The 144179-nt window shown below is 38.6% G+C and overlaps 5 protein-coding genes, 1 non-coding gene and 1 pseudogene across 12 annotated transcripts; 3 read left to right on the top strand and 4 right to left on the bottom strand.

Annotated features, from left to right (window-relative positions):
• Positions 1-17110: 17110 nt before the first annotated feature.
• Positions 17111-28764, top strand: znf687b (zinc finger protein 687b). The gene is given in 10 exon segments (XM_052136368.1): positions 17111-19417; positions 20370-20671; positions 21085-21269; positions 21465-21641; positions 22173-22335; positions 22891-23229; positions 23701-23813; positions 23938-24040; positions 26611-26702; positions 26704-28764. Coding segments are annotated over 10 exon segments (4254 nt in total). The 5' UTR covers positions 17111-17127; the 3' UTR covers positions 27194-28764.
• Positions 22668-22804, top strand: LOC127651121 (small nucleolar RNA SNORA13). Its single transcript, XR_007971520.1, has one exon. It is a non-coding gene; the product is annotated as a small nucleolar RNA SNORA13 (small nucleolar RNA).
• Positions 28765-29178: 414 nt separating the features above from the next.
• Positions 29179-31280, bottom strand: LOC127650753 (aquaporin-10-like; annotated as a pseudogene).
• Positions 31281-34872: 3592 nt separating this feature from the next.
• hax1 (HCLS1 associated protein X-1) lies at positions 34873-39684 on the bottom strand. The gene is made up of 7 exons (XM_052136335.1): positions 39499-39684; positions 38780-39018; positions 38326-38531; positions 38182-38245; positions 37225-37346; positions 36912-37032; positions 34873-35534 (listed from the first exon to the last, which is right to left on the bottom strand). Exons 1-7 carry the CDS (start codon positions 39567-39569, stop codon positions 35458-35460), a joined length of 900 nt encoding a protein of 299 aa, XP_051992295.1. The 5' UTR covers positions 39570-39684; the 3' UTR covers positions 34873-35457.
• An 8892-nt stretch (positions 39685-48576) lies between these two features.
• On the bottom strand, positions 48577-90940 carry LOC127650287 (ubiquitin-associated protein 2-like). 5 transcript variants are annotated; one of them, XM_052135606.1, is made up of 30 exons: positions 90913-90940; positions 88911-89050; positions 84519-84596; positions 82517-82627; positions 82091-82262; positions 77700-77795; positions 77537-77582; positions 71366-71410; positions 70757-70863; positions 69893-69952; positions 69708-69760; positions 68924-69009; positions 68646-68820; positions 66114-66315; positions 65546-65868; positions 65110-65288; positions 64852-64972; positions 63734-63773; positions 63451-63643; positions 63297-63363; positions 62282-62603; positions 62028-62116; positions 61806-61859; positions 61613-61694; positions 60147-60367; positions 59736-59841; positions 57388-57516; positions 53927-53994; positions 53630-53824; positions 48577-50261 (listed from the first exon to the last, which is right to left on the bottom strand). In XM_052135606.1, exons 2-30 carry the CDS (start codon positions 89004-89006, stop codon positions 50166-50168), a joined length of 3612 nt encoding a protein of 1203 aa, XP_051991566.1. In that variant the 5' UTR covers positions 89007-89050; positions 90913-90940; the 3' UTR covers positions 48577-50165. The 5 variants fall into 5 exon arrangements, with proteins under 5 accessions (XP_051991566.1, XP_051991565.1, XP_051991567.1 ...); XM_052135605.1 differs by lacking the exon at positions 90913-90940 and adding an exon at positions 90729-90906; XM_052135607.1 differs by lacking the exons at positions 71366-71410; positions 90913-90940 and adding an exon at positions 90729-90906 and having other exon boundaries at positions 48579-50261.
• Positions 90941-92484: 1544 nt separating this feature from the next.
• Positions 92485-127539, bottom strand: tuft1b (tuftelin 1b). 2 transcript variants are annotated; one of them, XM_052135131.1, is made up of 10 exons: positions 127519-127539; positions 103839-103925; positions 103556-103617; positions 103404-103472; positions 98660-98764; positions 98340-98560; positions 97852-97957; positions 94116-94199; positions 93944-94035; positions 92485-93698 (listed from the first exon to the last, which is right to left on the bottom strand). In XM_052135131.1, exons 3-10 carry the CDS (start codon positions 103586-103588, stop codon positions 93626-93628), a joined length of 783 nt encoding a protein of 260 aa, XP_051991091.1. In that variant the 5' UTR covers positions 103589-103617; positions 103839-103925; positions 127519-127539; the 3' UTR covers positions 92485-93625. The 2 variants fall into 2 exon arrangements, with proteins under 2 accessions (XP_051991091.1, XP_051991092.1); XM_052135132.1 differs by lacking the exon at positions 127519-127539 and adding an exon at positions 112303-112350.
• Positions 126823-139427, top strand: urgcp (upregulator of cell proliferation). 2 transcript variants are annotated; one of them, XM_052135128.1, is made up of 7 exons: positions 126823-126873; positions 126982-127082; positions 127193-127233; positions 127354-127596; positions 129212-129487; positions 133240-133512; positions 134280-139427. In XM_052135128.1, the coding sequence occupies exons 2-7, from the start codon at positions 127063-127065 to the stop codon at positions 138995-138997; spliced, it is 5571 nt and encodes a 1856-aa protein (XP_051991088.1). In that variant the 5' UTR covers positions 126823-126873; positions 126982-127062; the 3' UTR covers positions 138998-139427. The 2 variants fall into 2 exon arrangements, with proteins under 2 accessions (XP_051991088.1, XP_051991089.1); XM_052135129.1 differs by lacking the exons at positions 126823-126873; positions 126982-127082; positions 127193-127233; positions 129212-129487 and having other exon boundaries at positions 127484-127596.
• The last annotated feature ends 4752 nt before the right edge of the window (positions 139428-144179 follow it).

The following is a 144179-nucleotide window of genomic DNA, read 5'->3' as shown; positions in this document are numbered from 1 at the left end:
TGAGTCAGCAAATGAATGCACATCCCAGAACTGTTAATGGAAGGGAAATTCTTTAGTTCTGGCCAACCTAGATTCAGGAGTTGTAATACACAAGAAAATTAATCCATCCATTCTCTATGGCCGCTTATCCTATGCAGGGTCACTGGTAGTGCTGGAGCCTGTCCCAGGCCAAAGGCATGGAAACACCCTGGACTGATCACGGACTAGATCAAAACTCCAAATGTCATTCTTTAATATAATTAAAACTTTAATATTAAATCTCATGCAATTAAATCTTGTGAAATTTAAATGCACAAATCTTACTAAGCTAATATATTTTTGGAGTGTACCATGGAATAAAGAACATCGGGGTTTGGAAAGAGGTGAGGGACCCGTATCATCTTCAGGTTATTGACATGTATCAGTCATTTGTATTGCATAAATATGGAATGAGTCCCCAATTTTGTCGCAAACTACACCGAATTGGAGCTGTGACTAAAAAAAAAACCCACACACCTTTAAAAATGGTGGGAGCAGCACAGTTCAATGAGACTCTGTTTCAGAAAACCGTATTTTACGAAAAACGGTTCACACAAAGACTAAAAACAATCACTCATTAAAAAGCAGCCTTTCGTGGAGTCCAAGGGGAGCATATAATACACCAACAGCCCAGTCTGTCGTGTGTCATTGCATGACATGTCGCACAGTTCAGCTGGTAGTTCAAGACAACCAGTATCCAGTGCCACAGCAGATATAGAAGAAAGCTTGGGTCTCCAATTGAACTAGTTTCCCTTATGGTCTCACAGCACTCATAACTGTGGTGTAGACATATCTCACAGTATTTCAGTAGAGTACATCAGAAGAGTATATCTAATACTACCAAAGTTTTTATACCTATTTCAATCTATCCCTTTACCCCCGCCACCACAGTTCTTCTCCAAAATGAAGCAACTATTTACTAAGTTTATTTAGAATAATAGGAGGCCAAGATTGAGGCTGTCACTTCTTTACCTGCCTTATGAGAGAGGAGGGTTACAACTACCCAATTTACAATGGTACTTTTGGGCTGCTCAAATTAGAGCTGCAATGTACTGGTTTTCCCCTGAACCTTACTTACCATGGGTACAAATTGAAAGTATCTGTCAAAAAACTGAGGCGGCTCACTGATAACCCCTTTGTGAGAAACACAATTAATGTCTGGCATAACGTACAGTCAATTCTTGGTGAATCTACTTTTTTCTCAGGCTTTTCACCAATATGGGGGAATGATAACTTCTCTCCTGGAAAAAAAGACCAAGGTTTTAAAATGTGGGCAACAAAGGGCATCTGTAAAGTTATGGATCTATATAAAGAAAGTAAACTAGCTTCTTTTGAAGAACTTAGTAATGAATATGATATACCTCGGACACATTTATTTAAATATTTACAGTTAAGGAGTTTTGTTTATGCACAGACACATTCCTATACACAACCTCACTTGTCCATGTTAGAAAACCTAGCAGTGAATAATTGTACTGGCAAAGGTCAGATATCTGTACTCTATAACATTCTGGTTAAAAACCATAAAGACTCTACTGAGCATAAGAAAACCCAATGGATAAATGACTTACAAACAGATATCTCAGAGGAGGACTGGAGAGAGATATGCTCTAGAGCACAACTCCTAACAATAAATACCCATCTCAAACTGATTCAGTATAATTGGATTATGAGGACTTATGTTACTCCGGAAAGACTGAATAAGATGAATCCTAATATTCCTGATATCTGTGTTAAATGTAATGTCGAAAAGGGCACCTTATTTCATTGTCTGTGGAACTGCCCTGAGATACGAAAGTTCTGGAATGAAGTTATAAAATTTATTTCTAAGATGACCTTAAATCTAGTGCCTGACAATCCTGCACTTTGCATTCTTAATTTGTATCCAAAGGACTGTATGTTAAACCGCAAAGAGAGGAAAATTACAGACTTATGTTTAATACAAGCTAGACGCTTGATCTCTCTCTGTTGGAAAGATGTCAAGAGCCCTTCTATTGGTCGCTGGCTGAAAGAATTATCAGCATGCCTTATCCTTGAAAAGTTAACATACACAATGAAAAAGAAATCAGCCGAATTTAAAGAGATCTGGAATCCCTTTCTTGCATTTTTGGAGAACTGTGAAGCCGAGGAAACTGGAAACTTGAAGGCGATATGTACCTAACTGTCTGTATTTCCTAAGCTATGTATGATTATATAATGTCGTTACCCAGTGTGTGTTTGTTTTTTTTGTTTTTTTCGGGGTGGGGGGGAGTGGATTATTTTATAGTTTGACTGTTATATGCTTTGTTAAATGTATCAACATGTATCCTTGTTAACTGTTAAAATTCAATAAATACATGTTTATAAATAAAAAAAAAGAAGAGTATATCTAAGCAAACCAGTCAACAATCGTCACAGTAGGGAGGAAGCAACCACATCAATCAGAGAAAAGAAAGGACAGTATAGCAATAGCATTGGGTGCAGCGTGTCTGGAAACACATCAATGCTCAACCTGTCAATTGAAAGAGCAGTTTTGTGTGTGTTCCTGAAGGTCCTATTTAAAAGGCTGAGAGCAAATAAATGGCACCTGCCCTAAGGTGCTCCAGGAGAGATGCTTATTGGAAGTCTGCTGTCATTGGGGTTGAGGTGACAAGTATTAACAGTCAATTATCAGCTCAATTGAGCCCTAATTAGAGTGAAAAACACACCACAGCAAATCAGTGCACACCACAAACATCACACGTGAAACACAAAATAAACACAAAAAGAAAAAATACACGCACAACATACAAAAATGTAACTTAAAATAAATGGGATTTCACCCATATGACATATAGAGCGCAACAGTGCCCATCCATTTTTTTAGCCATCTGAGTTCCGGAAGTATTTTTCCCATACATTTTTTCTAGTCCTTTCATTATGTAGTATTATACATACAGAAGAATTGAAACAATATGACTTGAATCTAGGATTTTCAACCTTTGCAATCCTGGAATTTTTCACTGTCATAAATCAAACGGGGTTAAAGCAGACTACTCTTTGAAAGGCTTACAAAAGACCATCAGATTTGCATGACTCGAATACCAAGACATTTCATCTTAATCCAGGAACATTTTACACAAAGTCACAATACTTTACCGATTTAGCCCTCTAGAATGTACAGAATGCATTTAAATCCACAATTTAAACAAGACCTAGGCTTGCTAGGTAATTCTGAAATAGCTTTGAACTGTGGTAACTTGTATAACTGACAAATTAATGATTATAGGCTGATATACCTCTTTAAAATGTGTGTAATATGTCATCCATGTTGTATAACCAATTAATTAACCAGTATTATTTTGTAACCAGGGATTTTCATGTTTTGTTACCTACACGTATAACATCCATGAAAAAAATGTAATGTTTAGTATGTAAGCGTTCGCTGGCATATGCAGAGGAAGCTGATGACAACGAATATCATGTCTCTTGAACCATTCTCAAGATATAAAAGCTCATGATTAAATATGCACTATTTTTGAGCTGGAGATTTTTAAGACTCTGGAACAAAGGACCATAAAAGACAGCCCAGTTGACCATGTGACTCTGAAAAGTCACTTCTGATTGCCGCAGGACACCTTTGGAGATGCGGCCAATTTCAGTTCAAATATTTCCAAACAGGAAGAAGACGGTCTCTTCATACTCTCTTCTCTTGGCTCCTTCTTGTTCTTCTCCTCTTCAACCTCTCTTCTCTTCTGATCTTGCGGCTCTTCACTCTTCCTCTCTTCTGCCTGCAAGTGCTTCGTCTGGTCGCTCCGCTGACAGCCAGGTCCTCGCCATGTGAGGTCCAAGGAAGCTCGGAACTCGACGTCCCGAGAAAGCTTGTCACTCTCTACGGTCCACAAACTCATGAGAAGGCCTCACTTCAAAGCCAAAATTATCATTCATACAGACAATATCTTCGATCATACAGAGATTAAAAACATTGACGGAACGAACTTTCAAACAAGTGCCAAGAACCAGGTGGGGCGGCGCCCAATTAACAGTATTGAGACACATTTAATGTTCCCCATGTCTTTTATTAACTCAGAAATGTTTGTCTGGTCAAATTGGTTTGTTAGCACCCCCTAGTGCTGGTGTAAATATGCGGCAGTGTGTGTTTGTTTTTTATGTATTTTTTGTAAGTTTACATACACTAAGTTAATTGTGCCTTTAACCCTCTGGGGTCTGAGGATATTTTGGGCCCTGGAGAAGTTTTGACATGCCTTGACATTTGTGCTTTTTTCAGTTGCTTAAAAACATATTAATGGCTGAAGTCTGATAACACTGTATTCAGCACAAACTGGGCTACAATAATATGTGAGCAACATGTGTGTACAGGTTTGTATTTTTGAGAAAATAATGTTTATGCATGTTTTTTTAAATAAGGCCATATAACACATACTAAATATTTGTCCACAAGACTTTTGAGAACTGGATCTTGTAGCCTAGAGGTTTTGCTACAAAATGATGTGAAAACCAGATCACTCATTCATACAAAACAATATAGTAATTTAACTTTTGTAAGACAATTTTAGTGGTGAAAGGTAATATGCGAGGAGGCAGCTTGGAAAATTCCAGAAAATGATTTCAAGCCTTTAGGCAATTAGTCGATTATCTTCTGATATGAGGTGTACTGAATTGGAGGTGTTTCTGTGGATGTATTTTAAGGACTACCTTCAAATTCAGCACCTCTTTGCTTGACATCATGGGAAAATCAAAAGAAATCAGCCAAGACCTCAGAAAAATAATTGCGGACCTCCACAAGTCTGCTTCATCCTTGGGAGCAATTTCCAAATGCCTGAAGGTAACACGTTCATCTATACAAACAATTATACGCAATTATAAACACCATGGGACCATGCAGCCATCATACTGCTCAGGAAGGAGATGCATTCTGTCTCCTAGAGATGAATGTAGTTTGTTGTGAAAAGTGCAAATCAATCCCAGAACAACAGCAAAGGACCTTGTGAAGATGTTAGAGGAAACAGGTAAACAACTATCTATATCTACAGAAAAAAGAGTCCTATATCGACATAACCTAAAAGGCTGCTCAGCAAGGAAGAAGCCACTGCTCCAAAACTGCCATAAAAAAGACAGACTACAGTTTGCAAGTGTACATGGGGACAAAGAACTTACTTTTTGGAGAAATGTCCTCTGGTCTAATGAAACATAAATTTAACTGTTTAGCCATAATGACCATTGCTATGTTTAAAGGAAAAAGGGTGTGGCTTGCGAGTTGAAGAACACCAACCGTGAAGCATGGGGGTGGCAGCATCATTTACAAAATAGTTGGCATCATGAGGAAGGAAAATGATGTCTCAAGACATCAGCCAGGAAGTTAAAGCTTGATCGCAAATGGTCTTCCAAATGGACAATGACCACAAGCATACCTCCAAAGTTGTGGCAAAATGGCTTAAGGACAACAAAGTCAAGGTATTGGAGTGTCCATCACAAAGCCCTGACCTCAATCTGATAGAATATTTGAAGGCAGAACTGAGAAAGCGTGTGCGAGCAAGGAGACAAACCTGACTTAGTTACACCAGTCCTGTCTGGAGGAATGGGACAAAATTCCAGCAACTTTGTGGAAGGCTACCCAAAATGTTTGAGCCAAGTTAAACAATTTAAAGGCAATGCTACCAAATACTAACAAAGTGTATGTAAACTTCTGACCCACTGGGAATGTGATGAAAGAAATAAAAGCTGAAATAAATAATTCTCTCTACTAGTATTCTGACATTTCACATTCTTAAAATAAATTAGAGATCCTAACTGACCTAAGACAGGGAATGTTTTCTATGATTAAATGTCAGGAATTGTGAAAAACTGAGTTTAAATGTATTTGGCTAAGGTGTATGTAAACTTCTGACTTCAACTGTGTATATGGGAGAATCAAACATCCGCCGCTCTTTTTGCTATGATGATTCAGTTGACAAGTTTGAAGTGTACTGCATCTACAGCAACATTTGTCAAGCGATCATTTTGACAAACTTTGCTAGTTGAATTGTTATGATAAATTATTTCATATTGTTGTGCTGCTCAGCGTGAACTGATTTATGAATATACACACAAATTGTTTGATATACAATACTTTCTAGATAAACTTGATAATTTATAGATATTGATTTCTAGATCACTTTCTAGATAGTCTTGTGTGACGGGACAGTGGTTGGACAAAAATTACACTAAATGTACGAAATGAAGCAAGATAAATAGCAGACTACGCCACCCCGTTTCTATGAACGGGGAAATTTCATAAGACACACAGGTTCGCTACCACAGAGGACAAGAGACGTGGATATGAATACAAAACTATTTTTATTTTCACAACAATAATAAATTTAAAATGTATAAAAAAAACAGGTAAACAGGTGCTTCAGGGGCACCAAACCAAAAAAATGGAAAATAAAGAGAAACTTTCAGGCTGAGGCTTACCAGTAGGGTGGCTAGCTGCACAGTGAGTATCCTAAGACCACACCAACACTCACACACACACTCACACACGCCAAGTGAGAGAAAAGCAAGTGCCAACGGCAAAACACTCTGTGAAGGAAACACCACAAAAAGGACAAGGACAGCTAGCTTCCCTACACCGGGGGCCTCCAGTTCCTGAAACAAACAAAAAAACAAAACAATTTATTCCACAATTAACAGACACTCAGTTATAGGAAAGCAGATTCCAATGCTGAAGAAGGTCAACAACTGGCGAATTACTGGCCACCAGTTATACAGACGGGTGTAACCCAGAAAGGTTTACACTAAATTGCCAGTAAGGCCTGAACAATGAAGCAGCCAACTGCTATAAAGAAAAGAAATAAAAATAACCCACAAACATCATAAGTCAAACAATACAAAATAGAAATGACAATTAATTATGCTTCAAACAAATTAAATCACAAAACAAAAAGTAATTAGAAAATTCAACTAGGAAAAGCACAGACCAAAGAAAACAACAAATTAACAAACAAACAAACAGTTGGTAGCGATATCGCAAAAGGTGGGGCTAAGGTGCAACATTGGAAAGTCTCACGCTTAGTGACGGCCCTGAGACTAGCCACCCTTCACCAAGACCACCAGTATTAGCGTAAAGCTGTTTACAAAACAAATAATCACACTGTAGTATAGAAGAACAGCAGAACAGACAGTGCAGTCTAAAAAGGTTATCTAGGAAGCATTCGCCCCGCAGTCCACAGCGACGAACCGCTCCCAAGCAGATTAACGCACCGGTAGTAGAGCGTTAGAGCCACAGATTATTCGGTTACTCACAGCCCATGTTCATAAGCAAAACGCCAATGTACCAGTGTTCCATCGAAACATACACATGAATGGAGAAAAGACAGCCTGCACCCCAAAAGCAAAGTCGCACCAATCCTGGTCAGAACCTGGCTCCCACAGAGCTGTGCACACACACGCAAAAGCGAATCTGACGATGACGCATACCCAGGTGGCCCGAACTCCGCCTTAAATAGGTCAGGGACAGCAGCCCATTGGCTGTCACACCCATCAGTCATTTAATAATCACACATAATAATAGGGTGGGTTCTAACCCGCCTTGCCACAATCTACCCCTAGCTCTTGCATCGTCGCCCTGACGATGGACCAACTCCTACTACAGCCAGGAAACTACCTAGTGCCAGGGCCTAAAGAGTGCAGAAACAGCATTAGACACAGGAGCCACCATATCGACACCGGCCCTCACCACTTCCGCTGCCCGAGGGAGGTGGTGTCGGTTAGGATGATGACCGGCGTTAGCTCGCCCAGTCCGTCGCAAGGAAATTCCACTATTACCAGGCTGATCTACTGGTACGGGTTCTATTAGCAATTCTGGATTTGGAGGCACCACACCAAACTGTCCAGGGGCCATATTCTCAGTTAAGCATCGGGGCGCAAGGGCCGGTAATGACACTGGATCCCTTAGTGCTAACCCACCATGTGCCTGTGGGGTTTCAGGTACCAAAATCCACAGATCAGCCTCATCAGATGGGGATACCTCCGATGGTAGTACCTCAACCGCCAAAGGACCACCTGCAGAAGAATCAACAGGAGAATCTCTCCGTACCCGGATTTTCAATAAGGAGCGGTGGACCTGCTTTGCCCTACTCAAATCATCTACCGGCGCAATTGTATACACTGACCCACCTGCCTGAGGCGCTCTCACCACCTGATACGCCACTGGGCTCCACAGGTCCTGGATCTTATGGCGCCCTCTCGCACCATATTCCCGAAGGTAAACCAACTGGCCCTCCTCCAATGGTGCATCTCGAACATGCAGGTCGTGCTGCTTCTTGCGACGATCTGCCGCTACCTTTAAATGCTCTCGGGCCCCTTCAAAGGCAACCTCTAATCTGGTTTGGTGCTCCAAAACCCATTCATTCACGCTTCCAGACACCATCTCTTGGCTTCTACCCAAAAGAAAATCGATAGGGAGCCTTGGCTCTTGGCCAAACATCAAAAAGTAGGGCGACTCAATGGTCATTTGATGAGGGGTAGTATTGTAACAGAAAAGGACTTGAGGGAGAGCAGAAACCCAATCTGTCTTTCGGGAGACGGGTAAGGTGCGCAGGAGATTATGCAACGTCCTGTTAAAACGTTCGCACTGCCCATTGCCAGCCGGATGATATGGTGTAGTGCGGGACTTCTCAATCTGGTAAAGATAACAGCTGTTGTATTAGGGAGGACTCAAAGCTGCGGCCCTGGTCAGAATGAATGCGACCAGGAACACCAAACTTATAAAACCACTCAACTACCAATGTGCGAGCCACAGTCTCGGCCCGCTGGTCTCGAGTGGGGATTGCAAGAGTGTACTTGGTGAAGACATCGGTCATCACCAAGACATTTTCCAGCCCCGAGCGAGATGGTTCCAGCAGTGTAAAATCAATGGCCAAGATCTCATTTGGCATGGAGGCCAAAAAATGACCCATAAAGCTGTGGGCAACCGGCTGCGTATCCTTGGCAACCTGACACCTTTCACACTCTCGACACCACTGGGCTACATCAGATGTCAAGCCTGGCCAGTAGAAGCGATGCCGCACCAGCTCGGTGGTCCGCTCGACCCCTTGGTGCCCATGCCCCTGGTGCACTTGTGTCAAAACTTCCTTATGTAGAACAGCTGGAAGAACTACCTGGAGAATCTCCTCACCACCATTGGAACGAAACACACGACGATGCAAAACCCCTTCTTTCTCCAGTAACCGATCCCACTGACGCAGTAGGACCAAGGCGGCCTTGGACAGCTGCCGGCGTTCTTCGGAGGTGGGGGGTGTTCCCAACCTCCAGAACACCAAAATCTCCTCAATCACCGGATCTGCCTCCTGCAGTGCCTTCATGTCACCCACCAAACTAGGCAGAACGGAAACTACAGCTTGGGTAGCTGGTATACCTAGATCTACCCCTGATGCTTGCTTCATGACCTCTGGGAGCTCAGTCCCTAGTAACAAATCCCTCACCTCACTATGGCTAGAAGGGTCCTGTCTGGAAAGTGCATCAGCATTCCGGTTACTCCTTCCTGACCGATACCGGATATCAAAATGGAACGCTGCAAGCTGGGCAGCCCAGCGCTGCTCAGTAGCCCCGAGCTTTGCAGTGGTAAGATGGCTGAGAGGGTTATTATCGGTGTACACAATACACTTCTGCCCTAACAAATACTCCCTAAATTTCTCAGTCAATGCCCACTTGAGTGCCAAAAACTCCAACTTCATGGAGCTGTAGTTGGACATATTGCGCTCAGTGGGCCTGAGACTGCGGCTAGCATATGAAATAGGCCGTACCTTACCTCCTTGTTCCTGGGAGAGGACAGCTCCCAATCCACCATGGCTAGCGTCTACCTCCAGGATAAAAGGCAGGGAAAAGTCAGCATAGGCGAGTACTGGGGCAGTAGTAAACCTACTCTTCAGCTCATCAAAACTCTGCTGGCACTGCTCGGTCCAGGCGCTAGAAAAACCCTGCACTGCTCTTATTCTAGGCTTACTAGCGGTCCATTCGGCTACCATTTTATGCAGAGGGGCTGCCAATTTCGCAAATCCCTCAACAAAGCGGCGGTAGTAGCTTGCAAAGCCTAAAAATGAACGCAGCTCTGACGCACTAGTGGGGCGTGGCCAATTAGCTACGGCCTCAATTTTACTGGGGTCAGTTGATACCCCCTGTGCTGAGATGACATGTCCCAGATACTTTACCTCACGTTGGAAAAATGCACATTTACTCAATTTAGCTTTCAAACCCTCATGTTCCAGACGACTTAAAACCACCTCCAATCGCTCTAACTGTTGCGGCACCGAAGAAGAGAAGACTATGATGTCATCAAGGTATAGGAGTAAAGACCTACACTGCTGGTCCCCAAACATCCGTTCCATTAAACGCTGGAAGGTGCTTGGGGCATTGCAAAGCCCAAAGGGCATGCGATTCCATTCAAATAACCCAAAAGGGGTGCAGAATGCAGTCTTTGGCCTATCGCTCTCAGTGACAGGGACCTGATTGTATCCACTAGCTAAGTCCATAGTGGAGAACCAGCAGGCCCCTGTCAAGGAGTCCAACGATTCCTCGATGCGCGGCAGAGGGAAAGCGTCTTTTCGAGTCTTTGAGTTTAACTGACGGTAGTCAACACACATACGCAGACTACCGTCTGTCTTTTTAACAAGGACAATTGGGGAAGCATACGGACTGCATCTCTCCCTTATAACTTCAGCCTCCAACAGCTGGTTGATGTGGGACTTCACCACCTCATATTCTGACGGAGGTATGCGCCTGTACCTTTACCGGACAGGGACGGTGTCTATCAGGGGAATGTCGTGAGATATCAAGCCTGTACATCCTAAGTCACCCTCATGAGTGGAAAACACAGACTGGAATCTGTAAAGCAAGTCCCTTACCTGACCTTGTTCTACTCCTGATAAAACAGACAAATCAAGCGCTTCAATTTGTTCTTGAGCAACAGGAATCACTTCAAGAGCTAGGGAACCCACGGTGGCCACCACAGACCTGACCTCACTAACTCCTGATGGCAAGCTAACCACACAAACATCATTTAGTGTACCAAGGACAGTATTAGCATAGAGCAACACGTCGGTAGTTCCCACATTTACCACAGGTAGATAAACAGTACCTCGTATAACCTGCACTAATGCAGGAGAAGCCAACAGACCAGCTGGTAACCTGGACTCTGGGGGCTCGAAAAGAACAGTACTCTTGGTGTATTGCTCGGAACAAGTAGCTGCCACAAACTTCATTATGCCACCTGGGATGCGACATGGTCTCCGCCCTTGCGCTCTAACTCTTCCTGAACTTACCTCCGGAGTCTGCTAATAAACTAAACGACAATGTTGCAGCGCCTGTAGAACAAAATTTGGAACCTCTGCGGTCGAAGGTGAATCAAAAAAGGCCGGGCCATGTTGCCCAAAAAGCTCCTTGTAGCATCGACTAAGGACATTCATTCCCAGAACATCTGGGACCAGAGTACACAACCCACCAGGAGGGTCCCGTACAACAAGCACTCCAATGCTGAAGAAGGTCAACAACTGGCGAATTACTGGCCACCAGTTATACAGACGGGTGTAACCCAGAAAGGTTTACACTAAATTGCCAGTAAGGCCTGAACAATGAAGCAGCCAACTGCTATAAAGAAAAGAAATAAAAATAACCCACAAACATCATAAGTCAAACAATACAAAATAGAAATGACAATTAATTATGCTTCAAACAAATTAAATCACAAAACAAAAAGTAATTAGAAAATTCAACTAGGAAAAGCACAGACCAAAGAAAACAACAAATTAACAAACAAACAAACAGTTGGTAGCGATATCGCAAAAGGTGGGGCTAAGGTGCAACATTGGAAAGTCTCACGCTTAGTGACGGCCCTGAGACTAGCCACCCTTCACCAAGACCACCAGTATTAGCGTAAAGCTGTTTACAAAACAAATAATCACACTGTAGTATAGAAGAACAGCAGAACAGACAGTGCAGTCTAAAAAGGTTATCTAGGAAGCATTCGCCCCGCAGTCCACAGCGACGAACCGCTCCCAAGCAGATTAACGCACCGGTGGTAGAGCGTTAGAGCCACAGATTATTCGGTTACTCACAGCCCATGTTCATAAGCAAAACGCCAATGTACCAGTGTTCCATCGAAACATACACATGAACGGAGAAAAGACAGCCTGCACCCCAAAAGCAAAGTCGCACCAATCCTGGTCAGAACCTGGCTCCCACAGAGCTGTGCACACACACGCAAAAGCGAATCTGACGATGACGCATACCCAGGTGGCCCGAACTCCGCCTTAAATAGGTCAGGGACAGCAGCCCATTGGCTGTCACACCCATCAGTCATTTAATAATCACACATAATAATAGGGTGGGTTCTAACCCGCCTTGCCACAATCGGTTTAGATAAAAATGAATACTTACACTAACTAAGAATTATTTTGCAGTTTTCTTATTCTATTATTTCTGAACATCTGGGTTTATTATATTTTAATTTATTTTACATTTAAACTCTTTTGACAACTTTCCCCTGTGGTGCATTTGGTGCATTTGTACATTTTGATGTGATACAATTAAATAAATACATAGATTGTATGTGCTGTGCACTTCAGAGTGCTCTCTGTCATCTCACACACACAAGAGCACGTGATGAACATGAGGTGTTTTCAGTGTATGAACGGACGGCTCTACACATTCATTTTGAGGTGTGCATCACTTGCAGATTAAATTACTTTAATTAAATATACTTTTTATGTTTAATTATCACACTTGGACATATCACAATGTTTATTTGATTAATTGTACATTCAAACGTTAATTTTCATCCAAACATGTCATAAAAGACATTCTGCATTTTATTTCTCATGCTATTTGTATGACCAGATTCCATGATTTCCACATACTACATGTGGTAACTGATGTATAAACTGACTCCGATCATTGAATTATTGAAAATGAATTAACATCCCGAGATATTAAAGGCCGAATCACCATGCTACCAACCCAGTGTGAATTAATTTGTTTTTTAAATCAGTGGTCTGCCTGTCATCATTGTCTAAATTTGTATACCTCACAGGGATGCAAACTCATGAGGGCTGAAAACGTTAAGACAATCACAGATCCACGAACATGTTTTACAAGGTTATTATTTTTAAAGTATTTAAAACTTAACTTAAGCTATTTTACTGATTAAAGTATAGAAATGATCTGCACAATTGTGCAGAATTAGCTTGCTTCTGTTTCACAAATTTGTTCAGTTTCGTTAATTGATTGGTTCAGTGACCCCTTCTGGGGATGCCACTAGATGGCGCCAAATGAGCGTCTTTTGTGCAGTGAGTGAGTCATTGAATCATTTTGATTTCGCTTCACGACCGAAATCTGCCAAGAGACTTTATATTATTTAAGCATTAAAGCAATTCTATAGTTTTCTTTCAATTTGTGAACTAGCAAGCATGACTGACTGTCCAGATCTGGACCGAAGGACAATTAAATCCAGACCAAGCTCTGAATTTTTGTGCTAGTTATCAGACACCTGGCTAAGTGATGGTGTATAGCATAGCGTATACACGCGTGGAGCGGTAATCAATAGTGCTCGAGATATATATTTCTCTCTAGAGCAGCAATAAAGTGCATCCAGCACTACGCGCTTTATTCCCTGGCATTAAACGTGCTTTATTCCAGCTCTGTGCGCATTACCTCTCTCCCCGCTATAGACATGAGGTGCCGCATAAAGCCTGATTTATTGTATTAAGAGATGCAGGTGCAGTTATTTGAACAACAGGCAGAGAAACCGCTACAGATACTGGCATCTTTTGCTTTCGCTTAAACACATTGTTGGAAACTAAAATCAAGCATGAGACCAAAGAAAGTGAAACTATCTTTGGTCTCTTCTAAAATGTTTGATTTATTATCTTTAATATCATGTTGTATGTGTAAAAATATAATTATATGTGAATATTCCCAACATTGTACTCATGTAAGGAAATTTTGGAAAGATTTGACTATAATTGACACATAATAATATAATACACATAATTATAATACATTGACCCCACTTTCTCTTTGTGTTTAGAAAACGTTATATTTGGTTTTACTAATATCCCCTCAAATAAAAGGAAAGAATACTATATTATACATTTAATTTATAATAAGAAAGCAATTAAAACTATATGTGAGAACTTCAATATATTTACATAATGTTTAGCCTTCCCCCCTGGCTGTATTTTTCACTATATATGTATTATTGCAGTTTTGACTGTACATTGACTTTGTTTGTTTGTTAGAAGTTTAATTAAAATATATATATAATTTAAAAAAATACTGTGCCTGTACTTCTTCCTACATCATTGGATACGTCCATTCGCAAAGTTTCTCAAATAAAAGTTTCTATTTTAGAGCTTCCTGTGTTCAAGTTACTGATTTAACGAGTGAAATCACATTATTCTATATGACAAATTTTTATTTACACACAGTAAATGACAAAATTTCAGAGCATTCTCAAATTATTTATAGCATTCTGTACTATTTTTCCTAACACACGTTTTGCACATGCAAAAACAAAATAACGATATAGGCTAGTTTATTTATTCAATGTAATTTTTTTTAAAGGAAATTATAGTATTACAATAACATCTTTGTCAAATATAATGCAACGTGTATTTTAATGTATACAAATGACTGCATCTCTGCAAGTCACAAGAGGTAAAGCGCCATAGATTCATTGTTGTGCGTGTCGCCAATGATCTGTAGAGGGCAGTAAAACATAGTCTACGAAAACCTCAAATTAAAAAAAATTATAATAATAATAATTACCTTTTTTTTAGTGATGTTAAACTGCTTTTACTTTGTATATTATTGTATATTTTGGGTGCACTGTGTCCTGGGAGCCTTGACACTTCACCATAATCCCTGTTTTATCATGTACCCATATATATATATTTCAGATATCATATATACTTGATAAGGATGTCTGTCTGTCTGTCTGTCTTGTCTATTTTACCCATGACTCAAAACAGTATTTAATAGTAGATTAATTAATTTATATGAGATGTCTCAGTCTTTCTGCTTGATAAGATAACAGGCAAAGGCAAGAATGTTTATCTGTGAAATAATAATTCATGAAATGGTTCTTCGTGAATTATAATTTGAAAATTATCTCATTAGACAGGAAAATTATCTAATTCTCACGAATTAACTAAATGCGTCTAACGCATATAGGAAAGCTACTGTTCAGTGGGCATGTAATTATTAGAAAAGGCCAACTACATTTACAATTTACAGCCCTTAAAATTTATATTCAGCACATCTTAAGATTTGTTTTAGGTGTAAACTAATAAAAGAAACGCTTCTGTGATTTTTCTGGATGTTAAAACCCGCAATCCCTGAATAAAGGCCTAAACCAAATCAACCAAACGAGAGTGAAAAATGAAATCCTGAAAGGATGTAAATACACACAAATCAAAACCTGCACATAAATGCAATAACACTGTTGAAATGTTGTGCTCGATAAAGATATTTAATGTTACTTTTATCAAAACTATACATTCACGCATAATTATAGCCAAACAAGACGAAAATTCATTTTCCTGTCCATTATTATTATCATTATCTGCCCAGACCTGCCGGTACTCGATTGATGACGGGAAGTAAAGGCGCTTCAACTGGAGCGAGGATAGTCGGGAATCTAAAAAAACAGGTAGGTAAACAAAATAACTGCCCGTGCATGAAAATACACTGTCCGAATATAATAGACGTGTACATAAAAATGCATCCTCATATAGACACGATGTGGCGTCCATGCGAGGTTATTTATAAACAGGTAAATACTGGCATACACATGAGTGGCCTGCGCTTAAATGACCCTCGCGACAGGGCAGCACGGACCCCGCCGTCATGACAGAACAAACGTAAAAATACACCTCAGATATCTATTTATCAATCCAGTAGCTATTTATTTATCACTCTCACGGCACCCAAGCCGCATAAGAGGGACTACGTGTAACAGAAACCCTTTAATATTACGATTAGCGATTCAATATCTGTCCCCATTTGTAGCTAGCCAGGTCAGCGGCGGCTTTTAGCCATTTGCAGGCGTTTGTGTCAGTCATTTATACTCAAACAATCGCAGAGTAGCGTGAGTTTCGGAGTTGCACAGTCAATATTTTCCTCTATTTATTCTCGCTGTGTGTTTCTTTCTTTATTTGTTTCATATACGAGCACTTGTGGTTCTCATGTTGGTATCATAGCAGCTGTGGCGTGCTAAACAGTGTTTGTGCCTCACTGTTACCTGTATTATATACATTGAATGTTTGATCAGTTCATCGCCTTATATATGTTTGAAAAGGGCTATCGGTTGTAATGCAGACATGAAGAGGTAAGATTCGTCCACGAATGCTATGGCGATACTGAGCCATTACGTGGCTGTTAGCCAAAGCTAACAATAGCCGTTCACTTGTCAGAGACAGTGGCTTGATGTGAAACATGTATTTTTTTGTTTTGTTTGTTTGTTTATTTATTTTAATTTAACGATTTTATTGTTATACCTGCAACATAATAACATAGAAGTATAAATGTGACTAAAATCAGTGTTTATTTCATAATTATAGCTTGACTACTTTAAATGTGTATTTAAAACTCTATTTTGGGGGCAGACTTTTTTTTTTAATAGGTGTTAAAATCGTTTTTATAAAAACAGATGACTTGTTTTTACATTTTGAACAACCCCATGAAATAATATCTGGAGTTTTGTGGCTTTTAGGTCATATTTGTTGGCTTTGAGGTTATCTATATGCTAGTGTAATCCTAAAAAGTTTTTGTAAATATATGCCTTTTAAAAATCATCCTGCACTCAGGATGTATCCAAATTTATGGTCAAATTAAATGTTGTCTAGAATGAGAATGCCATTTCCCCCTATAACCACCTGCTTCTGACCAGCAATTGAAAGCAGCAAATCAAAGGCCATTAGATATTTAAATTAAAGTGGCAGCTCTTTGAAATGTCTCATCCCGTTTCAATAGACAATATGTCATTAAAGTAAGAAAACTACACTAGGCATTTCACCAGGTTTCACATTTCCTAGCACATAAATTTCTCTGACGTTTTTATCTCATGTGTTCTAGGATTGAGTCCTCTGTCCCGGCATGGGGGACATGAAAACCCCTGATTTCGATGACCTGTTGGCAGCGTTTGACATTCCTGACATTGATGCTAAAGAGGCTATCCAGTCAGCCCCGGATGAGTCGGAGGGGCACCAAGGAGCAGGCGGAGGGTCTCTTATAAAGTCTGGTGACGGTTCGGTAGGGGGAAGTTCATCCCCATCTACAGATTCTCAGAGTGACCCTTTAATTGTAAGCGTGATTGTGAAGAACCGGGTTCGCCCTGAGCCCTTTGATGGTGATGACGGCTCAGTATCAGAACCGCTCAACCATAATGGATTTGTGTCATCAGGTGGGTCTAGTCATACGTCTCAGTCCCGGTGCCAGCCTAATGGAGAGCAGTGGCCCATATGCAGCTCAAAGGTAAATCCAGAGACCCCAGCATCTGTCCTTGGATCTTCCAGCACCACCAAACAGAGCAGCAACATCTTTAATAAGCTGAAGCCCTTGATGGCACAAGGTGCTGGAGACTCGGTTGGAAGGGCACGAAAAATGCAGCTACTGCAACAGCAACATATGCAGCAGGAGGTTAACCTAGAAGGTGCAGACAAGGCCAAAGGCCCTGCGATTCCTAGTGGGGCAAGTGGAGCAGCATCTCCTTTCTTTCCCCCACCTAAACCACTTCTTTCTACTCCCTCCACAGCTTCATCCTCCTCACCATCATCGCCCTCTCCCTCAATTGGTTCCCGTGTTTCTGGTGCTGTGGCCTCGTCTCCTCTTGCTACTTCTTTAACAGAACCGTTCAATGGAACCCCACAACTTGGTTCATCGGAATTTAGGCGCATAGGTTCAGATGAGGAGGATTCAGATCCTGATTCAGGAGGCTCGTTGGTCATCCATGAAAGTCCAGACTCTCCCACACCTCCAAAACTGTCACGTAGGTTGAGGTCACCTCCTGAAAGTTCTCAATCTCCATCTATCCCTCCTGCAACGTCCATATCCCCTAGCGGTTACCCTAAACCTGGTGATGTCCCCCTAGCATCTCCTGCCTCACCCCGGGCTCAACAGAGCTGGCTCTCAGCACCAGTCCAGACAGGGACCGGAAAGAGTTTACCCCAAGAGGAGCGAAATCCAGAGCATGTGATTGAAGAACGAGACTCTCCGGAGAGCCCAGAGCCTGAGATGCCCAAGTCCTCCATGCCAACGTCAGCTGTTAACAAGAGATCTTGTAGCCCAGCAGTGGCTTCTTCATCGCCATCTGCTGACCTCCAAGAACCCAAGGAGGAAGAAGAGGAGATTGAAGTAGATAAGGGGTCAACTGAGAATGGACAAGTTGTGACTAATGTGGATGGCAAGGACGATGTGAAAAGGGATGGAGAGAAAATGGAGGTAGATCAAGAGGGTAACATTGCACCGTCCATCCAAGGGGACACTAGTGCATCACAACGAAGTGGAGGCAAAGCTATAGCTGGTGGCAATGCCACCTCCAGGCCTCTTAAAGTCCGTATCAAAACCATTAAAACGTCAACGGGAGGCATTACTCGCACAGTTACTCGTGTAGCAGGAAAAGGAGGTGCTGCCAATGCAGGCAAAGGCACTGATGCAAATAAAACCCAAACAGGAAGTCGTGCCTCCCCTGCCAAAGGAGCTAGAAAAAATGATGCCACTGTGGGTCAAGTGGTAAAATGCTCAACCCTACCAGTCTCCACACTAGAAGCCAGTAGTGCCATGCTAGCTGCAGCCAGCAAAGTTCAAAACAAAATGGCTGATAAGACCAAGGTCTCTGCCACAGCAGTTAGCATCACAAAAGCCACCACTTTACCAGTCACACCAACTGTGGGCGGAATAAGCGTGCGGCCTACAGTTGGTAAAACTGCCAACGGAGGTACTGCCAACGTTCACATACCTTGCAAACCGGCCTCCATTGTCAACAGCACTGGTGCTGTTATTTCGCGTAGCCAGTCTAGCCTGGTAGAGGCTTTCAATAAGATCCTAAATAGTAAGAACTTGCTGCCCAGCTACCGTCCGGATCTCTCAACGCCGCCACCCCCTGAGTGGGGTCTTCCTTTGCCTGCTGCGGGCTACCGCTGCCTGGAGTGCGGAGATGCTTTTGCTTTGGAACGCAGCCTTGCGAGACACTATGACAGACGCTCTTTGAGAATAGAGGTCACGTGTAATCACTGCGCAAAACGCCTTGCGTTCTTTAATAAATGCAGCCTGCTGCTACATGCGCGAGAGCACAAGGAAAGGGGCCTTGTGATGCAGTGTTCACATCTGGTTATGCGACCAGTCACGGTGGAACAGATGATTTGCCAACAAGACACTACTCCCATTGGTAAGTCATTCCAAATAGTTCTGCTACAGTTTATGTCTATATTTGAATAGTACTTATCAGCTGTATTTCTATTGCAATAGAGTGCCAGCAGTGTGGTTAATTTTTAATCTTAAAAGACAGACTACAGTGAGCTCCAAGGTTGTTAATCGATGGTATTTGCTCATGTTGAAGCCATCAGTCTGTGTTATTTCAGCTTTATTTATAAAAATAATTTTTAGCAGAATACTCAGTGAAGAACTACACTACCCATGATCCTTAAGAGAAAGATCCACCAAACGGAAAATCGCGGCATACACGATCTCCCTACTTTCTTAATCTACTTATGTATTTGTATATATGTTACTATTTAACAAACTTGTATATATACTAAAAACTATTAATATAATGAATCGTTCTATACTTATAATGAACAAATTAAAATCAACAGTTTATTGATCAGATTTACATTGCTTCATGAGATTGTAGTTCATCCCCCTAATGAAATATGTTAATTAAAAATAATACGTACACAGTCCTTTACTTTTGTCTTTTTGCCTTTTTATTTGTAAAAAAAAAATAATAATAATAATTTAAATGCTTGAAATCTTCAGATGCACCTCAGAGCTGGTTGATTTGGTTTATGGCTTGGAACTCTTATGAAGACTTTTGAAATCCCAATGGGAAAAACTTTATCGGAGAAACACTCTTGGAAACAAGATGTCTTAAAGTGGGAGTGGACTGTTGTGCTCTATAGCCATAGCTTATTGGGATAGTTTACCCCATAAGAAAACACCCTCATGTTGCTTTTAACCTGTATGACTTTCTTTCATCCATTGAACTCAGAAGATTCTAAGCCGATTCTATGTTCTCAGTCTCAGTAACCATTCACTTTAATATACTATAATTTAATATATTACAAAAATGATGCAGAACTGTCCCTTTAATAGAATATTAAATATTTTCAATCCTCTAGGTATGCTCTCTCCCTCATTGTCCTCTCCACCTCTGTCATCCTCCACCACTCCAACAGGGACAACTCCTGTACCGTCCACTTCTACTCCACTAAAGGACTCCCCATCTCCAGGCAACGCTTCCTCCCAGCCAAGTCCTGCACGCCGTGGGCCCCAGAGTCCTCAGGCCCTAATGCCTCTACCATGCAAGAAAGGCGAAGCCCTACAATACAACAACTTCAAGTGTCCTGAATGCCAAGCCCAGTTTTCAAGCAAGGCTGAATTAGTTACCCATTTCCAGCAAATCAGAGCTACTCCTAATTCGGTATGTTGTAAATTAAATGTTAATGTTTTCCAGGCATAAAAACACATGTACAAGATCATTGACTGTAAGACCATAGTGTCAATGCAGCACAGACCCAATTGGGCAAGTGACGTTTCCATCAGTTGTCCCAGGCCATCCTTTTTGTCGAGCCCTTTAATAGGCCTAATTTATGTAACATGAGCAGAACACATTTCTGTGTAAATCAATTGTAAAAACCATTCTTATGTAAATTGTGTCAAATTGTTGTATTCTTGCAGACATAATGGTTTCACAAATTATTTAAGCATAAATTTGCTGTTCATATTTCTTAAATGAGGCCCAGTATTCATAAATGTAGAAGTTTAAATAGGCTAGAAAATTGCTTTATTTACTAACTTTATGTTGACCCCCATCTCTCGCTCTCTCTCTGTCAGACTTGTATGCTTTGCTCTCCCCCCATGATGCTGCCAAACTTGTGCAGTGTGTCGGCCCATCAACGGATCCATAAGCATCGTTCTCCCCATGTGTGCCCAGAGTGTGGTGGCACTGCCCGCCAAGCCACCTTTCAAACCCATTTGGAAGAGGCCTGCCTGCACTTTGCCAGGCGCATCGGCTACAGGTTCTTGAGCATCAATGCAATTTCCTATCAGTATTATGTAATAACTCAGGCAGTTGCCCAAACACAATTGTCTTGTAGCTCTATTCTTTAAGGGTAAACTGGCATTTGTGAGATTTCCTGCAAGGGAATATAAAAAGTTTAATTACAAGCATACTTGCACATGCTCACATACTGAAATTACTTCCTTTATCACAGGTGCTCCAGTTGTCAAGTTGTGTTCGGAGGTCTGAATTCTATCAAGTCTCATATTCAAACAGCACATTGTGAGGTGTTCCATAAGTGCCCCAATTGCCCGATGGCCTTCAAATCTGCCCAGAGTGCCCAGGGGCATATCACCTCCCAGCATCCCACCCTTACAGCTGCACAGGCCAAGTAGGTTGACAAACCCATGGATAATATAGTTTTGAATTTATTCATTTTTTAGTTTGTCAAAGTTTTCAGTCTTAATTTGGTTTTTAGGTTCCTTTTTCCAGTGCTTTGTTTCAGTTTAGCTTTCCAGTGTATTTGTAGTGTTTGGTTCTACTTTTAAGGCTGCCAAGGTAAACAAATTTTTTAAATCATTTAAAAAATGTTTTCCATTGTTATATTACTCTGGGCCTTTGCTATCTAGTTTCATAATATATTGTCTCCTAAATTAATATGTGGTCATTTTTATTTTAGTTAGTCTTGAGGTCATGAAAAAAATGGTTCTGTTCAGTTTAACATAACAGTATCGATATAATATTATTATAATTTTTTAATCTAAAACTGTTTTTATTAATGATAATATTGCTGCACACAAGTCTGTTTGGGTTTGGTGTCGTGGATTGAAATATGTTGATGAAAAATAAAATGTGTTGTTGTTAAGATGACGAATTCCTGAAAGATATGAACTCTGACCATTTTTATATTTTTGTTCTGTAGGATGATCTACAAGTGTGTCATGTGTGACACTGTTTTTACCCAGAAGCCTTTGCTCTACATGCATTTTGACACTCACTTGGCTAAACAAAAAGTGCATGTGTTCAAATGTCCTGACTGCACAAAGCTTTATGCCCAGAAAGGCTCCATGATGGAACACATCAAGGTATAAATCTATTATTAAACTGTGCAAAAATGCATTTTAAAGGAATAGTTCACCCAAATATGAAAATGGTCATCATTTACTCACCCTAATGTTGTTCCAAACCCATATGACTTACTTTCTTATAACAAACTCAGTCACTGTTTAATGCACAATGCAATGAAAAGTGAATGGTGACAAACATTCTGCCTAACATCCTTTGTGCTTCAAGGAAGAAGCCATACTGGGTTGGAACAACACAAGTCAGTAAACAATGAGAGAATTTTAGTTTTTTGGTAAACTATTCCTCTTTGCACATTAACTTGGTTAAAGCTAGAATAAATGAATTGTTATTTTGCCTTTTGTGTTACCCATTCTTTGCACTTACCCTAAAGAATGTGGTGTCAGCAAAGGCATACAGTAAAACTGTTGGTTTGGCCTTTACAAGGTGACTTCTGTGTCATTCTATCTAAAGCTCGAACCAATTACAAACACCACCTTAGTCTGAAATGTCATATTAATGTCAGTCATATTCATGGTCAATTTTACCTGAACTTGCATTTCAAAATTTCTTATTAGACTGCTCATCGAGCCCTGTCGGTCAAAGCCGAAACCCCGCCCACCTCATCTCCTGCCTCCGCCCCTGCCAGTAACTCCACTTCTAAACCCAAACCGGTGGAAAACAATTCAGATGAATTGAGCCAGGGACAGGGCGAGGAGGAAGAGGAGGGGGAAAAAGAGGAAAGAGAACAAGAAGGGGAAGAAAGGGAAGAGGAAGAAGACGAGGAAGACAATGAGGATGAAGAGCAGCCTAGCTCTCCAGAGAGTGAGAGTATGGAGTGGATGTGCAGGGAGTGTAAGAAACGCTTTGCAGAGAAAGAGGATTACATTAACCACATGAAGAAAGAGCATGGCACGGTTGGTACTCTTAAACACTGCCATCACAAGAAAGCACAAAAGTGGAGAAATTGAAAAATATCTTGCTTTATTAAACCGCTCTCTTCATTCTGATTTGAGAATGATGGCATTGTGCTGTCAAATAGTTTTTTATAATAAATGCTAAGTTGTATAATTGACTGTTGTCCAATGCAATTGGTTTCCAACATCTCATCTTTCACATCATTGAGTACCACTTGTGGTCTCTTTCTTCTCAAATAATAAGATAATTTCAAATCGTAATTAATTTATTTATTTCCCAAGTAGCGATGTAATAATTTGGATGATATATACAGCCATTCTGTCATCATTTAATATCAAATAACCTTTATATATGCTACATATTATTTTAATATGAATTATACTAATAATATTAACGTTATTTTTATGGTTGTGGATTGTAAAACATTTTGTGCTGATAATGTTCTACTGCTTTTTGGTTTGTCCTTTTAGTTAATGAAGAAGTTCCCCTGCAGATTGTGTGAGCGTTCATTCAGTTCAGCCAACAGCTTGCGTCGACATGTTCGTGTAATACACGAGGGCGTCAAGAGAGTCTTCCACTGCCCGTGAGTCAAATATTTATCTTTGTATCCAAAGTTCTCATCTCAGTCTAGCCTTTTCTGTCCAAAGAAATTCCTGTAATTGTTTAATATTCCTTTGCTCATCTATTTATTTTGCTCTCTTCCTCAGGCACTGTTCAGAGGGTAAGCGAACATTCAGCAGTCGTCTGATTTTAGACAAGCACATTCGAGTCAGACATGGCATCAGAACTCGGCAGCCAACAGAAAGACAGGTCAGTTTAGATTCTCTACCTCTGTAGTATTTCCTAAAACATTATGAGATGGGTTGTTTATATTTATGTATATATCTGGACAAATTAAGAGACCACTGCAAAATTATCAGTTTCTCTGGATTTACTATTTATAGGTAAAATTTTATTTTTTGTTTTATTCTATAAATTCCTGACAACATTTCTCCCAAATTCCAAATAAAAATATTGTCATTGAATTTATTTGCAGAAAATGACAGCTGGTTAAAATAACAAAAAGATGCAGTATTTTCTGACCTCGAATAATGCAAAGAAAACAAGTTCATATTCATTTTTAAACAACACAATACCAATGTTTGAACTTAGGAAGAGCTCAGTTGGAATAACCCTGATTTTCAATCACGGCTTTCATGCGTCTTGGCTTGCTCTCTACCAGTCTTTCACATTTGCTCTTGGGTGACTTTTTGCCACTCCTGGCGTAAATATTCAAGCAGCTTGGCTAATGGTTAGATGGAGACCTAGAGAGGCCTACAAGTCACAGTGTCTTGCACCCACTGTGAAATTTGATGGAGGATCGGTGAAGATCTGGGGGTGCTTCAGCAAGGCTGGAATCGGGCAGATTCGTCTTTGTGACGGATGCATGAATCAAGCCACGTACAAGTTTATCCTGGAAGAAATCTTGCTTCCTCCTGCGCTGACAATGTTCCCTAACTCTTGAGGATTGATTTTTCCAGCAGGAAAATGCTCCATGCCACACAGCCAGATCAATATAGGTGGAGATGGAGGACCACCGGATCAAGACCCTGTCATGGCCTGCCCTATCTCCAGACCTGAACCCCATTGAAAACCTCTGGAATGTGATCAAGAGGAAGATGGATGGCCACAAGCCATCAAACAAAGCCGATCTGCTTGAATTTTTGCACCAGGATTGGCATAAAGTCACCATCAATGTGAAAGACTGGTAGAGAGCATGACAAGATGCATGAAAGCTGTGATTGAAAATCAGGGTTATTCCACCAAATACTGATTTCTGAACTCTTCCTAAGTTAAAACATTATTATTGTGTTGTTTAAAAATTAATATGAACTTGTTTTCTTTGCATTATTCGAGGTCTGAAGACACTGCATCCTTTTTTTTTTTTTTGACCAGTTGTCATTTTCTGCAAATAAATGCTCTAAATGACAATATTTTTATTTGGGAGAAATGTTGTCAGTACTTGATTGAATAATTTTATTTTTTTTTTTTACATATAAATAGTAAATCCAGAGAAACTGATAATTTTGCAATGGTCTCTTTATTTTCTCCAGGTGTGTGTGTGTGTGTGTGTGTGTGTGTGTGTGTGTGTGTGTGTGTGTGTGTGTGTGTGTGTGTGTGTGTGTGAGAGAGATGCACCAATACTAGCCCTTGTATCGTGCTGATACTGGGGGACCCATACTTGGAATCGGTGTCATCAATTTATATTTTCAAATACATCAACATAATGACATGGTTGTGCATGGACCATTTAAATGTAGAATATCAGTTTTAATTTGATCTGTCTTTACCTGATACATATGTGACTTCTCTCACATGCATGCTTGTGTGTGTGTGAGTGAGGGATCACTTTTCTAAGCTCTTGTCAGTCATCCATGATATTTTTTTATGGATAATTCCTAATCTTTTCCATAAATTTGCTAATAAAAAACAAGAAACAAACAACCATTTGAAACTAGCTTCACATGATATATGCAGCTTCTCTCTCTCTCTGCACACGCTTGTTTTTTAGGGAGAGCGAAAGAGCACTCATCATACTCATGCAGGACGGTCATTTTTGTGACTCCAAAAATCGTATGTTCTGTCTAAAAAGATGCTTAAAAAAAAAGAGATAGGAATTATTTTACTTAGTCACTTTTACTTAGCCCATCAACAACACAGGATAAACCAATCAAGAGAACGTCGAACTCTGTCAGGCTCAACGCAACAAACCCAGAACAATCAATAATACTAAGACCAGATTGCCCACTCTGTGAATTTCCAGAACAAAGTGCATAAAACTTAAAACATGAACAACGTATCAGATGTGTTAGCTGGGTTACTTTTAAAGGTAAGATGTATCTTGGTTTAACAGTCCAGAATTGTCATTTTTAATCAATGAAAATGCTAATATTGGCTATATCAAGATATCACATGTACATGCGTATTCAAATAAAACTACTATGTACTTGGTACTTGAATCGGTATTCAAAAATTTGTATCAGTGCATCTTAATATATATGAATAATAATAAACAGGAAAACCAAAACAGAATGGAAATGTCACCTTACAGTTAAAAGAGCCAATCACCTTTTGGAAAGTGGCATCGCCTGACAGTTTGCATCAAAAACATACATGCTCATTAGCTGGACCTGAAAAGTAGCTTCTTTTTTCGCATGATTTGAGCTAAAGATGCACAATTTATGATTGCATTGTTGTCAGATTTTATTGTTGTTTTGAAATATCTTATTTGAACGTAATCTTGACACAGTTTTGTAGATTGTGGACTTTCCCCGTTCAAGTGCATAGGAGCTGGACATGATGAACACATTTATACTGATTTTCATTATTTTCCTTCTCAGAGCGGTCCAAACACCAGAAAGCGTTCACTTCCAGGTGAGGGGGCGGGCAGTTCATCAGAACTTGACAACGAGGGTGGAGTTCCCCCAGTAGGCCGGCGATGCCGACGAGACTACAGGAGAGGACTCTTCTGGTCCAGCGAAGAGAACACGTGCATCTGAGAACCGACCGGTCGAGCAAGAGGAGGATGACGGCACATTCCGCTGTACACCCTGTGGCTTCACCACCCAGGATTGGGAGGAGTTTCAGCGGCACATTCCCGTCCACTGTGATGCAGAAAACGCATCGCAGCAGTGCCTGCAGTGTGGAGCCTGCTTTGCCTCGGCCGGCTCCCTCAGCCGCCACAAATTCATCACGCACCGCTTACGGCAAGGTCAGCATGACAAATGTGGTGGGAACGCTTCACCTGGTGCGTCACCACAGAACGGCTCGCCCTCCTCACCTAAAGCAGGCGAGGAGGGGGAGGGAGGGGTCAGCTGCAGAGTGTGCGGTCGACGCTTCGACAAAGCCTCGGACCTGAACACGCACTTCCGCACACATGGTATGGCCTTCATCACGGCACACAGGACCGACAAACCCGTGTAGGAGAGAGACAGGAAAAAAGGAAAAGACATTGGAAACAGAACAAGGCTTTGGAACATTCAATACGAAGATTTTAAAACTAAAGGTCTAGTTCACCCAAAAATGAATATTCTGTCATCAGTTACTCACCCTCATGTTGTTCCTATCTTGTTTGACCGTTTTGAGATGGTATGCGAAATGACAGCCAAAGTAAACATTCACTTTTAAAATACAACGTTTCACTTTTTATTTAATGTTACAAAGTAATTCATAGAGGTTTGGAACTATACAAGGGTGATTAAATGATGACAGAATCTTCATTTTTGGGTGAGCTATCTCTTTAATAAATAACTTTTGGAATATTTGGCCTGTCTTTATGATTGTAATGTTAATAAGATTCTCATCTCATCTGTCTTCCAGAAAATACAAAGATATTCAAGTTTGTTTCCCCTTTTCTCCGTTCGCTCCCTCTTTCCAAAATCCCGCTGCCATTTTCTTTCACCTAAATATGTACAGGTCAAATTGCATCTCAGACAGGGTTTGTGCCAGTCAGTCTCTGCTGGTTTTGTTTAGCTGTTCTCAAATCCATAAAATCATTACAGCAAAAAGCAAGGTGCTAATGAAGGTTTTTTTTTTAAACACATAAAAGGAAAACACTGACTTTAAATGTAACAATATTGTATAGACATTGTAGTACTGATATTTATTTAGATGAAGCATTCTTCAGTCTTTTGATAATTATTGAAAACTGATTGGAAACAGGAGATTAAGAGATGGTATATTAGGTCAAAGGTTATTGATTGATTGTAAACAGTTTAAATACTTAAAAAAGGTCAATATAAGCAAACACGAGAATCAATTTCAAACACGGATACACTTCGGTGCGTTTTATATGTGTATAAATGCAGTGCATTACAGTTTTGTATGGTTGTCGCATTTGAAAATGTGAATAAGATCAGTGTTTGTATTTGCATTTCTTTCATTAGCTAAATTGACTGAAATACTGATAGTGGACATTTTTATTTGGACAAGGAGCCTAGTGTATTATTATGACTTCATCAGAATCAACAAGTAGATGTTGAGTGTGAAGGATCGCTTGTGTTTTATTCTGAATTGTGTACAAATATGAATGTCGTTTGTGTTTTTTTTTTTTTTTTCATTGATAAGCGTCTTTTCTATAAAAAAAAAAAAGTATGTGCTTGTTAAAACCACATTTCTTAAAAATAATATTGTGGTCATGTGAATCATTTGTGCGAGTGTGAATTTCTATGCTTCCAGTAATATATGTAAATGTCCCATACATAGACAGTCTATAGACACCCATCTTATTCTGTGATGAACTGCCTGTTTCACTGCCGTACATCCTGTGTCAGTTCTCTCGCCCTTCTTTCTAAATAAAGTCAATTGGTACGGTACATACAAAGGTGTCCTTGCTGTTCAGTCGAGTTTACAAGTCAATGCAATGCCTTGGAGAATGTTGGGAACACAAGCACTCTCAAAATGTAAAGAATAACATTGGTAAAATCATTGAATACAAGTACTGACAAAAATCTGAATAAAAGTCATACAAATAAACTGAACTCTGAATAACTGATGGTCAGGCCTCTAACTTTGACATTTTTGAACTGTGTACAAACTTGTGTGATTTTTCTTCACATATTTAATGTAGTTGGTCTGCCTACTGTTTAGTATAATAAAGTTATTATGCTAAACAGTGGTCTTTTTGAAGACATTAGTGACAATTTAACGAAAAAGCTACAAAATGTCAAGCATTTTATCAGACCTTAGTAACGTCTCCCAGTTTAAACAGAAACAATAATGAAAAGCTCTGTATTTAAGACTTTTTTTCTGATTCCAACCATGCAAGATTTTCATTCTAGCTTAATTTCCATCCCCTTCCTCCTGACATTGCACAGATGTTCCCATCATTGCCATTTTCTTTAATGGTGTCAGTGTTCGGCTGTACACCCTCCAGCTCAAGAGTTTGCTGGATTCTTGTTGTCGGGCTCTCAGTATCCGTGGTTTCTGAAATTGTATGTTGTACTCCAATCAGTAGCTCATAATGTAATGAGCAAAGGAGTGCTCCTGCACATGTTGCACCCAAAGGCACCCACCATGTCTGGCCCTGACAAAAAATTAAATAAAATCTATTTAATATCTATATGGGAATCTGTTATACTGTAAATTATTATTGTTTTCCCAGTTGTACATAATATATGACGTTATGAGGAACCATTACTTGAGCTGTTTCAATCTAACACAAATCCTCAACAAAAAGATATTCCATTTACATATATATATATATTTATAAAGCATGGTCCTATATATACATAAGACAAAGTGCTGCACTATATGGCTGGAAAAATAGAAGAGTTTTTAATCCAACATATGAGAATGGCTCTTTTTGCAATACAAAAATAATCGATTAGTTATTATTAGTGTGTGTGGCAGACTGACCTGAGCCAGCAATGTAACAGAAGCGTCTCGGCCCAAAGTCTCGCACTGGGTTGATGGCATATCCACTGTTAGATACCATTGAGATGCCAATCACCATGACAACTGCTCCTACCAGGACAGGCTCCAGACCAGGAGGTGCTGGGGTTTTATGGCGATCACCAAGTGCAAGAACACACAAGCAGGGTAGCTGTGCCAATTATCTGCCGTTTTAATTCTGGGACTGTCATCACAGTACTGATTTAATGTACCAAGTCTGGACAAACAATTGGCATGGATGGATGGCTGGCTGGAACAGTCTAAGTGTTTCAAACTGTAGATTTCCTTGCTTATACTTCTACTGACCTGGTCTACCTCTCCACACCATATACACACAGGTAGTCTGCTGGGTGGGTTGTGGCAGTGGCACCACTTAAAGTCAGATGGCCTTGACTGAAATGCATCATGGCGTCTGTGAACACACATATATGAAGAGTAAAGCAAGACAAGTTTATTTATAGAACATATTACATACACAATGTTAATTCAAAGTGCTTTACTTAGACATTCAAAGATACCAATAGAGCAAATTTTATGTCCATTTTAAAATAATTTAAGAAAAATTATAATCATTAGAAAAAGAAACAGATAAAACCTCAATTATTTTATTAAAGGGGACATAACTACACACAACCAGACATAGTAGTAAAGCATAATCAATAAATAAATAAAACTTTTAATGTGTAATTTCATACTGTATATAAAACATAAGCATGATCTAGTTAATCTTAAGACAAGTTTTAGATCCTCACTCAAGCGGCCAGAAATGCTCCTAAGAGCTGTGAACACACAGAAAGGAAGCCGTGTCCAGGAGAAACTTCCCAGAATACACAGGCTGAGGGGAAACTGCTGGATTCAGATGAACTCCTTAAACAGGTGAGATATAAAAGACATGCACAGGTGAACATAGACACATGTTGGACATCCAAACATTACACCCATATATGCTCGAGCATTCAATTTAAAATATCACTGGCATTAATTGGGAGATTGACCTCCCTAACAGATCCCACTCTTCTGTGAAGGCTTTCCAGATGTTGGAACACTGATGTGGGGATCTGTTCCCATTCAGACACAAGAGCATACGTGAGGTCAGGCACTGATGTTGGGCGATGAGATCTGGTTTGCAAAGTGGGTTTCAGGTCTGGGCTTTGACTAGGCTGAACAAGTTCTTCCACGTCAGACTTAGTAAACCATTTCTTTCTGGACCTCTCTTTGTGCACATGCTGGAACTGAAAAGGTCACTCCCAAACTGTTGCTACAAAGTTGGAAGCATACATATAGAATGTCCTTGTATACGATTGCATCAAGCTTTGTCTCAGTGCTGGTCCTAGCATTTGGGGGGGGGCTGTCAGTATGCTCATAACACTACTTAATGTATTTGACAGTGTGGAGGTCCCCTGGCAGATTGGAGGCCAAAAGCAACTTGCTTAGTTTGACTATAGGGAGGACCGGCACTGGTTTGTCTACACTGAATTGCTGGAATAGTCAAACATGTTAATTAGAAGGCAGTGTCCACATACCTTTGGCCATGTAACGCAGATGCTGTACCATAATTTTAGTAGATTTTTATACCCGATACCCCTTTTGCCGCATATATCCCAAATGTGGTGCCAAGTGCAAATCAGTGGCGGCTGCTGGTCTTTCAAAGAGGGGAAGCTCATTTAAGGCCTACATTATAAACTTATTTACCCTATTTTTTGCACTAAATCAATCTTAGGTGTTGATCTGCCCTGCTGTTTAATTCTAATTTTTTCCTCATAAGGAAGACTTTCAAATGGCTTCGCCAAAATCAGGTCGACAATATTAGCACCGTCTGCCATCGTGCGCAGTTTCACCCGTAGGACGCTAGCCTAGCCTACTGTATGAATGAATGAATGAACGAACGAACGCTCTAAAACAAAATATATTAAACTTGGTAAAACTGAAACAAGGAATGTGGTGTATAATTGTGTGAAATGTATTATGCAAATTGACTAGCAATTTCGCCAAACAAATATAAAGAAATAGGTTGCAGCAGTTTGTCTTTCGACTACACTTGAGAAATCCGCGATGGGACTGAGCGCGAAATAGCTTCAGTGACTTCTTATAGTACAGATTCGCTGTCAATCAAAACGAGATCCTCCAATCATCACGCGGAAGCCCGGAGTCCGGGCCAGCCCACTCCTCATTCACCCCCAGAGACGCTGAGCGTCCGTGGGCGGGACATAATCGCAGCATTTATCCAATGACCGTCTATTTTCGGAGCACTGAAAAAAACTGTTCAGAGCAGCCCCATTGAAGTCAATGGACGCTCGGCTTCAACAGGGAAATGCACTGACGCTACGGGAATGTATGAGAAGTAAATCGAGTCAGCCGATCTGCTATATGTAATGTAGCTGATTCTGAACGAACTCGTCTTCGAGATGAACGTGTTCTAACGCATTTTTAGTCAATAAATTGTTTACACAATAGTACATATTTGACCATTATTTTTTTGACATTATAGGGGAAGCTGAGCTTCCCTTGCAGTCTTAAAGAAATCCCCACTGGTGCAAATGCTTGGTTGATTGACAGGTTGTCACCAGGTAGTTTTGAGAGGTCGTTACCTGGGCAACTGAGCCACAACCAAAGAACTAATGAATTAGAAAATGATCTGTTTCTACTGGTGTGAAAGCGTACACAGCCATGATGTCTTTTATGAAGTACACTAGCAAATTATTTAAGCGGAGATAATGAAGATAATGGGATATAATAAAGCTTGAAAGTTGCTTTATAAGGCAGGCACATGTACAGCAATTTAATCTGTTTATATATTTTTGGCTTTTTAGCATTAGTTTTATCCAACTGGTTTCTCTAGAGACTTTCTTTCAAAATAATCAATTTTATGTATTATGAATTTATTTTTATTATCTAATGCAATGACAATCCTACATTTTAACGGCTTCTTAAGTGTTCAAATACTTATGGTTTTTGAATCTCGAAAAAAAAGTGTGGAAAACTATCAACTGAGAAGCAAAACCATTTCAGATTAACCCTTAAACGCATACATCGTGTCTTAAGTGACCCCTGTACCGCATACATTTTTTGGAGTTATATCCACACCTCTTTAATACATATTATACATGCTATTGATGTTTCAGTGATTGACTTGATTTACATTAGACATTGCTATTTGAAGAAGCAGCAACGTGAAAGTAAACTATAGCAAGTGTAACACATGAACATGCTGTTGTATGCTGTTTGTAGACTACTGCTCAGCATTCAACACCATAGTGCCCTCCAAACTTGCTGAGAAACTCTGGGCTTAAACAGCTCGCTGTGCAGCTGGATCCTGGACTTCCTGTCAAGCAGACGCCAGGTGGTTAGAATGGGCAGCAACATCTCCTCATCACTGACCCTCAACACTGGATCCCTGCAGGGATGTGTTCTCAGCGCACTCCTTTATCCCCTATACACACATCTCCAATGCCATCATTAAGTTTGCTGATGATACAACAGTGGTAGGTCTGATCAATGACAATGATGAAACAGCCTACAGAGCCACACACTGGTGTCAGGAGCACAACCTCTCCCTCAACATCAATAAGACCAAGGAGCTTGTAGTGGACTTCAGGAGGAAAGACAGGGAACACAGCCCCATCACCATCAATGTAGCACCGGTAGAGAGAGTCAGCAGTTTCAAGTTCCTCGGTGTCCACATTACTGAGGAACTCACATGGTCCGTCCACACTGAGGCTGTTGCGAAGAAGGCTCACCAGTGCCTCTTCTTTAGATGGCTGAGGAAGATGATTTGGAATGAACCACCACATCCTCACACGGTTCTACACCAGCACTGTAGAGAGCATCCTGACTGGCTGCATCACTCTCTGGTATGGCAACAGCACACTCTCAACCGCAAAGCCCTGCAAAGGGTGGCGCAAACTACCAGACACAGCATCGGAGGTGAGCTTCCCCCCCTCCAGGACATCTATACCAGGCAGTGTGTGAAAAATGCTCGGAGGATCATACAGACAGTTGCATCTCATGAAATTTCAGTGTGGAAGTAATCAGCATTGTTGGATATTTGTTGCATCATCTCTTGGACATATTAAAATAAAACATCCAAATATGTCCATTTATGTTCTATTATTTTCTAATTGCACTGTGCACATGGGGACAAAGATCTTACTTTTTGGAGAAATGTCCTCTGGTCTGATGAAATAAAAATTGAACTGTTTGGCCATAATGACCATTGCAGAAGGAGCGACTGGTGCACTTCACAAAATAGATGGCATCATGAGGAAGGAAAATTATGTGGGTCTTCCAAATGGACAATGACCACAAGCATACCCCCAAAGTTGTGGAAAAGTGGCTTTAGGAACATCAAAGTCAGGGTATTGGAGTGGCCATCACAAAACCCTGACCAAATAGTCATAGAACAAATAGTCTGTGAGCGAGGCTTACAATCCTGACTCATTTACACCAGTTCTGTCTGGAGGAAATGGGACAAAATTCCAGCAATTTATTGGGAGAAACTTGTGGAAGGCTACCCAAAATGTTTGACACAAATTAAACAATTTAAAAGGCAATGCTACCAAATACTAACTTACTTCCGACCCAAGACAGGGAATGTTTTCTAATATTAAACGTTTTAAAAAGTTTTTCATTTAAATGTATTTGGCTGAGGTGTATGTACACATCTGACTTCAACTGTAGATGTGTCAAAACTGGGTCAGGCTGACAAGAATTTGGGTTCAAAAGACAAATCTAATGTTCAACAAACTTTAGCACACCCAAGACTCAACCAACTCAAGAAATCAGAAGTCTCAAGACTTTTTAAATCATAATAGATGATTTCAATACAAATTGCATTGTGTATGAATAGGTAAATTCAGTTTTGCACTCACCTTAAGGATGCACCTACCCAGGACTTTACTAAGACACTGTTGAGGCTAGAGCAGTGTTCCCAACCTTGTTCCAGGAAAACCCACATCAGTACAGTTTGGATGTCTTCCTTATCTGACACACCCATTTCAGATCTTGCTGACAATATGAATCTGGTGTTTTATTAAGGAGACATTCAAAATCTGTGCTGTTGGAGGGGCCTCGATGAACACAGTCAGAAAACACTGCTCGGAGAATGGATAACTCTTTCAAGATCTGGATTAATAATCTACTGCCACTTATCAATAACATCATTTTCAAGAGCTCCAAACCAAATATGTACTCATTCTTTTCCTTCAAAGTTTTATTTGCCAAGTCACTATTTCTTCAAATTTCTATGAAGAGGAGTTTCAACAAATGTGTTCATAACGGAACGCATTGTTCTTGCTAAAATGAACTCTTTCTGAATGTTATGCTAGTCATGCTAATCTGTGTTCTACATAAAAACGAAAAGAAACCAAGGCAGATCTCACTGTTTTTCATTTATTTCTCTCTGAGAGTGAAAACACCTTTAAAAATATAAATTATACATATATTAAACTCTCATGGGCTATTAATCTGTGGGGTCATTCCATAAACCTTGACTACATTTTTGTTATCAATGGTCCTTAAACATACTCAAACCATCAGATTTAATGGCATAACTAGCTGATTTATTAGAGTATTTTGTGGATGTGTTAATTAAGTCTTTTTCCTAACTCTAGACAATCACAAACACATCAGCTTCACCAGTATCTGTTGGATTAATGGATCCTTTTGCACAAATATATTGGACCTATATACACTCGATATTAAATTAAACTGTTCTTTCTCTCTGTAGCTTGAAGGGATTGGGTTTGCTGGGCTGGAGAAAGATTACAAAAACGTTTGTCCTTTGTGTCCTGAGCTTTTTAGCCTCGAAAGCCTCCAAATAACTTCGAAAACAAAGAGAAATCATCTTGCATGTCAGCAGAGGGTCTTGAACTACCTGGAGGATGCAGAAAATGAATCAGTGAGAAATACTTGGAATAACTTCATATTATAGGCCTCTTTTAGACATTTTACATATAAATGAGAATGTTCTGGCATTATTTCAACACTCCAAAATCTACACTAGGGATTTTTAAAAGTATTAAGAGTGTATTTATTTTGGCAGATAATATTGTATATAGGCCTATTCAATAGCCAAGTAAATCATAAATAAGACTAGTCTAGGCAATGTAACAAATAAATACAAATATGCCACATGAGTTCTGGAAAATACTTAATGCATTCCAGATAAACTTGTGCAGCTAAGTCGCAAAAGATGTTCTAAGTTGATAATTAATATGTATTTTGCTCACATTTATATGTGATTTGCTCACGCCTCTTACATCGTCAGAGAGTATCAGAATAACATCTTACAAAACCAATATACAGGAGGCAGAGCTAAGAGCTATTATATCCAGGACAGCCAAAAATCTTGGGGTTGTGTTTGACAATCAGTTGACCTTCAGGGAGCATATCACAAGAATAGCTAATTCATGCAGATTTGCTCTGTACAACATTTGGAAGATCAGACACTTCCTATCGGAGCATGCTACATAACTGCTTGTTCAGACTCTTGTTATATCTAGACTGGACTACTGCAATGCTTTTCTGGCAGGACTTCCATGCCTCTCTTCATCGTACAGCACTAGTTGCCAATGGTTACTTGCATCAAGTTTAAAGCATTGATGCTCGCTTTAAACTCAAAATCTCTCTCCTGGATCTTCACTTTAACTGTTCCTTGCTGGTGGAAGGACCTGCAAAACTTCACCCGAGAAGTCTCTAGCCACCTTTTAAAGACATCTAAAGACAGACATATCTCTATCACAAGCACTTGATCCAATCCTGCATATAACTGTGTCTTACCCTTTAAAATAAATCTAAATTAATTCTTTAACCAGTCCGTCACCAAACTCGCTACTTGTGCTTCGAGCAATTTGCAAATTGTATTACAGCACTTCTCTTATTAACGCCTCCTTAGGATGAATCTCTGTATTACTAATTTGTAAGTCGCTTTAGATAAGTGTCTAAATAAGCTAAATTAATACATATTAATGAATTAAACTGTAAAGTTATTATTGCTATTAATTTGTATTTATCTTCAGAATACATTTTATTGTAGTTATTTATCTTTTAATATTACTTTGTGAGTTATTTATCATTCTTCCTTCCTCTCCTGACGTGATCACACGCCCTAAAGTCTGAAAACTGTGGATCTACACTATACAGTATTTGTTAAACCTATGCCATCTTGCTGGACCTTTAAGAGCACACATTGCACAGGAAAGGGATGACACTATTACACTATAACTGTTGGTCTTAACTGGCCATCACTTACCTGGTATGAGAGGACCAGTTTGATCTTGTGGCCCATCCTGGGCACCTGGACCTCCTGAGATGGTCACTGTAGTTTCTTCTTTACCTTCACTGTCTCTGACTGTTCGCCTTTCTTCTACAGTCTGCACAAAAACACACAAACGCAATCTCTATTAAATACAAGCAATCCACCATAGAAATAAAACGTGTGGCTTATTAAGAGCCTTGCTATGCAATATCATGATAACACCACACCTATAACCAGATATATATTATTTATATTTAGTTTTATGTGATTGATCTTGTCTGAATTTGTCCTCCCTCAACACACTCACCCCATCTGGTCTGACCACCTTGGTGACGCTAACAGATTTAAAAAATGACCTCATCTTTGGCTGTGAAGGTGCGGGTGTCAAGATCTGATCCAGTCCACCTGATGACACCTGTGAATCCAGATCTAAGGGCAAGACACAGAGTCAAAAATGTAAATCAAAGAATAAACTATGCAGGTCAGGAGCATTAACTGCATATCTAGGGATGAACATCTCCCATGTTTTCTTTTCAAATCCGATACTGATACTTCGAACACAAGATATTAGCCAATACTCAATACCAATCCGATACCAGCATTCGTTCTTTCCAGGTCAGTTTAGAAGCTCTACACCAAACTATGTGTATGTGTGTATATATATATATATATATATATATATATATATATATATATATATATATATCTTATAATAATTGAATATTTTTTATTAATTAAAATTATCATTATAATTATTAGTAGCAGTAAAATTGGAATTAATATATTATCTTTAATTATATTTAATACTATTCATTTATTATTATTATTATCATTATATTTACAAATTATAATATAACATCTGTTCATTTAGGAATATAATTATTAATATACTGTAATTATATTATTTGTTTTAATTAAAATTACTATATATTTAATAATAATTGTATAATTTAATAGTGTATTACTTTTTTTAACCTATTATTATTATTAGTAGTAGTATTGTAATTAATATAGTTTTTATTAATTTATTATTAATAATTATCCATTTTGAATTATTGTATTAATAATAATAATCATATTAGTAATTATTTTATTAAATGTTATTATTATTATCTATTTTAAATCATGTATAGACAATTATAAATATGATTATTATTAATTATCATTAGATCACAGCATCCCTAAGCATATGAAACAAAAAAAAATGGTGTTTGAGAACTGAGCTTAGTTTCTTTTGGTAATCAGTTTATTGGCAATCATTTACCTCCATCTTCAAATTTCTCTTCCGTCTTTGGTCTTAAAAGACCATCTTTCCAAAGATCTTGAAACTAAAAACAACGAAATGAATGAATTAGGTTGGAAACCACCAATTAAAAGTCCAAACAGGTTTTCAATCACTTTGTCTAACCTTTGAGAAGGGTCTGTTGCTGTGGCTTGGTGGAGATGAAGAGTCCCCATCCTTTGGTGCCACAGAGGGGGGAGGGAGAGATGGATTGTGGGGAGAAGTATCAGGAGACTTTAACATGAAATCCCTGAGGGTGTTCCCACTTCCTCCTCTACCCCTGCCTTTATCCGTACCTTCATGAGGAGGCGGAGCTTCTATTGATGGTACACCTGTTGGGTAGAATATAAGCAATGCTTCATATTATCTTGTCATACTTACAAAATGGAATAAGAGGAAATAAAAGGTGGGAGAAAAATATATGAACATAAAAAGATTAAGGTAAAAAGGTAAATAAGGGAGCAAGTCTCCTGGAAAAATTGTTTGCACAAAACAGGAATATATATATATTATTTTATTTTTTTATATCACAGCAACTTTATATGATCCATCATAATCATATGAAATTGAGCAAATGTACCTCTGCCTCTCTCATAAAAGCGGCCTAGACCAGCAAAGATCTCTTCCATCTCCCTGAATATCTGCCCGAATGCCTGAGGTTCCTCAAAGCGCATCCCACTGGGACCAAAACTGAAACCAAACCTTAAGACATCATCAAACGGGTCTCGATGAGGCCTATTAAAGTCATCGTAGTTAAATCCGCTGTCATCGTCTTCGTCTTCGTCATCTTCATGCACCATCCCATCAAAAAAAGGGTCCCTGATAAAACAGATTGAACTCAAATTATTATTTATTTAATCAACTTAAAGCCAGAGTTGTACTGCTACAGTAGAATATATTTCAATCATATAGTTTTAAATATCAGAATATTAATACAAATTTAAAATAGAAAGGTAATTACCAGTTTTTTTTTATTGGGTTAGTGACAAACAACAAATTCCATATTTTTAATTCTTATTATTAGTAATATGATTTGTAATAAATACAAATAAGCCTAAAAATAAACAATATACTTGATCACATTTTAAAACTAAATGTAATTAGCTCTTGTTTTTTACATATATTTCCTGGTTTATTTAATGCACAGTCGCACAACTTGGTCACTTTTACAATTTAGAGATAATCTGCATTAAACTAAACGCATTACACAGAGCTTAATAAAGTGTTATTTAATGTAGCAGCTGCTGCTATTAGGTGACATTTAAAAAGGTTGGCATTAAAAATATTAGATGCACTCACCTTCGGCCATCACCACGATAACGACCGTCTGGGACCCCGAAAAACCCACGGAAGAGATCAAATACGCTCATTTAAGCATTCAGTATTATTGTTATGGCACACAAACTGCCATAACAAACACAGTTGCATCAGAGTTCCAGCACAGGAAGAACACTGAAGAAACTTGCGAGAACATTCCACCAGCTTCCGGAAAAACGCTTCAAAATAAAAGTCATAATAGAATATAAGTTTCGGGTCATTCTTTGGATTCGGTAATATTTCAGTCCTCCAGACTTTTACAACTTGGTAGTTTACTAAAATAAAATGTTGAAATATTTTAACAAGATGCTGAGGTGTCCATTATAATGAATTTAAAGTATTATTGCATTCAAACAATTTTTCATGTCCTTTCAGGCCACTGATCTATATAGATCAGTGTTTCAGGCACTTCATTGAATTTGTACCTGAACAAAATGACTAAAAATAAAACGTACGCACAATACAGTAATGACATATAAACCGTGCGTACATTTTATTTTTAGTCATTTTTTTCAGGTACAAATTCAATGAGGTTCCTCGGGGACATGAACAATTGTTTGAATGCAATAATATGGACAAAACCTGCAAAAATAATAAATAAATGTAATAAGAAAATAAAGGAATAAATGTCTTGATAAAACAAATATAATTCGTTTTTAATGAAAGTTATTCCTGAATTTAATTTTGTATATTTTTTTTCCTATATTATTTTCTCTTTATTTTTATTCTTTGGAATATGGAAATAAATCAATATAAAAAAGAAATGAACACAAATAAAAAAAATGCTAAATAAATGAATAAATAAAAATAAAGTTACAAATATAGAAAATAATAAAGGATTAAAGTCATACAATTATAATAAATTAATTATATTTGTTTTATCAAGACATTTATTCCTTTATCCATCCATCCATCCATCCATCTTCCACTGCTTATCCGAAGTCGGATCGCGGGGGCAGCTGCTCCAGCAGGGGGCCCCAAACTTCCCTATCCCGAGCCACATTAACCAGCTCTGACTGGGCGACCCCGAGGCGTTCCCAGGCCAGTGTGGAGATGTAATCTCTCCACCTAGTCCTGGGTCTTCCCGAGGCCTCCTCCCAGCTGGGCGTGCCTGAAACACCTCCCTAGGGAGGCGGCCAGGTGGCATCCTTACCAGATGCCCAAACCACCTCAACTGACTCCTTTCAACGCCAAGGAGCAGCGGCTCTACTCCGAGCTCCTCACGGATGACTGAGCTCCTCACCCCATCTCTAAGGGAGAAGCCCGCCACCCTTCTGAGGAAGCCCATTTCGCCGCTTGTACTCGCTGACCTAGTTCTTTTCGGTCATGACCCAACCTTCATGACCATAGGTGAGGGTAGGAACAAAAATTGACCGGTAGATCGAGAGTTTTGCCTTTCGGCTCAGCTCCTTTTCGTGACAACGGTGCGATAGAGCGAGTGCAATACCGCCCCTGCTGCCCGACTCTCCGGCCAACCTCCCGCTCCATTGTCCCTCACTCGTGAACAAGACCCCGAGGTACTTGAACTCCTTCACTTGGGGCAAAATCTCATTCCCTACCTGGAGTACGCACTCCATCGGTTTCCTGCTGAGAACCATGGCCTCAGATTTAGAGGTGCTAATCCTCATCCCAGCTGCTTCACACTCGACTGCCAGCTGATCCAGTGAGAGCTGAAGGTCACGGACCGATGATGACATGAAGACAACATCATCTGCAAAAAGCAGCGATGAGATCCCCAGCCCACCGAACCGCACACCTTCCCCACCCGACTACGCCTCGATATCCTGTCCATGAATATCACAAACAGGATTGGTGACAAAGCGCAGCCTTGGCGGAGACCAACCCCACATGGAATGAACTCGACTTTGTGCCGAGGACCCGGACACAGCCCTCGCTTTGGACGTACAGGGATTGGATCGCCCTAAGAAGGGACCCCCACCCCGTACTCCAGCAGCACCTCCCACAGTCTCTCCCGGGGACCCGGTCATACGCCTTCTCCAGATCCACAAAACACATGTAGACCGGATGGGCATACTCCCAGGCCCCCTCCAGGATCCTTGCGAGTAAAGATCTGGTCCGTCGTTCCACGGCCAGGACCGAAAACCGCATTGTTCCTCTTCAATCTGAGGTTCGACAATCGGCCGAACCCTCCTCTCCAGCATCTTGGAGTAAACTTTACCAGGGAGGCTGAGAAGTGTGATACCCCTGTAGTTGGCACACACTCTCTGATCCCCCGTTTTGAAGAGGGAACCACCACCCCGTTCTGCCACTCCTTAGGCACTGTCCCAGATTTCCACGCAATGTTGAAGAGGCGTGTCATCCATGACACCCCTCCACATCCAGAGCTTTCAGCATTTCTGGTCGGATCTCATCAATCCCGGGGCTTTGCCACTGCGGAGTTGTTTGACTACCTCAGTGACCTCCCCAGGAAATAGAATCTGATTCCCCATCATCCTCCGGCTCTGCCTCTACCATAGAGGGCGTGTTGGGATTTAGGAGTTCTTCAAAGTGTTCCTTCCACGCCCAATAACCTCCTCGTTTGAGGTCAACAGCGTCCCATCTTTGCTGTATACAGCTTGAATGGTTCCCCGTTTCCCCTCCTAAGGTGGCGGACGGTTTTCCAGAAGCACTTTGGTGCGGACCGAAAGTCCTTCTCCATGGCTTCTCCGAACTTTTCCCACACCCACTGCTTTGCCTCCCTCACGGCCGAGGCCGCAGCCCTTCGGGCCTGTCGGTACCTTGCAACTGCCTCCGGAGACCTCCGGGACAACAAATCCGGAAGGCCTCTTTCTTCAGTCGGACGGCTTCCCTGACCACCAGTGTCCACCACGGTGTTCGAGGGTTACCACCCCTTGCGGCACCTAAAACCTTGAGGCCGCAGCTCTCCACCGCGGCCGGCAATGGAAGCTTTGAACATTGCCCACTCGGTTCAATGTCCCCAACCTCCGCAGGGATGCCTGAAAAGCTCCGCCGAGGTGTGAGTTGAAGATCTCGCGGACAGGGACCTCCTCCAAACGTTCCCAGTTCACCCAGCACTACTCGCTTGGGCTTCCCAGGTCTGTCCAGAGTCTTTCCCCACCCCTGACCCAACTCACCACCAGATGGTGATCGGTTGACAGCTCTGCCCTCTCTTTACCTGAGTGTCCAAAACATATGGCCTCAGATCCGACGACACGATTACAAAATCGATCATCGACCTTCGGCCTAGGGTGCTCTGGTACCACGTACACTTATGAGCATCCTTATGTTCGAACATGGTGTTTGTTATAGATAATCCATGACTAGCACAGAAATCCAATAACAAACATCCACTTGAGTTCAGATCAGGGAGGCCGTTCCTCCCAATCACGCCTTTCCAGGTGTCCCTGTCATTTTCCACGTGTGCGTTGAAGTCACCCAGCATCACTATGGAGTCCCCTACTGGGGCCCTATTCAGGACTCCATTCAGGGTCTCCAAGAAGGCCGAATACTCTGAACTGCTGTTCGGTGCATATGCACAGACAACAGTCAGAGTTTTCCCCACAACCCGTAGGCATAGGGAGGCTGACCCTCTGGTCCACCGGGTAAACTCCAACGTAGTGGCGCCAGCCGGGGACTCGTGAGTATCCCCACACCCGCCTGTCGCCTCACACCCTGGGAAACTCCAGAGAAGAATAGAGTCCATCCCCTATCCAGGAGTACGGATCCAGAGCCAAAACTGTGCGTCGATGTAAGCCCCACCAGATCCAACTGGTAACGCTCCACCTCCCTCACTAGTTCCGGCTCCTTCCCCCCCAGTGAGGTGACATTCCACGTCCCCAGAGCAAGCCTTTGCTGCCCGGGTCTGGTCCGTCGAGGCCCACGGCCTTCACTGCCGCCCATATGGCAGCGCACCCGACTCCTGCGGTTCCTCCAATGGGTGGTGGGCCCAAGGGATGTAGAGGGGGGTTCCACGTTGCTTCTTCGGGCTTCACCAGGCGCTCGCCGACGAGCCCTCCATCTGGGCCTGGCTCCAGACAGGGGCCCCGGGCTTCCTCCGGGCAGGGTAACTCCTCCTCTTGCCTTTTTATCCATGAGTCATTTTGAACCATTCTTAGTCTGGCCCCTCACCTGAGCAATTTAATTATAATTTATATATAATTTATTTATATTTATAATTTAATTTAAGCTATAATTTATTCCTTTATATGTTTTCTTATTACTACATGTATTTATTTATTATTTTTGCAGGTTTGGGCCTGCATAATATGTATTCCTTTCCTAAGATATTCCTTTTATATATATATATATAAGATTATTATTTTACTTCTTTTTAAATAAAAACGAAACTATAAGGCTCCTCTTCCTGACCGACTCCACATGGTTTGTATTTTGTTTTCATATTTTGAAGTGCATTATAAACAGATGGGTATGGTCAAGCTTAACTCAACCCCGTCACCTGAAATTGCCATTTTATTAGTATTTATTACTCCATAAATATATTTCGAACTTATTTCATGCACGTCATGTGGTCTTCTGCATATTCATATAAATACGTATTAATATGTCTATGGTCTTCTGTCCTACACCATATGAGGCCATTTTGCATGGAAAGCCAAGAGGGTCAGAATTCACGCGTTTTTTATCGCCGTACTAAGCTTTGAAACGCCGTTAGGTTTTCGCGCAAGTTATTATAGCGCCTCATGTACATAACTCCACAAGTTTGAGGTATCTACGGCAAGTCGGAGGATTCAAATCATTAACGGCAACGATGAACTTTGTCTCGCAGTGCAAACGCACATTAATGACTGCAGCCTCTGCAGATCATACACGTTTTACACGATGCAGAAATTGTGTATTAAAGTGTGTGGTCAATGAAATATCACTATATAATATAACCACAACTTACCTTAAACATCGTTTGATTTTAAATAATTATAGAAAAATATAGAAAAGATAATATAGAAAAAAAGTTTTGTAGAATATCTGCCATCTGTGTTACAGAACAATCACAAGACGACATCAACCTATCTGTCCACTACAAATCAGCAAAGATCGATATCCAGGACTGTTTGTGGAGCAGCAGATTAAACGTTTAAATAGACAATCTTCCTAAGATTTCAATGTGAATCTGACAATCTCTCATGCAACAATACATTTCCATAATAACATGAAAAGTTGACAATCTGGCCAACAGCAATTATAGCTGTAAACAGTAAATAAATACTTATGTAATATTAGCCACACACACACACACGTAAGTGAATACCAATTTGTGAATTAAAGTTAGTAAATAGGGTCCTGGTTAGCGAATATCCAGCTTAGTTAGATGTGAAACAAAGTTCCTCATTACGGTTTATGATTTGAATCCTCCGACTTACCGTAGATACCTCAAACGCGTTAAGTATGTGCAGCCGTGGCCAAAAGTATTGGCAGTGACATAAAATTTGTGTTTTGCAACGTTTGCTGCTTCAGTATTTGTAGATAATTTTTTAACATGTTTCTATTGTATACAGGAAAACAATGATACGCATTTCAGGAGTTTTAAAGGCTTTTATTGGCAAAAACATTCAATTTATGCAAAGAATCAATATTTACAGTGTTGACCCTTGTTCTTTATAACCTCTGCAATTCGCTCTGGCATGCTGGATAACAGCTTCTGGGCCAAATCCTGACCTATGGCGATCCATACTTGCCTTATTAGTGCTCAGAGTTGATCACAATTTGAGAGCTTCTGTTTGTCCACTCGCCTTTTGAGGATTGACCACAGGGTCAATGGGATTAAGATCTGGGGAGTTGCCCGGCCATGGATCCAAATTTTCAATGTAATGATCTCCGAGCCACTTCATTATCACTCTTGCCTTGTGACATGGTGCTCGATCATGCACGAATCGTCACCAAATTGCTCCTGGATCGTTGGGAGAAGTTGCTCTTGCAGGATGTTTTGATACCATTCTTTATTCATGGCAGTGTTTTGGGCAGAATTGTGAGAGAGCCCACTCCCAGCAACCCCACACATGGATGGTCTCAGGATGCTTCACTGTTGGCATGACACAGGATTCATGGTTAGCGTTCCCCTTTTCTTCTCCGGACTATCGATTTTCAATATGTACCAAACAGTCGGAAGGGGGCTTCATCAGAGAAAATGTCTTTGCACCAGTTCTGCGGTCCAATCCTTGTACTTCCTGCAGAATTTCCATCCGTCCTTGATGTTTTTCTTGTAGAGAAAACTCTGCACTGGTGGTGACACGATTCCGTATCTGATTCCTCAGGAGCAGACGGTCCTGGCACTTGCTGGACACTCTGGGACGTCCTGAAGCCTTCTTCACTGCAGTTGAACCTCTCTCCTTGAAGTTCTTGATGATTCGGTAAATGGTTCTTTCAGGTGCAATATTCTTTGCAGTAATTTACTTGCATGCGAGTTCATTTTGATGCAAAGCGATGATGGCTGCACGTATTTCCGAGGTAACCATTGCTAACAAGAACACAATGATTGGAAGCACTTCTTCCCTCGTTTTATAGCAATCAGTCTGCTCTTATGATCCAATCAGAATGATAGAGGGATTTCACCTGACAAGTATCGTTCACACTTTCCCAGGTGCTGCTGATATGATTAGTGAAATGATGCTGGCAGGTCATTTTGTGCCAGGACCAAAAAACAGTGAAATTTGGGTTTTTGTGATAAAATTCATTTTTTTGGCCAATTAAGCTTTTTGCAATTATTTAAAATGCATCTGATCACTCTGCACAATAATCTAGAAACAATGTGAATAAAAAAACAACTGAACCAGAAAAAAGAATTTTGGAACAAAAATATGGAATAGTTAATATATTATACATTACACAGGCTAAAGATTTACTTAAAACCTGATAAAAAGGTGCAATAGCCTAGTGGTAGGAAAGTTGTGACGGGGTTATAATTTAAATGGGAACACAACTAAAAATCAATGTATTGCTTGCTGAGCACAATCTGTTGTGTTAAGGGCTAGCATAAAATGTTGTGGTTTTACTTCAAAATCTGTATAAAAAGAGAGAAACGACAATTTGCCTTTTTGTAGCTTCATCATATAAAAATAAGAAAACGGTCATAAATGTTACATTTGTAGTCACTGAATTGGTATGTGGGACACATGATCAGATGATGTTTATTTTATAACAAGTATTGTGTAGAATCATTTTCAAACCACTTCCATTATGTCTGTGACAGAGTTGAGAACAAAAGGCCTCCAAATTAGAAAAATAGGAAATAAGTGTTTTGATGGGAATCCAAGTTTAAATATTACCAAATCCCAGGAACAACTCTTTTTTATTAGTAATGGTGTTTATGAACAGATTTCCACAATTCAGCCACAATAATCAATAATCCTACACAGCAATTAAAATAATCTTCTCTGCAGAGAGCAATTGGTGAAAACCAACTTTTTCATGGGCGCGTAGATAAAACTTTCATACGATCAAGTCATAAACAAACCAGCTCTTTACAAGTCGAACCGGATTCTAAATCCATTTCTCAGAATTTATCAAACATTCCTGAAATCATTGCTCAAGGAAAAGGCACAACTAAAAATGCATTCTTGATCAAGTTGTGCAATCTCAAAAGTACCTGATCACTTAAAATCTTAGTGTTAAAGAGACTAGGATTGTGAATGCATTAATTACAATTTCACCAATTATTGTTATTTGTCCAAGCCCACAGGGCAGCTAACCACTAAAGCAGACATGTAAAGTTTATTAAAAGTTCCAAATGATGTCACAATGGAACACTGTGTCTCTATACTGTAAATGGTACACGACCGGAAGTTGTCATTTGAAATCACTATTGCACTTCCGATTCATGCATAACAAACGGAAGTATTTAATCAATCAAGGCGCTTATTTTAAAAAAGTACAACACATTTAAGTTCACGTCTGAGCATGAGTTTCAAATTCAATTCTGTCTACCTTCATATAGTATACTTAGACGCAAAATAATTGTTGACTGGTTTAAACACAGTGGTGGCCAACAATATTGCCAGCCGTGGTAAATATAAGCGAAGGCGGCTGTGAAAAATTTCTTTGTTTATCCTTTTGATCTTACATTCAAAATATTCACAAAAATGTATCCAGTGGAAATCAAAGTTGAAGCTGATTCCCATTCATATTTTTTTTTTTAGTACACCTGGGTGAGGTTCATCCATGACTTCCTGTTTGAGCATCCCCACACCAGAGTGTGCCTCAGCTGGGTGCATTTTCAATCTCTCATCCTTAGATCGCAATATTCGTGCAACTCATAGAAGAGGCGCTGACGACAGAGAACTGCCAGTTTGAGTTTGTAGTCATTTACATGGTTTTACATGCTTCTGTATTGTAGCATAATTTCCTCATACTTTGCGATATACATCACCTGAAGCTGTTTGGAAAGTTGAGTGCATCTGGACTGTGAGCTGTGTAATTCTCTCTTTTCAGTGAGGCACGAGCTGCTAACGCATCAGAGTTTAATGTGATCTCATGTTAAACGAGATCAAACGACTATTCAACAATGAAAACGTTGACAATTTAAAACACATCAAAAACTCAAAAACGCTTCACTGAACACAATCAAGGTTCTGTCATGGACATCCCAGTCTCCTGACTTGAACCCAATAGAAAACCTGTGGGGTGAACTGTAGAGGAGAGTCCACCATGTGGAGTTTGAAAGATCTGTAGAGATTCTGTATGGAGGAATGGCCTCGTATCCCTTGCCATGTGTTCTCAAACCTCATTAGGCATTATAGGAGAAGACTCAAGACCTGTTATCATGGCAAAGGGAGGTTGCACAAAGTATTGAATAAAAGGGTGCCAATAATTGCGCCACATATATACATTTAACAAAAATATATTTATATATCAAATAGCGGGTATACTTTTGTGAATATTTTGAATGAAAGATCAGGATAAATAATAAAGACACATTTTTCACAGGCTTCTTTGCTCATAAGTACCAAGGGTGCCAATATTTTTGGCCACCACTGTAACACAATGAAGCAGACTGCAGTTAAAAGGCACACAAACATAGTTTTCTTAAAAAAAGACATTCACATCCAAAAATGATGAAAATGTCTTTTTCTTGTTTATTTAATTAATATTTATATATAATTTTTACAAAATAAAAAAACATTATGAAATAAAATGCTAACAAGTCTGTAAGGATTTGAAAGGGGAGAAAAAAAGACATCAAACAGACTACAGTACTTGTGTTTTATATATATATATGTACAAGACAATTTTATCCATTTAATTTTTTTTTTTTTCTTTTTGTTTAAACGCACGGTACAAAAAGTCATTGACAAAGAAAAAGAAAAAAAGATACCCATAGTACAATTCTGTCCATCAGCACTTTCCTAATAATCACATTACTAAAAGAATATATTTGGGGACAGAAAGTGGTGCAATAAAGGGGAGAATGATGGCAGGTATGACTAACAACAAGAGGCTGTGGAAAGATGCTTGCGCACATACGGTGGCCTATGGAAACTTTGACCTTTCTTGTACAGCACAACTCCAAAGCAAATAAAAAGGTTCAAGCTTTTGCCAAAAACGCTGGAGGTCAAAACCATGCCTTACAGGGATAGATCACCCAAAAATGTATTGTCATCATTAACCCCTCACATTGTTCCAAACCATATTTTTCCTCTTCTATGGAACACAACGGATGTTTTTCAGGCCCTTACATTCTGCCTACCTCCGTCACCATTTGCTTTCATTGCATCTTTTCCCTCCCCATACAATGAAAGTGAATGAAAACAATCTGCTTTTTCTGTTCCATGGAAGAAAGTGAATCTGTTTTGGAATAAGGGTGGATAAATGACAAATAAAAAAAGTTTGGGTGAACTAACCCTTTAACATCCAGTCTCCCTGCAAGGCTTCAATAAAGGAATACACATTGAAGCCTATAGACTGGCCACCCTGGCGAAAGAGACAGAGAGAGATAGACAGAGAGACACACACACCATATCTGATGCCTGGGAACTCACCTATACATTTTGTTTTCTCATATATTTATATTTGATTAAAAATAAACTTCACAGACTGCATTAGATGATTTAGAGGGATATCTTTTTTTTCCCAAAATAAAATTTGGTAAAAACTAATAGCGGGGGGAGACCAGAGGTGTCGAACATACACTTGGATTGCGAGTCCTGAACAAGCAAGAAGCACAAAAGGGAGAAAAGTGTGTGTATAAAAAAAAAAAAAAAGAAAAAAGAAAAGCCAGCTCCCTTGATCAAACCCCTCTTTTTCATTTCATCAACCAGTAAAAGGAAAAAGTAGAGGATAAAGAAATTAAACATTTGTCCTTTTAAAAAAACAGATCTATGTAACATATGCCTGAAAGAAAAAGCAGGTAGGTGCTTATGCGTTCTTTAACACAATACAAACTCCAAATACTCAATACTCAGCTCTTGAAAGCCTAAGTAAATTAAATAAAATATTCACGCCGTATACTCGCGCGAACCTTCTCCCCATTAGGACGTCTCCGCCATGGCCCCTCCTCAAATTGGCGCCTTACAGTGCTAGCTCTGTTAGGACAGTGCCACCAGTGGAGTCGGGGCGGGTACTGCAGGGTGACTGCACAGAGAGAGAAGAGGGAGCGTCGTGGAGGACATAGAAAATGGGAGAAGGAAATGGTTCCACTAATCCAGCCTTTGGAACACCAGATGGGGCAGGGAGGGGTGTTAATTGCCTCCCCAGCTGTAGCTGTTGTAACCAGACTTGTTGATCTGCGACTTCTGTTGAATGGAAGCATTCGGATTACGCGGTCCAGAGCCACTCTGAAAGGGAGGGAGGGGGTTAAATCACTTTTAAACCATCAGGTGAAGCACAACAGTGACAGACCTCTATTTAAAACATCCTTCAATAAAGAGCTCCAAGCATGAACCTAACCAACTAGATCAATCTCATTACAAACATTGATTTGATATAAAAAACCAAAAATCTAAAAGTATATGAAAATCAGAAAGAGAAAAGTACATCTCTTTTGTAAAGGAACAAACTACTCATCCAATGATATACTGCACTTACATTCTTACATCATTCACAATGCATTTTAAAACAGTTTGTTTTTGTATTTTCATTTGTAAAAACTACTTACTGCAAAATATACAGATATGCATGCAAGTATTTTAAAATGGTAAAGACCAACTCGATTACATCATTCACAATGGTTTACATTTAGCGGTCGCTGCAGGGCTTTTTGCTGCAATTCACAATTCAATGGTAAAAGCTACTTCTCTGATTGGTGGATCTCACATTAGGATTATGGGTGGTGCAGTTCCTCACTGAAAATGACTATTAAACACTTAAACTAAAATATTAAGCTCAAAACTCATCGTAGGTCTGTCGTAAAAGGTTAACAGGCGTTTCTTCAACTTTGGGCACTTCCAACATGGTCGTGTGTCCGTTACTGGGGAGAGAGGAAGAGGTAAGGGCCATCACCTAGTGATTAATGATGCGTAACACCCGTTTCTCGTTACAGTGATGACGGAGATGGGCTTGAAAAGACCACCAAGAACGCTAGTGAGAGAGATGCATGAAGCTGAAAAGCCACGTCAGTATCTGAAATCCTGTTTTGTGTTGTGTTAAGCAGAAAAGCCTATACGTTGTCTGTGAAGCTCAACTCTCGAGTAAAAGCTGATTTACCTCGACTGCCAACCTGCTTCCCACTTCCTTCCTGTTGGAACCTTTACATCCCTTTTTCAGGACACTGGATTTTTACAAAATTATCTTTAAAATATAAATACATTTACAAATCATTATTGTAAAGGGTTTAAATAATGTTTTCCATGCTTGTTCAATGAACCACAAACAATTAATGAACATGCACCTGTGGAATGATCGTTAAGACACTAACAGCTTACAGACTGTAGGCAATTAAGGTCAGTTATATATTCAGTTTTACTTAGGACACTAAAGAGACCTTTCTACTGACCCTGCTCATCTGCGTGAATGTGCCTTAGGCATGCTGCATGGAGGGATGAGGACTGCAGATGTGGCTAGGGCAATTTTTCTTATAAAGACAGCACTACAGGGAAACAGATGAACGTCCTCGTAGTGGCAGACCACGTGTAATAACACCTGCACAGAATCGGTACATCCGAATAGCCCACCTGCGGGACTGGTACAGGATGGCAACAACTGCCTGGGCAACACATGTAACACACAGTCCCTCCATCAGTGCTCAGACTGTCCACAATAGGCTAAGAGAGGCTGGACTGAGGGCTTCTAGGCCTGTTGTAAGGCAGGTCCCTACCAGACATCACCGGCAACAACGTCGCCTATGGGCACAAACCCACCTTCGCTGGACCAGATAGGAATGGCAAAAAGTGCTTTTCACTGACAAGTCGCGGTTTTGTCTCACCAGGGGTGATGGTCGGACTTGTGTTTATCGCCGAAGGAATGAGCATTACACAGAGGCCAGTACTCTGGAGCGGGAACGATTTGGAGGTTGAGGGTCCGTCATGGTCTGGGGTGGTGCGTCACAGCATCATCGGACTGAGCTTGTTGTCATTGCAGGCAAACAACATGTATTACAGGGAAGACATCCTCCTCCCTCATGTGGTACCCTTCCGGCAGGCTCATCCTTACATGACCCTCCAACATGACAATACCAACAACCATACTGCACGTTCTGTGCATGATTTCCAGCAAGACAGGAATGTCAGGGTTCTGCCATGGCCAGTAAAAAGCCCGGATCTCAGTCCCATTGAGCACATCTAGGACCTGTTGGATCGAAGGGTGAGGTCCATTCCTCCCAGAAATGTCTGGGAACTTGCAAGTGCCTTGGTGGAAGAGTGGGGCAACATCTCACACCAAGAACTGGCAAATATGGTGCAGTCCATGAAGAGGAGATGCACTGCAGTACTTAGTCACCATCTGGTGTGCCCACCAGCTGCATTGTGATTTTTGATTTTGACAAAAGAAATCAGCAAAGACCTCAGAAAAAACATTTGTGGAGCCCTCAAGTCTGGTTCATCCATGGGAGCAATAACCAAATGCCTGAAAGTACCCCAGATGAACCTTTCATCTGTACAAACAATACAACAAAGCCATCATACCGCTCAGGAAGGAGGCACATTCGGTCTCTTAGAGATGAACATAGTTTGGTGCGAAATGTTCAAATAAATCCCAGAAAAATTAAAATGACCTTGTGAAAATGCTGGAGGAAACAGGTAGACAAGTATCTATAGCCACAATAAAACAAGTTCTATATCGACATAACCTGAAAGGCTGCTCAGCAAGGAAGAAGCCACTCTAGCCAGACTACAGTTTGCAAGTGCACATGGGGACAAAGATTTTAAGTTTTGAGAAATGTCCTCTGGTCTAATGAAACAAAATTGAACTGTTTAGCCATAATGACCATCGTTATGTTTGGAGGGAAAAGGTTGAGGCTTGCAAGGAAAAATTTGTGGATATATTGAAGCAACATCTCAAGACATCAGGCAGGAATTTAAAAGCTCAGTTACAAATGGGTTTTCCATATGGACAATAACCCCAAGCATACCCCCAAGGTTGACGCAAAATGGTGTAAGGACAACAAAGTCAAGGTATTGGAGTGGACATCCAAAGCCCTGACCTCAATCCGATTGAAAATTTGTGGGCAGAACTGAAAAAGGGTGCGCGAGCAAGGAGGCCCACAAACCTGACAGAGATACACCAGTTCTGTCTCAATTCCAGTTTACTGTGAGAAGCTTGTGGAAGGCTACCCAAAATGTTTGACCCAAGTTAAACAATTTAAAGGCAATGCAACCAAATACTAACAAAGTGGATGTAGACTTGTGACCCACTGGGAAGGTGACGATAAAAAGAAAAAAATTAAAAACTTAACTCTGACATTTCATATTCTTAAAATAAATTAGTGATCCTAACTGACATAAGACAGGGAATTCTTTTCTACGATTAAATGTGAGGAAATGTAAAAACGGAGTTTAAATTTATTTGGACACACACGCACACATATATAGGAGTGTTTGAATTTTTTTTCAAAGTCTTTTCAACAAGTTCAGTGCAAAAAGTGCCCAAAGCTGAAAAAAAAAAAACCCACACCCTTGTATGTTTTGTGAACCCAACGGTCTATATAATTACAACCAATTTAAAACCAGGCAACATGTGGCAGATATTTGAAACACCGGTGCATGCTCACCTGTCCATCCTGCTGCATGTGGTGATGGAGCATCTGAGAATGGGGCTGCTGATGGGGGGTCAGGATATGCATGTAGGGGGCTGGAGCGTAGGCCGCTGCAGCAGGAGGGTTGATTGGGCCACCGCTGCCAAGTGCTGAGGGCAAACTGAAGGAAGCGCTGGGAGTTCCCGTGTGGAAACCCTGCTTCTCAAAAGACTGGAGAGGGCAGATCAAGGTACTTTAGAACTGACAAAATCAAACACTTGGTGAAATCAGTCTAGGATAATCAGATGAATAAAATCCAACAAGCGTCCTTACCTGTGTCTTTGTGTAAACAGACCCTGAAATGTCAGGGACTCCTGTGTTGCTGGAAGTCACAGAGACCCCTAAGTCAGAAAAGTCAAAACATAGAATGGTGATTTCTGAAACTTGCAAATCATCAGCGATAGCACAAACATTCAGACATTTCCATATTATTATAAAAAAGACTGTGTCCCCATAAAAGTATTTTATTCAGAAGAGATAAATCTCACTAATTGCAGACAGCCCTTGTTATTTGTATGCGACTGAAGAACGTCATCAAACATCTAAATTATTTTAAAATTGAGTCCAGCAAATGATGAATGCAAAGAGATGTTTAAGCAGCAAATATTCTTAGTTTGAGTGTTTAGTGTAAAAAGTGCTAATTATGTCTAGCAACTCTTACCATTGAAACAAAGTTTTTCCCTTTAGGGTTGGGAACCGAGAAACGGTTCTTGTTCAGAACTTCCAACAACAACAGCAGCCAAATCATATGATCTTCCTGACTTTTGGTTCCGTTAACGGTTCCCTGCGTGCAACTTTACGCCGATGAAGACTGAACACGGCACTAAAATTGAGTGTTTCCAGTAGCACAATTCAGCAGCAGCTCTGCCCCCTACAGGGTCTACAGCATAAACCACCAGTACCAGTGTATTTTGATTCATGATTGAATGGGTCTTATGAGACAGCTCTTCTGAATCTACAGCGCAAAACATACAGTGCTTCTCGTATAGTCCAATTCCTGAAAGAATGATTCTAATGAGTCGGTTCTTTTGAATTTAGAACACAAAAGTGCTTTTAGTAAAGTCCTGATGCACAAATTATGAATGTCCAAATCAAAATGAATTAAGAACTGTTGAAGTCTCACACACATAAGTACAACATAAGACAACAAAATGCAGTCTAAACGGTCTCTGAAACTGTTACTGTTCTGTAATGTTACTTCAGACCTGTGAGACTTCAAGTAGTGCAAGAACTGATTGGTGTTTTATATGACTGTGGTTAAAGATACACTCAAGTTTTGTTGTAATAATTTGAATTTTATAAAAGAATAAAATATGCCATCACAACTCTTGTTGGTTTAGATTTACAATATACTTGGGATCAATAATTGTATTGCATTTATGTCTCTAAAATGTCTTCATACACACCTTTTACAAGAATTGTGTTAGAGCACCTACTATGGTTTTTCAAACATAACCTTTCATGTAGTGTGCTATATAGTGGTTTGTGAATGTGAAAAGTCTGCAAAGTTTCAAAAATCGAAGTGCACTACAAATGGAGTTATTGACTCCCAAAAGAAAGAACCGATTCAGAACATCTGAAACGAGTCGTTAGTAATTCCAGATTTACTTACTGTACTAACCTACGTAATTTTTTAATTAAAGCATTTTTATGCTGCAATTTAAATGAGCAAATTTCAGTTTTTTGACCTTGGATGCATGTATATCTATTGTATGAGACCTTTAAAACAAAATTAAACCTGTTTAAAAACCATAATAGGTGCTCTTTAAATTTATTTTGCATTTGTTATATTTCCATGATTATTATCATCATAATTATTTTTACATTTTTTTTATTGTTTTTATGTTTTCATTTGTCAAAGTTTCCACCTGCATGTTTAGATGGATTCTTTTCTTACGGTAAATGGAATAGTGGTGCTCTCTCTCTAATATATATTGTTTTATCACTTCATTATTTATTTGCTTTTTCATTTGGAGTTAATTTAGAAATGTATTCGATTTAAGTTTTTCATTTTTTTTTTAAATACAAAATCAATAAAGCCAGAATATTCACTGATCCCTCAGCCCCAAGATTTCTGTTGTAATTGGATATTGCGAGAGAGATAGATATATATATATATCCTTCATAACAATTATCCCATAGTTGCACCTAGCGTCCAAACAGCAGTAATACCGGTGTTCCTCATTTTCCTGCAGAGTTTTTTCTTCGACCAACCGACCAATCAAAACTTGGTCGACCAAGACTCTTCTCATCGACTAACGGTTAATCGACTATCAGGGGGCAGCCCTACCATTTATACACAACAAAGTAAAATACTGACTGTCCCTCATGTTTGTGTATATGCGCAGGTACATTGGGGGAAATCCTGGAGTTATATGTAAAAGGAAAAGCGCACTATTGCAGCTCAATTCTGCTGGAATTTCGCAACAGAAAGTTAAGGAACCAAAACAACTGAAATTTGGAAATAGGGCTGTGCGATACATCGAATACCTACGATATAATCGTGATTATTTCGGCAGCGATACAAAATAAAACAGTATCATGAATATTGCGATGATATTTATGAGCCTTTTATTTGGCCATTAAGCTTTATAGAGTGCATAAGTAGACTAATTTCACAATCCTTCAGGGCTGTATAATTAATCAAAACAACATAAAAATGGAGATATGATCATGTGTATAATATTTTTATTAAATTATACATATTTAACTCGCAAAGGCTGCAATTAAAAGACAGATAAACATGCATGGTCTGTGTGCACTTCAAAATTAACTGACGATGCCCTGATCTGTGCATGCGTGGGGGGCTCGTGTTTTTAGTGCAGTACACCAGCATTGTGAAGTACACAATGAAGTGCAATTCCAAACATTAGTAACCATTATAAAGTTATTATACAAATGCAGAACAGTAGATTTTGAAAGCGATTAACAAGATGCAAAACTCAAAACAAACATTGCACTTCCCATTTCATCATAAAATCTTCTGGTGAAATAAACACGACTGCACTTGCAGTGTCAAAATAAAAACCCAAGATTAGGTTTAAGTAAATAGGACAGAAATATATTAATTTATCTTTAAAAAAATCTTATCGTGAAAATAAAATTCAGTATTATATTATAATAAACCTGACTGGGATCCACACTAATAATTTAAGTGTTATCAGCATTACCTAAAATACTCATAAATGGGCACAAAACAATAATTACCATACCATTTTTGTGAGTGTAATGTTATTTGTTTCTCATTCAAATCAGCATACATCTGTATAGTCGCACTTGTGGTTGAAGTTACGTTCGCCAAACCTTACATGGCAGCAGTTAAGAGTTGGTCAGATTGTGAATTCCAGATTCTAAGGGTTTGAATGACTCCCATATTGTTTTAGAGTAGTTTCTAATTAGCTTCAGTTTGAAGGGTTAAAAAGTACAATTATCAGTATCAGGCACAATAAGCGGTGAATTTTCTGTTATCGGACCTGAAATTCCATATCGGTGCATCCCTAGTCCCAGGAGTAACAATCCTTAGGTGTTCATCTAGGAAAGTTCACAATCTCCATCCCATAAACGATCCATTGCATGGAAAGAGGCAAGTTACAGTTGAGTGCAGGCAGTCTAAGACAGCGTGCCATGTTTGTATCAAGCTCGACCAGTAGTAAGTTAGGAGTAATGAGGAGAGAGAGCTTTAGAAAGAAAAGTGAGGAAAGGAAAATGGGGTCTTAGCGCGAGGCTGCACTCACCCACTCCGGGCCCGGTGACGGAGCTGGCGGGCTTGTTTTGCACTGAAGCAGCGGCAGCAACGGCGGTGCCGTAACCGCCCTTACAGAAATCCCCACTCCCTGCCGAAGCCTGGCCCAAATCCTCATAGCCTGCAAACGGTCAGACACACAAAGCCACAGCCCCACAGCATTAGACACACACCAGGCAGAGCCAGAGCGAAAGAGAGAATGGAAGTGGAGCATAAGAATGGAGGAAGCAAGGCAGCAAGCTGGGTAGGGGCCAAACCAGGCATTGAGTGATGGGAAGAACATAAGATGAGATGAATATGATGGAAGGACACTTATTGAAAAGGTATAGAAGTAGACAATTGAAAAAAGTGAGACAAGGAAGAGATGAGAGGGATTAAGGAAAATAAGCATGAATGAAAATACAAGAAAACAGTTGGAACTGGAATGAAGAGATAAAACTCCAGCAAAGATAAAAGATGACAAAACACTATTTTTGAAGGGGATAGATTAGCAAAAAGGGATGAAAGAGGATACCACAAACTGTATGCTCAAAAGTGGTGGGTTGGATGGATGAAAGCAAGCAGCCTGTGGAAAGCATGTGTGGACCCATCACCCTCAACCAAGCGACCACCCTCCCACCTCATTCTCCTCACATCACTGGTACCACAGAAACCCACCCACTCACCCCTGGAACTAAATAAGCTCTAATATGCTGCAACCGGTCAAAAGATGGGCGTAAACATGAAGCATTAGTATCAGTCTGTTTGTGCTTAAACCCTGGATGGTTGAACATTTGCCATCACAAGTGGAATTAGAGAAAATGCATTGAAGGCAAAATATGAAGGATTCTCAAGGTTATTCACTCAAAATTAGGGGTGCACCGATCTAAATAGGCCGATCTTCATCTTGAATCCATGATCATCCGATAGTGCCATTAAGTTGCATATTTTCTAGAGTCATTATGGTAGTGATTCTGATTCGCTACACAGTGAGCAGGAAGAGGATAGAGAGAGACTTCAAATGGGTATAAAAACGAATTAAACAAACATGCAAATTCAAATCTGCGTGCACGTGATGTAACGAGAGCCTTCATGAGCACTTTTAGCTTTACTCTCTTCAAAAGGAGCGCTCTGTCAAACATGCATGCTCTCCAGGTGCTCTCAATATCTCAGTCACTCATCCCAGCGATATTCTGTGGGATCCAAATTTAAATCAGATTAATGTTGGTCACAATACCACTAATAACAGATATAACTACCCTTCAATAATGGCACTACGTCTTCATGCATTTGCTTAATTTGTGATTTGTGTTACAACAAGATGTCAAAGACAGTATAAACAAATCCTAGATATTATTTCTCACTGGAGCAGTTTTTGAGCTTGTAATTGATGTACGTTTCTTGTTTTTAAAAGGTATTTCTGCTGTGTGTGATGCTTTCATGGTATTTACTGTTTGCCAGTATGTCACAATGACCTTTGATATTGACAACAGAACTATTCATAACTGTTTTCAATACAAATAAATGTTAGCAATTCGCAATTAATGTAATTTAAATGTCATTTTGGTAACACTTAATAAAAAAAGTCTAACTTCTTTAACATTAACGCATTAGGTATTATGAATAGTTTTTTTTAATCATAATGTTTATTAAAATACAATTGTTCACTGTTAGTTCATAGTGCATTAATCTTAACTAATACAACTTTTGATTTAAAAAAAAAATTTATTAGTATATGTTGTGAATAAAATCAGATTACTTCATGTTAAATGATGTTAACAAATGGAACCTTTTTGTAAAGTGTTACATACATTTCCTGTGTGGGGCAAAAACATAACTGCAGCATATAACTTGCAAAAATGTGGCAAAGGGCTTTTTTCTTTTTATAAATGGTATCGGCCTCAAATTTTCCGATCGGTGCAACCCCTCCTCAAAATAGTAAAAGGTTGGACATGTTCTTACAGCTCTGCATCGATTTGTGTCCATGACTTCAACTGTCAAAACTACCCCACTACTTAAAAAAAAAAAATGAAGCTCTGTGACTAAAAATAGGAGTGTGTGATTATACTAGTGTGATGTTTGTTGAAAAATCACCTGGTAAAGATCACACATTAAACAAAAGTTGAAGCATTTGAAACATTCAGGGTCAATTATCCAACTTCAAGGAGACAAAGCTAATATAGTTAAACATGTCTTGGAAACCTAATAATTGCTAGGGTGTTTCTCAAACATTTAAGAAAACTGAGAAACAATCATAGATTTGCAATCTAGGCAAACTCTGAACTGAGAACTTAAATTCAGCTGACAGTTTCAGCACAAAGCATTTAAGCATTTCGTGTGTGGGTTGAAATAAGACATTACCAGTGCTGTATCCGTGTGATCCATAGCCGCTCGCTTGCTGGAAGGCCGTGGCTGATGCATTTACACCAACATTCACACCGTGCTGTTTGGAAGAGGTAGGAGCCACCTAAAAGAGCATTCAAAAACAGACAATTTTCTTAGTAAACAAGACCGCAACATTTGTTAATGAATGCCTTTCAACTCAGTCTATTGAGCAAAATGTTAGGGACTAACAGCCTTAGTAATCATACAATTTCATTGCATCTTTTTTTCTATACAATGAAAGTGGATGGTGACAGACTGTTAATCTGCCCAACATCTCCTTTGTGTTCCAAATAAGTCAGTCATAAGAGTTTGAAACAACATGAGGGTGAGCAAATGACAAATTTCATTTTTGGGTGAACTCTTTTAAGGCCATCAAAGAGCCGTTACCGGAAACATGGCAGGGCCGTACTGGAAGGTGTTGGGCAGACCGGGCACACCAGTGTAATATGGCAGGCTGGTGTAGCTGTATCCGGGAGGAAGGGCCGGGTTGATGAAGGGCTGCTGTGTGGTGTGGTGCGTTTGGGGCTGGGTCTGCTGAGGCTGTGCCAATGTTGTGGCGGGAGCAGGGGACGAGGCATCACCGCGGCCAAATTTTGACAAGTCACCAGCTTAAGGAAAGTGAAAAGCGACAAATACAGCTGTGTTCTAAGAGTCTGCAGAAGAGTTGAAAATCTGATAACTATCTAAAAAACTATAAGTAACAAAAAAAAAACAAAAAAAAAACTGAGAATTCTGACTAGCATGCACTAACCCCTAGTGTTGCCATGGAAACAAAGGACAGTGTCTGCAGTTGTGCTTTGTAAGCTCTTGATTAAAAATCACTCAACTCTGAATGGGAACTCCAAACATGAACTCTTAAGGCCACAATCACACGTTCTCGTTTAAAAGCCCAACTTTTTAATCTGCATTTTGGCTTTCAGTCCACAATGAGATGGCGTTTTAGTCAGCGAATAGACCTTTTTGAAAACGCTCTCCCAAGTGGATACATTTGAAAAAGCGGTCTTAAGAAAACAATGATTTATTTGTTGACAGATGACACCAAAACATTCAAGATGGCGGCCCATGTTATATAATCTGAATGAACTTTATTGCAAAGTATGCTCACACACACGCTGATAATAGGCAATATCCTTCTGTCCCCAAATGTAACACCTCTTTAAATAAGACTTTTGTTATACCATTTAAGATATTTAAAACATTTACAATTAAGAAATTAAGACTTTTTAATAGGGATGCAATGGATCTATCGATCAAATAACCAATGATGTAATGCATCGATGCAATACGTAAAACTCTATTTTTTTAGAATGCACTGCTATTGACACGCAAGCCAGCCACGTCCCCACAAATTTCTATCAAAGCGAGAAGCTTTGGAAGACCGACTCTACCACAGCAGTGAAGCTACTGTTTATGAAAGAATATGTAATAGTTGTGTATAATTTATTACATATGTAATAAATGATGTCTGCATTTATTTTGACTGTAGAAACTTCAATCGAAACCAGCTTTTATTAGCTTTGAATATTGATAATCACGTTTGTGACTTAAAATAGAAAATCGGCACATAATAGATTCATATTGATCGCAGGCCCCTAAATCGAATTTGTGGCAGACTTTGAGGTATCGGTATACGTCAGATTGCTGGCTAAGAGAATCGATATAAGTGTGTTCGTGACAAAACTGCTGATTTACACCACTACTTTTTAAAGACCCGCAGGAACCATGTATTAACTGGAACCGAAATGCCGAATACAATTTCATGAACATTTGAAATGATTAAAAAGTAAATTTTTGGTTGAAGTGCTCCAAATCGCATGTTAGAAAACTGAAAACTTAAATTGGTTGCATCTTACCAGAATAAGGATTATTTGTCAAACTGCCTTCCCTGCCAGTCAGTGCTGTAGTTGGAGTAGCAAATGGTATGCTGTAATAGTCCTGCAAATGAATAGAAACAAAATGTCACAACTTCAAACTCCACAAACGTAAAAATGCAGTACTGTTGCATCCCTGTCAAATACTTATGATCAAATGCAAACAGTCCCTCACCAGTGGTATTCTGGTTTGTAACATTTGTAAGTCATCGTAGCCATACATTTGAGGCTGCAGGACAAAGAGAAAACAAGTGTTGAAGTACAAAGCATGCTCACAGCTAGAAACATGTGCATGGCAACGATCTAGAGGTATTTGTTGCTTTTAAGTTGTATACGTAGAGGAGACATTAAAGTACTGAACTGGAAGTGTGTAAAAACAGCAACACAGAACACTCACAGCATAAGGATGAAGCAGACCAGGAGCCATGATGTAAGGGTTGGGCAGCAGTGGCGGTACTCCAGGAGGCAGGTTTGGAGGCGCTTTCCCTGTTTGATAATAACAATAATAATAATATGTGATAAAAAGGTGAATTGTACAATTTCTGTGCCACTAGCGACACAACTAAATGTAAACCAGTTATTAGTTTTGCAGTTTCAACATATTTTCTGAACAGTCCTGTTCTATTATTGGACGTGCTACCAATTTCTCACCTGAGGCAGCCGTGCTGCGAGACGAGGAGACTAATGAAGGTACAGCAGCGGCCAGGGCTGCAGAGGATGAGGAAGATGAGGACGCAGCAGCTGTGGGATGGCCCATGGATGGAACACCAGTGACACTGTTCAGTCCAATGGTCAGACTGCTGACCGGACCCAGAGCAGACTGCGCTGAGACCGAACTGATAGATGAGGGTGCGACAGGGACGCTGTGGGGGATAGGGGCAACTGACGTAGATGAAGAGGGGGGAGGGACTGATGGAGTCACGGTGGCGTAAGACGAGGAGTGCAAGCTGGAATCCCCGTCCACACTCTGATGCTAAGGTGGGGTTGGGAGTTTACAAAGCGAGATAAAAAATAATGAAACAACTTTGGCAAACAGTCAACTCCCTTTGCATTTCAAAATATCTGAAATTGATACAATTCACGTGGGACTTAAGTTATGTTCCAAACTTTAGTGAGCTGCCTACCTAGATGGCATTTTAAAGAATCATAGGTGCGTGCCCAAAGCAAAGGCTGATCAACAACACAAAAGAATAATATGCAGCCAAAAAGACACCGCTTGATCAAAATCAAACCCAGCATTGTTGCATTCTTCTTGCATAAGGTAGTCAAAGAATTAATTTTGATAAGCTCAGAGAAATGTTTATCCAAGCTGACATATGGAGCCAATATAAAAGGTATTGATTATAAATACATTTTATTCAGTACTGAAAAGAATATATTAAAATATCCATTTCACTCAATATTTGTGCACTTTTTCCAACTTAAGAGCTTCATGCCATTAGCTTAGCAAAAAATGCTTATGTCAGCCTCTACCAAAATGAGCTGCGAGCATTAGTGGAGTATCTTGTCCAGGTCCCGTGAAAAGTGCTCAAATCAGCCTCTTAAGAGGTTAATTTTCAGTATGAATGCTGCCTTAAAAGGTAACTGCCCATGTAGAAAGGAGGCTCACTAGGTTTTGGAAAATATCCTAAAAATAACTTCCCTAATAAACATACTGTAAACTCACCAGAAGACCTGCGTTTGAAGTGCGAACTGAAGATGATGCCAAACTGTTCTGATGGGTAGAGAGGGAGCTGAGGAGCAACATATGGCATTATTAGAGTCTCAATTGTCATTGATAGACACTGAAATGTAACAATGCATCGTCAACATCATAGTACTTATTATGTTGAGATGGAACCAATGAGATGGGGGAGGCATCTTCATGGCCGAGAGCACTGAGAGGGGTCTGATTGGATGTGGTAAGCAGGGAGGGAGGACCCGACGAGGAGTCAGCCACTGGTGCCATGTTGGAAACCGAAGGCAGGACTGATTCAGAAGCCGGTTTCACAAGTACTGCAGAGCCTGCTGCAGCTGGGGAATAATTGGATATTTAATTTAGTATTTAAATAACTTTCATATCTTAGCCTTATTTTGTAAAACCATTTTTTGTTCAAGTCATACCTTCCAAAGATTGCGACATTTGCATGGAACTGAACCCATTCTGTGGAAAACAATAAAAAAAAAAAAAAAACTTAGGTGAACCAAAACATGCACCTAAATATCTGTCTCAATATTGAAATGTGGCAATTCATCCAAAAATGCTAATTTTGTCATTTAAGCACCCTCATGTTGTTCCAATCCCATATACACTTTGTTGGAACACAAAATTAGATATACGCACAATGACAGCCTCCATCACCATTCACTTATATGACACATTTTTATTTTGGGTATTATTAATGTGGTAATACTACGGTGGTAAAAGACGCATAAAAACTTGGCACCACAGCACATCCTGCATGCTCAGCTTTAGGCATCCCGAGTCAATGATACTTGACATGCACCAAGTTTGCACTCTTTTCCAAAGACAGACAGCAACGTAGAGAAAACATCAGCTAAATCCAGTAAGAAACAGCAGCAAATATAGGCTTTCCTGAACTTCACATTTAACTAACCAAGTATTAAAATAAGTTCATATTAACTACTCCTATGAAAGAGTTAAACAAAACAAAAACATTTAAGAACCACTAGTAGAATATTTATTTTATATGAGGCTAAACTAAAGCACTTTTATTTTTTACAGTTAAGTTCTATATTTTAGAGCCTTTTACATTTAAAATAACTGTATGAACTTCAAATACATTTAAACACATTAATGTAGTAATATTAGATCGTATAAACAAGATATTTTCCAGTTCTATATATGAAACTAAACTTAAGTGTATCGTTTAGACCTTTTTATTCAGTGTACAAAATGTAGTGGATAAATAGTCTTTTCTAAACAAGAACTGAGGCAACAAGAAATTTCACTGTGAAAACTGTCCTTTAACATTATTTGCTGTAGTTTTACACTGTCTCAAAAGCAGTCGTATTTGCTCTGCCCCTTTCCTCGAATTTGTCCAATGGCTTTGAAGCACTGCTCGCACACTGCGCAAAAAGTTAAAAAACAAAAATAGGCATGCGCACAACTAACAAGAGTTTTGCAGAGGCCTGGCGACAGCCACAATGACATTAAACTAGCGGCTGCATCAAGTATAAACCAGGCATAACTGAAGGTGTTCTGGACTGAGGAGTCTTACTTTGGGCTGCATGTCTTTTTGTGGTGAGGAGGACACCGAAGGGGGGTAGCGTCGTGTCTGGCTCGCTCTTTGCTCATACAGCTCCATCTGACTAGGGTTGGACAAGGCTGAGGTCTGCTCACTGAGAAACAAACAGAGGCAGTTTAAAGCATAAACATCAATTTGTATGTTTATATGTTTTACAGAAGGCATGGATTTGGTCAAAAATACTTCTGAATTCTGCACATCAAAATGCAAAAATGTTGAAATGATACCCACTTGCTGCCGCTTGTGTAAAGGCTGTTTTGGCCTTGGCTGCCAGTCTTTGTCGTGGCAACAGCTGCCGAGTGATCATAATCAGGAAGCGCCGGTTCAGAACCGAACTGTAATGCTCCAAACTGAAGGTTAAGCCCGGATATATCTGCAGAGCCTGGCATCTCCACTGCTAGGGCTGGAATCTGCATTCACAACAAAAATGTTAAATATTGACACTCACCCAACCCTCATGTTGTCCCAAACCCATATGACTTTCTTCCATGGAACTCAAAAGGCAGAATACCTCAGTACACATACACTTCCATTGAAAGCAGTGAAAAAGCAGTGAAACTGAATGGGGACTGAGGTTAAAATTCTGTCTAACATCTTTGCTGGTTTGCATATAACTTTTTCCTAACCCGAACACAGAGTCCAGAGAAATGCTGATTGAGTCAATTACCTTTGTTGTGATGGAAACCCTCTTCTTCTGCTGTTTGAGTTTGTGCTGTTGCAGGGGAAGGGGGCTGGATGCCTGGGGGTCTGCGGGGCTGGAAGAGTTCTGCTGACCTGGAGCGTGTCCAGAGGGTTTGGGAACAGGTGTGGTTACGGTCTGGGGCAGTGAGGACGATTGGGTGGACTGAGGGGGCAGGGACGTGGTGTTAGAAGAGGGTGTAACTTTGTCCGGCAAGAAGGCGTCAATCGTGGAGGAAGCAGTGGAGATGGGCTGGTAGGGCTGCCGTTTAGTAAAGGGACTGTGCACAGGCTCTGTTTGAGGTTTCATATCTGCAGAGAGAAAGATGCATACTTAAATGTTCAGAGAGCAAAGAGGGACAGGTCCAATACCAAAAGAACAAATTAGGGACTATTCAATCTATGAATAAAGACCAAAAGAAAGCTATTTACACACCCTCAGGCAGAATGACAGACTCAGTGACCATTCACTCTCATAGACCATTATGAAGGCAAGTGTTCACGAAATTAGTTTTTGGGTAAACTAAACCTTAAACTGACCATGTTGGGCCACTTACCGTATTGCCCCAGTGAAGTGGGGCTGGTATTCCAGGTAGAAAGACCTGTGTTGGGAGGTCCACTTTGTGAGTGTTGAGCTGCCAGCTTGGCCAATGCCCGGGCAGTCTTATACTGCTCCAGGAATTGAGAACCAGTCGTGGAGCCTCCAGTGCTTCCTTTAGGGTCTCCTACATCACCAAAACCCTTACTCAGCATGCTCACCTGTGGAAAGCACAGAGACTATATTGTTCAAGATTGCAGTCATTGTGTGGAATGCACTAATTGAGAGACCCCGTTTACACCTGGTATAAAGATGCATTTTGGGTGATCGTATTCAAGTGGACAGCTCTAAACGGGGTCCAAAACACTTTGTGATCGAATCACAAAAACCACATACGAAGGGAGGCAAAAACACAAGAGACCATATTGTGTTTGAGGTGTAAATGCTAATCCATCCAGGTGCATTCCAGAGAGCAATGAAACACCACCAACTCATCTGTCAATCAATCACTAGGGCTGTTTGAATCACAGTAACAACTGCCACACCGCGGTGGTAGTGCCAAAGCAATGGCACAGTACCACCGATGGTTATGTATGTGACATTAACAAACTTGCATAACCTTATTAAATAAAATTATTTTGTTACGTTTTTGTTAGTATAATAATGTATTGTGGACTATTTATCATAGGAATCATTTATTTATTTTTTAAAGAGACTTCTTGATTTTGCACATTGTTCTGGCAATAGCGTGTCCACATGATATGCATTTAGCACACAACTCAAGCCAAATGCACACCACGACTAGGTGTATCAACTACACTTCCATTCATCCCAGATTCAAGTTACAATTCCTAAATTCCTTTAGAAACACATGCAAAGGAGAGTATATTCATGATAACATGTCAACAAACATGAAAGGGCTCGTGCCTGTTTAAGCACTCTGTAGAACTCAAGCTTCTTTGTGCATTCGCTGCTTCCATTTATTCACAGATTTAGTTTAAAATATTATATTACATTTAGTTGATTTGGCGGATTAAGCTCATACACAACATTAAAACCACCTGCCTAATATTGTGTAGGTTCCCTAGTACTGCCAAATCAGCGCCAACCTACATCTCAGAATAGCATTCGGAGATGATATTCTTATAACCAAATTGTACAGAGCGGCTATCTGAGTTACTGTAGATTTGTCTGTTTGAACCAGTATGCCCATTCTCTGTTGACCTCTCTTATCAACATGGATCCATCCAGAGAACTGTTGCTCGCTGGATGTTTATTTTTGGCACCATTCGGAGTAAATTCTAGAGACTGTTGTGCCAGAAAATCCCAGGAGATCAACAGTTACAGAAATACTCAAACCAGCCCGTCTGGCACCAACAATCATGCCACGGTCCAAATCACTGAGATCAAATTTTCCCCATTGTGATAGTTGAAGTGAACATTAACTGATGCTACAGAATGCAATTCGGAGATGCAGATTGGTGAAATGTTAAAATGAACCTCATGATTATCACCACCGTCTTTGTGAACAGATTCAAATAACTCAAATTTGTGTAATTTCATTGACTAGATTAACACCGCATTCTGGACTTTTATTCTGTGTGGCTGGAAACATCATAACTTGCAAAAAATGTAAAGAACATTACAATGAAAAAGCTTCCTGCAAAGGTAAAACTGAACTATTTATTTAGTGTCCAGCTGTTTAGTGATATTTAGTCATGTTTAATATTGGATCTTAACAAATATTAATCCAACATCTGGAAAATGTTTAGTCCTTGACGTGAACATGTTACTGACGTACAAGTTCTGTCTGTTATTGGAATATACAGCAGATAAGTAACTGGCGGTGGCTGGCCCTCAACCAAAAAGAAAGGGTACCACTGGAACAGTCCCATCAACCACCGGATATGTGCAGCTTTTAAAGGAAATAATGATCTGTTAAGAACATTTGAAAGAGCCCATACAAGCACCAACACAACAAGGAACCACTTCTGTATGCCTGATTTCAATATGCAGTGACACCGATGAGAAGCTCACAAATCTAAAGCACTCCACTACAATAACTGAGAATTTTGCTTGAAAATTATGTATTTGTGCTTTAGATTAAATTTAAATTGTTAATTTACAACTGAGAAAGTGCATTTCCATCCATGTTGTGAATTTAATTTAAAAATGAAAAGAAAAAACGCTTTCCTGAAAACCCCCATCTGCTGTTGATTGAAGAAACAGATTGTCCAACCTCCAAATCACACCATTAGCTGAGTCAATGTTATTGTGTTGAAATAATGTTATTGTTGAAATCAATGGGTTGCTCAAAACAAAGAATATTTTTTTATAGCGCTACCGAGACAATGTTGCCAATTTGTGAAAACTAACATACATATGGCTTAATTACTGTTGTCTCTCCACATAAAGCAGGGATAAGAATGTATTTTAACAGAAAAAGTTACACACTTCAGCTTCAATTAAGACCCTCCCCACGAAATCCTGCAACTGTTTATATTATTATCTGCTGCGTCTATCTTGACGAGTCATTTGAGGTATGGCTCACCATGCTGTGCTGGCTGTAAGGAGCACTGGAGGAGGACTGGGACAATGAAGCATTCTGTTTTGAATTGCTGAACACCAGAGACTGAGACCGAGACTGTGGGCCTTCAAGTGGAACGGGCTCTGCTTCAGAGGAAGAGGAGGGTGGATTCTTCCCCAGCAACACTGCCAAATCAATCCTGAACGGCAAAACTAATCACGTCAATAAAGGATCTCATAGTACCAAGAATATAGCCGATTTATTGCGTCTTTGGTGTCTTTGGTTAGCAGCCATTGACATACCTCTGTCCAGCTGTAATGGTGACATTCTCTTGTGGAATGGGCACAGATGCCACACTGGAGGCAGTGAATATCTTTGTCTCGGACAACTACAAAGAGAAAAAAACAAGAATGGTTCGGTAAAAAAAAAAAACATTAACATTAAATCCAATTCAATCTCAATTCATAGCAAACAAGTTGACAAATGATATCCTCTTTTTAAAACGGTATGATTTTTTTTACTGCTTTATCAATAGAGGCCGAAGACAGGATACATTAGGGAGAAGGAGTGGGACTGAGTGACTTGATCTCACAGTACCTGGATGTGTCACTGTGCTAGGCCATGACTGTCACAGTTGCAGATTCCCCCCCAATTAATTGCACTGCACACTGAGCCACTAAGACTTAATTCCAAGCGCATATTACAGACAGAACCGAGTTGAATAATTTTCTGTGATAAACTACATAATGTGTTAGAGCTATGCGTCTGCCACAGAGCTTCCTTCAAAACTACTGATGAATGCAGCGGCGCTATGACTGGGACACTGACAGGTAAGGTTCACGTTTAGCCGAATTTGTTTGTTGGTTTGTTTGCTAACTTGTAGTGGTACATGTTTGTGTACATGTTAAATTAACGTTTCTGTGCACGGTGACATAGTCCTATAAACTGGGACCTACGTAACGTTAGACTTTGTTTGGATACATGGCTATAGATACCTAAATCGATGCTAAAAATGCTTTGATGGTTGACAGTAACTGATCAAGCAACAGAAAAATGCAACAGTTGTTTATCAACAAAAAAACTCACATCCTCATTCCAATCCTCCGTACCCCACTCTTCTGTGGCAGTTCTCCAAGCACCTGTGATCAAGATGATGGAATAAATAATAACAATAATAATATATCAAGCTCACTAACAACAGCAAGAGAACAAACCCTCTCCAAAACAGTCATAGAAAATTTGTAGGCCCTTACGATTACAATGACACTCACCAGGGGTGGAGTCAAACTTTTGGGGATAGCTTGTTCCCTCTCCACCTGTAAACTCAAGCCCTGTGGAGACAGATGCGTAGGTCTGAGCTGTCTGAAGACACAAATGTGAACTTCGAGCATCAGTTCACATGTGTCTTTTAAACTGAGTGAGTACTAATGAAAAGTGCTTGAATAAGAGCCACTAAATTTAAAGGAATAGTTCACACACACACACAATTAAAAATGATAATTTACTCACCCTCATGCTATCACAGATGTGTATAACATTCTTTTGCTGAACACACAGATTTTTTTTTAAAATTTCTACTCCGCTTCTACTCTATTTCAGCTCTGTTGGTCCATTCAATGTAAGTGAATGGTGGCCAGTACTTTGAAGCTCCAAAAAGGACATAATGGCAGCATAATATTTATCCATCCTACTCCAGTGGTTTAATCCATGTCTGAGAAACAGATCAATATTCAAGTCCTTTACAATAAATTCTCCTCCCTGCCCAGTAGGTGGCGATACACGAGGAGAAATGTATAGTTAAAAAAAAAAAAAAAAAAACTTAAATATTGAACAGTTTCTCACACACGAATTTCTCTTCTGAAGACATGGATTTAATGACTCGAGTCATCCTATTATGTTGCCTTTATATGCATAAATATTTATATATTTCTGGCAACAATTCACTATAGAGCTGAGATATTCTAAAAACCTTGTGTTCTGTACAAGAAAAAGTCATACACATCTGGAATGGCATGAGGTTCAGTAAATGATGAGAATTTTAATTTTTGGGTGAACTATTTCTTTAAAGAAACTGCACCCACACTTATGTGAAAAAAAAAAAACTAAAAAGATAAATAAAAACTGGCATAACTCACTGTTGCCATCCTCTGGTTCAAGGTTGCCGGTGTTACTCCAAGTGCTTCCACTTGTGTAGCTCTCCTCAGTTTGGGCTGGCTCAGTGTAGTCCGCTGGGTTAAACAGACTAAAAATGAAGAAATGGAAGAATTTATTATGTTTCAATGTACAAGGCACGCAGAGTTTGCATCCCAACCCCTCTCTGGTGTCCATTATCAGAAGGAACATCTAGCGAATGAGGGGAGCAATGTCAGTCAGGCAAAATTATTCTCCACAACCAACAGTAACAATATGCAAAAAAAATAATAATAAAAAAAAAAAACAAATGGGGAAAACAAATTCACTGCTATAGTCCTCAACTAGCAGTAAACACACACTAATGTCAAAACTAGCTAAGCGCAATTATACAAGAGATGCAAACATGCTTGCCAGTCACTCACGAACCGGAAACCAAACCTGTGGACAACTTAAGCTGCCTATAAAAAGTGAATATCTATAGTTCATAAAGAATATACTGCAGATAAGTGTCATAAGCAGAGCAAGCTTAATTTGATCACAGGCTACTTGCCATTTAGCCCTTGACCCTGAACATACAAACCAACACACTCAAACAAATGAGTTCAACTCACCTCTCATCTCCTGAAAAATCATATCTGGGGCCCTTATCAATCTGGCTTTAGGGAGAAACAACAGGGAGAATTACAAGCAGCTCAACACTGAAAGATGGGGGTGCATTGTGTCAATATAGATGCGCTTGGGTGTGTGCATGTGTTGAGTTATGGCAAACGTCAGCCTAAAATCTAACATGGTATCTACATGTCCAAGGCCAGTCTAGCTACCATACCTGCTCTACAGGTAGCAGAATATTAAGCTTTCAAATGAAAAAGCTAGGCTAGTGGTGCTGTATTTCAAGGTGTGACTTGGCAGCTAGTAAACTTGTAGTCTGGAGATTTAGGGGTCAAGAATTGAAAACCAAACTAGCATGCACACTTCAAACGCACACGTCACACCTGAAAGGTGCCAGTCAAGTTGCCTGACAGAAGCAAAGTGACCACAGAAAACCAGACTCAAACAAAACAATCCAGGGGCATAAAATGAGCCTAGACAGCATATCAGCACTTTGAGGTTTCAGCAGGTTATTGCAATTTATACATCTACATAAACCCAAATTGAACTCTAAATAAAAAGACTCTAATCCTGACACACAGTTCTAGCCCAGTTTTCAGACATTGGTAACCCTTACTTAAACCAAAAAACATGACACACATGAAACATTTTTGCACTAACAATGCCATACTTTAACACTAGACATTAAAAGCGTTCACCCAAAAATGAAAATTTAGTCAATCCCCCTCACCCTTCATCTTTTTAAACTGCACAACTTTCATGGAACACATTAGGAAACATTTTTAAAAATGATAACCAAATGAATGGTGCCCCAAGGCTGTTAGTCACTGATATTCTGCCCTTTTTGATATCACTTTTTGCTCTAAAGGAATAAAGACATGTGAATTTGGTATAACATGAGGGGGAGTAAATGATAATCGTAATTTTTGGATGAACTCTTTCACTAAGTGCATCTTCATTTCATACACTATATTAGGGCTGCTACGGTACATGTATCCACGGCGAACCGAAAGTATACAGGGCCTTTGGTACCGTTCACGCAGTCTCCCGAATGATTACATATCATAGCATGCATGACACCAATATTAAAACAAACCACTTAGAGGTAAAACTAAAATGAAAAAAGATTGCAGAGGAACAAAGGACCACATGGAACCAAAACAGAACACTACACTGTACATGAGAAACTGCAGATCAGATAAATCCATGTGAAGTTTATACTAGCTAGCTCACTCTTTTTCCCAACTTAGATGTAACGATGAAAAATGAAAAATGACTCATGGAAAAAACGGCAAGAGGAGGAGTTACCCTGCCCGGAGGAAGCCCGGGGCCCCTGTCTGGAGCCAGGCCCAGATGGAGGGCTCGTCGGCGCAGCCTGGTGGCCGGGTTTGTCACGCGAGCCCGGCCGGGCACAGCCCGAAGAAGCAGCGTGGAACCCCCTCTACATCCCTTGGGCCCACCACCCATTGGAGGAACCGCAGGAGTCGGTCGCGCTGCCATATGGGCGGCAGTGAAGGCCGTGGGCCTCGGCCGGACCAGACCCGGGCAGCAAAGGCTTGCTCTGGGGACGTGGAATGTCACCTCACTGGGGGAAGGAGCGGAACTAGTGAGGGAGGTGGAGCGTTACCAGTTGGATCTGGTGGGGCTTACATCGGCGCTTACAGTTTTGGCTCTGGATCCGTACTCCTGGATAGGGGATGGACTCTATTCTTCTCTGGAGTTTCCCAGGGTGTGAGGCGACGGGTGGTGTGGGGATACTCACGAGTCCCCGGCTGAGCCACTACGTTGGAGTTTACCCGGTGGATGAGAGGGTCGCCTCCCTACGCCTCACGGGTTGTGGGGGAAAACTCTGACTGTTGTCTGTGCATATGCACCGAACAGCAGTTCAGAGTATTCGGCCTTCTTGGAGACCCTGAATGGAGTCCTGAATAGGGCCCCAGTAGGGGACTCCATAGTGATGCTGGGTGACTTCAACGCACACGGGAAATGACAGGGACACCTGGAAAGGCGTGATTGGGAGGAACGGCCTCCTGATCTGAACTCAAGTGGATGTTTGTTATTAGATTTCTGTGCTAGTCATGGATTATCTATAACAAACACCATGTTCGAACATAAGGATGCTCATAAGTGTACGTGGTACCAGAGCACCCTAGGCCGAAGGTCGATGATCGATTTTGTAATCGTGTCGTCGGATCTGAGGCCATATGTTTTGGACACTCGGGTAAAGAGAGGGGCAGAGCTGTCAACCGATCACCATCTGGTGGTGAGTTGGGTCAGGGGTGGGGAAAGACTCTGGACAGACCTGGGAAGCCCAAGCGAGTAGTGCGGGTGAACTGGGAACGCTTGGAGGAGGTCCCTGTCCGTGAGATCTTCAACTCACACCTCCGGGCGGAGCTTTTCAGGCATCCCTGCGGAGGTTGGGGACATTGAACCGAGTGGGCAATGTTCAAAGCTTCCATTGCCGGCCGCTGTGGAGAGCTGCGGCCTCAAGGTTTTAGGTGCCGCAAGGGGTGGTAACCCTCGAACACCGTGGTGGACACTGGTGGTCAGGGAAGCCGTCCGACTGAAGAAAGAGGCCTTCCGGATTTGTTGTCCCGGAGGTCTCCGGAGGCAGCTGCAAGGTACCGACAGGGCCCGAAGTGCTGCGGCCTCGGCCGTGAGGGAGGCAAAGCAGTGGGTGTGGGAAAAGTTCGGAGAAGCCATGGAGAAGGACTTTCGGTCCGCACCAAAGTGCTTCTGGAAAACCGTCCGCCACCTTAGGAGGGGAAACGGGGAACCATTCAAGCTGTATACAGCAAAGATGGGACGCTGTTGACCTCAACCGAGGAGGTTATTGGGCGGTGGAAGGAACACTTTGAAGAACTCCTAAATCCCAACACGCCCTCTATGGTAGAGGCAGAGCCGGAGGATGATGGGGATCAGATTCTATTTCCCTGGGGGAGGTCACTGAGGTAGTCAAACAACTCCGCAGTGGCAAAGCCCCGGAATTGATGAGATCCGACCAGAAATGCTGAAAGCTCTGGATGTGGAGGGGTGTCATGGATGACACGCCTCTTCAACATTGCGTGGAAATCTGGGACAGTACCTAAGGAGTGGCAGAACGGGGTGGTGGTTCCCTCTTCAAAAGGGGGATCAGAGAGTGTGTGCCAACTACAGGGGTATCACACTTCTCAGCCTCCCTGGTAAAGTTTACTCCAAGGTGCTGGAGAGGAGGGTTCGGCCGATTGTCGAACCTCAGATTGAAGAGGAACAATGCGGTTTTAGGCCCTGGTCGTGGAACGACGGACCAGATCTTTACTCTCGCAAGGATCCTGGAGGGGGCCTGGGAGTATGCCCATCCGGTCTACATGTGTTTTGTGGATCTGGAGAAGGCGTATGACCGGGTCCCCGGAGAGACTGTGGGAGGTGCTGCGGAGTACGGGGTGGGGGGTCCTTCTTAGGGCTGATCCAATCCCTGTACGCCCAAAGCGAGGGCTGTGTCCGGTCCTCGGCACAAAGTCGAGTTCATTCCATGTGGGGTTGGTCTCCGCCAAGGCTGCGCTTTGTCACCAATCCTGTTTGTGATATTCATGGACAGGATATCGAGGCGTAGTCGGGTGGGGAAGGTGTGCGGTTCGGTGGGCTGGGGATCTCATCGCTGCTTTTTGCAGATGATGTTGTCTTCATGTCATCATCGGTCCGTGACCTTCAGCTCTCACTGGATCGCTTGGCAGTCGAGTGTGAAGCAGCTGGGATGAGGATTAGCACCTCTAAATCTGAGGCCATGGTTCTCAGCAGGAAACCGATGGAGTGCATACTCCAGGTAGGGAATGAGGTTTTGCCCCAAGTGAAGGAGTTCAAGTACCTCGGGGTCTTGTTCACGAGTGAGGGACAATGGAGCGGGAGGTTGGCCGGAGAATCGGGGCAGCAGGGGCGTATTGCACTCGCTCTATCGCACCGTTGATCACTGAAAAGAGAGCTGAGCCGAAGGCAAAGCTCTCGATCTACCGGTCAATTTTCGTTCCTACCCTCACCTATGGTCATGAAGGTTGGGTCATGACCGAAAGAACTAGGTCGCGAGTACAAGCGGCCGAAATGGGCTTCCTCAGAAGGGTGGCGGGCTTCTCCCTTAGAGATAGGGTGAGGAGCTCAGTCATCCGTGAGGAGCTCGGAGTAGAGCCGCTGCTCCTTTGCGTTGAAAGGAGTCAGTTGAGGTGGTTTGGGCATCTGGTAAGGATGCCCCTGGCCGCCTCCCTAGGGAGGTGTTTCAGGCACGTCCAGCTGGGAGGAGGCCTCGGGAAGACCCAGGACTAGGTGGAGAGACTACATCTCCACACTGGCCTGGGAACGCCTCGGGGTCGCCCAGTCAGAGCTGGTTAATGTGGCTCGGGATAGGGAAGTTTGGGGCCCCCTGCTGGAGCAGCTGCCCCCGCGACCCGACTTCGGATAAGCGGTTGAAGATGGATGGATGGATGGATGGATAGATGTAACGAACCAAAATATAAATATGTCAGACTTTTTGAAGACCCACTGCCATCTATTAAATCTGTTGTTTGGAGCATTATGGTTTTGCAGTAATCTATAGAGCAATACTGGGCAATGAGTAGTGAACAGGACGAAGGCTGTGTGTCAGCTCGGACAGGGGGCAGACAGTTCTTCCATCAACATGCGCTGCCTTGCCGGCTGTTGTGCACAGTCTCAGTGTTTAAATCTGTGTCTCCCGCTGAACGCGTTTAGATGCACTAATATATGGAACAGCCCATCTACAGGCCCCAGACAGGCTTTGAGTATCTGCTCAATGTTCTTGAGCCCCGTTATAAAGTTCCTACAAGAACGCATTTCAGCAATTCTGTAGTGCCCGCTCTATATAAACAAGCACAAGCTGTAATTGTCCAGCAGGAGTCATTGTCCATACTAACTGATCTGCACTGTCATCTGATAATGTGGATATTCAGATTTTCCTAAAAACAAGTGTTGAGCTGTACTGCTTAGACACAGAATCTGCACTGCTAATGTCTTAATTGTTACAATGTGCATATAAGAGGCTCTCAAGTTTTGTATTGCAATTTTGTTGAAAAAATGTATAAATGAGCCTTCACAATAAGAATTGTTGCCCATCAGCCAGTGTTTTCAAAATAATTTTTAGATTCATTTTCCCTGTTGTACCGAAACCATATCGAACCGTGAATGTTGTGTACCGTTGCAGCCCTACTATATTTTGACAACCTTTAATAAGACATTAATAAGACATAGTAAAATGCTGAAAATAAACCCATTATAGATCATTCTTACCTTGTCAGACATCTGCATAGAAAACATGTCAACTACAAAAGGCATACATACACCACGCTTACCTTAAGACTCAACAGAACAGGTCTTTCTGCTAAAATTCCTAGTCAATAAGACTGAACGTATGCCATAGCACTGTAGCACTGGAAATATCCAGACTGCGCTGTTCTCATTTACACCATGTCTTAATCAGGTGCGATGTGACAATTTTCCAGTGTCCAGTAAATTTTGTCCACACTGAAAGCAAAAATACTGCACAACATAGGAGCAGCCAATCTTTGGACCAATTATATTTTACTGTGGGCTTAGCTGAATGACAGAAATATGAAGCTAGTGAGCAAATTTTTTTTACATGGAATTATCGCTTGTCATTTACTGCGCTTGGTTAGGACACAGTTTTTAGGTGATGTTTCAAGTGAACATTGAAAAAAGGAAGGACCCTAAAGCCCAAATTACACTTCGGTTTTGAGCAAATGCTAGACGTGTGAATACAAGGCGAGTGACATATTTCAGCGTCAGCAGAGTGCTCAAGCAATGTATGCAAGCAGTCTGATTTTTATAAAACTGTGTACTCTGAACGCAAAGTCTGCGCATGGGCCAGGAATTATTTTATCCACAAGGTGGCAACACTCCCCATTTGACCATGCAGTGAACAACAGGAGACGAAGATGGAAACAAGAACAGTGGATGTGCAGGTCAAGAGCATGTGTGAGGAGGTCAGGAGATACCTGCATTTGTATAAATCAATTCTGAAGGACTATAAAAGAAAACTAACCTCCTTAAGATATACGTGCACAGTCAAATGAAGTATATTCGAAAGGCTGAGCGTTCTATGGTAGGATACGTCAAGCATTCGAATAAAAACCGAAGTATACTTGGGGCTTAAAAAAAACAAAACAACTTACCCCATGCCCTGAGCAGAAAACCTTCCACCTCGTCTACCAGCACCACCTGCATGATAGGAGTCAAATCAGAGATCCAAAACTTTTCTTTCTAATCCCAACCAAGAAGTACAAAAATGCAAAGTTATAAAAACATATTCAAGAAATGTTGGAAGAAGCAGTTTACCTCTTCCTCTGCCTCTACCCCGACGGCCTCGCTCTGTTCCTCTGCCTGCAACTCCACTTGCCTTGGCCCCATCTAGCCCATTCTCCTGCCCACGAACTGGTGAGAAGGGACAAAGTACAGAATGATTAGAGGAAACACACCAGATACAAGAGAATTGTGGTTGACCGAAATGGGTTTTTTAATAGCCGATGCTGATACCCAGAGAGCAGGGTGGCCGATATCACAATTTAATATAGTAAATAAACCAAATAGCTAATAAATAATAATAAACTCATTTAGAATTATTTTTAAATTTTTTTTCATATAAAACCAACTTTGTAAAAAAAAATAATCAAAACAAATAAAAATGGTAGATGGCAGTTTCTTCTGATTTCTGTTTAGTCATAAAACTTTCAAAGCTGTCAAAGCTTTTGAACTCATACCATTAGAATCAAAAATACCCATGCATCGAACCTTAAAATTCAAATGACTTTAAACTGCAAATAAAAACAAACTAAAAGAAAGGGCGAGCGCGTTTTACATACGAGACTGCACGCCTCCGAACAAACAGCCTGTCAGACATGCACATAGATGGCTTTTGTCATCCGTTCTTAAAAATATAATAGTGCGTTTCTTCAAGCACATTTGTCTAACAGCATTTCTTGTGTCATTCCGAATCCTCTTACAATTGCACATTATATTCACAGTGCACATACTTTGCTGCCCGTGTAACCTGATACGTTGGTAAAGAACATCTGGCTTTCAGTGCATTATTTAGGCTCATTTATCATGAGTCACAAACTCTAAACCCCAACTATTTTAGGCTATTCTAATGATATTGGAAGTTCAATCAACAATGTTTCCACCGGTATAAAATTTCACACCAGTGTTGTCCCTTGCACACAGTAAAACCGGTAACACATTACACCGTGGTAAGCCTTTAACAGTACACACAGTATTCCAGTAACAATGGATGGCATGTCCACATTAGCAAATCGCATTTACTCAGAAAGTACTGAGTACCGCCTAACCGGTAAAAGCCTATCACCTTTTAGATCCAGACATCACCAGTCAAATCAACTGGAGAACGTGCAAACGCATTAGCTATAAAAGCTGTCAGAATTGCGTTTTTTAGCATAATTTGAGGTAAAGAACCACCGTTTATGATACCAGTGTTGTCAGATTTGACTACGGATTTGAAATATGTTCTTTGAATGTAATTAACAGGAAATGTATTGGCCGATGCTGATAATAAAAAAAGGTGATATATCGGTCAACCACTACAAGAGACTTTGATATTGTTCCTTAAAGCTTCTATTAGCTCCACCACTAAAACCATCTTCTGGCATGTAAAGTTCATGCTTCCCAGAAGTTGAAGCACTGCAAATAAAGTCATTAAGGCATCTTTCCCAACCTTTGGATGTGCTTAATGCTTGCACTTACATGCAGATAAAAGCTGACTGGAAAAAAGCTTACAGCCATTTTTTAAAGTGAAGGTTAAGCAATTTTTTGAGGAAGACTATATGCAACCTGGTGTTAAGGCCGCATTATCAAATGCACTAAAAACGAAATTGCAAAAACACAGCAAGTGATACATAAATCTCAACAAAGTCCAAGAACCTCACCTTTATAAGACAACACAAAAAATGTGAAATTAAAAATAATTTTTCCATAGAAATGTAGATCTATAGCTACTTTTATATCACACCACCAATCTATGTGACAGCCCTAGAGAATAGGTCCATTTCAAAACCTGGACAGCTTCCTCTGGAGGTGGCATTTTAAGGCATCATAGGCATGCTCCTAAAGCAAAGGCTGTTCCAAAAGGTAGGCATGTTAATATCTCTGCCTCCTAAGGTATCAGGTTTTAGCCAAATTCTAAGGTAGCACTGCATGTATCCTTCACCAATTAGGCGATACCAAAACTTGTATGTACCTGTTTTGAGATCTATTGCAAGTCAAGTCTCCCATGTGCTGCGATTGAGGAGTGCAATTTAAATGACATGTGGAGATGCTGCCTTTTTATAGTGTTCCAAATCACTCTCAAATGAGGCTCCATTTTAGTTAAGTTGCTGTCATACTAACAGCTGCCAATGTAGCTCACTTAGTTTTGGAAGAGTTCCTCTAAACAGGAAGAAAATTAGTTTTATAATAAAAATAAAAAAGCCCATGTTTGGCCATTCAGAAATCACTAGGGCTGGGTATCGTTAAAAATGTTTTTATTCCTAAACGATACTTTTTTTAAAATACTTTCAAACTTTGAATTTATTTGTATTTATTTTAACTAAAAGTTCAAATGAAACTGGAAAAAAAAATAAGTGCATTTAAAATCTGCAGTTCAACTTTTTGAAAGATGGCTTTACAACAGTTGTGAACATCTCTCTAGCAAAGAAGCTTCATCTGTGCATTCTCTACCCATCGGGTATTTCGTTATCCAGGAAAATATATCATGTGTGTGAATAACTTAGTTTAGTTCCCTCCTTCACGATATATACATCCAATTACATCGGAAACCTCAGTGATTAGTGAATATTCTTTCTTTATTGATTTTGCATTGAAAATTACATTTATTTAAAAAATAAAAAATTTAAACCAAATGCATTTCTAAATTCAAATTACACTCCAAACGAAACAGCAAATTAATGATAAAATGCTATATATATGTAACCACCTTTCGATTTAGTCAGGCAAGAATCCGTCTGAACATGCAGACGGAAAATTACTTCTACAAAATGAAAACATAAAAACAATAATACATTTTTTTTTTAAATAAATTATAATGATAATAAACACTGAAATATAAATCATGGTTCGAAAGTAAAAGCATTTTTGTATTATTTTATACATTTTGTATTCTTTTATATAGTGATTGTATTATTATTATTAGAATTGCGTACACAAACTGTGGAAATAAAGTGAACTGAACTCAAAGCAGCATTTTTCAGCACTCAAAAAATAAATAAATAAATAAATAGGAAGGTTCTTAGATGCGCGTGTTCCACGAGACCGTATCAGCGCATCATACATGCCCATATACGGCTTTCCTGTCATCTGTACTTAATATAATACTGTTTCTTCATACGTGTGTCTTAAGTGTCTACGGGCAAATGTTTTGTTATATTAATAATAGTCTAAAAAGAATAATTTAATAAATTAATGGGAAAACGAGCCAAATATCATCATGACATGGTCAAAGGCATCAGCTATTGGCAATCACTCTGACCATCATTGATCCAGAGATCATCGTCTGTTTGCTCAACCCGAATGTGTATTTCTCTCTATTAATTAACAATGTTCAGACAGTCTCTTGCTGTTTTTTCTGACACATTCAGAATCATTACCACTTTTCCCGGTGTTGCTGCGCTTCGTGTGTGCGCTTGTAAAAATTATATTTTAAAGGCTCTTTATTATGGTTTAGTTTTTCTTTGTAATGTTGAACAGTGTTAATAATATTTCTGATAACATTCTCAGCCCTGGAACTCAAACAATTTTCTAATACTAGTGTTTTTCCTTGATGCCTAAACACAGCCAATCACCAACACTTTTAGATTTGGGCCCCATCTAGCTTGCTAGAGACAATTCGGTCGGTACCTAAAATTTACCCAGCCCTAGAAATCACTCTCTACTTTTTACACATTCAGGCTTGCTGACATCAGTTTGGCTGAGATGTCTTTGGTGAGTGTGGTTTTGGAGAGAATGTGTGGTTTAGGTAGTGATCCAATTCATTGGTCAAGTCTTGCGGAAGTTAGCAAAACAGCAGAAATCGATTATTGCACCTTTAAAGTGTCATTTCTGCACCACTAGCATCAAACAGAAATTCAAAAATAAACGTTTTTCAAACAGCTTTTTCAAAGCCCCTTCAAACTCATGTCATTGCTTGAGCCAATGTGGCCATGTCAGGCTGGATAGGCCACTCAAAACAGACCAAAGAGACAGTTGTCTGCATAAGCTTGGATAGAAGAAAGTACTTTAAAATTGAAAAGGTTAAACATTTGAACTTTAGGCTACATCTTGCAGAGTGATGAGTTTTGACTTCATTTAAATTGACATCAATTAGAAAATACTGTCCTTTGTCACATGACCATTAACTTAGCTCTCAAACTGATCCTAATCAAAGTCAGATCATAATCAAACCACATGACTTCTGCAGATGTTGAGTATAGGCTTTTTGTTGCTCTGAAACTAAGAGTGAGACACAGTGAGGGCATCCGGCAGCATTCTAAACTTACTCTAGCCCACACATTGTACCTTCAGCAATATAAAAAGCAGCAAGGTTGTTGTAGTGTGCTGCTGTCTGCACAGAGTGTGAAACAAAAGCCCAACCATTAGATGACAATTCAATTTTCCTGAGACCAACAAAGAATTCTGATTTAAAATGAAGGAAATTCAGTGAAATAAATGTCTCCACTCACACTCTCGTCCACGGCTGGCTCCACGGCCCCTCCGCGGGGCACCACCTCTACGACGCACCACATCCCTTTCTCCTCTCTCACGGTTCTCCTTCCCATCATCTCCTCCATCTGTCTGTGCACTTTCCTTCTGACCTGACACTCCTTTCTTCTTTCCAACCATCTCCCAAGAGTCCTGAGAAACAAATGGGCAAATGATTTAGCATGGGGTTTAAGTGGGGAAAATATTTTTCCCCAAGCACATTAGGGCTTAAATAATTATATAATTAATACAAATAATTTATTGTAGCCTCAGCCGTCCTACCCTGTGGATAAAGGCATGGTAAATAAAAAATTATAAAAAAAAAAAAACACATATTGGTCGACTACTAATCACTTATTTACACTCAAACCCCCATAATGAACCTATAAACAAGAATCTGAACTCACAGTGTCAGGACTGCCCTCCAACAGCACGTTGATGGCTCTGTTGACGTCTCCATTGCAGTCATGCAGCGCTATCATAGACTCATCCTGATCTTTTCCTGTGATGTCAACCAACTAAAGAAAGCAACAAGATTCACCTAAGTTCCATGTGGATGTATAACCTCCTAGGCCACATGTGTTAAAGGTAAGAAGAATAAAAGTGGCCGAGTGGACTGATGGAAACATCATGAGTGGAAGTCAGCATATGATGCTGAGGTGTCGAGCCTTATGTTGCTCTCAAATTCAGCGCGACACTGGAAAAAAAGTAGGGATGCACCGAAATGAAAATTCTGGGCCGAAACCAAAACCGAAAATCCAGGATGCACTTGGCCAAAAACCGAAACCGAAATTTTTACCTATTTAAAAAAAAAAAATGTTGTGTATAATTGTATTAATTTTATACTTTTTCATTAATTTCATGAATTTAATTAATCTGAATTGAAAAACTACAAACCAATAAAATAAATCACACTTATTGAAAGTAGCACACCAAAATTGGACAAAAAATATATTAAAACTATTAAATATTATTCTTCTTTCAGTTCTGTAAAAATCTAATTTGACAGATTTTATTAACAATTATCCAAATAATGTAAAGTTTTAGAAAACTATTATATGCAAAACAAGAGTCAAGTAATGAACTTAGCTAACATCTTTCAAAAAGTTTAAATATGCAACAGTAATTTTAATTAAAACAACAGGCAGAACACAGAATGGCAGAGGGCCTCTATTCCACTGATCTATATATAACTATAATATATAATTATATATATAGATCAGTGCTCTATTCTGTTTATGTAAACGTATGTACACTTTAAGTGAAAATGATTGTGCAAAACAACAGTAATTGAACTAAATCCAACCTCAACTGTAAACGACAGATGTATCCTCAAGTGAAGAACAAGTGTAATGTAATTGCTATACACATCAAATTGGAACGCTTTCTATTTAAGTACAAGTGACAGGTTTCTCTTCAAGAACAAAAGTTGCTAAACTTTCTGACAGTCTCTCCTGTCAGAAAGCTCATCAAGAACATGAAATGCTGCACTGAACAGTCTCTCACTCTCTGTGCTGGTGCTTGGGCAGATAAATACCTGTGCGCAATCCGCGCAAGCAATGGAAAGCCGTCTTTGTTTATGCGCCCGTAGTCAAGGGGATTGTCGCTTCTGGCGTAGTTCAGATAAATACGTCTCAAGTTGTGTTGTAGCTGCGCTAGTTGTAACATTTTCCTGTAGAATCTCTTGCTGTGTATATATATATATATATATATATCTCTTGAAAGTTCTGCTGAATAAACACTGCAGATCGCAAATTTGATGTCCTTATCAGAAACTTTGAAGAATTTCCACACCGCTGACATGATCGGCCTTTGTTTGGTAGCGCTGTGATAAGGGCTAGATCGATCCAGATTGAAATCTGAGCACTGAGGGGCGGGGCGAGGAGGTATATATTTTCGGCTTATATTTTTGGCCTTTTTTCTCTTTCGGCCGAAAATTGCACTTTCGGCTTTCGGGCCGCCGAAATTTCGGTGCATCCCTAAAAAAAAGAGCATCCGGCAGCAATGCAAACTTGACCTTAGCATATATTGTCCCCATCAGCGCTACAGAGAGAACAGTGAGGGAAATGTTCTGTGCCTCGACTGTTCTGTCTGACTTAGAATCCTTGCATGTGAAAGTGCATTGAAAATAGGATAAAACCTGGTTACAAGCAATAAGCAAGCTGTTTACCTTTAAAAAGGGAGAAGACTGTAATAAGATAATGTTGCGCAAGAGCAAAACCTGCCTAATACTTTGAGTATAATAAAGGACGATTTGCAAATAGGGTGATGGTACCACAGTAGTAGTCAATCCCATTAAATAGGAATACAAAGAAATTACTTGCCTTCTGAATCATCTTAAAAAGACAGATTATGTTCTTGCCCTTAACTTCAATGATCTGTTCAACATAATCATCTTTAAGACCTCACCTGCTTGACCTTCTCCTCAAAGTCTGCATCATTATGGTCCGAGATCATCTGCGCGAGTCGGATCTGTTCAGCGGTGGCCTGGGAGAAGAAAAAAAAAAAAAACAGCCGGACATGGTTCAAGTCAGCATCAAAATTGACCCCCATTTACTTGATATATTCCTGGAGCAATTTATTGATGCATTGATTTGCTGCACTGATCATCATTTACAAAACATTCTCATGTCATTGAAACAAAAACTAGTTTGTCTCACGAGGAGCCATTTTTTTTTTTATTTTATTTATATGACATGAAAGTAGCTTTGAAGTAAAAAAAAAGAAATCATTGTATTGGTGTCGAGTATACTAGTAGTCTTACAAAGGCTCAGTGCATGTAATTGACTGAAAAACAGTTCAAAAGCACACTTCATCAATAGGGGTGGGCCTCTAAGAGCTCCCTGCCACATCCAGCTGTGAATATCAGCATCATTTCTATGGGTGTATGATGCTGACAGAGTCCTGACTGAACAGAACCCCTATTTTCACACACACACACACACACACAAGTATAGCCTCAGAGCTCCATCTATTCTAGGCTTAAATAACTATATCTTCAAATCAATGCATAAAAAGTTGTTGTAATTTGTAAAAATTCAAAACCAAAAGTTAACCTCGTGTACATATTCCAAAACTAGGGTAAACTCAAAATCATATCAGAGCTGACTGCCCCATGACATTTAACAGTACTGTTACAGTTCCCCCAAATAACAACACTTAATGAATAATAATTAGATTATTTGTATTATATAACAGTTATTTTGTGTCTGTCTCTGTACATATTTATGTTTAGTTGTTTTTTGTAAATAATTTGTGAGACTCTTTTCACCTACAAATGCAGCAAGCACTTCATAGCAGTAAACCATACAGCAAACTTTATATGTCTTAAAGAAATGGGTCAGGCTTAACATTTGCTTGGGCAAAGTTTATTCCTTGGGCCTGTAATTTCATTCTGAGGGAATATTAAGTATTAGACAATGGTGGCTCAAGCCAAATGACTCCATCAGATGGATGCCACTTTGCTAGTGGTATTAAAGATAGATCTAAGGTGTATACAAAATATATTGCTCAGGGGTGGGAGAACCAACAGAAAAATAAAATAAATTCAATTTTCTGATGCATAGTGATTTTTTCTCAAATGATTCTGAATCTATTCTCAAATTCAGAGTGAGATACAATAAACAAATGATCAGATGCGCATATACTAACGCCAAGTGCACACTACAGAACTGATTGCAGACTGGATGCATCAACCACACCACATTCGTCCCCAACTGAAACTAGTGATGGGTGAACGTTGGGAGCAGGCTCAAATATCAGAAGTGCCTAATCTACTTATAAAAATATTTACAAAATTAAGATATCAATAATCAAAAGACTTAAATGAATAGAATTAACTAATTCAAAGAACAAAAAAAATAAATAATAATATATAGGCCTAATTGCTCAACTGCACACACATTCATTCTGACTGTCTGCTCATACTAACAGCCTCACCTGTTGTTCCTGTGAATCAGACACTCAGAGTCAACCAATTAACCAAAGTTGCGTGAGGGAAGGCGGAGCCAACTTATGTTGTTCAGATTGTATTCATTTTGAATCGTTACATTTATATGCACATTGTTTATATACATTAAAAATGTATACTTTAAATGCACATGTGTAACAACATCCTTTTTTTACATTCATTTAAATTTGTGTGATGCAGAAGTTTTGCTAATAATTTATTTTTCTTTGATATGGTGCAATATTCGAGTCATATTATGATGTTCAGACTGTATTCATTTTGAATGGTTAGATTTATATGCATTTTGTTTATATACAATAAAAATTATACTTTAAATGCAAATGTTTAATAGCATTCTTTTTAATAAAAACCAATGCATTAATACATTGTGGTTAAGTTAGGTAGAGAATGATTTCATTTAATAATTTAAATTAATTTAATTGTTTTAACACCAATTATACCGGGTAGTCAAACTGTGGCAAACTGATTGAAAAAAAAACAAAAAAAACATTAAGAGCCATTTGGGAGCCAAAAGAGCCGGCTATTTTTGGTGAACTGAGCCGAACCAGCCGGCTCACTGAAATGATCTAGATTTCCAATCACTAACTGAAACTACGATCCTGAAATTAATTCATAAATTCATGCGGGAGAGTTTATTAGTGATAACACATAAGATGGGGTTGCATCCATTATTGCACTGATTCGCACAGAGAGGGAAAAACACAGCTGAAAACAATGAGACAGCAGTTCGGGAGATTTGGGTGATGTTTTTACCTTCAAATTATTCTTTACAAAAAGGCAACATTGACCGGACTGGTCGAAACATTGCCTTTTTTAAATAAAGTTTGGAGCTTTAATTTCAGTGTGCCAACATCTACCTCTTTTTTGACTTTCTGCATTAATTGGTCATAAAATGTGATAACAACATCAAAATCACAACACCACCACAAACAATTATAATCTTGCAAGTCTTTATTGAACACAGCCCATTAAACATTTACAGTGCTGTGGAAAAAGTGAACCCTTGGATTTAATAACTGGTCGATCCTCTTTTGGCAGCAATAACCTCAACCAAGCATTCCCGGTATCTGTGGATTAGGCCTGAATAACGTTCAGAAGGAAATTTGGACCACTCTTCCTTAAAGAAGTGCTTCAGCTCAGCCATACTCTTAAGATGTCGGGTGTGAACAGCTCTCTTAATGTCATACCACAGCATCTCTATTGGGTTAAGATCTGGGCTCTGACTGGGCCACTCCAAAAGTTGGATTTTCTTATTTAAAGCCATTCTTAGTGGATTTACTTCAATGATTAGAGTCATTGTCCTGCTGTATCACCCAACTTCTAGCAAGCTTCAGCTGGCACACACCACCCTGACTATCCTTCAAGATAAGTTGTTAAAATTGGGAATTAATGTTTTCCTAGATGATGGCAAGCGGTCAGGGCACCAAATCATGATGCTCCCTCCAACGTACTTCACCACTGGGATGATGATTTCATGTTGCTATGCTGTGCCCTTGTTACACCATACGTAGTGCTGTGTTCTTCCCTCCACAAAACATCATCAGTTCACAAGACATTTTCCCAATAGGGTTGTGGAGTGTCAAGATGGTTTCTGGCACACTTCAGGCACGCAGCAATGTTTTTGTTGGAAATCAGCAGTTTCCTTAGTGGTATCCTGCCATGGACAGCATGCCTGTTTAATGTTTCCTGTATTGTAGACTCATGAACGGAAATGTTAACAAGTTCCAATGATTCCTTCAATTCTTTAGCCAATCACTCTAGGGTTATTAGAGTCACCCTGGCTGGATGGTCACTTCTAGTGGGAGTAGCCACAGTACTAAATCATCCCCATTTAAAAACAATTTGTCTAACTGTGGACCGATGAATTTCTAATCTCTTTGAGACAACTTTGTAAATTCTTGATCTATCATTTACTTGTGAGGCATGGTCCACGTCAGCAGATGCTTCTTGTAAATGGCGAACTCAAAATGTTTGAGGGCTTTTTATAAGCCAAAGTAGCTCTTACCCACACCTCCAATATCGTTTCATTAAAGACTCTAATTAGCTTTTGTTGAAGTCATTAGCCTAGGGGTTCATATACTTTTTCCAACCTATACTGTGAATGTTTGAATGATGTATTCAGTATGTTAAAGAACAATACAATAAGTGGTGTGTTATTAGTTAGATTGAGTTGGTTCATTATTGTAACCAAGATTAAAATCTAACCAGATTTTAAGTAAATGTAGGTAATTCCAAAGGGTTCAGGTATTTTTCTTGCCATTGTACCTTGTGTAACCATCCTGAACCAGCAACCGATAGTTGTGGCAACAGTTATATGCTAGAACTATTGTTTAGTTCTAAATGAATGATTTTATAGTGAGTGTGTATTGATAAAAATAGTTGGACAAGATGCATTGAGAACAGTTATGCAATCAGACATTTGAACACTTGACCTCTCACGATAAATAATCAGCACTGCACTTTAATAATCTTATATCTCACACTGGACTGTCATAATTATATTCTCCACAATACAACTACTGTATATATATTTTAAATTTTTATTGTACGTGTATTCTATATTGTGTGTATTGTTACTGTACATTGTATATTATTATTGTGCAAGTATGTGTACATTTGATATGTAAATCGTGTTGTGCAAATATGACTGCTACGTTGCTCGGAACTGCACACAAGACTTACACATATTGTTGCACTTGTGTACATGATAGAGTGACAATAAAGTGACTAGATTGATTGATTTGAATCAAATCATTAGACCCGTGATGATTCACACCTCCACTATGGTCACCCAATAAAATAAAAAGACATGTGCATGAATGCGATCTCACTTGGGGCCTCTGCTTGTGCTGTGACTGGCTCTGTGTCTGACCCTGCGTCTGCTCCCAGTTGCCCCGGGTCCGGCTTCCGCCCACTGAAGTCATCATTTACAGTATATACAAACAACAGTATTTACAAAAAGGAATAACACCTGAAAAAAAAGAGATGCAACATTAGACAAATGTTAGTAATAATTAGTTTAATCTACCTCCTGGCTCTGAGCTCATTTAAAAGCTAAGGTAATATAGTCTTGGCAACCCAGATTTACAAATAAAACATGCATGCACAAAGACTACACGCTTTACACGTTGTGTAACCATTTCGATGAGCCAAGCTGGAAGTAAACAACGTCACATGCCTGACACTTTTCCAGATCTAACAATGGCTCAACCTCTAACGAACCACGACAGCAAAATAAATTCAAGGAATGTGGAGAGTTCAGAGCAAATACAAATATACACAACGCTGTAAACATGTCAAGCCGCAACAGGTCCACCACAAACGCGCTTCCGGTGCTCAACATTATACACATTTAACATTTTTAAAAAAGCTAACAAAACGCAGGGTATTTCGTAAGATGCCAAAAAAATCTATACATTTGATGTAATTTGTGAAATATTGCGCGTGTGGCGATGGCAAACAGCCCACAGTAGCTCTATGCATGAAGAAATGTAGTGGCATGTGGCGGAGGGAAGGGAACTGCGCACTTTAGGACTCACAAATTCCGAAACACGCGGCACCAGCAGCGGGAAAATAGATTGACGCCGTAATTAACGGACTAACTGACGACAGATCACAACAAAAACATCCGCGACTACCTTCGAACAGGGTGAGGGCGAGGATATCGGTCACACCCGGAGCTGATGGACGCTGGACACGTGAACAGTCACATACAACACTTGAATAAAGCATATTAACAGTATAATGATACAAAATATGTTTTCAATAAAGTTTTTTCGCAATGCATAGACACACTATCCGATATAGGAACAAAACTAAACGAAAACACGTCTATTAGGTCAATATCTGGGTACGACACATAGAAAGTGATTGCGAACTGTGGTAATGGTACCTAAGATATAATGACATTCAACTCCACGTTTACTGATAATAATTTAGTTTTAAGTATGAATAAATCAAACTGTAAAATATAAATTGTCCAACAGATAACCCATATTACATGGGGTGTTCCACATCAGATAACAGCCTACATACAGGACACTGGGAAAATCATAGCGACTTACCTAACCAAAAAACACGCCATAAAACGAATACAAAAAATCTTGAAATGGATCAAAGTCTAGAGTTATATATATATATATATATATTATCCAGGCGCTGGCCTGGCAAGGCCCTGAAGAAGCACGCTCCACTCACTTCAACTGGTCAAACTCTGTGTAAACTCACCAAACATGCATATCTAACGATCAGATATGAGTATAAGTATCATGTTAAGAATTCAAGATGCGTTTCATGACAGCTAAAGTACACGGCTGCAGGTAAAGACACAAGTTATCAAGTGGCTGGCCGTGTCTAACCTCATGGCCGGCTGATGAGCATCCTTAATGTTGGTCCTAAAAAATAAACTTTCTCGTTGATAAATCGCCTCAATGGGTTTCTAAGCTAAACGGTAGGATATCTGGGTTGAACGTATATTAGATTAATCCACCCGATTTTACCGTAAACCTGCTTTAACCAGGAAACGGACTATCCTCCCAAAACCGGGATGAGGCGCACTCTCATCGTTTCACTTGTGCACTCGACACCGAGGCTCCACCAAGGCCTACAGGCCCCAACTGATGAAAATGGATAACAGGCGAGGTACTGACCAGAGACCCGGCTGTATGTCAGAAAATTGGAGATGCCGCCAACCAAGGGAGGATGTATTATCGACCTCCTAATCAGACGGAAACAAAAAAACACGAACTCTTTGGCGTCCTAAACCGATTCCCCTAGCCGTCAACAAGGCCGAACCGACTCGCGCAGACAATAAGCGCGAAACTCAGAATTTACCTGTTTCTCTTCCACACCGATACCCCGGATCACAGCGTCACGTGGTTTATCGCGTAGACCCTAGCCATGTGATTACAACGCACGCAAGTATATATAACAACTAATGTGTGCATAATAAATACTATTATGTAATTACGCTGTAGTTTTAGATAGGTATAATTGTTTGGCTCACGTTGATATGGTGGTGGTGGGGGTATAACCCCTGTATATATATTATATATACATTTTCCATGGACATTTCATGGAAAATATAAAATATAATCGTGTGTGTATATATATATATATATATATATATATATATATATATATATATATATATATATATATATATATATATATATATATATATATATTCGGATTTATAATTGGTATTAAATAAAAATAGCAAATATCTTAAATCATACATAAATTATAAAAATATAAATATAACCTTTATTAGCAGATGTATATTAGAAACATTTATCACCAGACAGTAAAATTTGTTTCAGTGTAAACAATTAGATCACTAGATGGCGCTGGACGTCTGCTCATTTTTATTATTTTTTTAACAGTAGAAAACAGGCTAGGGTGTCCATTGAGCCATCAATATTGACTGATCACAAAATCTTTTCTTTTTATTATTTGGAACTAAGCGAACAAAATTGGATAGTCGAACTTGGGAATGTAGTAAATATAGGATAAGATTTATTGCTATTAAAAGAGGCATAGAAATTACAAAGTCTAATGCGTCAAAAGAATAGGACATTATTAAGGCAAGTTGTGGCATCACAGATGACGATACTGTTAGGAATTCATGTATGTAAACCCATCTGCAGGCTCAGTTAGATGAAGTGTATCTAAACAAGCAAAAGGAGCATTTCTTAAAAGAAGCATAGTTGTGAAACGCAAGACCCTGTTATTGTTTCAGATATGTTTTAGACTTTTATGGTAAATTATATTCTAGTTATGCATGTTCTGATGACAAAATATTTGATTTTTTGAGGCCCTTGAAACATGTAAGTATGGAGAGTTTAATCCCATCTGTGATGAAGAAATATCATTTGTTAAGAATAGTTAACAACATTAGTTAATTTCAACATATGCTAAAGCAATTTTAAAATTAAAAGTTTTATTTGTTGAACAATTGTATTTTTATGAACTAACATTAACACAGATTTATAAACACTGTAAAAACGTTGTTTTTTCATGATATCTAATGCATTGACTATGGAACCTAATTGTAAAGTGTTACCGAAATATCCATTCAGGTGAGAGCAGCCATTAAAAGAACAGGTATCTTAATGGTCTTTAAGGAATCTATTGATCGGGGTATTTTGCCACCCTCAATGACTAAATTCCAAATCCTGAAAAAGACCCTTTATTATTAGATAATTGGAGACCTATCAATTTAATTAATAATGACGGTAAGATAATTGCATCTATCTTTGCAGAGATGCTGAAAACAGGATTAGAATCAATTATTGATGAGTTACAGTCAGAGTTTGTCAAAAGGAAGACATATTTGCAATAACGGATCAGCTTATATTAGATTTGATAGATTATAGTGAATTTATTCATCAAAATAGTTTTATTTTATTTGTCGATTTCATAATTGTGTTAGTTATGAATTACTTAAAAAAACAAGATTAAAAAAGTTTTTTTTATTTTTTATTAGTTAGAATGGAGAGTGATGATTACACAAACATACATGCAGATTCCTTCAAGACTGTTCAAAAGGCATCTCAGGTGGATACCTCATGTACTGTAGTTGGTTGAGAGAATGCCAAAAGTGTGCAAAATTGTTACCAAGGAGTAGGTGGCATTGAAAATGCTAAAATATATCTTTAGATTATTTTTTTTAAATTTGGTCTCTTTCTAGTTCCATTTGTGTTATTTCATAGTTGTGAGGACTACTATTATTCCAAAATGTAGAGTATAAAAATGAAAGTTTGAAAATGTGTTTAGACCTTGGTGCTGTACATACACCAACAACAATTTTAATTGATCTGTTCTGGAAAAGATACATTTATAAATAGAAAGTAACATTGCCTTACATACATTGTTCACAATCTTAAATACGTTTGTCTATTTATATACCACTTAAGATACCAGAAAAATGTCCATAGCACTAAAAGTCCATCTACAATAACACAATATTTTCACATTTACTAATAAGTGATGGAAAAAAAGCTAGTGTAGTGTAATTTACTATATATATATAAAATAAATAACATATTCACAATACCAAGAGTGTTAATATAATACAGATACAGCTCCTAAAGCAAATAAAGACATAGCTTTGCAGTAATTTCAGAACTCTACATTAGCTTATGTATTTAAACAGATGCATACTTTAAGTACCACAGAAATATGATTTGTAAACAGGTTTGTCTTAAATATTTTGTTTTTAATATATGTGTGTAATTCTGATCAGACTACTGGAATTGACTGTCAGTCACAAACTTATAAACAAGTCAAAGATTATATAAATGTTATATTATCAGATTATACACATCTTGGAATTGAAACAGACATACTGGCAAAAATGAATGTCACCACCTACAGTCTCCACTCCCAACTTGAATATGCATTAAAAATATAGTTTCTTAGGGCCAGAATATATATATATGACATATAGACAGAACAGACTATATACAAATCACTTTATTCCATATATACAAAAGAAACCAAAAAATGCTACACAAATACAAAATAAATGTCTTTCTCCATCTCTCTAATTCTTGATCTCGATCACTTTAATGAAGGGCAGAGACTTGTTTCCTGGGCTTGTGGGCATCAAAGGTTTGCTGAAACACAAAAGTGGGAAACACTTTTGTATAAGTCAACTTGCACATTTATAAGCTATAGCAAACTGATAATAGCTGTCCCAAAGCTGATTCATTCTTTTAGATTTTTTAGTCCCATATTTCTCATATTTCAAAGGCTTAAGCAGACAGTTCATAGGCGTAGATGCTAAACTAATCTGTACTACTTGATGTTATTCTAGCATAAGAATATTATTGTTTTATATATTCATGTAAAGGAATATTACCTGTAGACAATCTTTGATCCCGTGTCTGAGTTATAGTGTTTAGGCACCTGATTACCAATATAAAACTCCACTTGGTCATGCATCTCTCTGTTCTATAGGAGACATGTAATGTAACAGTTACAATCAAAGGGAGAGCTAAAAAGAGAGAGGCATTAATAACACTACCACTAACCTCAGCTTCAAGAAAAGACATCTTCTCTTTGAGATCACCGATCAGCCTGTCTCTCTGTTCAATCATGGTTCTCGAATTCTGCACCTGTTAACACAAGTACCAATATATTCAAACATGCTCATACTAATGAATTAATGCACATTTATTGTTACATTTATCAATGGTTGTATCAGTTTGCATAATCTACACAGATCATATTACAGTATATTGCTTGGAACTCTTCAATATTTACTGTCCATTTGACATCAATTGCTAGAATTGTTCATTGTGATAAATGAAATGGACCATGAAAAACCTCTCTGAGTAAAATCTTCTATTTTTCTATTTATGCAAGTTAAGTTGCGATTGCAAGGAATTGAACTTGGTGGTAGCTCCAAAGGACACATACCACTAAACATGCCATATCAAGTCCTCATGATATACAATTGTAAACAATATACACACATGATATCCAATATACACTATATGCACATAATACAATACAATATGCATCTCATGCATGTAATACTTATCTTGCATTCATAATTTCAGTGTGCACTGATGTAGATGTAATGAGTAACATGAGAGCTAAAGTGCACCAGTTGATTGGCAGGGAAATGACTGCATCTATTATTAATGATTGAGGTTGAGTTTCACTTTTCATCTCTGAAAACTCAATGTAAAAACCTGTTTTGTCTTTTTATGAAGCACAATTATGAAAATCTTCCTAATCTCTCTTTTCGTTGTTATCTTGATGTCCTCTTTCCTTCAATGTTTGTTCTTTATGAGCATATTTTTTTGGCAAGATTACATCTATTAATTATGATGGCTTGACAAAACCAAAACAGTCATAGGGCTTTTTCAAGACCTCTAAACCAAGACCAAAATTATCAATTGTAATTTGTAGAGCTTTGAACTTCATTCACCAAATTTAGCACAGAATTTATGATTGTTCTGACTCAAGCTGATATGAATTTTCTAACTGATCGGTGTTGTGGTTTTCGCACAGCAGACAATCAAATTTAGGAAAAATACTATAGACTTGGGCCACATTCACATCCATCAGTTTTTGTTTGAAAACTCAGTTTCAGTTTCCTAACATAATTTTTTTCGATTCATCTATCTATCTGGCAGGCTGTCTATCTATGTCTGTCTGTCTATCTATCTATCTATCTATGGTAGTCAATCTATGGCTGTCTGTCTATCTATCTGGCAGTCTGTCTGTGTGTCTGTCTGTCTGTCTGTCTATCTATCTATCTATCTGGCAGTCTGTCTGTGTGTCTGTCTGTCTGGCTGTCTGTCTGTGTGTGTGTCTGTCTGTCTGTCTGTCTGTCTGTCTGTCTGTCTGTCTGTTTTTGATGCTATTTATTGTTTTGGGAGAAAATACAATTAAAGGAGCATTTTACCCCACTGAGCCTTTATTCCCGTTGTAACCTACCTATCTATTTTCAAACTCAGATCTGTCTTTGTCTAAAAATGGGTGTTTCTCAAAATATGCTGTGTGGATGTGCAAGTATTTTTACCTGTTATCTATCTGTCTGTATTTCTGTCTGTCTGTCTGTCTGTCTATCTATCTATCTATCTGGCAGTCTATCTATGTCTGTCTGTCTGTCTATCTATCTATCTGGCAGTCTATCTATGTCTGTCTGTATGTCTATCTATCTATCTATGGCTGTCTATCTATGTCTGTCTGTCTATCTATCTATCTATCTATGGTAGTCAATCTATGGCTGTCTGTCTGTCTGTCTGTCTATCTATCTATCTATGGCTGTCTATCTATGTCTGTCTGTCTATCTATCTATCTATCTATGGTAGTCAATCTATGGCTGTCTGTCTGTCTGTCTGTCTATCTATCTATCTATGGCAGTCTATCTATGGCTGTCTGTCTGTCTGTCTATCTATCTATCAGGCAGTCTGTCTGTCTATCTATCTATCTATCTGGCAGTCTGTCTGTCTGTCTGTCTGTCTGTCTGTATGTCTATCTATCTATGGCTGTCTATCTATGTCTGTCTGTCTATCTATCTATCTATCTATCTATGGTAGTCAATCTATGGCTGTCTGTCTGTCTGTCTGTCTATCTATCTATCTATGGCAGTCTATCTATGGCTGTCTGTCTGTCTGTCTGTCTATCTATCTATCAGGCAGTCTGTCTGTCTATCTATCTGTCTATCTGGCAGTCTGTCTGTCTGTCTGTCTGTCTGTCTATCTATCTATCTATCTATGGCAGTCTATCTATGGCTGTCTGTCTGTCTGTCTGTCTGTCTATCTGGCAGTCTATCTGTCTGTCTATCTATCTATCTATCTATCTGGCAGTCTGTCTGTGTGTCTGTCTGTCTGTCTATCTATCTATCTATCTGGCAGTCTGTCTGTGTGTCTGTCTGTCTGGCTGTCTGTCTGTGTGTGTGTCTGTCTGTCTGTCTGTCTGTCTGTCTATCTATCTGGCAGTCTGTCTGTCTGTCTGTCTATCTATCTATCTATGGCAGTCTATCTATGGCTGTCTGTCTGTCTGTCTGTCTATCTATCTATCAGGCAGTCTGTCTATCTATCTATCTATCTGGCAGTCTGTCTGTCTGTCTGTCTGTCTGTCTGTCTGTCTGTCTGTCTGTCTGTATGTCTATCTATCTATGGCTGTCTATCTATGTCTGTCTGTCTATCTATCTATCTATCTATGGTAGTCAATCTATGGCTGTCTGTCTGTCTGTCTGTCTATCTATCTATCTATGGCAGTCTATCTATGGCTGTCTGTCTGTCTGTCTGTCTATCTATCTATCAGGCAGTCTGTCTGTCTATCTATCTGTCTATCTGGCAGTCTGTCTGTCTGTCTGTCTATCTATCTATCTATCTATGGCAGTCTATCTATGGCTGTCTGTCTGTCTGTCTGTCTGTCTATCTGGCAGTCTATCTGTCTGTCTATCTATCTATCTATCTATCTATCTATCTGGCAGTCTGTCTGTGTGTCTGTCTGTCTGTCTATCTATCTATCTATCTGGCAGTCTGTCTGTGTGTCTGTCTGTCTGGCTGTCTGTCTGTGTGTGTGTCTGTCTGTCTGTCTGTCTGTCTGTCTGTCTGTCTATCTATCTGGCAGTCTGTCTGTCTGTCTGTCTATCTATCTATCTATCTGGCAGTCTGTCTGTCTGTCTGTGTGTCTGTCTGTCTGTCTGTCTATCTAACGCAGTCTATCTGTCAGTCTGTCTATCTATCTAATGGTCTGCCTGACTACCTACAATAGCTCACTAGCTAGCTGGCTGTTTTACTAGCTGTAATGTCTGTACAACCACCAAACTTCTAACTTTTAAAACTAGTTTAAAATTTCAGAAAATACTTTGTCAAGCCAACATCAAAGTATATATATATATATATATATATATATATATATATATATATATATATATATATATATATATATATATATATATATATATATATATATATATATAATAAATAAATATATATATATAATATATATATATATTATATCAAACTGCCTCAAAATCATCCTTTAGACATTACATGCAATGATCTCACGGAAGAGGACATTGTTGCAGTTCATAGTGTCACACAGGTGCTTAGGAAAGTCTTGTGGTTGTTTTTGATGCTATTTATTGTTTTGGGAGAAAATACAATTAAAGGAGCATTTTACCCCACTGAGCCTTTATTCCCGTTGTAACCTACCTATCTATTTTCAAACTCAGATCTGTCTTTGTCTAAAAATGGGTGTTTCTCAAAATATGCTGTGTGGATGTGCAAGTATTTTTACCTGTTCAATCATGTTTCGAACTTTCTTCTGTTGACTTTTGAGCATGTCATCGAAGTTATGATTTTTATTCTTTAGAGACACCAGCTCCTTTTCCAGTTGCTCACACCTGCAGAACACCAAACCAGTCTGTTACCATGATGAATTAAAAAGGTGATTAAACTGTTAAAGCACCCAAGTTACTATTATAAAGGCATGAATGAGTCATATTTCAGTTAGCACTCTGTGTAAGAGGCGTAAATTCCTGGAGTTTGATGGATAGGTTTCTATGGCAACACAAGGCAACTAACAGAGTTCCAAATAGGCCAACCAGTTGGTAACAAAACTGCAGCTGAAAATAATTTAACATAGCCAAGGTAACAATGTCAAACTTAAGAGTACATGGGCCAAATATTAAATGCATTGTTAAAAACAGTGTTCATTTGGGTCAGACAAAAAACAAATGTCGGTTGGAAAATGTATTTGTTTAGCTTAGGTATAAAAGGACTTACCTATCCTCATTAGTTGATTTTTTCATTTCTCTCAGTGTCTCAAGTTCAGTCTCACCAGTGGCCAGTTTCTCTCTTAGCATGGCATTCTCCAGCTCCAAACTACGCATTAGTTTCTGCATTTCCTCCACTTTTCTTTTCTGTTCTTCTGCCCTCATTTCAGACTTCTGCATACGGTTGTTATGCTCCTCTAGATACCGCCGCTGATATTCCCTATTTTCTTCCTAATGAAAGATTCAAGGTGTTTAGTTTGAAAGTGGCTTACTTAGGAAAGACAGGCCATAATACATGACAGTTTTCATCGGCAAGAAAATGTTTCTGACCTGCAGTCTCTCTTTCTCCTCCTGATGTTTTCTCTCCATCTCTTGCAAACGAGTGTACAGATGTTTCGTGACTTCATTCAGGGTCACACTGTTATCATCAACTTCCTGGTCATGAGAAAGCAAAAGAGAGGGGAAAATAAGTTACCCCTATTACCATTATTCTCAACTATTGCCAGCCTTTCAAATTAAGTACAATAAAAATGCAATGGAATAATCATTTAATATAATATCGTTCTTTAAAGAACTGTACAACACTGGTTCTCAGCTGGTTTTGTTTTAGACTGAACATTGGACATTAAGTGGCGACCCAACACAAAACCAAATGTAACCCCTATTTAAAAGTGTACTCAGTAATGTTTCCTCATTATAAAAGTTTTACTCCAAAGTCATATCTCCAAAGACTCCAGTCATATCAGTAACCTTATAAAAGGTGCTCTATTCTACATGGCGAGAGTCCACTCATGGGGGTGGCCATGTTGGAATTACATGACTAGCAGGGGCGGAGCCAGGAGATTTTCAAAGGGTGACCAGGGCTGGGGCAACGATCAGTCTGTGGTGGCGGGGGTGAGTGGATACAATGACACCCGGGACAGAGAGGTTTGGCGACCTTGGTGTGCACGCATGTTAAGTTTGTACATTTGTACAGAGATGATTTCACCTCTAAAGAACTGAATTGACTAAAGAACAAAAAGAACAAAATGACTAAAACAGCAATTGCGAGTGGGGACACCCCTGGCCACCCCCTAGCTCTGCCACTGATGACTAGATGAAAAACTATTTTCTTAATCTCAGTAATCACCCTTTTAATTCACTCATGGATTAAATTAATCATGGCTGTGAATAGTGAATTTCTACAATGGCATTGGTAAACGAAAACTATTGTGTTTCAATGATGCATCTATGCACCTAGGTGTTAGTGTAAGTCCAAGAAGACAAAGTCAAAAATGAGTGTTTTTGTTAATAGTTTTCACAGAGGAGGGAGAGTGGTATTTACTTAATTTTGTGTCTTCTTCCAAATATCAGATGAATCTGCACTAATATTAACAACAATAGATGTGGGAAGCGGTTTCTCCTCACTTTAAACATTGATAAGCCTATTTTCAGAGAATATGTCTTGGATAAGGTTTAAATATACAACATTTGTGAAAAGATATACAATTTTAACTAAACTTGCAAAATATAGGGAGGTTTATGCCTCTAACAAGAAAAAAAACCTATTTGGGGTGAGTAAGAAATTGAAGAGTGACAGGTTGTTTAATATACTACTGCTCTCAAGGGCATCCTGAGGGGATTATGGTCATGGGTCTGACTTCTCACAGTTCTCAGGTGAAAAGAGCTAATGCGTTTACACTCCCAAATCTCAACACATGTTACTTAACCTCTAAACTCTGGTGCATTGTTTGGCTGCCGTCTGCAATTTTTTACACCTAAATTTAAAAGCTTAGTTTACACACATTCAGTGGACTAATTGCAAGAAGATTGGTCTCATTTGACAGAAAACCCCTCCAAATTGAAAAAAATAAAAATAAATCATAAATAGTGTATATGTTTACAATCGTATTATGAACATAGTTAAAAAAAAAAACTATTTTATTTGTGTTGTCCTTACTTTGTAAGCATGTTATTCTGGTCCTGGTTGTTCTGTCTCCCAACAAAAAGTCTTAATTCATATCACTAGATGGCAGCAAGTAGCAACACGTATTTTTTCCTTTATCACCTTCCGTCACAATATACAGATCTGAAATGTAGATGGCGCTCTAACACAGCTGAGCACTCACACCATAGACATCCAGTCTATTTTGGATTGCAAGCATGTTCCTCAATGTTTAGTGGAATATTTCGGCATCTGAATGGACTAGAAGTTGTCATTGGTAAGCAGAGATCCTCATTGATATGTAACTTTTCATCATCAATAGTAAATAACATATTTTGCTGATGATTTGAAATTGTGCTCTGGACATGAATAACATTGGATTAATTAACCAAGCAAGCTCACATATAAGCTAATAGCTAATTTGTAAGAGTTTGTGGCTACTTGGGGCTTACAGAAGCAGTGGTCAGAGCAGACATGAGATGTTTGTCTTTGTTGTCTGAAAGAGATCCTATTTCACTTCACGATTCTTTTGATAATCATTGGAACTGTGATATTAGGACAACAAAATAAACTGTATAGCTTGTGCTCTCATTTGATATATTTAGGTGCTTTGTGAAAATGTTTTATATTCATCACCTCTAGGTGGCACTTATATGCGACGCAGAGGTTCAGAATTAAATTTGTTATATTATGACATAAATGCTAAAGTGATGGTATTCTTTGAAATGTTCCAGTTCTAAGCTTTCAAATAGTGTCACATAAAGTGACTTAAATATCCGGTGGCTTTTACAATTTAGTTGGAAACTTTTGGCACACTTTTGGCACACTTTTAGCCCTGCCCATGGACCCACATAGTTGAAAAGAGGTACATGACTAACAAAACAGAAACAAGTTCTTTTTTGCATGAACATTATTGTTTCCTAAATAAGAGGACTGAACTGCTACTTTATGTGTATAAATGTCTTTCCTCAAACAGACAGAAAAAATCCTACTTTTTGGGTTATCCGACTCAATTAATTGTTTGTAGTCTGAACTGCATAAGACACATGAAATCCAATGTTTACAAATATATATATATATATATATATATGATTGAAATCAGGTTTTTAAATTAGTTGTTTATGCAATGCATCACATTCTGAATGATCAGATCGGGTTTCAAGTAGCTTTTTTCATCATTTGGGACACACTGCTTATGTAACCTCATACAAATTGATCAATTGTTGTCTGGAGTAGAAATTGTCCAAATACACAATAATCACTCAATTGTTCCTCATATAGCAAAATATGTAATTTTCTACTATAATGTATAAATACTTTATAAATAATTGAATAACATACAGTATATGATATAATAAAGATATTTTTGGTATCACGCTGTCACATATTCCCTGTTGTCTTTTGTTTTTGTGCTTTTATGTTGAAGTTCTTGTTTAGTTCCTGTTTCCTGTTTGGTTTTTGTAGTCCTTTGTAGTTTCATTTTATGATTGGTTCTCCCTGATTGTTTCTTATTCCCTGATTGTTTCTTATTCCCTGATTGTTTCCCCAGGTGTTCCTTGATTTCCCTTGTGTATTTAAGCCCTTGTTCCCCCCAGTTTATTTGTCAGTTCTTGCATGTTTTGTTATGCTCTCTGCTAAGTTCCCTGTGTTTTCCTTTACTCTGTGTTTTCTTGTTTTTTTTAAATAAAGCTGCACTTAGATCCTCAATCTTTGCCTGCCTTGTCACAGAAAACAATCAGGGGAAAACCAATCATAAAATTAAACTACAAAGAACTACAAAACCTAACAGGAAACAGGAACTTTTAAACAAGAACTTCAACATAAAAGCACAAAAACAACAGACAACAGGGAATATGTGACACACGCTAATGAAACTTTCAGGAGAAATTGTGCTTAATTGTCAAAAATCTTAAGGATCCTAAAGTAGGCGTGATTTTCTTACTGCAAAATGCAATCTTTTATTTCTTTCTTTTGATTTTTGAGGTACAATATGACCTGGAAATGTTCTTGACAGGTTTTGTGAGATTACTATTACCAATGCTGGGTAGTAATGGATTACATGTAATCTGTATTACATAATCAGATTACAAAAATCAGGTACTTGTAATTGGATTAAATCATATTATAAAATACTCATAATCACACTATAGTTACTTTTACAGACTACATGATTACATATTATAAAGGCAACAGCAGTTAATTGTTGATAATTTATTGATCATCCTAATCAGTCTCTTTTGTTTCATTCTAAAATGGCACACCACTGATATACATTCGGTCTTTGAGGTTTTTTTCTGAAGAGAGGGGGAGGGAAGAATTGATACTCGCTACTAGCCAGCCTGGTGAAGATGGAGCGGTGTTCCTCAGCATTTAACTACTGGATCTATAGAGATCATTTCATTTTTAAGGAGACTTTGCAAAAATATAACTGTGCAATGTAAAATCTGCCTTCCAAAAGTGAATATCATGTCAACTGCAAAGGATTCTACAACAAATCTAAAGAAGCATGTGGATGTTTGCATGTTTTTTTCACTTACATTGCAAATCTAACCAAAAAAAAATAATTATTATTTGAATTATCACTCTGTGTGTAATATTACCATATGTCATAATGTCTTTGGAATGGTTTTGTCCATTAATCACATCTAAATACAGAAATACATACCATTTCATATTCAATTGGATTAGCACTGTAAAGTTACTTTTTGTTTCTTAAATTGCTTTTGGGCCGGATTCAAAAAATGTATGACTGCACTTCTGATGTAGTGAAATCTTTGAGAGGTTTTTGTGATGTTGATTCACAAATATATCTGGTCTGATCTCTGATCTCATGTGGATGGCGTTTGTAAAATGGCGAAATTGCATGACCACATTTGTGTTAACTTGCCCCGGGAGCCTGTCCATAATTTTAGAAACTCTAATAAGAAATGCCTGCTAAACTCATTTGAGTCACTGATGGAGGGCCTAGACCTCTATCTGCATCACAGGGGGAAACACGAAAATATGAATACATCCTTCATAAGTAATCCACCCATCACTGACTATTACTATTACCATTACTATTATTACTACTACTACTACTACTACTACTACTACTTCTATACAATTCACAATGCTAAAATTGTTAGTGCAAAAATATAAATGTAGTACCTTTTTGTTGAAATTATTGTTTTGTCTTGCTGCCATTTGTTCTCTCAGAGTCTTCAGACAGTATCTAACCTATAGACAAACAAATAAGAGTTACAAACACTCCCAATCACACATTTCTACATGGTTAATGAGCAGGCGGTGACATCACTGACCTCCTGTACCTGTGGCACCTCATCAGTCAACATCTTGACAGCTTTATATTCTTCTTTTACACCTAAAACACAGAGGAACACTGTTAGAATGTGTCTGGTGTGGCCTTGGGACGGTGTTTTTAGGTAATACAAAAGCTGGACCAACAAAGAAAACATCAACACATGGGTTAGTTGCATGTTTTCATCAACTGGTGAATGAGTTTTTGAAAGAGGCAGTTGAGTGGTAAAGGTGTTTAATTAGTTATTGATGGCTGTATGGATATCCTGGAGGGAATATACATACCTAAATAAACTTTTCTGAAGTCCCGATGATCAAATTCTGCTTGTATTTGTACCGAGTGACCTGCTTGCCAGCAATCTCTTTAAATTGCTAAAATAAAATAAAAAAAAGACCGATATGAGATCCAGGGTCTGGATTCACGAAACATTCTTAAGAAGAAATTTCTTCTTAACTACCATTTTGTTCTTCATTTCTAACTTAAGAAAAATGTTAAGAATATTTTGTATTGTGCAAAAAACTTCTTAAAGTTCTTGTCTTTTTTCTTAAGATTGTTCTTATTTTCCTTGCAGTAATTTCCTCAACAATCCAGCTCTTGTCTACTGAAGTTTTTGTTTCTTTTCTTTTCCTTCATGTCAAATTGATCAAGTTATCAAATGGTTAGCAGCAAGTAAATTCCCTATGACGGGTAGTACCATTAAACTAACACATCTCACGCACTTTACGTTAAAAGAAATGATCGCGAGGTGCTTGCTACTTGCTACCATTTATTGTTATGATTTCCCAGTGTTGAAGTATTGAATTTGTTATATTAGACAAGGCAAGACTTTGCGCAGACTGATCAAACAACGTCAAAGCCTTTTTTATTCTTAAGAAAAAAAAATTGAAAATATTTGAGATATTCTTAAGAATTTTTCAAGAATTGCTCTTAGGAACATCCTTAACTTCTTATAATGTATCCCAAGAACTTTCTTAATTTATTTCGTGAATCTGGCCCCAGGAACATAAGGTGTGACTGAGGAATAATTTGAGAAACTAACATTAGGGGAGGCAATTTTCTAATAGACATCTGAACAAACCTGCAGTTAGACAAAACACAAGCCCAATTTGCCTATTATTTAATTTCCTAAGTAAACATTTCCCATTATATGCCCGTGTAATGAACATAATGGCAGTATGTGTAAAACTTTGAGAGACAAAAAACATCTTTAAGTCTATAATGAAGTGCTATATCAATGAATGACAATAAAGCAATAACAAAAAGGATGGTCTAAAATGATTACTGTTATTATGATGTTATGTAATTGAGCAGTTAATGCTAAGGATTAAGGGTTTGTTAATAGGGCGCAACAGTGGTCCTGTCGGAACTTTGGTTCTGGAAGTGTTTTCCCATTTATCATTTGATATATATGGATGTCTAAAAATTGCTCAATGAAGAATTTTATGCCATGAATCAAACCAATTAGCTCCATTATGAATCACAACATTACAAACTTTGATTTGAGTCTTATATGAAAATCTGCAGCAACAAAAAAATAGGCAAGGAACTGTTATAGGCAATGAACCATTCATACTCCAATGAATATACAATTATCAACTTGAAGTATACTGAAGTATAAAAAACTATATATTTTAAGCTAATAAAATATTCAGAAATGTATAAGTAGTTTGAGACTTAATTGTATAATATGCATGGGAGTGGACAATTGCTGCTGAGCTTTTTTGCCAAATATTCTGTTTCCATGGTAACAGCCACTCCCCTGATTGGTGGATTTCTCTTTAGGATTATGGGTAGAGTAGTTCTTTACCAGTAGTTCAGTTATTAAACACAATTTTACTATAGAGGCATACTATATGTCATCGCTTAACATCCTGAGAGCTCATAGTAGGTCTGTCTTGAACTGTTTAAACACTATATGATTGTTAAAAAATGGTTTATCTTCTGAAACCCTATAGTTGTGCCCTAACAATTATACCTAATAATTATGCTGTTTAGTACACATCAGCTTGTTTCTAGACTACACAACAAGAGCCATTCTCTTCATCTGAGAAGTAATTACATCTAAACTAAAAGTTAACATGTCCTTGCAGGAGAACAGGCAGAACGTAGGGTTTATTTCTCTGGGATGTGACCACAGACAGCAGAAAGAGGGATAGTGAATAAAGGTGACATCATTCAAGCAGACTGCTGATTCACCGCACAGGAAAAACTATCCTAGATACCAGCGAAGGGTGGAGGAGGGAGGAGGCGGTGTAGGCCGCAATGTTTGCCTATACCAGATTAAGTATTTGCAAGCTTTATGTGTTTTATGCTGTAAATAAAAGGAGATTGTTTATGTTTTGTTGTCCAAGCGCTATGCTTAAGCAAGTGGGTCACTAATGTCTGGGTCACTGTTGTGTGTCAAATACCAGTGAGGTCTTTAACACAGCTCAACTCTCTAATAATACATTACTGCCCAGGTTTACCAAAGCCATACATTTCTCTTTGTATTATTTGTTGTGTATGTGCATAAATGTTTATAGCATTTAAAGGGACAAAAGGTTCGACCACGGTATAGAGAATGAATGTTTGATGCCTTCTCTGAATTTGCAGAAGCCAATTGGATTAGAAAAAGTTACAACAAATTATCTATGAATTATGAATGTTTAAAAAGTAACAGTATATTTTTTATTTCTTCATGCATGCATTGATGCATTTAAATGCCATAACAAAATTCCATCAATTTGAATTAAGCAGGCTAATCTAACAAAATTCAAATAATAAAAATAAATATTTTAAGTTACTTTAAGTTAACTATTTTATTTGCTTAAAATTACACAGTTCAATTTGGTGTCATTTTATTATGAAATGTAATCGTCAATAAAAAAAATTTTTGGATGGTATGCATAAATTGAGAAACAAATACCTCAAACAATTGTAGAATTCCTTTTGCAAATGCTTAAATATATCAAGTATTGCATGTTTATCTTTAACCATACAAAGCACAAAAATCTTTCATCTTTTCATATACAAAAGAAAATGCTTTCCGCTGGTTGTAACTGTAAATGTGTAGGTTCAAACTGTGTCCTTGAGCTTGTTTGACATTCTTTCAGCCGTGGAACACAAAAGGAAATGTTAGGCTTAATGACAGTCTCAGTCACCATTCAATTTTATTGTATGGAAAGATGCACTGAAAGTGAATAGGGACTGTCAAACATCTCCTTATATGTCAGAAATAAAGTCATAGTTTGGACCAACATGAGGTCATGTAAATGATAACAGAATTTAGATTTTTTTTGTGAATAGGTCTCTTTAATAGGGGAAAAAGTTTTTGATTTTGATTGTCAAACCAATTATTAATGGTAGGCCGCCTTGATTTGCAGCTTGCATCGCATTTAAATCAGTCTGTATTCATCTACTTTGTTACTCTGTACTTGTATGTGTGTAATAGGAGTCTCCTTCAAAGAGAAGAAAAATCATTAGCTCTGTGGCAGGTTTTGTGCTAACAGCCCCAGCCCCAACTTAAACACTGATACACACACACACACTGAAGAGTACAGCAGTTTACAAAAAGAACACTCCAAACTTGCCATTAAAAAACAGAGTCAGACAATTTGAGAGAAAACATGAAGAGGTGCATTCTATGATGAACATGTTTTCAATTACTGAGTTCAAAGTAGTTTTGGGAACACTTCGAATGCAGCCTTCGAATGCGACCTTCTTTTCCGGGAATTCGAAGGATGCATGAGGTGTCTCCTTCTTGGGCACTTATAACCCACAATTCTTTGCTTCAATGGAAATGTCTAAAAAAAAACATTATGCCAATTTGCCCACAATTATGATGTTCAAATGCAAGGAATGTAAATTCCCAAGTTAAACTACCTCAGTAGATGGGTGCAGAGTATACAATATGTATTATTGTATTAATATATAATTAAAATAAAGTATTAGACTATTAGTACACCTGTAGAATCTGTTTTCTTTTCATTAACATCTTTATAACTCTCCTAAAATGTACCTCATACATTCCCTTCTAAAGGGACTTTGTTCCCTTCTCACTCAAAGCGCTCGCGCTTGTTAAAGAGTGGCGTGCTGTCATAGCAACCATGTTACGTTCCGTTACCATTTGTTCCACAAAGGTCGTCTCGTTTAATCAAGGATTGTTTAAAGGATACCGCAGCCTTCAAAGGACGCATCCTACCTAGCACGCAGCCTTCGAAACGAGACACAGCCATACTTTTTGCGATAATACTCAACATGATTATTTTCCGTGGTCCTGACAGAGGATCGTACTTTAGGCTCAGAAGACTGCAGTTTGGGTCCAGCCAAACTCACATTTGCTTTCCACACTATTGGTTAGGTTTATTAGGTTTATTATTTATATTTGAAAAATCTTTGTCCATGTAGGCCGCCATGTTGTTGTCATGTGAGAAAAAAACATAAAACAAGATCCCATTAAACCCTTTATGATTGTGTGTGAAATGATTAATGCATAAAAATGTACGATGTTTGTAAAAATATATATATTTTTTTAAATTGTCTTGAAACATTTGTTTAAAGCGTTTTGAAATTAATAATTTGGCCTAAGTTGTGTACACTCATGTATTCAAGGCGCAAGGAAAGTATTTTAATAAATGTTAGTAATGGTAACACCACATGATATTACATCATTAAGTCAATTATTTTGTTTAATGCTATAAATGCATGTAACGTTACCATCTATGATTCCAACAAGGACACCAAGATGACCTTTCTACAAACTTGACGTGTGTTTTAAACTAGATTTTTAAAAGATTTGTATCACCTCAGACAACCTTATGTTTTGTCAGTTACACTAAAGTCATTAAAACTATGAATGATTTAAAAATGTTTTAGTAAATTCATTATTTTCATACTCTTTGGAAAATATGGAAGTATGAAAATGACTGACCACAAAATCTTTAACAAATCAGGACTATTTTCTATTTTAGCTTCTTCAGATTAGCCACACTTTAACTACATTACAGCTCTGCACACAAGGCATTCACTCAAACAACCTTTCGACTAGTCTTGTTCATGTATTCTCACCAGAGCCAAAAAGAAGACTGACAGAGTTGCTAACATAATTCGAAAGTTTTCACTTTGCCACACCCTGTGCAACTCGCAAATGTTACTTAATGTTCTCATGTTCAGCTCACACACACTTATCTCATTAACTCATACGTCTTTTATGCACCACTTTGCATTTACAGTCATCTATGACTAAGTTATTGCTGCTGCTGCTGCTTTTTAAAGTGCATAATAACTGTTTGCACTGTAATGGCTTGTTCTTAAAGACAACAGATTACTCTAAATGTGCACTGGCCCTAATATCTTCATACACGTCCATAGAAGGAATGTCCTTTAAGCCATTTTAAATAAGACATACCAGACTCAGATTAGCATATACAAGATGTTTTAGGCATTTGACCAGGCACTGTTGCAATGCTGAATTGCTTAACTTCTACCTGTAGATCTCTGAAAACTACTTTCAAGCAGGCTGTCTTTACTTCATCAAACCTACAAGCTTTATTCCACAACCTGCATGTACATTTGCCTTTTAATGGCATTAAATCAGGCCTGAGCTTTCTCACTTTCTGAGGATATGGAGAAGAGAGAACTGGGAGATACCTCTACAGATTTGCTTTGGTAAGCCAGTTACACCAAAAACAAGACCAAGAATGTTCCTACCATTGGACCAATTCCAGCTTGATATACCTGCTTGATATTTTAACAAATTAGTGGCAGTAGGGGGCAGTCAGCACACCGGATGCACAGGCAACACACCTCGTCAAACCAACGAGTCGAGTAGGCAGCACAGCCTTCCACAGATGCACTTTTCACTCTCTAGACATGTTTTTCAAAGTTTCAAACTGTTTAACTTGACACTAAGGTATGCACCGATGCCACTTTTTCTCATCATTATTGACTTTAAGTGTCCTCTAAGTGTTCCCAAGTGCACTACCTAAGGAATTTGCTAGATGCTTTATTTAGTGTACACCTTTGCTCAAGCGTATATGGCACATCTGTTCGAGACATTTAACAGATGGTAGTTTAGGCTGTTTTTGACCAAAACAGATGGATGGTAATAAACGTTTCCCATGAAGATAAACATTAACAGGGTGAAAATATTCAAGTGTTGCAGGAGTGGCACAAAATAATTAAAGCTCAGTTCAGCACACATATTTCATAATAGCTGTCAAATCACTCAGCAAACATGCACAGACGTATATACATATACCCTTCAGGTGTGTTGGAATAAGTTCACTGAGGGTGCTGGGTACACATCCATACAGTTACATTTTTACTCATCTCACCTGATTTTATAAAACCCAGTACTAAGCTACAGTAATCATGAAGAGCAATGCAGTCAATATCGTTATGTAAGTACTTAACATCACCTTATTCTGCTATGTAAACTCTTCTCATGCAAAACCTGTTCAGGCTTTGTTAAATCAGAATGTTTATATAATATGTTCCTTACAGTAATGTTACGCAACTTAATTGTTGATAATGAACCATTTGTTTTCTGTTGATGTGGATCCAATAACATCAAAATCTGATTAAGTAAGTGCATTTTCAAACGATTTGTATATTTTGCCTGCAGACATCAACCGATGCATGCACCTGACACGTTTACCACAGGTTTTGTGTTGTACAATTTGTTTTTGATAAATTGCATATTTTCAACATATCAAACGTCTTTTAAATGTAATACAAAATGAAATCAAAATGTTACTTTATCTCCCATAATATTAACAATTTCTTAAATGACTCATTCATTTGACAGATGTTCTATAAATAGCAAATATGAAATATTTAATCACATTTAAATCCCCTAAACTATTCAATCAAATATTACCAGCCAAACTTAACTAGAGTAGTATTGAAAGCCATACATGTGCAAACAAATGCATGCAAAAAAGAATATATATATATATATATATATATATATATATATATATATATATATATATATATATATATATAGTCAGAGAGAGAGAGAGAGAGAGAGAGAGAGAGAATATTCTACGATTTTCTAATGTTTTGGCAAAAACCTGCCAAACTTCCACATGTATGATATGCTGATTAGCGTGAGATGGATAATGCTTGCTTGTGCATTTTGATTGAAATATAATTACAAACAGAAATCTTATTCTGAATAGCTACCTGTTATACTTTATCAAATCAGTTGCCATTTTAATTAGAAAATATTTGTCCGTGGTGGTTCAACTGCAGGTGATGCGATTAAAGGGCATGCTACAAAACATAAAAAAATTTATTACTTAGGACCTAATTTTTCTTTTTATCTAGGGAAAAATTACCTAATCTTGCCCAGAGACATTATATGCATCAATATAATATGACCTCATAAAACTGAATGAGTCAGAAATCTATAAGTACTCAAATAATACGGCTAAGAATGGGATGAATTTCATATTCAAATCAGGGATCGTAGACTGTCAACCTTTTATTTCTTTTTTTGTTGTGGAAGATATGTAAAGATATTGGTGCTCTGGACAACAACCAGTAGAAATTCCTAGAAGCTAAATAATTTTTTGGTATTCATTTTAAAATTCACTTGCATCCCATCCAGATTTAGGGACGTTCTAAGATTTTTACGCTACTATTATTGTATATTGATAAAATTGCGTCGTCAAACATAGTAAAATACAGTGATTTTGAAATGGTTGCTTTGGAAATGTTTAATTGGACAACTCCTATTCAATCAGCCAAGATTGAACAAAACAGTTTACATGGATATGGCCTTTAGAGATACATATATTCTTATATATATATTCTTAACAGGCACTACAGAAAGATTAAGCATTGAGTCAGCATGTTATATGTACGCAGAGGAAATGAGCAAACGTAGATGGCATCTGATCTGACATGTATTTACAGCGCTTCAAAATCATTACCACAACTCAACCAAACAAGATGGTAATGTTACAGTCGCCTACTTGATAGTTCACCCTAAAACCTATACAATTAAAGTGAATGGTGACTGAGGCTACTGTAACATTCTGCCAAACATCTCCATTTCTGTTCCACAGAAGAAAGAAAGTCATATGGGTTTGTAACAAACAACATGAGGGTGAGTTAAATCATGACAGAATTGTCATTTGCTGGGGTGAATTAACTTAAAATCACAATAGCGGAGTTCTTTTTAACACAGTCATTGAAGACAGCCTAAAAACAAAAGCATAGCTTGAATGCGCCATAAGCCACTTTGGATAAAAGTGTCCACTAAATGTAAACAAAACTTTCACTTGAAAACAGTGCTGATGGCAACACCATACACATGGATAAGAATGCAATTACATGGGAACAATTTGATTTCACTGTCCTATAGATCTTCCTATTTGACAGTTAACACTTACATACTGGTTAGGAAAGAACGCAGAGAATCCACAAACAATTTGTCACATTCTCAAAGCAAAATTGACATTCCTTGATGGATGTTAAACACTAAATATTGAAGACTTAGTGTAGAAATGGTCTGCACTGATAACAATACATTTGGTCAGCCACTAAGAATGAAACCCGGTGGCCAGAGAATACAACATTTAAAAGTGATAACACTACAATATTCATGTTCACTCATTAGAGGTAGACAAGTGATATCAGAATCATGGAATTGAATAACAATGTAATAAATCATAAAGTTCATGTCAATTCTTTGTAATATCCATAGATTTAGCATATATGGCTATAAAACACATAGAGACGCAATGCATTCCATCTTACCTCATTCAAGACAAATGCAGACTGTCTGCCGTGCATGTGTTTGTTCTTGTGACTCAGTTTATGAGAAGGCTAGAGATGAAGGCAAGGCAGGGGCGAGGTCTACTGGCAGCCCAGCCCTCAATCCTAAAACATCCTCAGTTGTCACTCTACAGCTCTCCCTAGAGGCCTCATTCCAATAAACCTGGTAGATTTGTTTAGGGATAGACTTTCATTCTCTTCATTTGTTGGCTTAGCTGACGAAATGTTGAAAAAAAAATATAATTCCAAATTTGTTTTTTAAAAGACAATAACTCCAGACAACTCCAGAGTTGTTAAAGTTATCTGTGATCTAGGACCTTTATGCAGCTTTTATCCACACATTTCCTGACCACAGAGTGGATATTGATATTTCTGATCACCAATTGACTGTTTTCTGGTTCCATAGAAGCATGCATGAAGAAGATAGCAGAAACGAGCGATCTAGACATAGAACAACAATCATTGTAAGTGTTAGTTGAAGTATAAATGAGTTCAGGCTCAACTTGTGCAGCTGGTGTCAAAACAACTCGAAGTAGTTAATGATATCAATGTAACTGACCTCGGGTCATTGCCTCAGCCGATGCGACTGAATGAAAACACTGAAGACCGGAAAATGAAAACAGGCTTCCGTTATGAATGATGGAACACTTCCAAAGTCTATCCCTCACAGCACAATTTTCATTCCCTTCAAGAACCAAATAAGCTGTTGCTATAGATATGCTCTATATGGTCTATAGAGCCGTTTAGTGTACACAATTAGCATTTTCGAGCCATAGGTTCCCTCAGGAATTTCCTATAGGTGTCATAATGACAGTGTTAGGTTTATGAGTAAAATAAGTCCAGTGGGTGAAATAGCTTGAAAGACATTTATATTTTGTTCAGTCATACCTCAAATGTTATGTTTGAAGCTACTTTGTTTTTTAAAAAACACATGTTGCTGCCACGATGCTAATTAAGGACTACAACTACCATCATCATGGGTGCGGTGCACTTTTTGAAATGGTCGACTGTTGTAGTCCTTATTTAGCAACTGGTTCGCAACATGCATTTTTAAAAGAAACAGCGGCTTCAAAATCCACAATTTACTTGTGACTGTGTGTAATTAATGTTCTTGAACAATACATGAAAGTCTCTTCAAGTAAGAGACTTTCATGTAAGCACATAACCGGTAATCGGAAGGTTGCTGGTTCGATCTCCACAGCCACACCATTGTGTCACCGCTATACAGAAACAGACCAAACTATTCTCTGAAAAATACCAAAATATTGGTATTAAATGAATTATATATTTTTATAATAAATTTTGTCTTACTTTGTCCACCATCTTGGATGTATTTTCTGGAGGATGTTTCAATACATATTGCGTTCTCTGCAAGGATACATGCAAAGCTGTCTTAGAATTTGACCAAAAGAAGGTGTTTTAGAAGGCAGCATTATGGCTACTGTACTTTTTTAAATAGCCTTTGAGCCATTGAGCACCAAATGCCTTAAAAATGCTGCCTACATTTTGTAGCCAAGTTATTGCTGATCTGTGACTGGATCTGAGACAAGTATTAAACATTAAATCAGTGTTGAGTGTGGGATTACCTTTAATATAAAATGACTACCTTAGCATTGGATTGCACGTAAAGGGTCTTGATTATACACAAGTGCACACAAAAGGTGTTACTGTGTGAGCGATAGTCTAGTACAGACATTTGGTACATTGTCTGTATTCATACGCAGCACACCAAAACACTGCATTCATCAAAAGCTCATTTGCATATACTGCAGTGGCTTTAAATAAGTCAAGTTACATAATGGTGATGTGTTGTTGATTGAAGAGTCTTTTCAGTAATCTGACAGTTAACATGCATCAAGAGAGCCATGAATGCAAAACAAACAAATGTTATGAGTGGGAGTAACTGAGAGACTTTGCATGTCATGTAGACATTTATTGAGGGCCTCTTATCATGCAATTCAACTTTAGAATGCTGCATTAGTACAACTGGGGGATGAAATTTGTTTGGAACAATTTGGTTATTGAAAAGAAAACAATTAAGAAATACCTGGAGTAAATTGCCTGTAAAAAGTGCTTACCAAATGAGCAGATGTTCACCTTTTAATTGAAATAATGTGATAAATTAAAACTGATACTATTTATATTTCTAAAACTTGTGAGTGGGGGGTGGGGGACCAAATGTAATAAATTAAGAATCAACCATTTTGCATTTTCAACCACATTGCATACTTGTCCAAGATAAGTCTACTTATTTTAACTAATCATAACAATACATTTCAAATATATATACACTCACCTAAAGGATTATTAGGAACACCATACTAATACTGTGTTTGACCCCCTTTCATCTTCAGAACTGCCTTAATTCTACGTGACATTGATTCAACAAGGTGCTGAAAGCATTCTTTAGAAATGTTGGCCCATATTGATAGGATAGCATCTTGCAGTTGATGGAGATTTGTGGGATGCACATCCAGGGCACGAAGCTCCCGTTCCACCACATCCCAAAGATGCTCTATTGGGTTGAGATCTGGTGAATGTGGGGGCCATTTTAGTACAGTGAACTCATTTTCATGTTCAAGAAACCAATTTGAAATGATTCGAGCTTTGTGACATGGTGCATTATCCTGCTGGAAGTAGCCATCAGAGGATGGGTACATGGTGGCCATAAAGGGATGGACATGGTCAGAAACAATGCTCAGGTAGGCCGTGGCATTTAAACGATGCCCAATTGGCACTAAGGGGCCTAAAGTGTGCCAAGAAAACATCCCCCACACCATTACACCACCACCACCAGCCTGCACAGTGGTAACAAGGCATGATGGATCCATGTTCTCATTCTGTTTACGCCAAATTCTGACTCTACCATCTGAATGTCTCAACAGAAATCGAGACTCATCAGACCAGACAACATTTTTCCAGTCTTCAACTGTCCAATTTTGGTGAGCTCTTGCAAATTGTAGCCTCTTTTTCCTATTTGTAGTGGAGATGAGTGGTACCCGGTGGGGTCTTCTGCTGTTGTAGCCCATCCGCCTCAAAGTTGTGCATGTTGTGGCTTCACAAATGCTTTGCTACATACCTCGGTTGTAACAAGTGGTTATTTCAGGCAAAGTTGCTCTTCTATCAGCTTGAATCAGTCGGCCCATTCTCCTCTGACCTCTAGCATCAACAAGGCATTTTCGCCCACAGGACTGCTGCATACTGGATGTTTTTCCCTTTTCACACCATTCTTTGTAAACCCTAGAAATGGTTGTGCGTGAAAATCCCAGTAACTGAGCAGATTGTGAAATACTCAGACCGGCCCGTCTGGCACCAACAACCATGCCACGCTCAAAATTGCTTAAATCACCTTTCTTTCCCATTCTGACATTCAGTTTGGAGTTCAGGAGATTGTCTTGACCAGGACCACACCCCTAAATGCATTGAAGCAACTGCCATGTGATTGGTTGATTAGATAATTGCATTAATGAGAAATTGAACAGGTGTTCCTAATAATCCTTTAGGTGAGTGTATATATATATATATATATATATATATGTGAGTCAGAGCTCCACACCCTCAGGCCTTCAGAATTTCTTCGGAATCCCTCAACAGCGCAAATGAAATGGCAACTAAAGTCCGATTATCAGATTCATCAGCCAATCAGATTGATTTATTTGTTCTTGGTGAGCGTGATCTTTAGGATATGTCCCGGTCGAGGCCTTCTAGCTGGCCTTGAGTGACGCAATCACGTTTTAAGTGATGTAAGTAATTCAAGAGCGAAAAGAGTAAGATCAAGTTGTCTGACGTCTGTCTGTCAACACTGCTGTTATTGCCTTAGAGAAGGAGATCCTTATGGATTTAAAAACACAAGATGTTCTGCATGACCGTGTGAATGCTTAATTTATTAAACAGGAAAGGAGGACTGATTTTCACTTTGGTAAGTGCTTTTTGCATTGTTATAGCAACAACAGGAGTAATCTGATGAGTTTTCGGATCAAAAAGTAGTGCTGCGTTTCCAACTCGGAAAGTTGAATTTTCCAACTTTCTACTAGGATAAGTGCAATGAAATGCATCTTTAAAGGGTTAGTTCACCTAAAAATGAAAATGATCCCATAATTTAATCACTCTCAAGCCATCCTAGGTGTATATGACTTTCTTCTTTCAGCCAAACACAATCAGAGTTATACAAAAAAATATCTATAAAAAATATAAGAGTCGGCTCTTCCAAGCTTTATAATGGGAGTGAATGGTACCTTAAAAATGGTAGTTTTGGAATGGTAGCCCAAAAAAGCACATCCATCCATCAAAAAAGTAATCCATACGGCGTTTATGAGAGAGTTGAGTTCCGGCGTATGACGTAGGCATAGCGTAAGCTCCGGTGAGAAGTGACGAATGCAGAAGCGCAGAGAGTAGAGTGAAACAAAAAAAAAGGCCTATCATGAATTAGAAGTCAACAATGTGTATTTGTAAAGAAAAATGTTGGAGGATTTCAATATAAGAGAAGAGGAGATTGAGTTTTTTGCCTAGCCCTATTTGTCTGAACCAGAGTACACTGAGCAGGAACTACAGGAGATGGAGGAGGCTGCATCCGCGGCACAAACAAAAGAATCTGGTAGATGGAGAATATGGGAGACGTGGTGCTGCTCATGCAGGAAATGCGAGGTAATGCCAACAGAGGCTGAGAGTGTTTGCTGCCATGAATGGACGATTGGAATGACTGGATAGATGCACGAACGCACCATTTTAAGACTAATACAAATCTACATTATAGCTAAAACAACTCACTTCTCGTCACCATTTTCCTTTGCTGTAAACAATGCGCGCTTCCACGTTCGTCACTTCTCACCGGCGCTTACTCTACGCCTACGTCATACGCCGGATCTCGACTCTCTTGTGGATGCGCGGACGGCCATTACCGGAATCCAGTGATTATAGTTTATAAAGTTATAAATATGGATATTGAAATGCTTCAGAAGGCCTTTATTAACTTTCAAAATCTAAGGTACCATTCACTCCCATTACAAAGCTTGGAAGAGTCAGGATATTTCTTAATATAACTCAGATTGTGTTTGGCTGAAAGAAGAAAGTCATATACACCTAGGATGGCTTGAGGGTGAGTTAATTATGGGATCATTTTCATTTTTGGATGAACTAACCCTTTAAGTCAGAACTACAACAGAACTAGAACTCCACTCCAATTTTGCCGAGATGCAGGCGCATGATGCCACACAAACATGTGGACACTCAGGGAGATCTACAAAGTAGTGATAATCATTCACTTTATTATATAATATCAATAAATTAGTTCATTTCCACATTACATGATATTAAAGCTTGTTTAACAAATGCCTGCAGAAACAGGTGTATAAAGCATTATTATCTCTTTTGATAATCGTACACCTGAAGCACAAATGCTAATGCTGCAGCATTGTTTATCAGTTGGGTTGCTATGAGACATCTTTAATGAGAGTCAAACCACTGCTAATCTAACAGGAGCGTTGCAGTTCCGAATAACGGGGAATGGAATGCATTTATGGTCGGAAATATCAAGTAAGAATTTCCCTCATCCAACTTGAATGGAACGCAGCATAAACGTGTACCCTCACGAAACTAAATTTATTGCAAGCAACATTTATATAGAAAATATTATTAGATTGATTTTTCCAGGTATTATAGACCTCCTTGGTAGATTAATATGACAAATTATGATTTTTAAATGTCTGTTCGGGAGATGCTGCAGTTAAAATTAGGTTGCTTGAGCATTAAGTGTCATTTCAAGTTCTGGCTTTCGTGCGTGGATGTGTTTTTAAATATTAATTGGTATTACTAATTAGCTGCGACATAATGCCCAAAGGCATAGGGTGTCTTATTCATTGTGAAACTGTGTTTTCTTAATGACATGATTCACAATTAATTCCTACACTTTAAATGCATGGTCCGCCACTGATTCACAGTACATGCAACATTCCTGTTCAGTGTTTTTCTCTTGAAGGCAATTACAGATAGCAATTGAAGTGATCTGACCTGTCTAATAGCCGATAAAAAGCCACAGTGCAGCATTCCACAATATCTCAAAACTCCACTGAAAATTAATTAACCTAGCAAGACACGGTTGTGTAACTTGTGTTTGTTGGGTAGTGGAAGATGATGGATGTGAGATGTCAAGATAAAATCTACAGTGGTTGGTAAGCATGACGCAAAATAAACTGATACATTGAGGCCTCAAATTTATGTAGATTTGCATTATTATAAACAAACACAAGGCAAGGGCCATGGCCAGAATGGCATACTCACTGCTCACTAATTGACACTGTAAAAAGTGGCAACCTGCAATTGTTACCTTATAGATCTATTTATATATATGCATGCTTAAAATAAGGGATTTTTACCTTTAGGAGGGATTATGTGGCATTTTTGTTTTCTAAATATATCATAACACCAGTTCACAGTGTTTTATTTAAATGCTAAATACTTTGATTAAATAAATTAATTGAAATACATTTTCAAGCAAGACGTCAAGTGCAAGAGTGCGAAAATATCAGTACTCTTGAAACAGTGTAGATTAAAGTCAGATTAAAGAGCTGGAACGCACAGTTGTATAATACATAATATATGTTAGATAGACCAATAAAAGATCACTTTTGGTGTCTTTTTTCCTTGTGACCTGATCAATATCTAACCTTGCAAAGATGTTTAAAAAGTCTTTAAATGATGCTGAAAGTGCTCATAAATATAAGGACAATCACAGGGACGTCACTGAATATTACCTATTCTTGCCCAATGTTCTTGGAGGATATTTTAAGTGACTAAGAATCTTAACATTTTATCAAATAGTGTCGCAGCAACAGCAGTTGAGGTTTAACTGATCTATACATGTTTATCACGTCAATGTCTAAAGATCTTTAGTCCCAAAAGAAAACTTTATTATACTCAAAGATTCCTTGTATGGGTGAGGACACACTGGACCTATTGACACTTGAACACTCTAATCTACTTAATGAAATGTCATCATTTATGAGTCACCAACACAGAATGCAGGTCAATAACAATAAATGTTATTAGTCTAGATTATGTATATTTTGTTTATTTTTGCATTTTCACAGTACTTTGTCTCGATTCATCAATGGCACTATTTGCTTGCTTTTTGTAAATACAGTCATTGAAAATAACATGAATGCAGTCAATAAGGAAGTTAGTGTTAATATTCAGAATTATTAATAGTGTTGTCTTGGTGACCTAAAAAGCTTAAAGTGTTAACATGTCAGGCCCCCTCGCCACCATTTTTATTTGTTTATTTCAAACAACCTTCTGATGTTTGTGTGTTTGTTTCACACAAATTAAGTTGATCTATCAATGTTCAATAAAAACAATATATTTCTTGAATCTTGTTACACTTCGTGACTAGAAAAAGCGTATTTTCATTAAGGTGTGCCTTCAGCCCCATTGTAACCTGCAAATCACATCAGGAGTGGCCAAAATAGTTTTAATAACACGTAATCCAATACAGCTCTTCCACGGAAAAGGTCAGATTTTGGTTCAGAAGAAATTATTTTTCAAAACAGAAGATGCTTTCAGGGTAGACTGGCATTGTTTAGTTAAGAAACCATTGCGTGCCATATCTCAATGCTGCAGGTTGTCATGTAGCTGCCCTGTTTGGCCTATTGTGCGCCATGACAATGAATCTGAACGTGTCTCTTGTTCAAGGTGTGTTTGTCACTGTATTACCCACTATAACAACAAACACTGACATTACATGGCAGGTAAGCAAGAGCATTACATCAGATAGGAATGAGGAAAAGTGAACGATGTAAACAGAGATGGAGCATTGAGGTGCCAGTTTACTAGTGAATTCTCAGCTTGGTTGCAATCTTTGGTATTTGGCCCTCCCTGGTTTTACATTTTACAATTATATTTATTATTTTAGCAGAAGCTTTTAGGCAAACCAAATTACAAATGAAGAACATAAGCAATTTGTCTTAAAAAAAAATCAACAATACCTTGAGTATCGCACTGCCAAGTTTTAAGAGCATTTTCTGTGACACTAACGGATGCTTCAATTGCATACTTTGTAAGCGCACAGATTCTGGACTGACTGGTTTACGGTAATTCATTGGAAAATATTTCTGGTGCATTGTAAGAAATATGCAAAAAAACATATTTGTTTATATGACTGTACTCATGGGAAAATATACAGTTAAAGCATGCAGGCAAACAGAGCATAACAATCACATGAGCGAAAAAACATTATGCACATCTAATGCAGAGCCAATTTTTGAACTTATGCAAATATCATTTGATTAGAATGGCAGCTGAATATATATATATATATATATATATACACATATATATATATATATATTTCAAATAAAAAAAGCACCTAAGCAATACAGTATTCTGTGTACTAAAAGTTACACAAATACAAAACAATGCACACTGGATCTGGGAAATTGACAAAATATGTATGTGAAGTTTTCCTTTTATGTGGTTTGAAATTCACATTTTAGGTATGAATATGTGTAATTTATGTTGAAGAACAAACTATGAAAGTCTCTACAAATAATGTTAATTTTATTTTTGGAGGCTTACAAATTGACCTGAACATTTCTATTACTGAACGTTTTAAGGATAGGTTACCCTCTAGTGGCCACAACTTTTCGCCACCAATAAAAACATATATTTAACAAAATTAAGGTTAAAAAACATGTTCATATACACTATAAAAAAAAAACACGATTTTATTTAACAAAATATTCTAAAATCAATGCAGGCTAGGTCATTTTCTGTCACAACGTGACAAATTGCTGTGGAAAAAAAAAGAAAGAAATGAGAATAATCACATTGCATTATGGGAAAATTGTGTTTCATTTGAAGTCACCATTACAGGGTTAGAGTTCCCTTGTCTTATTTAATTAAAATTGGTGCAAGTGTGTTTAAGAACACAAACTGTTGTACTGTGATGTATGAAGAAAATGAATAATTACAGCGATTAACATCATTTCAGACCATGATATAATGTCTACACTGTATGATGTATGTGAAAGTAAAGGAGTGGTGTCAAATTAAATGAGCAATTAGTCCAAAGCTAATACAGAATCTATGATATGATGGTTGTAATATCTCATGATCTTATATAAAAAAATTATCATTGGGATTCTACAACACAGCTTTACTAAACTACAGTCATTTCTTGGTCTTGTTTACTGTGAAATCACAGTATAAGATTATGTTTTAATTGTAATGCATTGTTGTAATATTACTGTAAAATATACTGTGAAAGTCATGCAACTAGTTGCTAGGAATTTACTGTAAACACACAAAAAAAGGTCTGTAAATTTTACCGGAAAATACCGGCAGCTATTGTTGCCAGAAATGTACCATAAAAAACAAAGTGCCCATATTTCAGCCATTACAGGAAATGTTCTGTTGTTAAATATAATATACATTTAAAATACTATTTATAATTGGGTAAAATCATCCTTTAAAAAACAAACTTGTAGAATATTTTACTGTAAAGTTGCATGTATTGTCTTGTTAAAAAGTTGTAATTTTACTGTAAATTTAAATTAACTTTTTTTATTTATTTTTCCATTAAAATTATGGATATTTTTTACAGTAGCCTATATATAAAATGCATAATACATTTTTGTTTTTTCTTTTGTGTTAATATCATACTTATTAGGCTACATAAAAATCACATTTGTTTTACAAAAATTTACATTAGTTGTCTTTTTAAATTTCTTCTCTTTGAGTTTTATTATTTATTTTAATTTTAGGGTCCCATTAACCAAATGCATTTTTATTTTTACTGTAGTAATTTTACATCCTTTTACCGTTAAATATATGGACATATTTTACAAAGTAATATTTAATAAAAGCTTGCAAACCAGATATTAATTTATTACAAGTTTGGCTTAAACCCTGATAAAAAAAATAAATAAAACAAAGAGAAACAGGCCTAATGTTAATGGGTACACAAAGTGTGATAATCCTGAATGTTAGACTCAATCACCTTTCACTTTCTTTGTGACAGAAAAACCTCACAGGTCTACTGTATGTTCACATTTCTACATTATAAATAAGCGTGGAAATAATATTTTAATTCCTGTTATGAAACTATCTGAATCAAAGCGAAAGCTACTCGTTGGCTTCAGCTTGTTTTTCGAGACACCCCTCGCTGCAGCCTGTAGCTGGATGGTCCAATACGTACTGGATAGTTAATTTTACAACATTTTAAATCACATGATTTTAAACCTATCTTTAAACCAGAAGTATATTTTTTATTTCAGTGTCTGCAGGACATGTACGTGCATTAAAAACAAAACAAAAAAACAACAACTGATTTTAAGTTTAATATACAAACTGATCACAGCAGTCAGATCAAGCGCTTGTCACTAAAGTGACCATTTATATTTATAAATAGTTGTCCTTTGGGCTATATTGATTGCCGTCACTGATGAAGCAGTCTGCTGAGTATTAACCTTCAAAGTCTTTGGTCGAGTAAAAGGCACGAAGGATTCCTTTCCTTCCATCTCCAACATAGCCTGGCGGGAAGTCTTTAAATAAGTCCCCACAACAAAGCACAACAAAGTCAATGTACAGTCAAAACTACAATAATACATATATAAAGAGAAAAACAAAACAGCCAGGGGGGGGAAGGCTAAACATCATGTAAATATATTGAAGGACTCACATATAGAAACAGTTTTAATTTAACAAAGCGTAACAGCGTCCAGTACGTATTGGACCATCCAGCTTGTGTTTTTCTGCATGTTGGTTTCTATTTTCTGTTTGCCAGACGAGGGCAGCACAGTGCACCAAATATTAAAACTAATTGTAGTTACAATTCCCAAATCCTTTAATGCAGTAGTGTAGTGATACACCGTATGCCCGTCTATCTTTCTTGGGATTTTGGGTATGCCGATACGCATGGCCGCCAGAACAATGAGTAGGGCCTAGGCTTACTAACGCGATGCCGCTGTACCGTTGAGTAAAATGTTTTGTTTGTTTGTTTTTTAGAGTACAGTGATTCTCTCTAAACACTCAAGGTGCGGAAGGAAACGGGAGCGCAACTGATGTCAATGGCAAGGCAGTTTAACCAGCGCCGAGTCCGACTAAACCGATCCACCAATCAGAACGTTCATTTCAGACGCAACTGGATATTTACTAACCAATCATATTTCCCGTTTCAGTAAAGGGCGGGACATTTCCAGCGTGGAGTAATCATAATTTGAGCTGTAAATTTATTTCCCTGCTAAACGTGTGTGTGTGTGTGTGTGTGTGTATGTGTATATATATATCTCAGTAAATTATTATTCACTATTTAATGCCGTTGCCCAATTAATAAGTAATCATAAAATCCATAAAAAGGTGCATTAAAAGTACTTAATTTTTCTAATCTGAGATTACATTATACAGATTGTGTATACTATGTCACTAGGCTACTCAGAATTTGAAAACAGCACATGATGAATCATTTGTAATTCACTTCAGATAAAATCAAATAAACATATGAGGTTCATTAAAGATCAAGACTTCTGGAGGATGAACTTCAATTTCAGTGAGCACCACAAACTAAAATGTAGATGTCAATGATCTGTCAATATCAATTTAACATTCATAAATAGTGTTTATAACATAAGCTGTTCTATAGCTCCTTGCTTTTTTATTCTGAAGAACCCGATGATATAAACATGGATATTGACATACTGTATACTGTCAGTGTAACGATGTGCTGGCACTGGAAATGATGAAGATGATGACGTGAAGATGAAGAATCCAAGTGCAGTTTATTAAGTCCAAAACCCCTGATTATACATGAACTAAACTAAATACAAACATAAACAATGAACATAAACTTGACTTAAACTAGACTTAGCAAACAAGGTACATTAACAATACTTGACAAGAGACAATGGCAAACATGAGGGCTTAAATACACTGACATTGGGTAAAACAATAACAAGAAAACCAATAAACAGACAGAACTATAAACAAGGTAACAAGACTAAATATAGCTGCAAGCAGCGATGATGGGCCCAAGCACCATGGGTCCATTTCTACTCTGTGGCTTTCGGAAAACTGAGTGATGGTGGTGTAGTGGTCTAAAGCACTAAACTGTTAAGCAGAAGGTTGTCGGTTCGATCCCCACAGCCATTGTGTCCTTGAGCAAGACACTTAACTCCAGGTTGCTCCGGGGGGATTGTCCCTGTAATAAGTGCACTGTAAGTCGCTTTGGATAAAAGCGTCTGCCAAATGCATAAATGTAAATGTAAAACAAAGCATGATGGACACAGCAACAACTCAACATGAATGTCAACACGGACCCCTAAACATACAATGTGTAATAGATATATGCCACCATTCCAGTTTGACTACAACTTCATGTAATTTAATCCACAGCCATGACAACATTATTAAAGTGACATTTCCTTTCACCAGTTGGTGGCGCTACAGTGTAGGATGAGCTCCCACCCCTGGCGGTTTGTAAAGCTGCATATCTCAGCAACTACAGTCTGAGTAAAAACAGCATGAAAAAGTCAATTTCTGGAAACATCGTATTGGAGGTTGACCGCACAGCCTGACGCACGCTACTAGGTCAATACCGAATGGACGGCTAGGCTCAAATGGGAGGTTTTTGTGCCTGTGAATCGATGTCAGAGTACGAGGGATAAGAAACAGAGTCAGGGAAGCGTTTACGCTTTCTAGCTGACTTAGGACCAGTGCGAGAATCGCCAGCCATACCCAAAATAATAAGAGTAACAGTGTTAGTGTTACTGTGAGTATACGTCATATGAGAAATAGAAACACAATAGGCTACATACACATTCATAGACACCCAGTTTAGGGCTGCACGATCATTTTTGCAAAATCAATAATAATAATTGTCGATTACTGCCTTTGATATTGTAATCGCGATTATTAATGCCCATTCAAATATTCAATTGTGACATCACAAAGTAAGCAACCATGGGGTTCTTCGGAGTAGCAGATTTCAATGGTGGGTATAAGCTACGCTCCAGTTTCTTTTAAGCGTTATATTGTATTTTATATTTTAATAATGTTTGTTAATCTAAGGCAAACAAAAAATATTTTAAATGGACATTTATGGTATGGAATAAATTAAATTATTGCTAAATTACTGCTTAAATTATTAGTCCACATACAGTAAATAATATGGCATATTCAATATATAAAAACTAATTAACAGCTGATTTAAATAAACCAAGTTACTCTGTTCAGTAAGACCTTTCATGGGACAGGGGACCATTCATCCCGTTAGATCTTCATTTGTGATCTTGTTCATGTAAGATCATTGTTAGATCATTGTTGGCCTCAGCGGTTGCACTTTGGAAATTAAAAACAGTAACGTTTTAAAGTGAAAATGTAAAATCTACCAATACCAGCTGCTGGGCAAATGGGTCTTATTAGAGCAGATGCGATAACAATGATTGTGATTCCTGAAATATGCTATTCATGCCATATTCTTTATGTTGGCTACACCTCCAAAACACACTTCGAACAGTTCAGATGAGCTACGCACAATGTTCTGCACACTCATGAATGCTCTCATTAAAAACAAAGCTGTCTAATCAGCATAATAAAGCAATTATTTACACCATGTCTGTGCCTTGATAAGAATGGGAGTGTTTTAGTTTCATCGTGTTGCTCATTTGCAGTGTATTTAACATTTACGTTCAAAGTAGGGTTGCAACGGTATGAGATTTTCATGGTATGATTACCGTCTCAGAAAATATCACAACAAATGCTACAAGTTTAGGGCTGTAGGACACTTGTATGTTACTTCACATGAGTAAATAATACAGGAATGTTTTCAGCTGATACAGTGACAGTGACAAAAGTATGCATTACCAAAACTTTCCTCATAACTAACATTCAAGCGGTAATGATTATGGAAAGATAATGATTCCAGTAACAACCTTGAACCAGTCAGACCAGTGCATTGTTTTGTGGGATCTCTGCCAGAGGAAATCCCCTCAAACCCAACAATAGTTTAATGCCATTTCAAGAATTTAAACTGATGCATGGAGAATTAGACCAAAACATCTTAACAAAAATCTGAGTTTTACATAATATAAATAGTGAATTAAATTACTGTAAAAGATAACTTGATGAAGTCAGGAGCAGAGAGCAATTGAGGCATAAAAGGATCAGATCAAATCACTTTCAAATCGCTCCATTAAATCGATTTAGATACATGTGATATGACGTATTTCATCCAATGAAAACTTCAGAAATAATTAAACCAATGAACGTTTTGATGATCAATACATGATATCATAAATAACTTCTCGTACAAACACTGCACTTCAAACGTCCCCAGTTGCTCAGGAGAGTTGCCTCACAGGTTTTAGATTACAGTTTTTCAGGCTTGATTACAGGAGTTGATATCATGTCATTGAAACTAAAAGTATTCAATAATTGCAGAGTAATGCAGGGGGCGGGATTTCTTTTTAAAAACCATTATCAAGAGCTAAACACTCATTCACAAATCATTATGCCCTTGGAGTCTCAAGGAAGATGCATCCCTAAAGCTAAACGATGAAGTAAGCAGTGAGTATTAAAATTTCTTCTTAATTTAGAATTCATAAATATAATATTGATTACTTTGGTATACAAGTAATAATCCATGTTGAAAAGGCATCAACTTTTGCATTTCAGATGATGACTAGACTATACCGTATGTCTTAAAATCAGCATTATTGTTACCCTGAAAGAAACTGCCAGGCTCTGAAACAAGAGATGGCGAGGCCTCTTGACAGGTACACTGATTTCAAATATCTCTTGTAGAGTTATGAGAAGAATCAGTTTTTATATTGCAACTACAATGTGAATGGACAATTTGGAATTAGTTTGCTTTATGTAACAACAGGAACACAAGAGAACATGTGCAAACAGAAGAAGAAACTGAAGGTATGGAATAATGTTCATTTGTAGAAATGATGTACATGCATTCGTATTATAATGTGAACTTAATTTCTATTTAAAAGATGTATTATTGTTTAATTCATGCAGATATTCTCTCTCCCTCAGGCCAGATTAGATTTACTGAGATATGTCCAGACTCTGTTCGCTTTGAATGGGGAATTCCAGATGATGTGAATGTACAACAAAAATACCAAGTCACATGGAATAATGAGGAAAGACAAGTTTCTAAGAAAATTTATGCAAATCATTTTGAGATAAAAAATCTTTCACCTGGCACAAGTTATACCATCACAGTTGTGGCGATTGAGGACAACTGCAAAACCAGTTTCTCAGCATCTGTGTGTACAGGTAAACTTACTTAGCTTTATCTATAAATATTGAGAAAGATTTAATTAAAAATAGTGTTTAAGATATGTGCTAAAATCAGAGAGAGTCACATGACGCCATGCAAGGTTTGCTTTGTTTTAAAACTTTTTGTGTCATAAACCGGTGAGATTTGATACACCCTGATCCATAACTGTTCTATTAAGACAATATGTTGTATATTCAAAATCTTCGGGCTCTAGAGACGAGCGATTTGGCAAGAAAAGTGAAAGAAATTTGGCGAGAACTGATGAACGTTTCGGTGATGCTGATGAAGTTCGTTGCTGATTTGGAGGATCTTGCTGTAATACGTCAATTGATCACTGCCGTGGAGACTAAATTCTGTTTGCTTTTGGAAAAGGTGATGAGGCATCAGTGTATTACTCCCTGCTAATTCAGAGTCTGGAGGACGGAGCTTTAACTTCTATCAAGAGATTATGGGATACAAATTTAAACTTGGTATTGGAGGAGGGAGTGTGGGCTACTATTCCAAAATACATCATGTCTACATCTAGAGATCCAAGGGTGCGTCTGATGCAATTTAAGATTTTACATCGAGTCAGTTGGACCCCCTCTAGATTGTATAGGCTTGGTATTAAAGACACACCCAACTGCTCGCGATGCAATCAGAAGACGGGGACACAACACATACCCACCTGCTGGCGATGAAAATCAGAAGACGGGCCACAACCTATGTTTTTTGGGGATGTGTTAAGATCAAAGAATTTTGGTTGAGTGTTCAGAGCTTTAAGTGTGACATTTTGGACACTCAATTTTCATGTTGCCCCAGACTCTGCGATGGGGTGGTCATTAATATTGGAGATAGTCATTTAAAAAGTTGGGTCCTAGCCGGAGTTATGATTGGCAGACAAATCATCCTCAGGGGGTGGAAGACGGCTGGGGCACCCTTGTTTCGGGAGTAGTGCGCAGAGATCGGCGAGGTGGCAGCATTCGAAGAGTTGATTATTAGAAGGCTGGGAAATGGGATCTGTTTGATAGGAAGTGAGGTGGATATTTGGCTTTATTGAAGGGTTCTCGGTGAGGGGCAGTGGAGAGGGATTGCTAGTTTGATGTGTAAGTGCATTTTTGATGTTTTTTGAAAGTATAATTTTTTAAGGTTTTTTTATTTTTATGTTCTAACTTTTGGTGCCCACTGTAGTTAATTTTGTGTCAAGAGGATGATGGGTTGGGGTTATTTGGGTGGAGGGGTTTAATGTATATAATTGATTCCATATTTTATGTTGTGTTTTCTTATGAATGGAATAAATAAACGTTGTTAATAATAATAATATTTTTTTTTTTCTTTCTTTTTTACCATATTAACTCTCATACAAAAAAAGTGTCCCGTTAAGTGATAATTTTTTTCCCTTTCCATGTTTCAAGTATTTTGTACTTGGAGTATTTTGGGCAAAAAAGAGCCATAATACATACATCTGTTAATTCTTATTATTATTTAATAAACCATCATATCGTCAGGAGCTTTACACCAAAAACGAATTCCTCAAAAGAGCAACATTACTTGGCCAATAGAGTACAAATTAAATTTGGTGGTAATATATAAATGTTTGTGCTAACTGGTGTATAATGTTTTTCCCCAAAGTAATCACAGCACCTGAGAATTTTGAATATGTCTCAGGGGATGCAACAATTGCAAGACTAAGATGGAGCCGACCTCAGAAATTGGATCCAAGTCTCTACAAATTCCAAGTGATCAATTATAAAAATGGAGAGGAAACAGAATCAGTGACTATGAAATCAAATTCAAATGAAATCACATTGGAAGACCTTCTGCCTGCCACTGAGTACATAGCTACAATAAGCACAGTACTGGATGATGAGAAAAAGAGCGAGCCAGCTGTTTTAATTTACCATACAAGTAAGTTTAAAGCTTATATAAATATGCCGATCAGCCACAACATTAAAACTACCTGCCTAATATTGTGTAGTTCCGCCTCGTGCCACCAAAACAGTACCAGCCCACATTCTGAGATGATATTCTTCTAACCACAATTGTAAAGAGCGGTTGTCTGAGTTACCGTAGACTTTATCAGTTTGAACAAGTCTGGCTATTCTGTATTGACCTCTCTCATCGACAAGGCATTTCCATCCACAGAACTGCCGCTCACTGGATGTTTTTTGTTTTTGGAACCATTCTGGGTAAATTCTAGAGACTGCTGTGTGTAAAAATCCCATGAGATCAGCAGTTACAGGAATACTCAAACCAGCCCATCTGGCACCAACAATCATCCATGCGATTATCTAATCAGCCAATAGTGTGGCAGCAGTGCATAAAATCATGCAGATACAGGTCAGGAGCTTCAGTTAATGTTCACATCAACCATCAGAATGGGGAAAAATGTGATCTCAATGATTTGGACCGTGGCATGATTGTTGGTGCCAGATGGGCTGGTTTGAGAATTTCTGTAACTGCTTTTCACACACAGTAGCCTCTAGAATTTACTCAGACTTGTTCCAAAAACATCCAGTGAGCGGCAGTTTTGTGGACATTTATGACATCAAATTTGTGCATGACACAAGTAATTTTTACAACAATTGTTTACTGACAGATTGTTTCACTTTTAATTGACTATATCACAATTCCAGTGGGTCAGAAGTTTACATACACTAAGTTAACTGTGCCTTTAAGCAGGTTGGTAAATTCCAGAAAATGATGTCAAGCCTTTAGGCAATTAGTCAATTATCTTCTGATAGGCTAATTCTTTAAGCAATTAGCTTCTGATAGGCTAATTTAGTCAATTGGAGGTGTACCTGTTAATGTATTTTAAGGCTTACCTTCAAACTCAGCGCCTCTTTGCTTGACATCTTGGGAAAATCAAAGGACATCAGCCAAGACACCAGAAAAACAATTGTGGACCTCCACAAGTCTGGTTCATCCTTGGGAGCAATTTCCAAATGCCTGAAGGTACCACGTTCATCAGTACAAACAATAATACACAAGTATAAACTCCATAGGACCAAGCAGCCATCAAACCACTCAGGAAGATGCATTCTGTCTCCTAGAGATGAACGTAGTTTGGTGCGAAAAGTGTAAATGAATCCCAGAACAACAGCAAAGAACCTTGTGAAGATTCTGGAGGAAACGGGTAGACAAGTATCTATATCCACAGTAAAACTGCTCCAAAACCGCCATAAAAAAGCCAGACTACAGTTTCCAAGTGCACATGGGGACAAAGATGTTACTTTTTGGAGATGTGCCCTCTGGTCTGATGAAACAAAAATGTAACTGTTTGGCCATAATGACCATTGCTATGTTTGGAGGAAAAAGGGTGTGGCTTGGAAGCTGAAGAACACCATCCCAACCATGAAGCATGGAGGTGGCAGCATCATGTTGTGGGGTGCTTGACTTGAGGACAGCAAAATCAAGGTATTGGAGTGGCCATCACAAAGCCCTGACCTCAATCCGATTTGAAGGCAGAACTGAAAAAGCATTTGCGAGTAAGTAGGCCTATAAATCTGACTTGTTACACCAGTTCTGTCTGGAGGAATGGGCAAAAATTCCAGCAGCTTATTGTGAGAAGCTTGTGGAAGGCTACCCAAAACATTTGACCCAAGTTAAACAATTGAAAGGTGCTGTTTTTTACTTCAGTAATGTCCTGACTACACTTCGTGATCAGTTGAATGCCACTTTGTTGAATTAAAGTACCAATTTCCTTCCGGAACAGCAAAATCTGTACATTATTCCAAACGTTTGGCTGCCAGTGTATACATACATATACTATACAGACAGACAGATAGATATCACATAGACGTAAGTATTCAGACCCTTTGCTATAACACTTGAAATTTTGCTCAGGTGCATACCATTTCTCTGGATCATCATTTGAGATGTTTCTACAACTTGATTGGAGTCCACCTGTTGTAAATTCAATTGATTGGACATGATTTGGAAAGGCAGACTCCTTTTTTTGTCTTATAATAAATTTGCCAAGTTATCAGAAATGTGTTTTTTACTTTGTCATTATAGTGTATGGAGAGTAGATTGATGTGAAAAAAAAAATACTTTAAAGCATTTTAGCATAAGTCTGAAACACAAAAAAAATTAAGGGGTTGGAATACTTTCTGAATGAGATCTGGTGACTTTGGGGGCCATTTTAGTACAGTGAACTCATTGTCATGTTCAAGAAACCAATTTGAAATGATTCGAGCTTTGTGACATGGTGCATTATCCTGCTGGAAGGAGCCATCAGAGGATGGGTACATGGTGGCCATAAAGGGATGGACATGGTCAGAAACAATGCTCAGGTAGGCCGTGGCATTTAAACGATGCCCAATTGGCACTAAGGGGCCTAAAGTGTGCCAAGAAAACATCCCCCACACCATTACACCACCACCACCAGCCTGCACAGTGGTAACAAGGCATGATGGATCCATGTTCTCATTCTGTTTACGCCAAATTCTGACTCTACCATCTGAATGTCTCAACAGAAATCGAAACTCATCAGACCAGGCAACATTTTTCCAGTCTTCTACTGTCAATTTTGGTGAGCTCTTGCAAATTGTAGCCTCTTTTTCTTATTTGTAGTGGAGATGAGTGGTACCGGTGGGGTCTTCTGCTGTTGTAGCCCATCCGCCTCAAGGTTGTGCGTGTTGTGGCTTCACAAATGCTTTGCTGCATACCTCGGTTGTAACGAGTGGTTATTTCAGGCAAAGTTGCTCTTCTATCAGCTTGAATCAGTCGGCCCATTCTCCTCTGACCTCTAGCATCAACAAGGCATTTTCACCCACAGGACTGCCACATACTGGATGTTTTTCCCTTTTCACACCATTCTTTGTAAACCCTAGAAATGGTTGTGCATGAAAATCCCAGTAACTGAGCAGATTGTGAAATACTCAGACTGGCCCGTCTGGCACCAACAACCATGCCACGCTCAAAATTGCTTAAATCACCTTTCTTTCCCATTCTGACATTCAGTTTGGAGTTCAGGAGATTGTCTTGACCAGGACCACACCCCTAAATGCATTGAAGCAACTGCCATGTGATTGGTTGATTAGATAATTGCATTAATGAGAAATTGAACAGGTGTTCCTAATAATCCTTTAGGTGAGTGTATATATATATATAAACACAATTTCCGGAAAAGTGAAGCTTCTGGCAAAAAACACGCATCATAATTAAAGCACGATTCAAAATAAAATGTAGATGCCTGAAATTGAAGAAATTGTATAAAAATAAATTACAACTATATAGTAAAATGTAACATTCACTGTAATAATAATTAACCAAAATACCACAAGCTGAAGAATAAAAGTTTGGGGAAAAAATGCAACGACATGTTGAAAAGTTCTATTTTCACTTGTTAAAAGTTTTAAGAATTTATTGATTAGACACCATTTTGATGATGAAAAAGATTAAACTTAAAAAAAAAAACAATTCTGGATAGTTCTGGAAAATAATAATTATTAAAATATAATTATTAAAAAAATGTGTTTTCAATAGCACAGTATCATCGAGATCCGTGAAATTTCACTGGTATCGGTACCGACTACTGAAATTGTGGTACCATGACAACACTAATATATATATATATATTTCAGCAAATATAAATATAGAATTATTTTGCACAAAACTCTGTGTTGTTGTGACAAAAGTTTTATTACCTTCTCCAGAGCCAGACCCACCAGCAAACCTGCAAATCATAACAGGTGCAACTTCCATTCGTCTGAAATGGATGTATCCTTTCAGTGATGTCAACATTCAACACAAATTCAGGGTGATCTGGAGTGATGAAAACAACATTGAACATGGAACATTGAAGACAAAAGAGACAGAGACAGATATATTTGGTTTAAAACCAGGAACTGAGTATTTCTTCTCTGTCTGCACTCTGTTGGAATCAAGTGGGATTGAGAGCACTCCTGCAAAGATCACAAAATGCACAAGTGAGTTCCTATGTTAATCATAATCAAACAATCAATCAAGCCAATGCAAACGGCATTTTGAAACAATTCAGTTTCTGATCATCATTTAAAACAGCTTAGTTTAAAGGAATAGAAAATTCTCACCCTCATGTCGTTCTCAATCTGGATGATTTATGACTTTCTTTATTATGTGGAACAACACAAGAAGAGATCATTTGATGATAATTGAATCCTCTCCAATTGGCTGAATTCAGTACAATGGTATTATTTAGGAACTTGACGCTTAATAAAGCATTCAAATGTGTCATAATAGTAGTCAAACCGGCTTCAATCACTTTGATGAACAGACCACATTTAACGTAGTTTACACTCTCAAATAAAATCACTTGTGTGAACAACACTGAATCGAATATGGCACGACATTGAAAAAAATCCAACATCAGTAAATTAAACAACTTAAATTATGGTCTTTTCAACTTATGCCTATACAGAAAACTTGGAAGTAGATCTAAGAGTTGATTGGACTAATTCTACCACAGTTTTGGGTGATTTATTTAGTATTAAAGTGATACTTTCTGCTTCCATTGGATTAAATACAGCCAACAGGATTGTATTAATTTATCAATAAATTATCTCCTTTTGTGTGCTCCGCAAATGAAAGAAGGTAATTTTGGTTTTGAAAAATATGAGGGTGAGTGAATTATGATATTCAATTTTAGATTAAAAAGTGTTGCAGTTGCATTTATATCATTCTGTATAATCTACATGCATTGAACTATGCATTGCAGATATAAATATGGAATCCGTATTAATGGAACTGGGACTACGACACCACCTGAAAGAGAAACTGACTTTACAGCACGTGTTGACATTAATGAAGCAGTCAGATGAGCACAAAACTTCACACAGTTTTAGATCATTACCGTGGCTTTTTCTCAGAAAGCTAATGATGGTCAATTCGTCAGCCAGAAGTATCCAATTTTCTTCAAAGTGTAACTCTGAAAAGAAAGGCCTCAATATCATTGAGACAACTTCAGATGATTACAACGATCAGGAAGGAATGAATATTCTTGATTTGATCACAGCTCTATTCCACTGTTCCGATCCTTTCCTCCAACAAGAAATGGCTGTAAAAATGTCAATGTGTCAGTTCTCTGTGCCTTTGCTGCTGCCAAACTGTGACACCAAGCAGTGCTCATTAATGCTTTGGGCTTTGAGGGACATTACTAAGCAGTTTAGATCCCAGAACGGTTTAGAGGAGAACAGCATTGCACTAACTGACTTGCCCCTGATCTCTTTTGTCAGACTAGGAAAAAGCAACTTGTCCAAGTCCGAGTTTCTAAACAAACTCCTCAGCAACAATCAGCAGTATCATGACACATTTATACACAAGAAACTGGCAAACGGGAACATTCAAAGAAAGGTCTCTAATGGTCTTGTTGAAATAAGCTGGTATCTCCCTAGAGGAAAGAGATATAGTGATATCTTCAAAGAGCCGGTAGCTGTAGCTAATCTCCGTGGGGATATTTCTGCATTCGAAGTCCAATTCGCCTTCTTGAGCCATACATCCTCTACAATATTTCTGTTCTGTGATGATTTGGACTCGAACAAGACATTTCTGAGTTCCCTTCAAATCAGATCGAAATTGGTTCTGATTTGCACTATAAATGAAGGAACATCAAGAGACCATTTGAAACAAAGTCTGGCACAAATGAAGCTCAAAACACACTCTGTGATCCTCAAGGACAGGAACATGAATGATGCTGAATTTGTTGTTAAACTACAGAAGGCTGTTGGTGAAATACTTAAAGATTCTACAAAAGTGAGCATCGAAAAGATGTCAAATATTGCACCAGATCTGGGGATTATTGTTGATGAAAACAGTACCACTTGTCAGAATGCAAAGGAAAAGGCAGACTTGATCACAAAAGACATCGCAAATATACCTGAATTCAAAAGGAGGGAACTGCCTCTGCAAGGGAAACTGTGGAAGGAACTGTCCAAGCTGGAGAAAGAGATGTGCCGACTTAAAAAGGTAGGGAAACAAAACATTGAGCACTACAAGAGTGAACTTCAAATTCAGATTCAGAATCTAAGAGCTGATCAAAGAAAGAACAGCATGGGCGAAGCAATTGCTTTATTCATCTCTGGCTTGTGCTGCTCCAAGAATGAGCAACAGTATTTCCTCAAATGGATGAAAATCAATTTGGATAGTCTAACAAGAAAGCACTTGTTCAAGCTTGAGGAGCAGTATAGGAAAGTAAGCAAGAACCCAACAGAAGATAAGGAAGGACTCACAGATCTGGAAAATCAGATTGCTAACAGTTCTCTGGGAGTCCAACATTTCCTTAGAGAGTTAAGTCAACTTTACGAGTCAGAATTTGTACACTCCCGAAGCTCACTGTACAAAAGAGAGCTGAAGAGATTGCCACAAATATGCGCTAAGTTGCTGCTGAATGGGTTTCCTTTGGAACTTGTTGATGGAGATGCATCAAACATTCCACTCATGTGGATTAGAGATGTGATGATGGAGCTTAACAATTTGACCAAACCTCACAACAGGATACGAGTTGTTACAGTTTTAGGGGTTCAAAGCACTGGCAAGTCAACTCTCCTTAACACAATGTTTGGAATTCAGCTTGCCGTTAGCAGTGGAAGATGCACAAGAGGTGCCTTCATGCTTCTAATCAATGTATCCGAGGAGTATAAAACAGAGCTTTGCTGTGACTATCTCATTGTCATTGACACAGAGGGATTGAAGTCTCCAGAGTTGGCAAAACTAGCTGATAGTTATGAGCATGATAATGAACTTGCAACCCTGGTTGTTGGACTTAGCGACATCACTATTGTCAACATTTCTATGGAGAATGTAACAGAAATGAAAGACACTTTGCAAATAGTTGTCCATGCCTTTCTCCGCATGAAGGAGGTGGGGAAAAGGCCCTGTTGCCATTTTGTGCACCAAAACACAGCAGATGTTGCCGTGCGAGAAAAGACCTTGAGAGAGAGAAAGATTTTCTTGGATCAGATGGATATTATGACACAAGCAGCTGCTAAAATGGAGAAAAGGGGCAACAACAAGAAATTCACAGACATTCTAGAGTATGATATTGAAAAAAACAATTGGTACATACCTGGATTGTGGCTCGGAACACCTCCGATGGCTCCTGTTAATACGGGTTACAGCGATGAGGTGAATAACTTCAAGGATGGGATACTTACAGTTTTCAAGGCAACAAAAGTCCCAGCACAGGAATTCATGAAATTTGAAGAGTGGATCCACAGTCTGTGGAAGGCTGTTAAATTTGAGAACTTTATTTTCAGTTTTCGCAACAGCCTCGTCGCCGAAGCATACTCCAGACTTTGTGCAGAGTTTAACACATGGGAATGGACATTCAAGAAGCATATGATTGCCTGGTCTACAAGATCTGAAACCACAATCACAAACATGAGCGCAATGTCGGTCAAGTCAGAGGATGCACGTAACATCGATGACATGTTAGCTGATTTGAAAAATGAAGCTACTAATGAGTTAGACAAAGAGGAGAAAGTTCTTTTTGATAAGATCCAGCAATATTTTGAAAGTGAGGAGGAACATGTGTGCCTCGTCGAAAATCACAAGGAGGATTTTTTAAATTGTGCACGAGGCCTTAGAAGGGAGACAGAGCAGGATTTAAGGAACAAACTGGACAATGCTGTTTTGATCCAGAAGGGAATTGCAGAAGTGCTACACATCAAGCAAAAACAGAGGGACACCATGAGAAAAAAAGTGCTCAAAATGATCAGTGTCTGCAGGAATAAAACGAACAATCTTACCGAAAGTGAACTAAATGAGGAATTTGAAAAGCTGTGGGATGACACTGTGAGGCAGTATTCGTTCAAAGCTCTGTCAAGACAAGACGTAGGAAAGGAAACTTACCAACTTTTGCGCAAAAACTTGGAAATGAAAGGAGAAGCGGTACGTGAGATTCTGTCAAGTAGCATGCCTTTAGATCAATGTGGCACAGAACCCTTTTTGGCAAAGGCTGAAACCGAGAATGGTCTACTGCAAAAAATTGTACAATATTGTCTGCCAGAGCAAAGGAACAGAAGAATGAATTTAATACAAGTGATATGTGAAAAAATAATAAACACAAGCAAGGAGTTCATTGCCTTAAAAACAAAAGCAAATTCAGACTACAACAGCGCTGACATACATGAGCTTTTGTTCTTCATTGACAAGAATCTGAAAGCCTATGACAATCTACAGATAAGCCCTGAAAATGAAGCATCCATCAAGATCTATATTTGCAGTGAAGCGGCAAGAGCTTTCCAGCAAATGCATGATAATTACATACAAAGTAATGACCCTTGGAAATCCCTTGAAAGGTACAAGCTGGAATGGCTTGCTGACTTTAAAGACCTCTATTACCAACGAGACAATTGTCAGAACAAAGCAGATATCTGTGTAAAGCAATGCCTCACGCCTGCCGTGAAGGAATACATCCAAAAACGTCTTGGGCCTGACATTGTGGATGAAATGTTGTCTGGCGAAAGAGGCATTTCTTTCAGCACACGCTCATTTTTCCAGTTTTCACTTTTAAAAGAGCTGCTTCGGGAAGATGATTTCAGGTATATTTTTAAATACATAGACAACTATGAGGAGTTTGTGACACTGTGGATTTCAGAAAAGATCATTGGTCATTTCTCAAAGGGAGGGGGTTTATCAAAGTTAGAGATGAAGCATTTGAAAATAATCACCAAAAAACTCAAGGAAGCTGTTGAAGGTGCACAGAGAGTGGCAAACAATTGGAAAGGCAATGGAGAAGATGCAAACATCTGCAATTTTGTGAACAATGTTTTCAAAAATCTTAACAAAGAGTTGGTCATCCCAACTGATGCCCTCAATGCAACTCTTGTCCTGAACAACTCTAACCCTGCTGAGTTTGCAGATTGCCTTAAACCATCAATAGACAAAATGTTTTTCAGCATAGAAGATGAATTTAGGAGACACGGGGATGTGAGGGCTAAGATAGCCAGTCTTCCATTTAACATGCCTCAAGTGGAACTCTTCAGCAGAGTGTTTGGCTGTGGGAAAAGGTGTCCATTCTGCAGTGCACCTTGTGAAGCTGGAGGCAAAAAACATATGGAGCATTATGCTTCTGTCCATCGACCACAAGGCATTGGTAGATATAGGTGGATTGAAAGTGAAATGCTAATTCCTGACATATGCTCATCTCTTGTTGCTAGTGAAAAGACATTTCGCTGTAAAGACACGGGATATCAGTTTTATCCATTTAAGGAATACAGAAAATTCTACCCAGACTGGAAGATACAATCTGATGCTAGTATTGAAGCCACTGACTTCTGGAAGTACATCTTTGCCAGATACAACACAAAGTTTGCAGAGAAATACAACGCTAAACCAGCAAACGTACCTGTTAGTTGGCATAAAATATCGGCAAGTCAGGCAAAAAGAAGCTTGGAAGGAACATTCGGATTGAGATCACAATCAAAATATTATTGATCTTTTGATGGATGATATAAATAAATTACTTAGAAATCTGTAGAATCCCAAGTAGAGGTGACCTGGAGAAATATTAAGATCACCATTAAGCCTTTGAGTAAACCTGACTCTGGCCTATTCCAGGGGTGATGTAAAGTATTGCACAGCATTTCCTATAGATAACTAGTGTTTGCCAAAATTCAGTCAGTAATAAAATTAGGCTTGGGATCATGAGCAGAGCTTTTTCAACATATTTTGTAACCTGCCATAAGTGGTCTACTAAATAATTAAAAACATGAACTTTAGCAAACTGTTAAACGGTTTATTAGAAATGTAAACATATACTGTCATTTAAATACAAATAAAATATACATATTTCTCTTCTTGTAAAACATTTGACTGATGACTACAGTATGCATAACTATATTTATACTATAAATAAATATGAGAGGATGACAAATAAAGACATTTCATGTTTATTTACTGAAAAGAATTGGGAATTCTCATTATAAAAAAACACAGAAAGGGTATTTGCGAAACATGCGCACACACAATTAGAACATAATAAAAGGTGTCTGAGCATGCTGTTATGGTTCAGGAGGAACCATAGAAATTTGAAAGTAATTCAAATTTAAATAACACAAGTAGTTGAGCAAAGGACAATTTGTTTGTAATATACACACACACACACACACACACACACACACATATACATATAATATAATAATAATAATAATAATAATATATATATATGTATATTAGGGCTGTCGAGTTAACGCGTTAATAACGCACTATTAATTATAAAAAAAATAACGCGTTATAATAATTAACGCATTTAATCGCAGTACCACCTGTTTACTCCAGAGGGCAGTAAGTGAAATGTCAGCTGTGTGAGCAACACACAGTTTATACAGTGAAGAAACAACACAGTTAGTAAGGCTACAAATGCGAACTAAGTGATCTCAATATGTGTTTTTTATATAATAATAATAATATATATATATATATATATATTTATTTTTTTTTGATATTTAAAGATAACTATGTATAATTATTTCATCATTATGTATTGAATTATTGTTATATGAGGGGCTTTCTCAGCAAATATTTGTATATGCCATTAATCGGGATGCGGAAGAGTACGGAAGAGGATTAGGGCCAAGCAATAATAAAAAAAATAAAGCCATCTCGAGATTAAAGTCATTATAGGCTAATGCGAGATTAAACTCGTTAAATTTCGAGAAAAAAGTCGAAATACAATCTTGAGAATAAACTCATTATATATCGAGAATAAAGTCATTATAATGCGAGATTAAACTCGTTACATTTCGAGAAAAAAGTCGAAATACAATCTTGAGAATAAACTCATTATATATCGAGAATAAAGTCATTATAATGCGAGATTAAACTCGTTAAATTTCAAGAAAAAAGTCGAAATACAATCTTGAGAATAAACTCATTAAATATCGAGAATAAAGTCATTATAATGCGAGATTAAACTCGTTACATTTCGAGAAAAAAGTCGAAATACAATATTCTCGATATTTAATGAGTTTATTCTCAAGATTGTATTTCGACTTTTTTCTCGAAATTTAACGAGTTTAATCTCGCATTATAATGACTTTAATCTCGAGATGGCTTTATTTTTTTTTATTATTGCTTGGCCCTAATCCTCTTCCGTACTCTTCCGTAGGACACCATGTAATTCGTTCGATTAAAAATTTTAATCGATTGACAGCCCTAATATATATACACACATAATAATCATATTAACTATATTACACTACTCTCTCCACATCCCACCCGAGAGCGCTCCAAAAACTCCAAAAACCTGCCCCATTTCCGGATAAAGAAATCCAAGACACCCCGTCATCCCCGATGACACCTCCTCATAAGCCGACACCCTCCCCATCTCCGTGCACCACTCCGTATATGGGGGCAGGCGCGTCGTTAGACATACATGGGCATCCGGGGCTTCAGCCCCTGATGTTTTTTTTATAGCCCCGGATCTCAAACAATTGAATTTATTGATAATTATTATTATTTTTTAATAATTTTGTATTTATTTAAAAAAATGTACCGGGTCTTTTAATCTATCCTTCGGAATCATGTATTAAAGACGATTAAAATGTGTTCAAGCAGATCAAAGTTACTATGGTTACAGAATGCTTGTATTTACAGTGCGCACCAGAGGAGAGAGCCTGAAAGAGTCATCGGTTAACTTACAGCTTTAGGGCTTGACTGTCATTGTTGATTGTGGCTTCTGGTGGTAGCTATTATGGACATTAGACACTTTTTAAAAAGTAAAATAAGGAGTCATGAACGATACGAGGGAGGCAAGAAGAGTTATCTACTGGCGCCGTTCCCTCATCATTAAGCTCAGGTCGGTGAAGGCTCTTAAGCAAACCCTGGTCTAACTTACTAGCCCTGTAAGTTACTCACTGTGGTATTAATGCAGAACATGTACTGTATATATAAAGTACGTGGGACCTTACTATTTCGCCTATAGCTAATCCATTTTGTGAGCCATAATCCGTTTCTCGTGAGGAATGTAGATGAAGTAGCCTATACATCTGATTTGGCGATTGAAACACGATGTGTAAATGAACGTTATTCAGGGATGTAGTGGAGGCTAAACGCACATAAACGCCGTTTACGCACCTCCCAAAATTCGGAAATAGCGTTTACCCACCTCCAAAGTGGGTTTATCCACCTCTAAATTGCGTTTATCCACCTCTAAATAGATAGTTCCTAAGCCATTTTAAATTAAGCTTATGTCGTTTTAGTTTCATATTGTTCATTAATAGTTTCATAGGTTGTTAAACCTAAGACGAAGTCTTTCATAATGCGCTCCATGCGCGTGCATCGATATTGACTACTACCAGCTATATACAGCGTGCTGTCTTGTTGACCAATCAGCAGGAAGCAGCAGATTGCAGCAGATTGCATCAAGATTCATCCGTCACTCACTAGCATTGTTGCCAACTTATTATTACTATTTTTAGCGACTTTTCAGACCCCTTTAGCAACATTTTTTAAAAAAGCGACTAGCGACAAATCTAGCGACTTTTTGGACAAACCTTAGCAACTTTCCAAATTCCAAATATCGCCAGTACTGCAAGCGTGAGGTCTTACTTCCCCGCTGCGTCTTCTCTGTTCAGTGAGCGGCTGATAGGAGCAGCACATTCCGTTGACTGCACGCCAGCGGACATAGACATGAATGAGCTGCGCATGTGCACGCTGTGTTAGCAGGAACCAATCAGTGATCACATATCAGCTGCCTTCTCCTTTGTTTTAATTCAAAACATTTAATTTGACCGTTTTTCGGCTATATACTTATATAAAAACAGTATGAGCACGGTTTAGGGGAGATAACCGTTGTTATAAACTGAAGTAGGCTACAGTACCGACAAATTAGGCAGAATGCAAATACGACGCGATGACGTCATTAATATGCTAATGACGCATGACGTCATCTGGCGACATTTAGCTACTTTTCGAGCAGGCTTTAGCTACTTTCCATTGAAAAATGTTGGCAACACTGCTCACTAGCCCAAACGTCTAATGTAAAAATGGATATCCGGCAATTTTTTAAGCGCCGTCAAGACGGCAGTCCTCCACCTCCTGAGGCCAGCAAACGGCCTCGGCTACAATCCCAAAGTGAGTGAGCTCGGAAAACAGTACTAAACTTCATGTTTTTGAGGTTAATTTGGTTAGATTAATAGATAATTAGATTCATGTCACTGACTCAACAAGTCACCTCAACCTTTTCCCATTATCCAATGTTACAAGTAAAATTCAGGATACATTATCAGATAAATAACTGGATGTAATTATATGCATTCTCTGGCATTTAAACCACTGAAAGTTTGTGACAACAAGCTCCCTTTTGTAACGTTAGTCAGATAGCTAGTTAATGTTATCGCTATAGCCGTTCGCGGGTACGGTAAACGTTTCTATGGTAACAGCGAGTTGGACCAATCAGAGGCGTCGCTGTTAAGCTTAGGACTGTGGGTAGTAGTGTAGTTTTTCTTCATAAGATTGCGCGGATAAAACCCTATTTTTTACAGTCTATGATAAAAACATGTTTTTCTTGTAACAATGTTGATTTCATACAGAACTATAGCTTCTACAGAAGCAGAAACTTTCGTTTCACAAACACATAGCTCGTGGTCAGTCTACCTCAGATGCAGGGCCTGAATTTCATTCAGAGGGGCGAATCCCCCCTTAGGTTATTCTTATCGGGGGAATTTTTAATTTGAGGGGGGAGTTTAGACTTTTTTTTTTAAATTACATTTATCTCATCTAAATGCTCATCTATCTGGATACAGTGCCCCTCTTCCCTATTATTTATGTTTATAGCTATGTTATTTAAATGTATATAGTTCTCTTTACAAACCTATACAGAGTGCCTGTGTTTACTGTCTGTTGAATGCCCTCTTTACTGGACCTGCACTGTCTATAGTTCCTTTTCCAGACTTATACAAGCAGACTGTTGGAGTGATTTATGTGTGTGTGTGTGTGTGTGTGTGTGTGTGTGTGTATAGATAGATAGATAAATAGATATAGATAAATATAGAAAGATAAATATCTATATACACATTATATATATATAGTTTTATATTCATTTTTTTAAATATTATTTAATATTCATGTATTATTTATTTGTGTTTCTGTGAATAGCTGTTACAGTTCTACAAATAAAGCATTCTATCTTTTTACCTATCATTTAAAATGCTAAAAAATGCACCTGAATGCAGGAAATGAAGTGTTTAATGGCCAACATTTCCTGGGGGAGTTCCCCCAGACCCCCCCCATTTATATTATTATTGCTTATTATTATGTGCCTATGAGTAGAAGAAGTAGTTACCAAAAGCGGGCGGGTGAGCGGGCGGGCAGGGGTGGGTGGTGGAGACTGGGCTAAGCCCCCAATGTATATAGATCCTAGCAACGCCCCTGTATGGGGTGCACCAGCTGTCCTCCAACCCTTCAAAATAACCTGCCTGGTGATCATCACACAGGTCAGAACCCAGTTCTCTATATGACTATCCCCCACATCAAAGACCGCCCCATCGCCCAGAACACAAATTCTGGGGCAAAATGAAACCAGAGAGCATACCATTCAACACACATTTAATATTTTCTTGCTCTCAATATTTTGTTGCCTGTAGTCTGATCTTATCAGAGCTCATATCTATAGAGA

Source organism: Xyrauchen texanus, chromosome 10, assembly GCF_025860055.1.
Source record: "Xyrauchen texanus isolate HMW12.3.18 chromosome 10, RBS_HiC_50CHRs, whole genome shotgun sequence".
In the NCBI taxonomy this organism is placed as follows: Eukaryota; Metazoa; Chordata; class Actinopteri; order Cypriniformes; family Catostomidae; genus Xyrauchen; species Xyrauchen texanus.
This window is presented reverse-complemented; position numbering and strand designations above follow the sequence as displayed.

Excerpts from the sequence above, each read along its gene's own strand:
- hax1 (XM_052136335.1), bottom strand. The coding sequence starts at position 39,569 with ATGAGCGTATTTGATCTCTTCCGTGGGTTTTTCGGGGTCCCAGACGGT. Across the intron at positions 39,019-39,498 it reads TATCGTGGTGATGGCCGAAG|GGACCCTTTTTTTGATGGGA; the intron begins GTGAGTGCATCT and ends CTGTTTTATCAG. Across the intron at positions 38,246-38,325 it reads GCAACAGACCCTTCTCAAAG|TTTCAAGATCTTTGGAAAGA; the intron begins GTTAGACAAAGT and ends CGTTGTTTTTAG.
- urgcp (XM_052135128.1), top strand. The coding sequence starts at position 127,063 with ATGGCGAGGCCTCTTGACAG. Across the intron at positions 127,083-127,192 it reads ATGGCGAGGCCTCTTGACAG|GAACACAAGAGAACATGTGC; the intron begins GTACACTGATTT and ends ATGTAACAACAG. Across the intron at positions 127,234-127,353 it reads AACAGAAGAAGAAACTGAAG|GCCAGATTAGATTTACTGAG; the intron begins GTATGGAATAAT and ends TCTCTCCCTCAG.
- tuft1b (XM_052135131.1), bottom strand. The coding sequence starts at position 103,588 with ATGTTGACTGATGAGGTGCCACAGGTACAGGAG. Across the intron at positions 98,765-103,403 it reads ACAATAATTTCAACAAAAAG|GAAGTTGATGATAACAGTGT; the intron begins GTACTACATTTA and ends TCTCATGACCAG. Across the intron at positions 94,036-94,115 it reads TGTCTTTTCTTGAAGCTGAG|AACAGAGAGATGCATGACCA; the intron begins GTTAGTGGTAGT and ends TGTCTCCTATAG.
- LOC127650287 (XM_052135606.1), bottom strand. The coding sequence starts at position 89,006 with ATGATGACTTCAGTGGGCGGAAGCCGGACCCGGGGCAACTGGGAGCAG. Across the intron at positions 77,583-77,699 it reads GGGTAGAGGCAGAGGAAGAG|GTGGTGCTGGTAGACGAGGT; the intron begins GTAAACTGCTTC and ends CCTATCATGCAG. Across the intron at positions 65,289-65,545 it reads GGGTTTCCATCACAACAAAG|ATTCCAGCCCTAGCAGTGGA; the intron begins GTAATTGACTCA and ends TTGTGAATGCAG.